Source organism: Cupressus sempervirens, chromosome 9 (assembly GCF_028749045.1).
Source record: "Cupressus sempervirens isolate cs-2001-9-10 chromosome 9, ASM2874904v1, whole genome shotgun sequence".
NCBI classification, from domain to species: domain Eukaryota; kingdom Viridiplantae; phylum Streptophyta; class Pinopsida; order Cupressales; family Cupressaceae; genus Cupressus; species Cupressus sempervirens.
This window is the reverse complement of record NC_143126.1, coordinates 655,415,610-655,559,788: the sequence shown is the minus strand read 5'-3', so window position 1 is coordinate 655,559,788 and position 144,179 is coordinate 655,415,610. Positions and strand designations below refer to the sequence as shown.

Genomic DNA, 144,179 nt, shown 5'->3' with positions numbered 1-144,179 from the left:
ACCAGGAATGTAATTATCTCAATAGCCATTTCATTTACAAAAAATCTTTAAAAGTATACATTATTGAATTTCAGTTTTCTAAATGTGTGAATATTCCTAAACCTTGATAGATTTAAGTGACCCTAAATTAGATTGGAACAATTTATAAAAGATTTCAATCCATTGAAAGATTAGTCACTTGAACCATAAGCAACATTTCACAAAGAGTTCCACTGCCTTTGCATAAAACTTCATCAGGGGGCATAGGGATTATTGTTGCTAAAGAAAAGATAAAAGGGTGTACATATGTCATGTAAAGGTAATATGTTGCAACTGCATCAAATACTAAATAGGAAGCCATTGTCTACACAAAATAAGTATCAAAAGAACATATCATGGCACTCAAAAATGGAGAACAATGAAACTAGTACACTGACAAATAATTTAAACAAGCAATGTAAATAGCAATGCAATATTATCTTTTACTCCTACCAGTGAAATACAAAATGAGTGAATTAAGAAATCGGCATCAATATTCAAGTGTATCATTATGACTGACCTGTGGCTCTTCCATTGCAAAGCAGACCATATCCTCAGGATTTACTTCCAATGGATCATAACCATGAATAACCAAGAATAAGTCAACAGGCTAGAACGTACATAAGATATAATACAAGCAAACTAGGAAAACTTGTCCTAGGACAATTAACTGAATTGTTAAGCACTGACATAATACTTGCATATTTCTGATTCCTTGTCTACAGCTTAAAACATGGAGCATCACAAATCTTGGTGTTACTTTGATTTCATCTTGAAGCTTTTTTCTATTTGTTTGAAGCTATCCTGGGTCAATCATTTTTCTCTAAAAAATTAATGACTTGAACTAATAACTATGTAGAAACTACATATTTGTTAAAAAATAGTGCTATCATAACAAAAGCATTTTTGGTTCTAATGGGAAATTTTTCATACCCACACTTTCTTCTTCATTATGGACTTCGTTTGGTTGGTTGTTCTTTATGCAATGACTAGTGCAAGTGGCATCTTACAATGTGGAATAGTCTTACTGGTCCCTAATCATGTACCCAACCTCATTGCCCCACTATGGGAAGTCCTTTTGAGAATATTAAACTATACATTCTCCTCCTAGGTGCTCTTAGCACTGCAACCAAAATGCACTGTCAAATTGTATAGTTGCACCATATTTTTTAGATTGTACCCTACTGCAAGACCTATTCATGAGCCCTAGAGATACAAGGGGCCTAGAAGGCATGATATATGTGCTCAAAGGTCATATGGACCTAAACTAATGTAATGAAGCCTTTAAAGACATTAATATATAAAAAGCTCAACATTGGTGTCAAAGGACCCAATTGTCAAGAATAATGTAACAATGGTCAAAATGACCAAATGATACAAATATGGGTGTTTAGGGTCTAGGAGTATTGGGATAATTGTTTTAAATCATAAAAATCAATGTGACAGCAGCAATAAAGATTTAAACCTATTAATAAATGTATTAAATCTGATTCAAAGTCTCTTAATAACACTTTCCCAACATGAATGAAAGATTACAAAATCAAAATATGCTTCAAATGTGCAAGAAAACTTAGAAATTTTATTCAATTCTTGGTTGTTCGTACAATTTCTATACTATTTCGTACATACCAATATAGACACTAGTCATATTAAAAGTAATTTACTTCAAGATTGAAGATGTTTGGTGATCAAATGCGTATGGGGGGATCAGTTATGAAGTGTTTATGCAATTATTGTGTTTTGGTGATATGGTTAGAGGTCCTGTTGAATAGGCCCTAGATTAGTGACCCCAAAACCAAGGGTTTGGTGGCAAATGTGTTGTGTAAAGGGTAGAACCTTAAAATCTTGAAAATCTATTGTTTCTCAACCCCTAGAAGGACTGTTTCACCCTTTGGAATCATAGGGTTTAGTGGAGTTGTGGGTTGTTGTGTAAAATTGGAGAATTAGGCCTAGTGTGGATAGGCTAGGGGTATCGGATCTTGGGTATGGTCCAAAAGAGTTGATATTGAAACTTAGAGATGATGTATAGATCCCAAAAGGGTATCTTAATCAGGTTTTAGTTTCCATATTTTTTTGGGAACTATTGGATAGAAATCCAAATTAGTGACTGGTGAGGGCTACTAGCTTTAAGGCTAGATATGAATGTTGGGTAAGAGATTAGTTGTCCAAAATGAATGGATGGATGGAACATGGTGGAAAGGCCATGAGTATATGATTCACAAAGGAAGAATGAAGGTTGAAGCCTTGGAAGAAGTTATGGTGTTTGGGAAACTCTAAGTGCACTTGGGGTAGCTTGGAAGGTAAGTCCTTGAGGGGACATAGGAGTAAAGAGTTGTTGCTAAATGAATGGATTTTCTATCTCATATGAAGAAGATGGATACCACACACCACCTTTGCATCATAGACTAAGAGTGCATTGTGCTTGTTATGGCACTTGGGAATGTAGTTTCTTCATGTGATGCATTGGTCTTGGGGATCAATCTCGATTGGGTGTCAATGTTGGGATTTCTCAACAAGAAGTAACGAAACTGGTTGGGATTCACTGGAGTGACCTTGGAAGATATAACGATGAAAGTTTCAGATGTTTAGGTGTTATTCACCATTTGACTAGTCACTTTGTGTCCCTGTTTCATCTAGAGATTGATTGGGACAAGATTCTCAATAAGGATTGGAGCATTGATCAAATTGGTACACTTGATATTGTTGCTTGGCAATCCTTGGTGAAGGAAGGCTCATTCCTTTAATTGTGAACTTATTGGTTGGTTTCAGACCAGCCACACCACTCTATAGTTTGCCATAATAGTAGAGAGTTGGCAAGTTCTTCTTGGCCAAGGCAGGGAGAGTTCATAGTCTTAGATTCGTGCAGGCTTCTTCTAGCCACTTCTGAGGCAATCTGGACTGAGGCATTACTCAAAATTCATGCTAAGACTATAGGCCACTCCTATGCCTCGAATAGAGTGTTGAAATTGGTAATATCAAAATGTATTTCACAAATTCATGTTATGGGCAGCAGTAGTCGTGGATCATTTTAGACCTACCACATGCAAAGTGTCCATTTTATGTTAGTTTGAGCTTCACTTGGTTTCAAGAATACTATAATATTCTCTACTTAACAAGGCCAACCACGTGAAGGTGGAAGCTCATCTAGCCTCACCCCCCCCCCCCCAACATCAATCTAAAGTACCCATTATCATCTAATTACATACTTCATTGATTCATTCATCCATTTATGAACCATAACATTCAATCAATACAATCACATAACATTCATTAATATGATATAAAATTCATTAATACACAATACTAATCAAGACTTCATTAAGACATAACAATATTCATTAACATAAGATAAAAATCAGTATTAATATGCATCATTCATACATAATTACTTAAAACAAAGTTCTTTCATTATCCAACAAGGTTTATCAAAGAAGATTTTTAAAACATCATTTCTTATTTTTGTTTTTATGAGCTCTTTTAAGAAAAGCGCTCATAGGAGCATCCATATCTGCATCATTCTCCTCCTCTTCTAGCACATGTAATGTTAAATTACAATGGCTCCTTCTCTTTGCAGGAGCAGGAGGCTGTTGCACTAAAGGGGGCTCTGTTGCAAGAACAAGTGAATGGGATAAATTGGCATACTCTTTTTCTTTTTTTAACTGTTACTAGTCTATAATTAAGTACTAGTACAACATAACATGCATTTTTCTTACCTGACAATGCCACATCATGTACATTAACATTTTGATCTGCCACCACATCAACATGTTGAACACTTGGAACATGTTCCACTCCTTTGACATGATGTTCAACATGCTCTGAAATATTCAAAAAATATTATCATGAGTGATGGATTCATTTTGAGCACTTCACATGAAATATGAGTCAATAAATTTGACTCAAATACTACACAGTTAAATCATGATAGCAATATCACAATATTTACTCTATGGGATTTGTTAGAACAAATGATTTATCAAAGTACAGAGTTGGAAATCATAATCAACTATCGATCAAAAGCTTAAAGATCCGTATTTTAAAATAATGAATATGTTTCAGCAACCAAAGATAATCTTTAAAGTAGTGTTAGAGAAATAAGAACAAAACTATGTGAATGTTCCAAATCATATATTAAATTGCCTTGCCAATCTATAAAACTAGTTGTCATTGCTCAAGAATACCCTAAATACATAATACAAGAAATGCAAACTACTATGATTTAATAAACAACAAATAGCGAAGAATATATGAGCATAGAATATATGTTTGGATAAGACCATGCTTGGACAATAAATGGAAGGAAAACATTTCATATTTCTGATTGCATAATTAATTTCCAATAGCAAATTAATACCTCCACCACTATAATGCACATTATGGCCTTCGTCACAAGCAGGTTCTATGGTAGGATATGAAGGCTGCAATAAAATGTTATGCACATTGTTATGTAGTCAATTTATGTTCAAAACTAATACCAAAAAAGAAAAGGATCAACTATTCAATTTCATTTACTTTTCATCTAACCAATTTACCTGTGAGATATCATTTGGTGAACTGGATTCTTGGGCAAGGCTTATAGATTCTTTGAGTAGGCGTGCAGCCATGACTTTATAGCCTTCCTTCAAGGCAAGTTTTCTATCTTCGTCTGTGACCTCCACATTGAATTCTGTGCCCTATATTTTTTGCTTAATATCATCAGTTTTGTATGTATGGTTTCACTAAAAAAAATTGTTTGCAACATTATATTAAAAAAAATTATTTCATATCATTGCTCCTACTTACAACTCGAGACTGGAGATTCATATAGCCACCAGAGCCAAGTTTGTGTTGGCCAAACTTTTCTAGTCTCGCTTTTGTAGCCACAGATGTGTCTTGCAATCTATGAACAATTTCAAACATCTTAGATTATATATTTACAAATATGAATAATTAGTGCATGATTACAATGTACTTAATACTATCATGACATACCTATTTTTGCCCTATGCTGTTTCATTACCTCTATCTTCACATAGCCTTTTCTCCTTTCAATCTTCTACTATTTCATTCCACTCCATTGATGGAATCATAGTTGGACGATCGTACTTTGGGTTATCCTTAAGAGCCCTTCTATATTGATCCCTCACAGTCTTTAAATGCTTTGCTGCTCTTTTGAGAAGTAGGCCATTGTCAAACATGTCTTTTCCAAATTTCTTGTCAAAAGATGCAATGAGCTGATTTTTTAATTCCACGGTTTGTAAATTCCACCTTTTTAAAAACAAATAGATTGTTAGATCGATAGCTTTAATATATTACAGTAAATGAAAGAAAAGAAAAATTATGTAGAAATGATATGAAACTAAGTACCTTTTACGTATGGTGGGTCTGAATAGTCTCAATGTCATATGAAAAAGATGATCAAAGAAAACATTATTACCTACAAAAACATAAAGGATTTATCAGTCCAAAATGAGTAGTATAAAAATAAAATAAATTTACACTTTAAATAAAAACAATTTTAAAGCACCTGGAAGCTTTCGTTCTTTTAATGAAAACATAGTTTTCTTATTCAGCAATAATGTCCCTTCATATGAACCAGTACTAATCACACGAACTGCTCCAAGAAATGGATCAACTTCAGCAGTATTGCTCTCTGCTAGTCTGTCAACTGAAACATCGTGACAATTAAAGTAGACACCAAATGAATTAAAGCATACTTATGGATATAATCAAATTGAAGAAATTGACTAGCAAAAATGTTTTTTCATTAGGTAGTCAGATTTGCAAAAATGCATAAAGTTGCATATAAAAGTTGCTGACAACTTTTTAAAATGTTGCTCGGTATTGTTTAAAAGTTGTTATTGTTTGTTTTAAGTTGGGGAATGGCTACTTGGTTGTTCAAACGGTCCTATAGGCCTCTATATATATCATGTGTGATCTCAGAAGGTGAGGGAGATCAGGTTGTAGTTGATGCTTGGACAAAACGAATAAAAAACCTCTGATTTATTGGTAATTTTTCGCTTACAGTGGGTTGTACAGTTCCGTACGGTACTGTTATGATTGCTAAGTGTGTGGCTTAGTTGCAGGGGTGTGTTCATAAGTTTTTTTGCTTTGATTTGACATTAATTCAAAAAGTAGCACAAAATCTTGCCTACGTAGTACAATATATGTATGTATGTATGTATGCGTGGTGTGTGTATGCATGTGTTTGTGTGTATGCAGGCTTCTGTAGACATCATTTAAGCACTGATATGCTACTTCGTTGTTCATCAACTTGTACAAATACATTACAAAATCTAGCAAAACAAGGTTTTAACAGTTCTAGTGGGTATAGATGAGGATGTTTGCGTGGCCCTTGTTGCCGACAATGCAGTAGGCAATAGTGGACCGACAACCGAAGGAGGAGTCCGCACAACATCATGAGCTGAGGAATACAATATTTTTAGCAAAGACATTTGCAATGGATAAAGATCAAATGGGAGACTAGCTATAAATGTCCACAAAAAAAAAGTAACTGTTATAATGTTGATGAAAACAAACAAAGTGCTACTGACACGAAGGTTGTGCGCAATGACCATCACCATATTCACCATGTGATGTCACAAATGGCACAAATTTCTATACAAGTACACATAAAATTAGAGATCAAGATCCATAAGATAGTATAAAATATTCATATCTATTGAACTTCTATTATTGCTTTAGTCGAATTACTGCTTACCTGCAAAGATTGGATTCTACGGCCCAATTCTGTTCTCAGTGCCTCTTTCTCCTCACTTTTGTCACCCTTGATGATAATGTTAACAAGTTCATCAGTGTATCTTTGCTTGATTTTTTGGGTGATGAACACAGGGTCAGTACTAAGGGCGATGTTATGTAGATATGAAGCCCGTATTTCAGATCGCATTTGATCAGCGGTCATTCTAGCTTTTTCCTATCATTTGTGACATTAAATATCATAAAAATTTCATCAAAACAACTCCAAAGCCACAAAGAAAAGAACATAATAATACGACATTTGTTTCTATATTAACATTAAAATTTACAATATTTAATGTTTACCTCTATTGAAGGTGTCTGAGATGGTGCATTCATATCGCCCTGTGAAAAAAATTAGTAAGTCTTAGAAATCAGCAGTGAAATTAAAGTAATAGACTTACCAAAAAAACATATTAATAATAAAGTAGATTGTATATGTAAATCATTTTTCTTAAGTTAAAAATTTAGTGTAACTAATGTGTATATCTAAAAAAAAATTGACATGTTCTACTTAATGTTTATATGTGCACATATGGTTTAGAAAGAAAAGTTTGGTCATACAAGACCCCATCATAGTTGACATTAATCCTAGCTGGACATTTCATTGATCATCATGATCTTCATCCATGTCATCATCATCATCATCATCACCATCATCGTACTTGTCACTTTGATCATCGTCGTCACCACCACCATCTTCTTCGCCATCATCACCATCTTCATCGCCATCATCATCATCTTCATCACCATCATCATCTTCATCACCATCATCATCATGACCATCATCACCATGATCATGATCGTCATCAACATCATCATCATCATTATCACCATTATCGTCAGCATGACCAAAATCATCACCATCTTCTTCATCTTCACCACTGGGTAACTGTTGTTCTTGATAATCATTTACTTCCTCTTCTGCTTCTTCAATTTCTTCTTCTTCGATCACATTATACTTTACTGGCCTTCCTCTTGGGTCATGTCTAACAACAAATGACCAACCTAGTTTCTGTGGAACACCAAAATAAAACACTTTCTTGCACTAGCTTGGAAGAACATAGGGCTCATCTCTGACTGGCTCAAATGACCTTGTATTAATCATAGTAAATCCACTATCATGTTCAATAATAGTCCTATCAGGATCTTTTCGATTCAGTCGTAACTTGAACCATTTGATGACAAATAGAACTATTTTGAATGAATTAAAGTCACACTCAAGTATATCATCCAAAATGCCATAGTATCAATTTTCAAATTGTTGAGGATGTATGTCAGTTCTAGATGAAATATTGGTGACCGCGAAGACAGCACTTATCCCAGAATCACATGTTTTCTTCATTTCATCTGACTTTTTTGTGCGGAATTTATAGCCATGGTAGTACATAGCTTTGTGGTGTTTGACCTATAATTATTCAAACATGTCAAGATTATTTGCATCGATCTGTGAGTTGACATTAAATTTATGTGTGATGATTAGTAATCTTATACGTACTTTTGTATCTCTTAGGCCATATATTAGATCAAGTACCATTTGTGTAACATTGGGATCTTCATTACGATGAGCTTCTTTAACGAACAATACAACACCATCCCATGTTAATGAGTGACCATTTTCTTGAGACTGCTCAATCCATACGGTCATCCAATCAAAGATTGTTTGCAATATACAAGTGTAGTGCATCCCACTCACAACCAACTATAAAGAGGACAATTACACTAGTTAGAAACAACTTATATATATTGATGATGAATAATAATTATTAAACTACAAAAAAAAAAAACTTATAATTACCTCTCACCCTCCTCAATCTACCTTTCCCCCTTAGGTACTCCCCTTCGAATTTTTCATTAGAGTTGGGATCCCAAATGCGATCTACATGGATATCTGTTGAAAACTTTGGAAGATATTCAGTAATGTACACCATGGTCTGGTATATCATATATCCCTCTATCATAGAACCCTTAGGACGTGCTCTTTGTCAAACCAAGCCCTTCATAAATTTCAAGTGCCTCTCAACCATCCACATTGATCTAGCTTGTACAGGTCCACACAATTCAATCTCCTTAACTTGATGTATAAGGTAGTGTTCTTGAGCATTGAAAAAGGTTGGAGGTAAACACTTTTGCATTTCACACATAAGCTGTGGAATTTTTCTCTTCCAATATTTTATATCTTTTTTGTCAATTTATTTAGATGATAACCACCTAAAAGAGATTCAACACACAAAACCACATAAACAAGATTTCAAATAAAATTATACAATAGATTTAAGAGAAAGCTACAAATCTAAGAAAAAACACTTCTAACCTCGTGTATTTTCCAAGATCATATATAACTTGTTTAATACTGTTGTCAAACTATTGTGGAAGGGATAGAGGTAGGAAAAACTGCAATCATTAAAAATGATCATTTCAATATATTATTAAATAATGCAATAGGTCGTACATTCAATCTTACAAATATACTGTAAATAGAGAACATGACTTACCTTGACGAAGGTATGCCAATCATGTGTTTTCAACCCAGGCCCAAAATCACCTTTCTTTGATAGAAGAGTGCTTATATTTGCAGCAAATCCTGTTGGAAATTTTGTTTTTTTTATGACTTCTTCTAATGCATCACTCTGTTGCTCCGTTAATAACCAAGGAAGGGCGCCTATATTTATGCAGTCTCCATTGCTATTTGATTCAATGGAAGCTTTTAGTGCATGATTGGATTCATGAATGTCGGTACAAATTTTGTCAATTTGTTCTCTATCACGCCTTCCATCCAACATTTTCCATAGTGTCTCTATTACATTCTTTCCAATATGCATAGCATCAAACAAATGCGCAATTGGGAGATCATTGTAGTATGGTAACCTACTAAATTGAGTAGGATAATTTTCATTCCTCTAGGAAGTTGGTCATTGATGCCTTGACGACCTTCACAAGCATCAATTACAACGTTAGTAAATATAAGACAATATCAAAATACAAATTTTAAACTTTAGACGACAAATTTGATATTACCTCGACAATTTAGTCGATCATATTCCAACTTCCATAAATGAGGTGTCATTCTTCATGGCCTTGATGATGTCTCTTCTTTCCCATTGAAAAGATGTTTTTCGGCAATTCGATACCTATGATTATTGTGGAGAAAGTGTCTAAACTCATCAAACACCTACTTTCTTAAAGTTCTCGAATGACAAGATTTCATCTTCAGACCACAAACTGGACATGCGAATTTTCCCTTTGCCTGAAGACCTACAAGATCATGTAGAAGTGGATCATGTACAATTATCATGCACAACTTAAACATTTGATAGTAATGTGTAAGCACTATAACAAACCAAAAATATGTGATATTAACAATATAACATACCACAAAAATGAGTTAACCCAGGGGCATCATGTATTGTCCATACAAGCATTGAATGGAATTGAAATTGTCGATGTCCTATCGGTCTAGAGATGTCATACATAGTGATGCCATTCCATAACTTCAACAACTCGTCAATTAGGGGCTTAATATACACGTTCATATCTTTCACTTGGTATTTACCTAGCAATTGAATGAACATAAACATTACATTATTATTATGACCATTTTCATGCACTATTTATAAATTAATTTAGATAACTATAAAATGATAAAAATACCTGGCACAATCATTGACAACATTATGTGCTCCCTCTTTATGGACATCCAAGGAGGAATGTTATTATTAATAACAAAAATAGGCCACACTGAGTAAACAGATCTCATATCTCCATATGGATTGACACCGTCTGCTGCCAATGAAAGCTTCAAATTACGAGGTTCTTCTTTAAAGTGTGACCATGTTTCTTCTATCTCTTTAAATGCAAAACCATCGGCAGGCATTCGCATAATGTCATCTTGACTTCTATTGTGTGCATGGTAATCCATAAATTGTGCCAAGGTAGCACACCTGAATAACCATTGAAGATGTGGAATAATGGGAATGTACCGAAGAACCTTGTGAGGCACTTTATTTGTTATTTGATCTGACTGATATCTACTACTATGACAATCAGGGAATTCTGCTGCAAATTCATATTGTTTATGATATAGAATGTGATCATTGGGACATGCATGTATTGTTTGATACTTCATTCCAATCTGATCCATAATGTTAGATAATTCTCGGTAGGAAAGAGGCAAAATGTTTGATGGTGGTAACAAAAACTCACTAATCAACCTACAACAACAAATATGCATTGTTAATATAATGAATAGTAATTGTATGCTAACATTGAAGATGACAAAAATGACATACCTTAGCATACGTGACATTGCTACATTGGATATACCATTCATAACCTTTAAGTTCACCAACAACACTATAGTCGAGAGTAGAGTTATTTGGGAGCCTTCGTATAAGGGCTCGTGTGCCTTCTCAAGTAAAGGTATATCAAGACCATCTTCATCATCATTATCAGATTCGCTAGTACCATCATTATGAGCCTCTTCATCACCTGCCCCAATACCATCTTCTTCAATCATGTCCTCTGGCACATTATCATCTTCTTCCATGAGAGTGTTATCCTTAGCTTGGATATTCACACCTCCATGTTCCTCTAGTAGGAAATCCACATCCAACAATGGACGAAAATCGTGGCCTCCTTCAACATGACCATGTTGCCTACAATGACTCTGGGCTGTTGTGATTAGAATTCTTCGAGTCTTTAAGCCTTTACACTTCTTGCAAGTACAATAACATTTATTAGGTTTTCTTCGAAACTGAGACCACAATGCAACCATTGTCTCATTTTGTTCAGCGTTCATATTGTCAAGTGTGGTCTTTCTTCACAAGAAAATATATCTGCAAATAAATTGGACATTTGTGATTAATGTTTATATCTGCACATATGGTTTTTCTTGATTAATGTTTTCAAATGTAACTAAAATGATCCTATAATTTCTAGAAGGCGTAGATGTTTGGTATGTATAATTTCCACATGTTCAGTTGATGGTATAAATAGCTATGTAGTTCGTACTTCTAGCCATCTTAAGCTAGGCATTACTTTCTTATGTCAATCATATTGCCTGAATTGGGCATAGCAAGTCAGCAAGAACAAGGCACATCAAAATCCTTTAAGAGCACTCAAAAGTCTTGGCACTAATTGGTGGATACTCACTGTAACAACTTGGTCATCCATTGCTATCTGGGATCTTAGTCATCCATTACTATATTAAGAAAGATATTGGCAAATATTGTAGTTTGATGTGCACCAATATGAGGAATTAGAAGATAAGGAATCACATCAAGAAGTCAAATGATATGAAGGTATCATGTCGATACTAGTGATAAATTAATTCAATCAAATAAAACATATTCATATGGAATTATTGACTAAGACCACTCTTAAAGAGGAGAGATCCACTTTTAGAGTAGGCCTCTGATGTTCATCATTTACCTTGACATCCTAGTAGGTGCTTCCAGGTCTACCAAGACACAAACAAATATGTTGCCATGCATCCTCTTTTGAATCTAGAAATTTTGTATGAACCTAAGATCCACAATTTTTATTATGAAAAAAATGATGGAACGATGTGGAAGCATTGAGAAAACATTTTAACATAGCTTCTTCCCCAAAAATCTCACATTGAACCTCAAATGAAGTTTGAAAAATGTCCTCTAAAACAAATATTTGTACAAAAATAAATAAAAGAATGAAAATTTTGTCATTTAAGTGAAATGATATCACTATAACATAAATGCCTCATAAAGTCCATTTACCACTTTGTTAGGGTATTGAGTGCAAAGATGGCTTCAAAGGAATAACTTGATGATTCAAGGTTCATCCAAAATATTAAGAAGAAGAAAATATGCTTGGATAACATTTTGAGTTAAGAGAATGAGGGGAGTGGTGAAGGCTTAAGCAAGTCTCCATACAGCAAAGGTAAGGCAATGGCTGCACCAAATGAAGGTGACTTTGGATCAACTGAACCATATGCCAATTGGCTTACCCTTGAAGAAGGCTCATACATTGAAGATGGAACCAGTAAGCATACAGATTACATAGATGAGGCCAATGCTATAGAAAATAGAGGGGAGGCTTCATCAAGCAGTGATGATGGATCAAACAAAAGAGTAGAAGGAAGGGAAGAATTTATTTTTCCATGTCATATTCCAAAGGAAATCTTGACCTTGATATTTTGCAAACTTCCTCTCCACACTGTTCCAAATGCAAATAGTTTCTACTTCATAGCAACGTACTATTTTTGAATCTGCTTACTTTCACAATCTATGGGAGCAGGGCAATGCACAAAGGTGGCTGGTGATGGAACTTTATGACAAAACCATTGGATCTTCCAAAGTTCTTGTTTTCTATGATGTCAATAGAAGACAAAGGTACAAGTAGATATTTAATGAAGATTGGAGATGTAGCGACTTGCAGTGGTGTCTAAGAGCTAGAGATGGAGGCCTCTTGGCATATAGCTGTAAGAGAAATGGGAACCTTCAAGTGGTCAATCCACTGACTATGCTGTCCCATTATATTGAAGATGTAAGACTGAACAGAGAAACCAAACTTTCATATTACATAAAATATTATAATGATGATGTGGTTGTTCATCTCAACTGTGATCCCAAGACAAAAACCTATCAGGTAACCCTTATAATTGGAAATCTTTACCTTGTCAGAAGTAAGAAATTTTTTGTTCTAATTTATAAATATGTGAATAAGAGAAGGGAAATAAGAGATGCTCCCTTCGAGAAAAGAAGGTCTTATGACTATATGCCAATTGGCTTTTTACAATTATTTTCATGCAGAACCAGAAAATCTATTGGGTTTCTAAAGATGGGACATATGTCTTTGTCTGTGATTTGAATAGAGATGGCAATATCAAGTATCTCTGGGTTCTACCAAGGACGCAAGGTAAACTGCATCAGATCTTGGGAATTTTAATGTACAACGGTAGAATTATAATGGTTTGTAGTGGTGAGACATGATATCCAAATACTCTTATTTTTAATGAGCTTGATGAGCTTGGGGAGATCTGGAGATTTAAATATGAACTAACTGTAGCTTCCAAAATTTTGTTTTCTGGAATAACTGTTGTAAATCTATTAGCACTATCAACTTGATTTGTGGCTAATACTTCTTTAGAACTCTCATTCTACTCTAGCATTAGTGAAGCAACATAAATCCCTCTAAGCTTGGCTTTTGGCGCTACTTAAATAATAGAAGATGATGGTTCATATTATTATATGCAAAATTGGTCTTTGGTCAAGCTCCACGCATTATTATTGCACCCTCATCATAGTCACCACATCAACAACACCTTTGATTTATGAAAATACTTCTCAAATAGAGGAGTAACTGTATTGTAGATTTTGTACAGTATCACAGAAAAGTTCTAAATGCACTTATGTAGGGCCAACTTTCATGCAACATAAAATGAAGTAATGTGTAATTCGTTGTCTTAGATTCTATCATCAAGATACAGAGTTAGAATAGAAGAATTTTTTTACATCAACATTTCAAATCCCATTTTGTCATTAGTATAATATAGAGTCAGAGATAAACATTTCTAGATTGACATTTTAAATCACATTCTATCGTCAATATAACAGAGAGTTAAGGGAGAAGAATTTTTTTGCATTGACATTTTAAATCAGATGCTTGTATTGCACTGGCATAAATTGAGAATCCATCATTAGAATAATAGAGAGCTTGAAAAGAAGATATGTTTTTTAATAACTATCTAAAGCCCTATTATATAACTAGGATATTACAGGGGTTGCGAATGAGAACTTTTTGCATCAATGTTTCAATTGTATTGTATTTTCTGTGTCAATACTTTGAATCATCCTCTGATTTTTCATCCAAATAATAAAATCCTAAATAAAATAATAAATCACTTTCTTCCTCTAGTCCATCATATCATCCTTCCAAAACTATCTCATAGAATATAATCCTCTTCAAATAATGTTCCAAATTTGTCACAATCATATTAATAGTCTAATGTCTTGTTATTAAGAGATAGGAAAATATATGCTTGAACATATTCTACATTCTATTAGATAAACATCATAGAATGTTTTAAATGTAATTAGTTTTATGTATAAAAAGTAAATTAAAAGGAAGCACATAAGTAGTTGCACTACTTACAAATATTTAAAAAATACATTGCTTTTATTTGTGTAATCTTATAATCAAATTATAGGGGCCAAAGTATTTGATTTGTGTATTCATTTGCATTTCCTTATGGCTCAAAATATTTTTTGCTTCTGATTTCCTAAAACCATTAAGATGTTATCAAAGATTGTACATTTCTGCTTTCCCCTATCCAACTTATTTCTGATGATTTGCAATGCTTGGTGGTCTGATGATTTTCTGCTCTATAAAGTAACTCATAACTTATCTCAATGCTTTCTGGTCAAAAAAGTTACTGTGCTTATCATGTAATTTTTAATTTCTTTTTGCAAGATAAGTCTGCTCTATCTTTCTGTCTGTAATGAATGCTTGAATGCCAAACAAGAATATAACATTTTTGGTACAGGCCTGTGAATGATTGATAAGTGCACAGAAATTATGGGAAGTGTGCGTTGTTGTATTGCCATGTTCCAACTGGGAAAAATGTGGTTGGCACACTACATTTTACACTGATTAATGGACCAGCTGAATGAGAGTACTTTTTAAAATTTTCTTGTCTAGGCACTAGTCTAATAGGTATCTCACAGACAATTAAGTATTATTCTCAGTACTTGAGATTAATGGAGAGTTCAATCTGGTCTATTTCTGAGAAGGGAAAAGATTTGTTTTTTCTTTAAGGCACACCTTGATTTCCATGTCCAATACAATGGTAGATAGAGCACTTGACACAGAGTACCTATTGAAAACATGCAAGGACTCTCCCTTTCTCTAATTATATAGTGTTGATCATTTTCTTGCAAAAGAAGTCTAGTCCATCTTCCACTCGATGTCGAATGCTTGGATTCCAAGTAAGTGTCAGTGCATTTTTTCTATTATTGTGGGTCTTCATAAAACTTACAAATAATCCTAATAATTACAAATGGGTGGGAGAAAATGGAGAGACCTTCACTTCGCCTCCATGTCAGTAGGAGAAAGACAAGCAATGTTAGGTCAAGGACACCCAAGTGACTCCTGAAGGTGAAAACTAGAAACAAGAAGAGAACTATCTCACCCTAGAGAAGCTTTAAGAAACTACAGGAGAGGCAAGATATTATTGAACAAATATTTGATGATGTGGCCAAGTTTGTGGTAGGGTTATGCACTCAATAACTGGGAATCTTCACCTGCTTCATGCTGAAAAATAAGGCCTCACTACTACAGTGGGGGTGGACATCACTAGTTCTATATATATGTTCTTAGCTGATGATTGGTTGTAGCTATTGTTAGACAAGTGGGAGGAAAAGGAGACAAATCAAAAGAAATATCTCTTCTCTTCATTTAGGATTTTGTTATATGTTTTTTACTGCAGCACTTGGCACAAGTGGGCTATGTTTGTGGTACTATATATCTCAAATGAAAATATACACATCAAACAATATAAAATATTGACTAAAATCTTTATGAACTTAAGAAATTTTAAAAATTTAAATGCATTATGTGTCACTTTAATGTTTTATGGTATTTTTGCCCCCGCAAATTTTGTCATATCCCTAGCTAAAATAGTTTAGTAGATGACCACTATAAAACTCCCTCACCACTTTGTTAGGGTATTGAGCATAAAGATCACTTGAAGGAAGAACTCCATGATTCAACGTTCAAGAAAATGAGAAATTTCTAGTACAAAAAAAGGCAAACATTGTATAGGGTGCATATAAATATATTCAAAACAAGGCAAGAAATGTCAATCTATAAAACAAAACTTCAACTCACCTTTGTAACGCTGGGAAGGAGACTCTTCAACGTTTCCAAGTGTTATTTGATCCTTTCACGCTACCTTCTTTTTGAAATCTCTTTCAATGTAACGCTATTAAACCCTTTTGCCACATACGCGTGGCCACAAATCGCAGTGGTAGAAAATGGTTCAGTGAAACACACAAGGAACATTTAATTGGAGATCCATGAGACATTCAAATCCACGCCATAATCTATGACATCAAACAATTATCACCCCGCTACATTGGAGTCATTTCACACATTTACATCTAAGAGCCAAGTTCCCTGGTCAACCATTGTATACATTGCTCTGAGTTGGGACTCATTGATACAATTTGAGCTAACTGTCACGTGAACACATTGGCATTGCAGTCTGAGTATTGTGATCTACTCTTAATCAAACATTGGATTGCCAATTTTTGGCATGCACTTTAAAGTCTGACAAAATCGCTTTCAAGCTTAAGCAAACGGGTGACATAAATCTCAATACTTCTTTGAAAATATTTTACTCCTGCTAACTTTGTGAATCCAGTAAATTGTAGATCTCTCTCAAATCTACCAAGGTATTATTGGCAATGCGTTTACTTCTGGCATAAGCCTTGTCCTTCTATCAACCTTTGCATTTGCATCCAGAAAGTAATGTGCTTGAAAGATAGGTGGGCTAAAGTCCGCTCTTATAGATCTAGGAAGAGAAGATTAAATTTCCTTAGTGCGAAAAGGAATAATCCCCCAACTAGGTTTCTTATGTACAATGGAGGCAGGCAATCAAGGAAATGATCTAACTCCTTTGACCCACTCCAGAATGTAGAAATATTGGATAATAAATCTCAACTAAACCCATCTTCCCAGAACTGCAAAAAGAAGGATTCCCCAATGCACAAGTCTTCTAGGTCGCGCGGTAACAATAAGATTAGGGCGGCAAACATAACATTTTTTCAATTTTTTCTTAGTGTGAGCCTGTGTTGGTCAAAATTTTGACCAACTCGGGCTCATCTTTAACTAAAGCCATCACAATTCAACCAAAATTACCCCAAACTATCAGATGGTCGAAAGTTTTGGTTGAAAATTTGAGTCAAATGTACTAGTGAGACAATGTATGTTAATTATTTCCATCTAAAAGAGTATGTTAATTAGAGAAGAATAACTTATCAACAAAATCAAAATGTTGAATACAAAATATCTACACAAAAAATATCCAACAGTGTATCTACAAAAATTAGAATTGCTATAATCTGACACATTTAAACCTAGAATATACTGACTACAATTGCATTCAAAATAGTGAAATATTTCAATGCATCCTTGGTCTTTTGGTGAATTTGAAAGTTGAAATCATCCATAACATAAAAAAGAAAATAATAAGTGATTTCCTTCTTATGATAAGTTTGAAGTACTCACATTTATTTTAGTTATCTCTAAAATCATTTATTTTCTGGAGATCTCCCTATGTTCAAATGATTTCATATGGAATGTGGGGATGCCGGCTAGTGGCCCTAAAATTCTATGGCATTAGATATTACAGGGCTCATATGATCAGCATTAAACATTAAACGACTAAGCAATAAACGATTGAGCAAAGCCATTGGATTAAACTAAAATGTTTGTGTTTGTAATGAAGAAAAGAAACATGTAGCCACATGCTTCGACTAATTATGTACCAAAAAATGCTTTGGTAACTTAGCACTACCACATGTAATACAAAGGTGACATTATTTGTGATCTGCTTGGTTTGTTCAAGGGATTTCAAATAGAGATGAAATATATGCATACAATACCTAGGTTAGTTGTGGAGAAGTATACAGATATAAATTGCTTTATGGTTGAAACTAATTTGGCATGCTTGGAGGTTATTGATCCTAGAGAGATATTTATTCACCATTCTTGGTTATGAGGTTAGCCAAGAATTTCTTGAAAAACATGTTGAGGTTATGTTGGTCTCACCTAGAGATAAGGAAGCATAAATATGGTGGACTTATAACAAGAAATTTAGACAAGGGAATAATTATACAAATGATCTAGAAAAATGAAGGTAGAGAAATTTGTCGAAAATATTAGAAAAAAGGAGGGCATTATCAAAGAATAATAGGAAGTGATGAAGAAGGGAAGCAAAGTTTCAATAAAGGTTCAATTGGGAAGCACAAGCATAAAACCAATCAAGGACAACATTACGAAGATTGTAGAGGTGGTAGACACACCTGATATTTTGGCAATAAAAGTTGAGGTTACTCCTCAACCTCACAAGGTTACAAGGAGATCGGACTCCTCCTACTGCTAAGCTAGAAAAACTAGCTAAATAGGGACATACAAGAGCTACAAGGAAGAAGGCAAAGGCATAATGATACAGGGGCATCTAGAGATTCCAATTATTTTCAAGATCTGGGATTCTAATGCACTTTAAATGATTATTTTAATAATGTTGGGATGAGTCTTAGTTTTATATAGTTAATTTAATGATGTAATTGGGGGTTATAAGTTAAGAGTTTTGAATAAACTCCAAGATATTTTACTAGTATCTTTAATATATTTAGAATTATAATAAGTCGGGTGTGGGAAGTTAAAAGTTAGTTTTAAGAATTAGTTATTGGGTTACCTTCTTTTGAATATATTTAGATATATGCAATTAAAGAAACCCAAGAGGAATATATATAATTTTTCTGAATAGTAGTAGTATGAGAAGATTTGAGAATCAAAGAAAGTGGAGAAACAATGTAATCAGGAATGAAATAATGGTAGAATTTAATTATGTTTAGATCTTTTGTTTCTTCATTGTTCTTATGCACATTTCTATGTTCTTAAATTTTTGAATCATCATAGATGGAGTAAACAAATTTTATGGAACTATATTGTATTCAAAACCTGCGCTAATTGCTATTTGGTTTGAAGATACTAAATCTATCTATAATTCTTCTGTTCTTACCTTGGTGGCTGGTCACGATGAGTATGAAATGGTTTAACAATAGTTTAAAAGAGAGTTGTGATTGAAGTCATCACCAATTACAATACAATTTCAAAGATCTCAATTTTGTTTTGCTCCAAGTCAATTCTTGGTATCGGTTATTGGTTTCAAGAAGTTAAATTTTTGAATATGAAATTGGGGTATGCTTTATGATACCGATTTCTTTTTCAAGATTTGGTTTTAGTTCTACATCGGATTTAAATAGTCCCAATTTGGGAACAGCAGCAGTCTAGGTTGATTTGAGATCATAAGAGTGTTGTTATCTAATGAAAGAGGATTCTCTACACATATTAAAAGAGACAAAACCATGACTACATTGGCAAGGGTTTGTAACTTTATCAGCATTAAGTGATCTAGCATGAATGCCACCAGCATCAATGTGAAGAGATTCAAACTTGTGAGCACATTGGATAAACAAGGGTACAATTGATGTAGATAAGTTTTATTTGTGAATAGAATCTATATTGAAAAAAATGGGGTACATAATTGTTGTATCAGTTTACACAAACTCTAGCATAGTTTTAATTGTGTGAATTATTTTGAACTATCTCTTTTCTATAATTTTGTCATTCTATCACCCATTGGCTAAATGGTTTCTTGAAGACTCTACAAGCTTAATTTTTATGAAAACAATTAAAAGCGAAACATAGGGAAAAGAGGCACTAAATAATTGAGGAGCTATAGTCAAAAGAGAAGCCAATATAGTGGGGCCACCAGTATCACAATTGCTTGAAGGCTTGTTCGAACGAGTAGATTCTCATTTTATGGATAAGTGTTGAATAGAATTATTATGTAATTGTGAGAAGCAAAGAATCCATTATCAGCTATCTCAATAGCTTTTTGCATTATGATGTAGGTGATGGATGCTTAAACAGGGGAATAGAAATTGAACAAATGTTAGATGAACTGGCAGACTCTCTGAAAAACATTAAAGCTATGGTGATGGAAAATTGGTGCAAGCCAGTGGTTGATCACCTTTGCAAGGGGTCAGCTAAATCAAAATTGGAAATGGCAAAAGCTCTTGCAAAATTTGATCTTGATGACAGTCGTAGAGAGTCATTAATTGATGCACATGTAATAGAGGCTTTAGTTGACATCCTGAAATCGAGGCAACTTGAATCAAAGCTTGCATCTCTTAAAGCTTTGGAAAACCTTTCATGCCAATCCAAAGCATCAAACCCGCAGTTGGGGAATCCACCATGAAGCTAGCCAATGGCTAGAAGATCACAGCTTAAAATAGAGGTGTCTAGCAGTGAAAAGAAAACTCCCAAACCAATAAACAGAACATCCACGCAAGGCATGTAAGGTGGGAGCCACTGAGGAAAATTATATGTTACGAATTCCAATCACATTGAAGATGATGTTGAACAACGAAAAAGAGGAGATATAATAGAGATAGAACCTTACTATTTCAGTAAAGGTTGCACTGAAGCTACCAAACATTGCACATAATCTTCAAACCCTTCCTCTGCATGTAATGGCACCACAAAATGCAGTATCCGAACAACATTAACCGCACAGCCTTTCTTCCGGTCACGCAAGACTGAAATTAGGGCATGGCAAAGACTTGTTTTTAATTTTGGGAAAGTGTAAGTTCGTGTTGGTCAAAATTTTGACCAACACAAGCTTCTAGTTAAAAAATTTATATACATTGGCGCAGCAAAGAACTTGTTTTTAATTTCAAGAAAGTGTAAGTTCGTTTTGGTCGAAATTTTGACCAACACGGGCTTCTAGTTAAAAAAATTATATACATTGCCTGCATAAAATGACCAATTTGACCCCATTTTTTTAGATGGTCAAAAATTTTGGTCTAAAAATGGGGTCAAATGTACTAGTGTAACCGCAGGAGATCCACCAGTGCTTATGTGTTCACTATGTTTGGTGGTGCCATCAGTTGGATGAGAAAGCAACAACCTATGGTTGCTTTGTCCACTACAGAAGTTGAGTACATGGCTGCTACTCATGCTTGTAAGGAAGCCATTTGGCTTAAGAGATTGTGTTCTAATTTTGGTGTTGATTCAGAACATATTACTATTTGGTGTGACAGTCAGAGCGCTATTTTCCTTGTGAAGAATCCAACTTTCCATGCCAGAACAAAGCAAATTGATGTGCAATTTCACTTTGTGAGAGACATGGTGGAAGATGGAAAGGTAAATTTGGAGAAGGTAGATACTGTGAAGAATATTGCAGATGCATTAACGAAACCAGTGGGCATAGAGAAGTTTAGATGGTGTTCGGAGTCTATGGGCCTTTTGGCCTATAGCAGTTAGTTCCTGTTATGTTCCTGTTGCTCTTACAAGGTGTTCGACAAGTGGGAGAATGTTAGGAATAAGGTATCTCAACCTTGTATAATTCCTATTCTTATTATTTGTTTTGTAAATGTATTTTTGCAAATAATATGTAAATGTGAGTGTACATGTCTAGTTGGCATGTTGATCACTTACATGTGTCAGCATCTTGAAGTGTGTGAAGGAGATTATGGCTGAAATGCTTATGACAGATTCCTATGACGCATAAGAGCTATTTAAGGAATGAGCTATGACAGTTGTAAGAGCATCTTATGACATGGGGCCTATTTGGGCACCCAAGAATGAGTGGTTGTTGTGTGTAAGAGAATATGCCAAAAATAGGTTTGTATGATGGATTCCCTTACACTTCTCTTGTGACCGCTATTTTTGGCAGATTCTATGACAAGCTGTCATTGCCTATTCAAGGGATGGATGCCCTTTTTCTTGGTATTGAATGTACATGTGGCATTGTGCATGGTTATTGGTGGTTGAGCTATGAAAAATGCCCCCAACTCCTTTGTGGGCATTTTGTTGGGTCTTAAGATGTTCATAAAAGTAGTATTGCATGTTGTAAATGCAAAAGAGAGAGGAAGAGGAGAGTGTGCAAGTACTGAGGTGTTGTTGGAGTCTTCTATTGTTGCTATTAAACTCGCATTGCAAGTGTATTGTAACCTTGTGTTGAAGATAATACATTGTGCAAGTTTTGAAGGGTGGGGTTGTTTTACCGAAAGGTTTTTCCCCATCGGCAAATCTTTTTGTTATGTGTTTCTTTCTCTATCTATTTTTTGTATGCATGGTTGGCTGCAATATTGTTGTTTACATGATATTGAATCTGTAAGTGAAAATATTTTAATAGGATTTGCACCGTACTTCTCTTGAGAGATTAGTGTAGGAAGCTGTTTCCACACCTGAGTTTCCTTACATAAACTAGGTGATACATTTTGGCACGCTCGGTGGGACCCCACATTTGGGTCAATCTAATCAATTTTTGGGTTTTTTGTCTTAACTAACCAAAGTAACTTTGTTTGCATACATGTTTTTGTGATAAGTTTGTTGATTTTGTTGTAGGTACGCAAGTCATCCTTTAGAAATTGTGCTCCCGGTCATCTAAGCATTTTTCTTTTCTGAATACTTCAAAATCTAGCTAGTTTCTACAATCCTACGACCATAGGAATGCGATCCTGCGATAATGAGAATGCATCTATTCACAAGCAAGAACGTGAACCCGCGACTGGGAGTTTGCAGTTCATCCCAACTAGCAGTTGCCACGTTACCAAAACCTCTCTGCATCCCTGCCAGACTTTACTTCTGCGAGAACACTATAATCTCCTACGAGATCGCTATCATTTCCCTGCGAGAATGCATCTGTTGCCTGGTCAAACCTGCTAACCGATTCTTACTATTGACCTCTCAAACCTGCTGAACAAATTTCCTACGAGAACACTCAAAAGTATACCCACAAGATTGCTTGTCCATAGGATTGCACTGCATTTTTTAACCCGCGGCCTAAATTTTTAGTTTTCACCAGTTTTTGTCCCGTGTTCCCACTGACCTTTTCCTCATTCCTATGCCTGTGGGATCACTTCTTTAACTTGTGGGATCACTCTATTTTATCCTCGACCTAAATTCTCTATTCTCACTAGTTTTTGTCCCGCATTCCCGCTGACATTTTTCTCATTCCCGCACTTGTGGGATCGCTTCCTTAACCCGTAGGTTCATGTTGTTAGCTGGTTTGCTCAAAATTCTAATATTTTTTCATTGTAGGTTTCATGCTGACGTGTTTTCTACAGGTTTTATCATCATAATCATCTTTTGAATGGCTTAAAATTGAACAAATCTCACTTTTTTCATGGAATGAATGATTAGTGATTATAATTAACCATTGCAATGAACACTTCATTTTAAGGCATTAAAGAACATTATGTGCAAACACTTCAAATTTGGGGCTTAAAATAAACTTCATCAAATCTTGAATTCCCTAAAGATTTAAAATGTTCTTATTCCCTCCTCTTTGAAGCTTTGGCGTGTGATTTCCCTTTTGTTGACTCGATTTACTTTTGTTGGCGAGATTGTGAAGTTGGAATGAATCTTATATGCTAAACACGTGTTTTCAAAAAGTCATAGAATAGAGCATTAAAGTGTCCAAATAGCAATGAACTCCATGTCTTGCATGTTTTGAGATTGTGCATTTTGTGCATCTTAGACTTCTCTCTTTTCATGAAAAGACCATTAAAGTACGTGACACATGTACCAAAAAATTTTAGCAAGATCATCTACAACAACCTAGGAATGCTTCTAGTGAGTTCATCCACCTCTGGTAAGTGCGTCCCCTTCGATGAGAAGCTCAAACTGGTAAATAGTCTAGTTGGTATATAAATGAGGGGAAGGGTAAACCTTCTCGCTCCATCTCTTTAGTTTGGGTAGCATGTTTCAACATGTCTGGAATAGACCCTTAAGTGGATCATAGCCAGTAAAAACTGTTGTAGAGACTCCACAAACCCATTTACAACCCTCTTAGTCTAAAGTATCTAGCTTTTTTCATGGTATGTTATTCATGGTGCAAGGGAAACAACATCCCTCAAAATTACTCACCAGTGTGCTCCCCTAGTAGAGGCATAAGGCCACTTGGGTTTCATCTCCAAGGGTCATTGTTCCCACATAAGGGGAACTTCTATTTGTCATGCCTTGAAGGTTCTCTAATGTGTATCATTTTTCCATCGACTCTTGTATAGACTCACCTTTTCGATTAGAGGGAAATATTGCACTAGAACCAGGAGACATCAAGCTATGGGCCGTTGAATAGCATATGACAATCAAATTCTAATTGTAGGGATAAAGTGTGTGTTTGAATTGTCTTAAATTATGCTCAAGACTTGTGAAAAACATTTGTTGAACATACACAATTTAGTGGTTACTATCAAAAAATTGTTTTGCTAAAGAGATCAACTATTTGTATTTCTCAAAGTTGCTTTGTCCTTTGAGAAATGGTTTTATCATTTATCCCCATATCAGAAGAAAGAAAGTTTCACCTTTGTCATCTCAAAACAACGGTTGTTAGCAAGTCCATTCGCAACAACTACTTGTCTTGCTGGTCCAATTTTTCCATTTGTCTCAAAATGGTCTACTTATTCCCTCAAAAATCACTAAGAAAAACCTAAGTTATAAATCCTTTGTTGGCCCAAAGTCTTTCTCTTTTTCAAAAATACTTTTCCATTTACCCTACTTGACCAAAAATATCACAAATTTTATCTTTGAGAGACCTCACCTTCATATATAAGAAATAGTTGTTAGCAAGCCCATTCGCAACACCGTACTTTTAGTTTACCTTTTGCTTACACTTATTACCTAGAAAATACCCCACAAAATTCTAGTTACCAACAAACCCCTTTTACTCTAAAAAGATCCAAAAGTTGCTCTTTTCAAAATACATTTTTGCTACCAATCTACTTGATCGAAGATGACACATTTTTCCTTGCCTCGAAGATTGTTAGCCAGATTAATCCTAAAAAAATCCAAAACTTGTTATTTCTCAATTGATTTATGTTCCAACCCAAGGTCTAGAAGGTATACTTAGCATAGTCACTACCTCCAAAACCCCATAGTTGTGATTTAAATCCTTGGAAATATCTCATGTCAAGCCATCCCAAGACTAAGTTTAAGAAGGCTAAACTTCATCAAATACCAGCTTATAAGGAAATCGAAGTAGAGCATAAGAAACACACCCCCAACCCGAGGATTGCCAAATTAGATCAAATTGAGAAAGACGAAGTAGAGGTAGCATTGCAAATAGAATGGGACTACAAAATCCAAAACCTAACCCTTTGATGTGGTGTCAATATGAGCCTTATCAACAACTCTATTGTTACTCATTTTGATTGCGTCCTTCCTTTTTCCACACACACTTACACACTTATAGGTTTAGTCTCTCATCTAGGAATTGCACTATCCCATTCAAGCATTTGAAGTTAGACCATCTCCTCTCATCTTAGGTTGTTGAAGAAGGATCCTCCACATACATTGTTAAAATCTTAGCATTATTTCCTCACTCACGTAGAAACATTTTTGCATCACGTCTCTCATCATCTTGAGTATCCTTGAAACACAACATTTTTCTAGAAATAGGTTGTTATTGGTGTCCCACATCACCTTGAGCCAAAGGTTAGGGTCACACATTTCACATCACCAACACATTTCCACATTCATATTTTAGTAAAACACAAGTCTCTTTCACTTAGCACCATATCATTTAGACTTCCTTAGTATAATCCCTTGCTGCATTTGCATCTTTAGGAAAAGCATCCATTCATGCCACCCACCACACGCTTTGGTAGGAACACACAAAAAAACAAAGATATGGATCCTAGTCATAGTGGTAACACATCTCGAGCTCAACCATACCCCATAGTATCCATGTCATCGTCAAATCCACCACCGCAAACCCTCAAGGATCCAAGTTCATCCATAGATATTGAGGCATTCATGAACCAACTAGGTCACCCACTATCGTAAATGCCATCATAGATCAAAACAAGGAAACCATCATGGAAAATTTCTTACAGGATAATGTTGGTGTCTTTGAGTTTGGGAGACCACCGCCTATCGACATAACAGATCCTACTCACCCATTGTTTGGATGGCAACAACCTCAGGTAGAACCAGCAGACCCAAATATACCCTCGACCCAGGTGCCAGTTCCCATTCTGCAGAACACCCATCCCACTCTCACTTAGCCATTAGTGCATACTACATCTCAACCAACCTCAAGTATACCATCTACATCTATTTCCATCACTCATTTTTCTGCTCCACCAAATCCTCCATTTGCATCTAGCAGCACTACCTTTTCGCTTCCACCCCATATCACATCTAGTCCATTTGCTACTCAAATACCGCCATTAGGGTCCGATACCTCATCTTCCATCCCACCAAACATCACTATCAACCCATTTTCAACTAGCCAAAGTTCATCAACTGCATTTCCTTTGGGACCTTGGAATGTTACAACACAGGGCCCTATCACCAGTATTCCCTCTAGCGCTGCAGTCACGTCTACACCTCTGACACTATCATCCATCGCTTCACATAGCTATTCACTCCCACCCCCCACTAATTATTTCTCCATGCCACCTTTAGGAAATAGCCAAAATCCACCCTCACTATAGTTCCCTACAGTAAATACTTTTCCACAAATTAACTACTTTGCGCCTATTCCAAATCAGTCATACTCTCAAGCAAGTGCACAACCCACATATATTGGGCATGGTATATATTTCCAGAATATAACACAAGCATTATCCGCATTACCACCATTTCAGCCACAGTCTTCACACCAGCCACACAGAACTATCTCATAGGGTAGCAACCTCATAGTTATCTACCACACCAACCTCAGTAGATGGAACAGTATGTGTAACCCACAATCCAGCAACCCATAGCATCCACTCCACCAATAATGCAAACTATTTTTCTGTAAGATCCCTCCTTGTATGTACTTTTTAAATATGAATTCCTCTATTAAATCTATTATAGGAGATTTGAACGGATATGAAGTTATGTTTTATGTTGTGAATGTCATAATGAAATTAAGATCAGTTCACACATCCATGTTTTAAATACTCGGTGATTTGAGAACTTCTACATTTTCTCAACTATTTAAACATTGAAATTTCACTAACAATGATATGAGGCATTTTCACCTAATGATAAGGGTGTTGATCTAGGTATCCTGATGATTAAGTTTTATGCTTCAGATAGTTCAGTATTCCTTAATTAGTGATGTTTATGGTGTTAGGTATATGCATGCCTAATGATGATTATTTTGGTACTTTAATATGAATTAAAAAATAAGTTATGCTATATTGATTATGTGATTCAGATGATTAAATATGAGTAGAATGAGATAAACAATTGATTATTAGAAAGATGGATGTTTTAAATTTACATGATTTTCCTAATACGTAATTTACATATATGCATGTGATTTCTTGAACTACTAATGTGTGCAATTAGTGTGCAAGATATTTAACCGAGAAATCTAATGGAAAGACAAAACTAAACCCCTTGCTATTTGTGCTAATTTGCATTGTCTTTTCTTAAAGGTCATTATATAGTCTTAAAATTCTCCTAACTTTTGATCGGTTCCTATTAAGTCTTTTAGGCCTAAAAACATTAAATTTAAGTACCCTAGGGGTAAGGGTATGGGTTGAGAGTACTTTCCACCCCCTAGCCTCTTTGGTTGACTTTTAGGGTCTCTCAAAAACCCTACTTTTGGTTGATTGCGAAAATTGATTTGTCTCCTTGATGGGTTGGTGACTTAAACTCCACCTTGGGGTTACCTAAAGTCTAGTTGAGTTAGGATCATATTTAGAAGCATTTTGGAGAAGTTTTGGGGTTGTTACCCAATCTCTAGTTTTTAGAGAGAAGTTTGAAAATTGAAGGAAAGGAAGGATAAGCTCTTCTCAACTTGTCATTTTACCATAACTTTTTTGTGAAGGTAGGGTTCTTCACTCTTTTGATTATGTTCTTCATATTGTTCATACTTTGATTCATGCATAAGGCATTGTGTTGTTCTTGTATTGCTTGCATGTATGTTGAGGTTGTTTCGAAAGGGACCTTAACTTGTTATCGAGTGTCATTCTTATGCTTTGCTTTGAAATTTTGAGGGGATTTCATGGGGATTGTTTTGGCATTACTCACCCTTGGATAGGGAAGAAGTGGCCAAGTACGGGGGAAGGGCCTTAGTTGGACCTCAATAGTGTAGAGTCTCCTTTCATGGTGAGAAGAGGGAAAGAGGGTAGGGTGTATGGGCCCCTACTTGTTATCACATACCTTGTATGAAAATTTATATTCTTGAAGAAGGGAAGGAATGAAAACCCTTGTTATATTGGCCTCAAAAGGGCATTTGTAGAAGAACGGAAGTTCTTGAGTTTTAGCCCTAAAAGGGCTATGTTATGGTATGGTGATTGATGTATCCTATTGAAAAAATCCACCTCCCCCCTATTTTGGTTCAACGTTGAACCTATTGTGCAAAACCAAGTTGGGAATGCATGCTTGAATTGTTCTTCATAATATGTTGTTTTACCTCCGAGTCAGTTCTTGTCCTTCCCATGATCGCTTGATACATTGAAGATATTGGAAAGGGTCTCTTGTGAAAGACCTAGAAGAGGATTCATTTTAATTGTAACATTATGTAAAATGTATTTAAATTTTGATGTATTTGGCAAGGATGTCGAGTTTTCTTACTAGTTCTTTCCCGATGGAGCCTTGAACAAGGTTGATTAATAGAAGAGAAAAGATTGAATAATATTCTCGCATTGAGCCTTTTAGTATTTCAGTTCTTTACATATGTTTATTTGAAAATGGATAAAATGATGATGTTTCATTCTTCCTACGGCATTCGTATGCTTTGTAATCATATTCATTGATTGAAGTTAATTAGATAACATAGTGATATGAATCAATTTATGCAATTAAGATTGAAATATGTTAAGAAAATTTGCATTTGATTTGTACTTAAATTTTGTAATTATACATGAGTGTGAGGAAGTTAAGCAATTCTATTTGAATACTTACGTATTGTATTTAATCTTATTATCCTTTTTTAAAAAAAAAATTGTTGGGTTTTTTTGCCCTGTATTTTGGGCATGACATTTTCCACAGGCGTTGTATGGCCATCAGAGTTCCCCATATCAAAATTCAGATTCTGGTACGTATCCTAAATTGGGGGAACTTGGAACGGGGGCACTCGCTCCACCACCTGTAAACTCTAAATGGGAAGAGATGAAAAATGCTCTCAAAGCCCTCAAGGATGGAACAAACACCAAAATGTTCAAGTTTGAGAATGATTTCCCATACCCTTTTGATAGAACTATCATGATGACTCATTTCCTAAACATTTTGAGATCCCCAAGTTTGACAAATTTAGGGAGAAAAGTGATCCAGTCACACATGTTAAGGAATTCTATATGCATTGTCAGGAGGTAGCTTATAATGATGTGTTCCTCATGTGGCTCTTTCCCAAGAGCCTAGCAAGACCAGCCTTGGAATGGTTATGTCGTATCCCTCAAGGTACTATTAAAACTTTTGTAGAACTTTCTGAGGCCTTTGTTGCTTAGTATACCCATCTCATTGAAACTAAACTGCCTGTAGTAGACCTAGTCCACACTAAACAAAAAGGTAGAGAAAGCCTCACAAAATACTTGCAACGCTGGAAAATCCTCACAACAAGGATCTCTTGTACCATCCCTGAGCGTCATCTTGTCAAATGTTCATAAACAACGCACACCCAAGCCTTGTTCATCATATGGTTATGAACTGTTTGCAAACATATAAGGACATCAAAGAAAAAGGGATAAGTCTCAAGCAAGGCCTCATTAAGGATGGTGTCATTAGATTGTACAAGGAAAACACCCAAGACCAAGGTTCGAGCAATGAGAAAACTCGATATAGGAACAAAAACAAGAATACAGTGATAAATGGTGCCACTGATACTCGACAGGTCCATATTTTTGGGGTGGCTACCAATGTTCCCACCATGTTTTGCCAACAACAACCTTATCAATAGCAACCCACTATGTATCACCAGCCACCAGTACAAACTCATCAGCAAGTACCCGCACATCATAATCAAACTAATGTTATCACACTGTCGGTAGGTAGAAAACCCCATGTTCAGAGGCAACCATGAACATACACCCCATTGGGGGAACCTCTTGATGCAATCTTTGAAAAATTGGCCAACAATAACCTTGTTCGGTATCCACAAATGCAACCCTTGGAGCCCAATCAATCTAGAGCATCCTGGTACAAAGATAATGAATATTGCAAATTCCATCATGTCAAAGGGCACACTACCTTTAAATGCATGCAACTTAAGGATTATGTACAGGACCTCATTGACCAAAAAGAGATTATAGTGGGTGCACAACCCTCACCTAATGCAGGATTAATGATGTATCAAAATTCTTTCCCTCCTCATAACACGAACTCGAGAAAGGCACCTGCAAACTCTCCTATCAACAAACCTAACAATGCTTCGGGTAAACAAGGTGACAACTGAGATACATCTAAGAATTATACCTCAGCATACTTAAACTATGGTAGCTTAATTGGTTGCATATCACAAGTTGATCCATTCGTCAATGTTATAAATATCAAAGGCCCAAACACTCAGTGTGCAGTTGCTACCCATTGGACGCGACTCAATATAGTTGGTCCACTTGTATCTACACAAATCAAACCACCATCAACACGACCACCTCCATCTTGAGCATCTCCATCAGAATCAGCTTCACTAGGGCCATAGTATAACATCTTGGAACACCTTAGAAACATGTCAGCCCAGATCTCCATCCTAGATCTCTTACAGACAAGCCCACTTTATCAAGAGATCCTTGACAGTACTCTACATGAGTCACGTGTCCCCTCCAACATAAATTCCACTGAGTTTCACAACTTGGTTGGCCATCTTTCAGTCTCATGTGCCTTATCCTTCAAAACCACTGATATCCCAGCATTTGAACTTGATCACATCCTCCCACTTCGCATCGTTGTCATGGTTTCTAATTTTGCAGTTAAATGTGTCATGATAGATAATGGATCAGCTCTAAACCTATGTACTCTAAAGTTCATCAAACAAGTAGGATATACTGAAGCAGATATCATCAATGAGGTGATCACCATCAAGGCATATGACAATTTGGAGAGTCGGCCTAGCCACTCAAGAAACACTATGTCACGTAGTTGATCTTAGCTTTCCATATAACATCCTCCTCAGTCGCCCATGGATTCATGACATGAAGGCCATTCCATCCACATATCATCAGTGCATCAAATTCTCGCATAATGGCACTAAGATAACCATCCACACAAATCATGAACCCTTTGCTTATTGCAATGCGGTTGAAGCTTCATATGCCAATCATTGCCCTGGAATCAAAGTTGGCACCACTATGGCTAGTTCCTCTAGTACATGCCATGATCTGGACACCTTTTTAGCCTCCATTCTTTCCATGGTTAAGATCAACTACCAAGGTTGTGGCGAGTATAGTCTTATAGATTTTTTTTTTGTTGGTGCTCTACCACTTAATCCACATACTCAAGGACACCCAACACATCAGGGACCTATACCAAAAACCACCTCTCGACTCCACCAGTTGGGCCCTACAACATTTTTCACCAAAGGTATCCTTAATGGAGCAGAAAATGCACCAGACATTTACACATGGCTATACAAGGAGCCACCTCCTAAAAGTGAAGCACTTCTTGATCATTTCAAACAAAAATATCCCTGGTCACATCGCTTGGCCATGGAACAATGGGATTATCAAGGAGGTGGTTTAGGCCACTAGGAATTAGGTATGAGATAGCCTATAGAAGCACACCAAGGATAGAAAACCAAAGGCTTGGGCTATGGACTCCCCGTAACTGGGGGCACTACAACGAAAGGCCACGCCTTTACGAACATCCAAAACACTCTTGTTGAGGTTGAAGACATCCCTATGGAAGTTGAAAAGAAAGCTTACAATGATATTTTCCTTGACAAAATAATCCTTGTAGCCTCTGTGCTCTGCCAACTATCCTTGAATCTCATAGACCTCCCCCTCGCTCACCCCGAACTCATAGATTGGAATCGACCATGTGTCGTTCATGTTGAGGGGCAGAAACACCACATAAATGGCCACCACCACCATTGGCATATGTCTACAAGTTGGATCTTGCAAGTTACTTTAGGGAGGAGGAAATCTCTAGTCGCAAAAATGAAATTCAAAAAGAAACAAAAGAGCAAAAAGATAAAAGAAAAACATCCCATGGTGAAAACTCCTTTGGAGCGCCATTGGGTGACTCAAAAAATGAAACAAAAATAAAGGACATATCCAATGGTGAAAACCTCTTAGAGGTGCTTGAAGATGGATATTTCATCCTCCCCCACAAGAGCATCGACCTCCTATATCTTCAGTTTTGACAGAAGAAACTCGGCCTATAAATATCAGCTTGACAGAGATACCACATATCACATACATCGCAGCCTCTCTACCACTTGAACAAGTAGATCTTCTTATTGAGTTTCTCCGCAAAAATGTGGGTTGCTTTGCATGGTCATATCAGGACATGTTGGGGTTGGACCCCAAACTACTCACACACCATCTAGCAGTGGATCCGGGGGCCAAGCCCGTCAAGCAGAAACTTCAAAAAATGCACCCCAAGGTGGCTTTATTAGTCAAAGCAGAGCTAGAGAAGTTGTTAGAGGCAAAAATCATTTGACCAATAAATTATTTTGAATGGATTTATAACATGGTACTTGTTACCAAGCCCTCTGGTGATATCAGGATTTGCACCGATTTCAAGGATCTTAATAAAGCTTGTCCAAAAGATGACTTTCCACTACCAAATATCGAAATGATTGTGGATCTCATCGCAGGTCATGAACTCTTGTCACCAAAGGATGGTTTCTTCAGGTATAATTAGATTCATATTGCAGAAGATCAGCATAAAATAATATTCACTACACCTTGGGGCACATTCTGTTACACCATGATGCCATTTGGGTTAAAGAATGTTGGAGCAACCTATCAGTGCACAATGATGGTCATCTTCCATGACCTAATCCATAAGATACTTGAGGATTACATGGATGATATTCTACTCAAGTCTCTCAATTCTTTGGATCACTTATCTCACCTCGAGGAAGTGTTCAATCGACTGGCAGAATATCATCTCATGTTGAATCTAAAGAACTGTGTCTTTGGTGTTACTTCAGGAAAGCTCCTAGGCTTCATTGTGTCATAGTGTGGTATCGAGATTGACCCTAAGAAGGTCAAAGACATCGTGGATATGGCTCCTCCTAAGACACTCAAGCACCTTCATTCTTTGCAAGGAAAACTCCAATCAATCTGGCAGTTCATTTCTCAACTTGCTGACAAGTGTCAACCTTTCACTCATCTGCTTAAGAAAGATCAAAATTTTAGATGGGACCCAGCTTGCCAGCACAATTTTGAGCTCATCAAGAAATACTTAGCCAATTCGCCTATTTTGGTTCCTCCAGTTGCAAGGTGCCCACTCATATTGTACATCATAGCTACTCCCACAGCATTAGGTGCTCTTCTAGCACAACTTGACAATACATGAAAGGAATAAGCCATTTATTACATCAACTGAACATTAGTGGGCTATTAGCTCAACTACACGCCAATGGAGAAGGCATGCTTAGCAGTGGTGTTTGCCACCCAAAAGCTACATCATTACATGTTGAGTCATACTGTGCAACTGATATGAAAGATTGATCCATTGAAATATATGCTCTCTCGCACAGTACTCACCGAACACTTGGCAAAATGGGTTATGCTTCTTAGTGAGTTTGACATTCAATATGTTGACAAAAAGCCCATCAAAGGCCAGGCTATTATAGATCACTTGGCTGATGCACCCTTAGTTACAGATCACCCACTCATCATGGAATTTTTAGACAAACACCTCTGTTTGATAGAAGAACAATCACTTTGGAAGCTATATTTTGATGGCTCCTATACATCCCATGGCTCCGGCGTGGGCATACTCTTGGTTACACCTCAAGGTGATTATATTCCTAAATTTTTCAAACTACAATTTCGGTGTACCAATAACATTGCAAAGTATGAGGCCCTTGTTGCGGGACTCAAAATCACCATTGAATGGAATATCACTGAGCTTTAGGTCTATGGTGATTCTCAGCTTATCATCAAACAAGCATTGAATGAATATCATACTAAGGATGACAAGCTAATACCTTATAAAGATCTGGTTGATCAATTAAAGGATCATTTTACTCAGATCCAGTTCATACAGGTACCTAGACTCCAGAATAAGGCAGTTGATGTTATGGCTACTATTGGTTCTCTCTTGGAAATGTCGTGCGAAGCTATGCAATATGAATTCTTGGTTGAGCAACTGCACGAACCTGCATATGAGAACAATGAATCAACATGGGTCTATATCTTGGTTGGTCCCCAATCTCCGTGGTACCATGAAATTCATGCTTACCTACTAAATGGTATCATATCTCCTCACCTCACACGAACCCAATGCCAAAACCTTATTTACAGAGCTTCCCGTTACACTATCTCCCAAACCCTATATCGTCAAGGTTATCATGATACTCTCTCTCGATGTTTAGATCAAAATTTGGCTATGATGGCTCTCAAAGAGGTACATGCTGGACTTTGTGGTGCTCACATGAGTGAGATGGTGCTAGCAAAGCAGATCCTTTGGGCTAGATACTATTGGCCTACTCTAGAACATGATGCATGTGAATTTGTGAAACGATGTTTACCTTGTCAACAACATGCTAATTTAATCCAAGCTCCAGCACAGGACTTGCAACCCATTGCACCACCATGGCCTTTTGCCTACTGGGGGTTTGATCTTGTTGGTCTTATTGCGCCATTTTCTTCAGAAGGGCACAAGTGGATAATCACCGCCACTAATTATTTCACAGTGGGTCGAAGCAGTTCCCCTTGTTACTGCCATGGGAGTTCAGGTGTCCAAGTTTATCTTGTATCATATCATATGTCGCTTTGGAATCCTAGCTACCATTTTCACAGATCATGGGGGAAATTTTGAAAACCTAAATATGGAGGAATTGTGCACTTCCCTTCACATCCATCACTACTTTTCTAGCTTGTATTTCCCACAAGGTAATGGTCAGGCGGAGGCAACTAATAAAACCCTGCTCAGAATCCTCAAGAAAGTTGTCAATGACTCTGGCCGTGATTGGAATTTGCAAATTAATCTCACCCTATGGGCATACTACACTTCATTCCATATAGCCACTGGCACAACTCCATACTCCTTGGTCTATGGTGTTGAAGCAGTCCTACCTATTGAGGTTGAACTCCCATCGCTCTGCATTTCTCTACGAGGATAGATATCTGATAAAGAGTATAGAGTGGCTCGACCTACTCAGCTTGATCTACTTGATGAAAAAAGGCAGTAGGCCTACGAACACCTCATGGTCTATCAAAGTCACCTCCAGTGCAATTTCAGTAGGAAAGTCCATCCGTGCAATTTTCAAGAAGGTGACATGGTCCTTAAGGAGAATATGAAGGTTCGAGCTAACAGAGAAAAGAAAGGCAAGTTCGAGCCCACATGGCTTGGTCCTTATGTGGTCACGACATCTTTTGGCTTAGGAGCCTATTAGCTATCTACCCTTGAAAGTGAAGTCATGAATGATCCTACCAACATTATTCACCTCAAAAAATTCTACACCTAAGGGCAGAATTTGCAAATCAAAAATAGGCAAAGAAAAATAAAGGGTCCAATGGTGAAAACTTGGCAATTCAAGTGCCTTGGATAGGTCCCTGGTGAAAACCTAGCAAATAGGCACCAGGTGTACTATACTTTTCCATTATGTATCACAGACACGCACCCCTACGTCACCCCTCCATATTATATCACTCATCCCCCTGCTTTTCCAAGGTGTTCCTTATTACTACTCACCATGCTTCGCAACATCCTCCTCAAACACCTCGCACTTTGCAACATCCCACTTCACTCCTATATAGTAGCATCCCATGTATCATACCCAATGTATTCTATTGTATCCTACCACATGTATCCTATCACGTACTTTTCATCCTTGTATGTTACTATGTGTATCATATTCAGTCCATAGAACTTTGTGTATCACATCCTTACACTAACCCTTGTCTCCCATGTACCATACCCATGTAAATGCAACAATATCATGATCCTTGTACATAAATCGCACTTTACATAACCCCATCTAACAAACCCATGTATCATAGCAATACTATCTCCTCATCTTGAGCTTTCCCCCATCATGTATATACCTACTACTATGTTTTGTTATCTAGTCTCAAGTTCCCATGTCCTTGAATAGTCATACTTGTACATACTATCCAAGTCTTGTGGAGATGTCTTGTGTCCCTAGCCCATTAGTAGCTCATCAGTTGATCTCTTTAGCAAAAGGTTACTTTTTCACGCTTTGCAAAATCTTTAGTTTTGTTGTATATTTTGGTTGATCATTTCCACGTATCTTTCATTGTTTCCTCCTCAAGATCGCCATGATCATTTCATATCATGGTGTGTTTTGACTGGGGCAACTTAGGAGGTTGGTTTCGATCACAGTCTTTTTCTACTTGAGAGTCAGTCTGATATTATCCTTGCATATTTCAAACATGTTTTCATCTTTCGATAAAACATGATGCACTTGGGTAATCTCATTTGCTTGTGGATCACCCAGCATCATTCCTACACTAATCTCTCTAGGGCTCATGTGTGATGTTGGGGCAATCCTTGCATTCCTATTTGAGTCAGTCCTATGGAATTTTGGGAAAAAGGCCTTGACATTCTTAGTAACCTTGGCAGATCCCTAAAAATCCTATATCAAATAAAATGCTCACACTACATAATGGTACTTCCTCACAAAGTACCCTGTGTTCAAGCTTCCCCTATGCCTCAAATTTATTTTAAGAACCCCTGATATCCTCCTCCTTTTTCATCACCTCTCTCCCTTGGACTCTCACTTTTTTCATCCTCAGAATCATTTGATTCAAATCACCGACCATCAAATCCTATTCATCCTCATCATGATGTGATCCCTATCATAAGTCACTATCCTAGTTCTAATCTCTACTATCATCCTGACTGCGAGTTTGTTGGTTACTCATTTTCCAACATTATTCTTCTTAGAGTCAACATCTCTTAAAATCACTTTTTATATATCATAAGTTCCACATTAGTTATCCTATTCTACCATCATAATTTATCTTGTATCTCCTAGGCTCCACTATGTTATACTATCCTAGTTTTTATCCCGTTATCATATCTTCAAGTATCATAGCATTTGCTTATCATAACGGTGCCTATATGTCTTTCTAGTTTGTGGCTATATTTAACATATCATACATCTACCAACCTCTCCTTTTGTTTGTCTAAATTTTTAAAAACTTCCTCAGTTCATCATTAGATTAGGGTTCATCATTGTTATTGTCATTTATCCTTAGTTCATCCCATCATTAGCATTTTGCATTCACCATTTAAATTAAATTTCATTATCAAGGCATCCTTTCATTAGCATTTCATGTTCAACATTAAAATTGGATTTCATCCTAAGGTCATCATTTCATTACATTTGACATTCATCATTTTAAATAGGATTCATTTTATACATTGTAGTATACAATTAGATTTTTATTAATTAGCATGTTCGTTCATCATTTCATTAAAAGCTTCACCTTAACATTGTAGGCTCATTGTTTCGCTAGCATTCACATCTATCGTTTAATTGTTCATTTTCAATATCATAAATCTTTTTGGTTAAATCATTTATTGGTAAGTCCTTTATCTTTTCTCGTTTAGTTTGTTTTTATCATCATAAAACAACACATCATATCATATATCATAAAGCAAAACACATCAACAGAAATTGCATCAAATGTATATCACAAAGTACATCCTATCACTAGGGATCACATCATAAACATCTCACATCACATCTAAAATATCATCAGAAGAAATCATATCATTAAGGATAAACATCACCACATCTCACATCACATCATATCTATCATAAAGCGAATCACATCATTCGGGATCACATCATAAAATATCTCGCGTCACATCTAAACAATCATAAAGCAAATCCTATCAACATATAGCACATCACATCTGCCAACTCATAGCTAGAATCAATCGCATCATATCCTCATCATCATAACAAACTCAAATCAAAAACATCTCACATCATATATCCAAATCATAGCACATATCACATCCTGCATCAAAAACTATCAGCGCATATCATATCTTGCATCAAAAACTGTCAGCACAATCATAAAATCTCAACACATAATCCATCCTACATCACCAATCGTCAGTAATATCATCAAAACATCACATCATGCCTATCCAACACATATCAAACACTATACATAACATCAACAGTCCATAACACATATCTCACCAGAATCATTAGATCTATATATCAATGAAAGAATGAAAGAATAACAGTCCATCAGTGTACAAATGTCCATATCATATAAACGGGTCTGAGCCCGCACAAAATCTCCATGTATCTCAAAAAGCAGATATGTACAAAATACTCAGTATCCCAAAAGTGACCTGCTCATCAATGGTCAATCCATCGTCTCCGCGTCATCAGTCTCCTCCTTTGCCTCTCTCTCGGCCCCTAGTGCTACTGGTGGTGGAGGTGGTGGCCTCATCAGTCCTCCCCCTGTCCTAGAGCTCTCTGCCTCCTCCCTCCTCCCCCACCGCTAGTTCGACCTTGCCCACTGACTGTGCTCTGTGCGTTGCGACCCACCATCGTAATCTCCAATGCAGAGCTCCTAACTAGCAATATCTCCTCCTTAATCTGAATGAAAATGACCCCTTCTAGGCCCCCCCCCCCCCCCCCCAGGTGCCCTAGTTGCCCCTCTCAGTCATCCAGCAATCTAGTTTTTCCCCGTCCCCTAGCTTTTTTCCCTTCTTTTTTTTTCATCTTCTTTTGTTTGTTTTTCCCTCTTCTGTGCCTTTCGGGCCCTTGCCAGCTTCCTACTTCTTTATGAAGACGTCGTCGTGCCGCTTTTTCTTTCCCCACCGCCTTCTTGAGGGGGCATCATATAATCTATTCTCTCTTTCTACTCGAGATTGGGGCAACTAGGTTGCTTCAAAAAAGTTTTTTTTGCATCATTTATATTCGAACTTCTCTGAAATAATGTTGTTTCAACATTATGTCAAAAAGAGGGGCAAAATGTAGACACCTAAATCTGATTACATCAATAAGTAATCGTATTTAGTCATCTCCTAAGACATTATTGATTGAATATTTACTATTTAATTAATTAATCATCATCCCCTAGTTTATTTATTTATTTAATTAACTATAGTCCAATTGATAAAATCAAATGATCACCCAAAATCAATTTATCAATTAAATTCCTCTTCCCCTATTAAATTGAATAAATCATCAAATCTACTCAATTAATTCCATACTCTCATTTTATTGAATAAATCATTTAATAAAATATCTAAAATCCTAAAAGCCTCCCTAAACCCTATCCTAACCCCTAATCCAACCCATTCACCCATACCAACCTCACTTAGCCTCCTAACTAACCCATCCCATCAAAGCTAAATCACTTACCCCCTAACCTCCCTTCTAAGCTAATCCTAAACCCCCTTCTAATCATGTGCACAATCATAAACATGGGTTAAGACTTGCTAACCCAAGCTAAAGTCAACAAATATCTTCTCCCCTCACCCATCCTCATAAATGACTCTTACACATCTCTTACACCTCTCCCATCCTCTCTTACATCTCTTACGTGACTTTTACATACTCAACCACCCTCATCAAACCTTTGACCAACCCTTATCCTATCCTCTCACACTCATCCTCCTTGTGACAAGTGTCACCTCCCTATTGGTGTTAAACAAGCACAATCCTTGGGCTCCCTTTTGAGTGCATCCTAACCCTCCCTCACCATCTCATCATCTTGACATCTTGGCCCTCCATTCCTCCAACCCTTGGCCTATAAATTGGACATCCCTCCTTCACTAAAATCATCCACCTTCCATGCAAAGTTATAATGCTATTTTGAGAGCTCATAAACTACCAAAATACCATTATAATGTTGGAATCACTCCATGAATCCATTGTTAAAACCCTCATCCATGCATACACTTAGTAAAAAACCCCCATCCATTGGAAGCTTGAGCACAACGTGAGCATACATCCCCTCTCGTCGGGGACAAATCCATTGCATCATATGTTATACCATTAGGAGCCTACCATTCTTGGTTTTCTTTCTTTTGTGGTGATAACAATCAGTCCTATCATAAGTGTTTTCCATGTTTAGTATGGTTAAAAGCTTCCATTTAATAGTTAGTTTTCAATTTACACTACTAAACTAGGTGATACACTTTATTTATGGTATTTAATGTCAAGGAAGGGGAGAAAGAAAGCCAATGCATAGAGTTTTTGTGCTCATTGAACGTGATTGCAATGGATTGTAGCAAGCAATACGAAGGGTTTCCCTTACTCTTGCTTGATAAAAATACAATATATTGCTAATGCATCATAAAAGAGGAGAGTGGCTATTATGTTGGCTGGGGAAGATGCAAAATGCTACAATTTTTTACCCTTTTCCATTCCTTTCTGTGCTTTCCATCCTATTATGTCACCTTTTTATATTTTTATTTTTATAAATGACTAGGTTCCAAGGTATGTTTCACATGCTTAAGATTGTCCCTCAACTTAAAATCACTCCAATTTATAGAATTTTAAAGTATTAAACAACTGGAATTGTCCCTCAACCGAAAAAATCATTAATTGTAATATATTATTTGGACATTGATAACTAACACATTGGTGGCAAGCTGAATAGTAATTTTTTTCCATAGCACAATATAGGCATAATATGACCTTTTGTTGAATATTTAGATTCTATTAGTGTGGGAAATAGATTGTCAGTCATTCATTTCTTTGTTCTCCAATCTCAATAATATCATTTTCAGCAATGGACATGATAAAAATGGAAATGCATGCTCTAATAGTATTGTTTCTCTTTGCATATAGCATTTGTAGAAATTAGAAAAGTTCGTTCTTACAAGAAATATTATAATTTATTGACAGTATGTCCCTCAAATTTATAACTATAATTTTATATGAATCTCATGAGTATTAATGTGATATTTTGATGTTTTGGTCTTCATTGTCTAGCAAAGAAACAATGTTTGATCACAACATACCAAAAGAACAAAGAATAAAAGAATCCTCAAACTTTAGAGGCACCATTTTTCAGAAGGAAGAAGAGGATGGTACATTCATTATGCCTTTGAAAATAATTTTAAGTCTACCCCCCTAGGAATTTCATCACAATGTCCATTTTGATTTATTTTTCAAATATTATTTTTGCATCCAATTTGATCTATATACATTATTAAAGTTGAAAGAAATGTGTGTATTGCCCACATTGATATTTAGCCACTCTTCTTTTTAGAAAAATGGAATGTGCATACTGGAATGACATTCTTAATGTTTACATTAACCTTGAAAAGTGTTGAAATATTTAAGGTTATGGTAAGGAGAACTTAAGGGCTTAAAGTATGTTACTTTGATGAATCTATGAAAGCCTCATTATCCTCTATTGTGAGGGAATCACTTGCTGAAACCTCTCCAACCTACATATGCTCCATGTTTTCTAGACCTTTTAAATTTAGGTGATTCCAAGGGGCATACATTTTCTATTTGCTTTGCAAATGAATAAAGTAGTTAGAAGTAAAGTATTCTTCTTTACCTCTACTATATATGCCTTAATATACATCTCTTTGTGCATTTACTTCATCACTTTTTATTGACTATATTTATCGAATTTAATATCTATTTTCCCTAATGAATACTATTGTTGTGTTACATGTATGGTGAGATGTCCCTTATAGAAAGTCATCCAAACTTACATTGCTTGTAATTGGTCCTTGGCCGCACTTTGAATTGTTGGTTCTTTTGAAAAGATAAACCTTTTTGGTTGCTTCATGCCATTGAAATCCATTTTTTGTTCTTCCAAAAACAAACTACTCATTACCTTGTAATACATTCTATTGAACTTACAAATAAAAAAGTGTGTAAATGTCTCTCTTATTTTGCTTCAAGAATAGTTTATTATGTGGCCAAAACACATACCAATTTAACTATCTTTGTTTTTTTGTTTTCCTTTTCTACATTTCTTTTGTTTTATAATACATGTATATGAATTTAAGAACAAATTTGTTTTCATCTTCTACATTTCAATAATGTATATGACTCAACCATTTATTATTTAACTATTTCAATTTCACTATGTTTATTTTGTTTCCGTCTTTTACATTTTTTTCATATTCTATTAAAAGTTTTGACAAAAAAATACATGTGAACAATTGTTTTATATAGATTTGCATATTTTATTACTATCCGTGTACCCCTTGCTCCTTCGATACAAGTGCTAATAACACATTGGGTTGCTCATCTTTGTATGGAACGACGTACAGAAACTTCGAACTGTCATGAATAAATTGCAAACTTCCGTTGCAAAGCTCTATGATCCGAATAAAAACTCAAATCTTGTACTGCAAGAATCCACAACATATCTTCTATTATTTATTGTGGGCAGATGAAATCAAGGGAAGAGAGGAAACAATGGGTAGATCATGGAGAGACAGATTTTTTGGGGGATTTTCAGTAAGAGTGAAAAGTGATAAGAGATGGAGATGGCGGGATCGATTTTCATGCAGGTATAATTTTAAGCTTTCTATAAAATTAGAGGCATTTGATCACAATGCCACACTCTGCATGCAAGCTTTATTGTCTACTAGTCAACAAAGCCTTGAAGATTTTGCATTCGGCAGGCAAGATTTATTCAGAGCAGACCTCAAATTGGATGGTTGAAATTGGATGGTTGTATTGACTGTTTTGCACTTTTAAATTGTCATGAATATTTGAAAATCTATTAAATGTTATCAATTGATAGGCTAAATTTTTTGGAATCATCAATATGATAATTAGTAAATCTAAATATTTGTAAAATATGATTTAAATATTCCACTTTGAAGGATAGTCCATGTAAGTGTTATAAAATCTTGATGTATGGCCTTTGAATATATTACCATATTTCTTCCCCTTTTCCCTCTACATAACTAAAATTTCAGCCAAATAGCGTAAGGTCCCCATTCACTGAGCTTCCCATAGATCATTTCTCTAAAAGCAATTTTAGGTATCCATAGACACAATGTTGTTTATTTTTTGCAACAACAAAATAAAAAGTAGTTATATATTTTTAAATATTTTTTTTAATTGTATGGATTAAATCTTGTTTTCTTAATGAAACAAAATTGAATTTATGTCTTTATTAATGAAATGTCTTCACACTATCAATGTTCTTGCTAACTGCTATAATTACCTACAAGTTCCTTTAATAAAATGTAAGCAAATTATTCTATTAAAAACAACCACCAAATTTGTAAAATCTATATTTTTTTATTTTTACCTTACTAAACAAATGTATGAAGAACTAGTCAACTTTTGACTTTCCACATGGACTTCAAAACTGAATTGTTTTACAAAATTAGTTCTTTCAAGATATAACCCTTGTATAATTTTTAGATAACCTTTTGACAATAATTATTATTTTACATGACAACTATTATCCTTTTATGTATAGTAGTTTATCTTCTTTATTAATTATTCTTATAGTGAGTATAAAATTTTGTAATGATTGTTAAGACAATTTTCCTCACCATTGAAAAAATATAATTCTACACTATACTCATTTATTATATGCATTGTTTATATCATAGAATAATGATTTTCCATGTTGCTGTTATTATAATATTGATATTGTTTGTAGATGCTAAATGATAGACATTAGTCTTTACATTTAAAAAAGATATCATACTTCTTATATTATGAATTCTCTTTGTTCTTATTTTCTATTAGTGAAAAACTTGTATTTACAGACCTTTAACCATTATATGCAACTTTTAAAACTTTTAAAGTAAAATTTATCTATAGATTCATTGCATTGGACTATAATTTACACCATGGCTCTAAATGTTCATTTACTATTTTATTTGTATCTCTTTTCTTCATGCATCATTCTATATTTTTTATTATAAGATTGCAAGAAAAAAGAACATTTATATTTTACTAGATTAGAAAGGAAAGGGCCCTAATTCTATTATAGTACATAATATCAAAATAGACTAATAAACAACCTCCAAAGTAATAGCATAGTTTTGAAAAACACAGGGCACACCAAGTTGTTCAGCGAAACAAATCCTCAAATTTTTAATACTTTCATAGGTTGTAGTCACATCAAAATACCAATCCAAGATCACAAAGGTTCTAAAGATAACCATAACCATAACTATTCTTAATAAGTCCATAAATATAACCCTCAAATTGTTAATACTTACCTAGATTGTAGTCACATCAAAAAACTAATTCGAGATCACAAAAGTTCTAAAGATGCCCATAACCATAACTATTCTTAATAAGTCCATAAAGATAACTATCAAATTGTTAATAGTTACCTAAATTGTAGTCACATCAAAAAACCAATTCGAGGTCACAAAAGTTTTAAAGATAACCATAACCATAATTGTTCTTAATAGGTCCATAAAGATAACTTTCAAGTTGTTAGTACTTATCTAGATTGTAATCACGTCAAAAGACTAATTTGAGATTATAAAAGTTTTAAAGATAACCATAACCATAACTATTCTTAATAATTCCATAAAGATAACCCTCAGATTTTTAATACTTACCTAAACTGTAGTCACATCAAAAAACCAATTCAAGATCACAAAAGTTCTAAAGATAACCATAACCATAACTATTCTTACCATAAAGATAACCCTCAAATTGTTAATACTTACCTAGATTGTAGTCACATCAAAAAACCAATTCGAAATTACAAAAGTTCTAAAGATAACTATAACCATAACTATTCTTAATAAGTCCATAAAGATAACCATAACTGAAAAAAATCTATATAACTAAACATGACCCTGCTACTAAAAAAACAAGAAGAAAAATAAAAAAATTAATCTAAATAATTTGGGCCATCGGTGATATCCCAATTCTTTTAAAGGTCCTTGAACATGTCTATCCAAGTAGCCATAGTTAAGTTCCTTGACCATGCTCCTCCAATTCCATTGTTGTTGCCAATCTTCTTCAATTACTTTTGTATTTTAAACCTACATATGGGAACTCTCATAACTATGTTCTTCATATTCTTTTTGTAATCCTTGTAATAGACAGGATTGCCTCTTCCATCTACTTATTTTTTCTGGAGCTTTGGTAAAGCATCAACCTTCTTTTCCAACATATTCATTTTCACATAGAGATTTGTGATATCCACTTGGACACCACCTTCATATTCAATGTTATTGATATAATACAAGATTTGTTATTGACTTCATAATTAATGTGACTAAAATACAATACAGAAGATGTCACCTAATTATTGAGATGAGTTAGCCAAGGCACTTCATTCTTTTTCTCATTGGATGACCTTTCTCTTAACTCTAATTCATCTAAGATAGGTGTACCATTGGAGAATCTAACATGCCATCTACCACCTTTTAAATATATTTTATTTGCATTTTCCATTTAACAACAAACAACAATTGATGATCATGGTTCAAAAAGAGCTAGATTGTTCTCCTTGAATCATATTTGTACAGAATCCTTCAAGGGTCATGGTTTAATTATTTTAATCTAAAGATTTGGATATTTGGATGGATATTATGTAAGAGTTTGAGTTTATATAGTGATTTGAGAAGAATCAAATTATAGAAACATGAAACTCAAAGTGGATGCACAAGATGGAATGGTGTTTTCAATTATATTTGGTGAATGGTAGATTTATCAAATATTTTTTATGAGAATTAGTTTGAATTATGGATGTGGTAAAAGAAAATTTATCCTACTTATTATTAAAGAATTAAAATGATTCATTTTTAGGTAACCTTCGACTCCCATGGTAAATATGAATGCTACATGGTAATTTAATAGGATGCATTATTGTACCTAAGACTTAAATATGCAATTAACTTTTTTAGTGAATACGTTTATAGGGAACATTATTGTATCTATGACCAAATACATATTGACTTCCTATTTCTGCATTACCCTCATGGTTATGCATAACCTTTATGGTTATCAACAAAACTTAGTACTAACTTGTCCATGCATGTATTATGCTCAATATCTAATGATGTAACCATATACACCATGGAAGTATAAATCTTTAAAAAATCTAGATTGTATTTGATTAATCTTGAATCCTAAATCTAGTTGATTTTTTCCCTATAAATTTATAATTGACCCATGCAAAATCTTGATTCTTGAAAATATTGTTGACCCAAATTTCAATGTTTGTTTTACATTTGCATTAAAATCATATTGAAATACCTTAGAATTGGCCAAAATATGTTGAAAAAACCTATGAAACTTTACAAAAATCATGATATTGACATTTCACTCATAAATGGGGTTGATTCTAGAGCAACAGTGAAGTGAATGCAAAATTGGGGTGGAAAAAATTGTATTTCATCCCTTAAGTTTTCTTTCTAACCTTTAAAAACCTTAAATAGAGGAGTGAGAGGAGCAATGATGGTCATCAATGAAATTTGAAAGCTTAATCATCTCAAATTGTAGAGGGCATGTGAGAAAGTGTTGAAGTATCTAGTAGTGAATTTGTTCCAAATCAAGTTTTCAATATGACTCGAGCTCATTGTATGCCTCACCCCATGGATTCAGGTGAGATAAATATATAATTAATATTATGCATTAATTTTTAAATTATAAGTATTAAGCACTATTATCAATGGCACTTTTAAGTGAAAGGGGTGAAACCCTATAGTTTATAATTAATAATATAAAGTAGTTTCAAATTTTGAATTATTATTGACAGTTAATAGATATTAATGGCATAGAATCATAAACAACAAAAAATAGCAATTATATGTGATGTATCAAGAGTCAGCATGCAATGATTTATTCTCCAAAAAAATAGAGTTTTAGTTGACAACTTCCAAAGTTATTCCAACAAAATGGAAGTTTTAGTTGACAACTTTCAAAGTTTTTTTTTGAAATTTGTCAAGCTAATAGTTGGTAAAAAGCAATGGTTAATCTCTCATTAATGGGCTTTTGAGGGATGATCCTCATCTAGTTGGAAAGAAGAAGATTCGATGGGGCCTGCCAAATATAGGATGGATTAAGGTCAGCTTTAATGGTGCATCAAAAGTGAATCATTGTCCTTCTAGCATTGGAGTTTTTGCAAGCAGTGAGGATGGTAGCATCATGGCTTTGGTGGAAAAGAGAGTTGTAGATGGTACCAACAATAGACCTTGTCTTGTTCCAATCGAAGCAACAAGCTTGGATCTAAAGTTGGGGCCCCGCAAAATCCATATTGAAGGGGACTTGCAATCTGTGGTTAATGGTATTGCTAAAGGGAAACTAGACACTTAGTACTTGAACAAGCATATCAGACAAATTCGAACCTTGTTGGAGAAAATTGAGGAATACATAATATCTATTAGGGAGGCAAATACTCTAGCAGATAAATTATCAAATGTGGGAGTACAATGATCCTTGAGTGACAAATTCAAACTTTTTGAAGATTTTAGGGAGATAATCCCATTGGATCCAGATTTACAAATGCATTAAAGATCACAAGTGCATCCTACAAAATCAAATGGAGATAGATTTGACGAGGGATCTGTGTTGAATGTGAAATTAGCATGTGTGTTGTCATAGGCAAGTCCGAATAATGATGGATTGTAATTGGAATGTGGTTCTTTTGGAGGCTTTGCAAGAGTTACTATAACTCTCTTCAATTTCCCATTATGCATCTGTCATATAAATTCCAAAGTGAGAAGGTTGTAGAAATTTGGATAAAGTATAATGGAGGTAAATTTATCATTGCACACAACGAGACAAATTCCTACTTTTGAAGGGTCAGTCACTATGAAGCGTCTACATAATGTGTTCAAGTATGATGATAAGGTCTTCTGCAAGGCAGTGAAGTTGATTTTCAAGGAGTATTTGGTGCATAACTGGAGACCACAGTCGAATTTAGACATATAGTCTATGTTCTTGGCCTTGTTTTTAATGGTGGTGGACTTCAAGGTTGAAGCTTTGAGTATGGGAAGAAATTGTGGGACACAACTATCCTCCCTATGAATTGTACCATTGACTAAATTTCAAAAAACAAAAACATAATGATTTTTTTTTGAAATTTTCAACATTTGATCTTCATAATCTGTATATTTTGTGATTGAAAACAATATAAATTTTGAAAAAGTTCACTGTGTTTTCATGATGAAAAAGATTTATGTTTGATTTTATTTTTGTCTTTGGTGCATTTTGTTAGAGATTAGACAGCATCAAAATTGTGTGGTGACGAAATGGCATGTGGGCTTGGAGGATGTTGTACAGAGGGTCGAAATTAGAATGATGTTCAAAGGAAGTAAAAGGTGACTCCTGCAAAGTCTTTGACACCCATTGGAGGAGGCCACCTGCTGGGTCAAGAAAAACTCCAAGTAAAACAACATCATGGGGTAGTGATGGGTAGCGGTGCTTCAACATGATCAAATTGCGGTGGCGTGTTGGGTTTGGATGTATCCCTATTGGAGGATCAGAGAGGGTGATTGGTGGTGTGACAGGCAGGCATGATCTTTTTGCTTTGAGCTTGAGCAAGCATGATGGATTCCCCAACTTTTTTTGTGAGGACGCAGTGGGGTGGTTCAAATGAATTTGATTGTTGGCATGGTCTTATCTTTTATTTTTTGGGATAATCAGGCTTTTGTTATGTATGTTCCATGTAGTAATTTCCAATTGGGTAGTGGTGTAGTCTTTTTTATTAATACAAATACTTGAATTACCAATTTAAAAAAAAAAAGAAATTGTTAATCAGCAAATAATGTGAGGAATTAGCAGAAATCCTAAAAGTGACCCAAATGGGAAAAATCCACAAACACATGGTGTGATTGTCTATGAAATCAATGTGCAACACTAAAGACACAACCAAGAAAGTTGGGTCATAAGTGTTGTGTAGTCTAGAAGTAATGTAGGAGATAAGCAATTACAAACAAAAAATTCCTCACTCAAAAATAGGGTTGATTTTAGAACAAAAGCGAAATTAATGTGGAATCTAAGTGGAAAAAATTGTAATTTGTCCCTTTAGTTTTCATTTTGGATTGTTAAAAACTTAAATAGAGGGGCAAGAGGAGTAATGAGGATCATCAATGAAATTTGAAAGCTTAAGCAACCCAAATTGTGGAGGGCGTCTCAGATAGTGTTGCATCTAGTGAATTGGTTCTAAATCATGTTTTCAATATGACTCAAGCTCTCTACATGCCTCACCCCATCGATTCATGAGATAAAATATATAATTAAAAGTATGCACTAATTTTAAAATTATAACTATTAAGCACTATTATAGATGGCACTTTAACACGAAACCCTAGAGTTTATAAATTAATAGTATAATATAGCTTCAAATTTTGAATAAGCATTGACTATTAATAGATATTAATAGAATTTTAGCAAGCAACGATTTATTCTCCAAAAGAATGGGATTTTTAGTTGCCAACTTTCAAAGTTTTTTGTGCAACACTGCAGATGCAACCAAGAAAGTTGGTTTATGTGTTGCAAAGTTCCAACGTGTTGCAAAGTCAAAGAGTAGTGCACGTAATAGGTGATTACAAACAAAAAAAAAATCCTCTTTTTGTACTAAATATATTGTATAGCTTGATTGATACTATTTATTTTGAAATATTGATTTTGTTTGTATAAATTTTAAATAATTAAATTTTTGCAATATGAAATAAAAGACCATAACAAAGTTGTCTTATTTATTTGTTATGATGTGATCTAAAAGAGCATGATAACAAAGCTTTTCCTTATTTATTTAAAGACAAACAACCCTGCAATAATCATTAGAATCATTTTAGACTCACCATTTATGACATAAGTTATTACTATTGATAAAATTGCTACAAGTTTAAAACTCCACTCAAAATTAAATTAAACAATTCATGCAATTCAATCTCTAAGTTCAACATTTATAAAGTTGTTTTGGCTTATACAAATGTATATATCACTTCACATGCGTATATCATGCCAGCTTTGTATATAATAAGAGGAACTTGAGATAATTCTAAAAACTAAATTCACTTCTATGAATATGAAGATTTTCTTTTATTGACAATATTTTTCAAAGAAAGCTTCATTCTAATTTTTTAAAATAAGATAGCCCACATTATAGTTTAATGCTACTTCAAATCATAGCTTGATTTAAATTTGTTCAAACAAAATCAATGTTTGAACTTTGAATCCTCCAAGTTCAAAATATAGTAAGAGAAGATTGTGCAAGTACCTTGAATCATTCATACAAGTCCTTAAACATTTGTTATGAAATGACCTTTAATTTTTTAAGCAGTTATTGATTCTTTATCTTCATTTTTTCTCATTTATTGTAAATCTAATTTTTGTCCTATTTTATTCCCATTCTTTAAAAAAAATCTACTCCTCGGAATTATTCCCCAATTAATTTATACTTCTATTATATACACTATATTAATGCCAATAATTAATTATACTAAAGATGGATTATGCAATCTATTTGAAGCGTGTGCTTTTCCATCCAATCTATTTGACTCCTGCACATGCTGACAAATATCTGCTTGTATGAGAAGATGATTTTCACTGAACAAATTTTAACATCCTAACCTAAGATCTTAACTAAAGATATAAATCTTCCTCCTTAATTTCCACACACTTGAAGAATCTAGATTTATCATCAGAGAAACTTTTTTCAAATATGACTATCATGAATAGTTACAGATTTACTATTGTATCTTTTGACAAATTCATGACGAACTTCATTCACCTAGAGAAACAATAATTGATTACTTCGCAGTTTTACCAATTGACATTATTTTGAATTTTTCTGTTTGTTATTTAATACAACACCCTCACACAAGAATGCAGGTTTAATTTTTTACGCTCGATCGAAAAGCAACCTAGTATTAAAGTTGTCAACTTGGGCCCATTGCAAAAATTGAAATTTGTGCAGCCGCAAATTTTATTCTAGGAACGGCTAATATAAGATTAAAACCAATCTCTGGGAATGTGAGAAGGCATTCTCAAAGATAGGCTCACGTTTATTGCCAACTTTTAGATAGAAATATACCATACCACTATATCCAAAAATTAACTTAAAAGTGGATCTAAAATGGAAGAGTGGAACCCTCGATGATAAACATTATTTGAGTTCTATATTGACAAGTTAGAAGAGTGGATAAACAAGACCAATGGTGAGGGGGTGCAGCTAGCCCACTTTGTGATAAGATTGCTCTTATATGCAGATGATCTCATAATTCTTGCTAAAACAGCTAAAGGTTTGAAAGAGCGCTTGACAGCACTAAAAAAAATTTGTCATGAAGTAGGAATGCAAGTTAACACTAGTAAAACCAAAATTATGATCTTCTCGCTGAAGAAGAATAGGGGCATACAAGACGAGTTTCTATTGGAAAATAGCCCACTTGAGATTGTGGAAGAGTAAAAATACTTGGGCATCGATTTTCATAACAAACTCAATTGGGATACTTGCAGATCAAAAAAAATCCAAAGGGGCTGAAAGGCGTTATACTCTTTACAAAACAAGTGCAGGAACACAGAATTATGAGATTGGACGACCATGAAAACTCTTTTTGGTTTGCTGGTCACTCTAATTATTTTATACGGATGTGAAGTGTGGGGAGGTAGTCTGTCCGAACAAAAATGGCAGCAAGTAGAAAGAATTCAAAAACACTTCATCACATGCAATCTTAAAATCAAGACCACAATTCCATATGAGATCCTTTTGGCGGAGGTGGGTTCCTATCCATTAGAAGCCGTTGCTTTGGTGCGAATTAGTCGCCCTTAAAACTTCAATCATGATGATAAATGAAACAGGTAACAATTGACAAACTGAGGAACCCTCGATCATTATTTAAGCCTCTTCTGTAGTTAAAATGCGAACCTCATCTGATCGTCACGGTCTTCTTCTAGTTTATGATGATGTTTCTACATTAAGATGCAGTGGCCTGAATAGAATAATTTTATACATTCAGATCATCGTTAAGGAGTTTATGCTCTTTCACGTGTATTCTTTGCATGATCACACTTGTTTACATGTGTGCAGTCAGCATTCTAAATAAAGAAACTTGTGCACCAGCATAATTTCAGAGCATATATTTGACAAATATGAAATAGTAAGGCAAGACAACCTGAGTCAAAAACATGACAAAACCATTCCACATTTCTGAAAAAACCCCAACAATTTTTTAATTTTTTTTTCCGTTTCATGAAATAATATATTTTAGTCAAAATGAAATATTTGCTTTGAATGACGCTAAAGGTTGTGTTTTGTGAGTAAAGTTGTCAGAGTGTATAAATATTTGTTTAAATGAATATATGGGAAGTAAATCAATGTGTTCTATGACTATCAATACAAAAGTTCGAAATTCTTGCAATTATCTTACAAGTTATTTTATGCATTACATATAATCACATAAAATAGACTGTAAACATATTTATTAGTTTTGATAAATGTCCTCAACTCTCAAATGAAGCATCTTTTGTTGTGCGACCTCTCTATACTTCATGGAAAAACTGAATAAGTAAAAAGGAACCCTAGGCCCATTCAATTGCAACAATCAGTCAACTCTACTTCTAGCACCTTTAACTAGCGTGCTCCATGGTTCAGAAGGAAAGTCCATCCGACAGGTCTTAAAATATTATCTTTCAAAAATATTATTAAAGATGCACGTTGCTACATAAATTTGGAGAACTAATTTCTAGTGATATCCATAAAGGGCTAGATGCATAGGACCATCAACAAGTAACACAGCAAATGCATTAGAATGCTAATAATTCTGGAATAGGCCAGATTCAGTATACAGACTACTATTTTCTAATACATTCCAAACACGTATAATTTAATGTAAAAAATGAAATGTGGCCTGAACCCACAATTGTAAAAGTTTACAAACCACCGTTGCAGCTAAGCAACAAAATTTATTACTTCTCCAATTTCAATCCTGCCTACAGAAGAACTAGATACAATATTTGCTTCAGGCAGTGCAAACGAAAGCTCTCACCTACCCTGCCGAGGAAATTTCATGTCACCACAAACTTGGCTGTATTTCCTCCGCAAATTTTAGAGGACAAAGATCAACCTGCCTGGTTCTGTTCTCTGACCCATCAAACTGCTATTCAACACTGCCTCGGAACTCAAAGATGCATTAGTTTAGACCATAAGCAGAGTCACAGGAAAACGAATAAACATGAAAGTATCTTTCTTTTATAGTTACATGCTTGAAGAGCCCATCCATTACATTTACAGATAATATGTCCAGGGACTCAAAGTACCAGACAGGCAGATCTCTGCAGATAATCAATGCTCCCAAGGCAGTAGCTCAGCTAACATTATCTGCATAGATTTCCCAAATACTAATTGAAATCTGTTTTTGTAAGATTCATGTCCATTGAACCTGGTTAATGTTCTACAAAGAACCAAAGCCTGATGATCTAAACAAGAGAAGCGTGGTTAAGTTAGCATAATTTTCACCCTATCAACACTAAAAGCTAGCTATCCAATAGCCCCATCAAAACTACCTTGCCGGTTCCCTCTTTTCTTCTCTCTCCAGTTTTCACCCCACTCCTTAGCAGCAGCCACAGCACGCTCTCGTTCACGATCTCGATTATAAGTCTTCTGCCCTTCTTGCACTTTCCCAGCCTGAAGAGGACTGTCTTTTTGCCCTTCCTGTTTCTCCAAATCATCTAAGTCAGGCCGCCTTCCTGAATCTCCCCCTTGTCCATTTGCAACTTCAAATCCAATGCCCAAGCGTTGTCGTCCAGTAGTCTTTGTACGAAAATCAGCTGAATTATGAGATGGTGACTGAATCCCACCATGCTTCCCACGTTCTTTCTGACCCACTTCTTCTTGGTCCTCTGCTCCAGTAGAGTGGGAACCAATTCTATTGCTGTTAACAGAAGGAACTCCTGGGTCATATGTTTGAGAAGCTAAGTAAGATAGTGCAGTTACAACATCACCAATAAGAGGACGAGTAGCAGCTTGTTCCTGAAGACACATTGCAGCAACAGCAAGAGCCTGGTATAAACCACGCATAGGATATCGACCTTGTAACAAAGGGTCAGCCATTTTAGGGAACTTCTTGCGATCCTTGAACAGGGGCCGTGCCTGCAGTTTATCACAGATTGAGACAAATCGTGGCAATAAATCCTAAAGAAACCAGTATAATTTAAAGTTTCAAATATTTATATGGACTAGCATTAAATCCTGAAGAAACCATCCATTTAACATATTGAATCAAAAAATATGTAAAAATTTGCTATCAAAGACAGAGGATTTACCCAAGCCACTAGGTTGTGCTCTCCTGCACTCCGTTGATTATCAATGGCCTTTCTTCCTGTAATCAACTCCAAGAAAACCACACCAAAACTAAAAACATCAGACTTGAGAGTGAGCTGACCTGTCATTGCATACTCTGGAGCACAATAACCATATGTTCCCATCACTCTTGTAGAGACATGTGTCTTATCTCCAACTGGGCCAAGTTTTGCAAGCCCAAAATCTGACAACTTTGGATGAAAACCCTCATCAAGCAAAATATTGGACGACTTCAAATCCCGATAAATAACTGGAGGATTTGCTTTATCATGCAAATACTCCAGACCTTTTGCAGCTCCAACTGCAATCTTCATTCTCGTGTTCCAGTCCAAAGGCTCTCTATCTGGCGGAACATCTACATGATGAAAATTTGATATAAGCCACTATTGCCCAGTATTTATAAATATCCTGACTACATATAACTTTGATGATTTAGTTGTGTTAAAATCAATGACATTGGATGCAGACTGACAAATATACACAAATCTAGCATATATAATAAACTTCCCAGGTCAAGTCTGAGAAAATGAGGGGAAAATTACAAAACTTCTGAACCCAAAAATCCAGAAACTAATCTCAAACTATTAGGAACGAACTCCATTTACTTAGACAGTTATTTAGTTGGAAGAAGAAACATATTTTGTAATAATAGGAAATGTCAAAATATTTTTTAAAAATCATTTCTACAAATTTGCAAGCACCAACCACAGATAAGCAAACATCTGTAACATAATAAGAAGCAAATCCAAGCTACCCAGATTTGGGAAAAAATAGAAGGAACATATCCTATTCTGAGCACAGGCACCAATCATTATTTATATTATCAAATAATTCCTGTCTTTATTTATTAAAAAAACTTCAAATTAGCTCTGTACTTAACAAGAACAAATAGCATAAGTAAACAGTACTATCTTGGGATACTGATAGTGATAATTGAGCTTTTAATATAAAATAATTCTTTGATTGTGTTTGTCATGCCTAATATTCCCTTCAGTTAATGAATACTTTGGATTCCACCACATGGTATTAGAACTACTGAGCATTGTACATAAAATATTTAAATTCGTATGAACAAATTGTACAATCAAGCTCTCCTAAATTGCTAACAATATTATTATTATATGGAGAAATATGCCACTTGTTTCATTTCAAATATTGAAGATATTGATTGTGAGAAACAAGTTGCCAAGTTTCATAAAGCTTGTTTGGCAAAAGGAGTTTCTCTATTTCTAACTTTGCTACTCATGACAAGGATATTCGATAATAATGATAGCTCTAAGTCAGAACTTGATGTCTTTAAGGAATACTCAACTATTGTTAGTGCAAATATGACTGTACAGCGGGCATATCGTTAAGAATATACTTAGTAAAACAAAGATTCCAACAACGGCAGACCTGGGTACCTAAGTTACCAATGCTGATTCTGATGCCGATGCAGGTGCAGGGTGCTGATGCACAGATTTTTTTTGTTTTTTTGTTTTTTTTTTTTCTTCAGGGGGTGGGGGCGATTTTGGATGCATTCATACATACATACATACATACATACATATATATATACATATGCAAAGAAATGCAAGATATATAAAAAAAAAGCCATTCCATAGCATGATACTTCACCATTGATAGTTCAAATTGAAATAACAGTAATAGTCTAATTAGTAAATTACTTAAGATTCCAATGCAATTCAAGTTACAAAATCAAAACATAGTTCATGGTTCAATGTTATTAAACACATGTTTTTAAAGTCACTTTATGACTGAGCGTTTAAAATGTCCGGATGCTCTCGGATGCTGTCTGGATGCTCTCGGTTGCATCCCGTGCGCATCCACAGGTGCTGACACAGCTTCCTGCCAGCATCGGTGCAGTACCCAAACACATCCAAGCATCCACACCCGCATCCAAGGTTTTCCCTTGAGGCATTCAGGCGGACGGATGATGCAAAGGTGGTCTTTGACAAGCTCAAAAAAGTGATGAGCACATGCCCGATTTTGGCACTTCCCAACTTCTCTCGCCCTTTTGTCTTAGAGTGTGATGCTTCAAGGAATGGAATTAGCGCAATTCTAATGCAAAATAGGCCTCTAATAGCTTATTAGAGTCGGAAGCTCACAAACAGTGAGAGATTGTACTCCACCTATGACAAGGAAATGCTAGCCATTATGCACGCTTTAACCAAGTTTAGACAATACTTGGTGACAAATTCACGATTAAACAGACCACAACATCCTGCGATACTTTTTAGAACAAAAGGATCTAAATGAAAGACAGCAAAAGTGGGTCAGCAAGATTCAGGCCTATGATTTTGATATCGAGTATGTACAATATACTTGCTGATGCTCTTTCTAGGAGACCTTCAATAGTAGAGTGTTGTGCCATTTATGAGATATCGGCAGATTGGAAGTCCTAGTTACTGGTTGAGTATTCTAAAAATACTCAAGCTTGTCAGATCATGGATGGGCAGCTCCAGGATAGTAGGTACAAGGTAGTCGGTGATATGATTTCTTATAAGGATAGGATTTATCTCGTACCAGAGTCTAAGCTCAAGGTAAAAAATTTGGATACTCTTCATGATGCACCATCAGTCGAACACCCAAGTTTCTTCAAAACCTATAGGCACGTTAAAGAGAGGTTCTCATGGAAGGCCATCAAGGACAACGTCCTTCAGCATGTCAGAGAATGCCAAACTTGTCAGCAAAACAAGTCGGAGCATGAGTTCCCAGCTGGATTATTACAGCCTCTTCTTATTCCAGCACAGAAATGGTAGATTATTTTCAAAGACTTCATTACAAGATTGCCAAGAGTTCAGGGCAGAGATTCCATTTTTGTGGTTATGGATAGATTGACTAAGTTTTCTCATTTCTATGCTATAGTGGCAAATTGCTCAGTCTCTCAAGTAGCCGAGTTATTTTTTTGAGAGGTTTTTCGTCTACATGGTCTTCCTCGAACCATTGTTGTTACATCCCAATTTTTTACCTAATTTTAAATTGCTCATAGCCGTTGGATTTAACAATTTCTTCTTTCATAATCATGTGAAGTAGGTAGTTATTTATATCCGTTGTATTAACTGTTAATGAAGATTGTCGTTAACCATTACTTGCTATATAATGCTTAGTAGTTGCTTGATTTTTGAATTACGGTTAATAATTAGTCTTTTAAATATTTATTATTATGGAACTTGTTATTTTGGTGGAAGTGTTTCACGGGTGATTGTAGGAGAACATGACCGAGGGAAGCATTGCTAAACAGGACGAACGGAATGGGATATTAGCTTAGTACAGTCATCAAGAGTAATAGGTATGACCTTAAATTGCCTTGGCAAGGACCTAGCGACTTGAACTTCAAGGTACAACTGAAGGATCCGCATGAGCTATCAAATAAATAATTTTAAAAACATAAAATAATTTAATTAAAATATAATATGTACCTCAAAGGATTTTAAATGATATTTCACCATATTATTATAATATATACTTATGTACGTACACAGACATAAAAATGAAGTGACACCATGATATTATTTTCTTATAATATTATGATGCCACCTCACCAATATACTATATTACCCTAGGTTTCCGGGACAGGGGCACATGGGGAAGGGGAAACGGGTTTCCAAGACGGATTTATTTTTCTTGGAGCAGGGTACGACAGTGGGAACAGTTATATAAAAAGTAGGGAAAATTTAAAATATACAGGAAAATTTTGAATATTCATATAAAAACATGGATAACGCATGCTTATATAAATTATAGAACCTTAAAATATAATGTTTGTGTTAAATAATTTAACTTTAGAGTTCACATGAGAGTGAAAATCAAACAAATTATCAAAACTAAAACATAATTTTTTTGGGACAGCCAAGGGAAAGGTTTCCGGAAGTTTCCGAGACGGGGGGACGTGGGTACAGGGTCAATTTTTTCCGGAAACACGTCCCCAGGTAACATAGCCAATATATCTACGTGTACATAGATAAATATAAATTATAATATTTTTTGAATTATAACCTTTCAACTCTTTTTCCATCTCTTTATTCTTCCTTCTAAAAACTGATTGAACACTTGACATTTAGTTGGCACTCAAAGAGCCAAGATAATTCTTTAAGATACAGAAGCCAAAGAGTCTTTTTAAAACCTTTTTATATCAGGAGTTGGGTGAGACGAAATAAGGAAGAGAACGCATACCTGATTTCCTTTTATTATCGCATTTTTCCTTGCTTATTCCAGCTTCCTCCACAACCGATTCGCTGCTATAAATCAATTGAACTTCTGCAAGTCCATTCGAAGACATTTTCATTTCATAGCAGTGTCATCCTAATACAGTCTGTCGTATATGTTCTTTCCTTGCTAAGGATTTAAGTAGTATTTATACACTATTGTTACGCCTGCAAGCAACCTGTAATGTCCCATTTTTCTGGGACATTATAATTCTTTGTGGCCAGCTCACTTCGCCTAGGTTTCAGGGGCAAAAAGGTTCTATACAAGGTTCAATTCGAGATTTGGCCTAGACATTTCCAGTTCCAGACCCTTCGGAGCAATTTTGGCAGGTTGTCCAGATACTTACTATTTTTAGTAAGTAATCAAAGCTCAGTATTTTCAGTACTTCAGTGTTGGGTTGGAAGCGTCTCACCAAGAGCTTTCCAACAAGCTATAGCACGAGCTTATCCGAGTTCGTTTGGTCAGTTATTTTAATGCCTGAAGATTTTGTGATTTACTGGCTAAGTGACTTAAAGGTTTATTTAATTTGTCACTTTATTTTAAAAAGGTACTAAGTTCACTTAAGTGACTAAAGGACAAAAAGTTGCTATATCCCACATTGCTTGAATGAGCGTGCATCTCATTGGGAAAAGTAATAAAGGTACAACAAGCTCCACTTGAGAGGATATATGAAGATTATAATATTCAATCAAATATTAATCTAGGAGCAACAGTTGCTGGTTATTTCTTTGAGGACGCAAACTCTTGAAAAAACATTGGAGGTTGGACGCAAACCTAGCCTTCATTTCAGGTTCTATCTATATGTAACCAATCTGATTGTTATTCTGTTTTAAGATTGGGCTGTTAGTTATTTGAAGGTTATTGTGTTGCTGTTATATAATGCAATAACTCTATTGCTGGTTATAATTTGTACTGAAGAATAATAGTATTTTCTGAGGGCTTTATGTTGAGTATTTGATGGATTATATGTATATTTCTGAGTATTGAATAAATCAAATAAGCTTTTCAGAGTTTCCTTAAATGCATATGTGCTGGTTACAAATTGGTTAAGTTCTGGAATTTATATCAAACTGTGGTTTACTGTCCGGTTTTAAATCTGCACGTTTAATATTAAAGGTTTTTGGTAAATATCTGGAAAAGGGATATTACAGTGGTATCAGAGCTGGTTTTCCTGTCAGCCTGTGAAGTTATAGCAGTGACAAGTTTCTATAAGGATATTTCATAAACATTTTAAGCCGAGAGAAAATACTTGGAGTACAAGATCAAAATTCTAGGCATTGGTTTATTGCTGTGGTCATCATCTTCAGACATTTCCAACTAAACTCGGGTTTGAAAACATACTGTTCTTCCTTTCATTGTGGTAGTGCCAGGTCAGGGCTACATCCCATATTATTTGCTTAATATTGTGAGTTACTACAGAAGTCTGTGTTTAATATACTTTGCTTGATAAATGTAAAACTCAGTGGAACAGTTTATGAAGGTAAGGAAGATCTGAGTTGATTATTTGCAAATCTGTGGTTTTGACTTGGCAAAACCGAGTTTCCTATTTTCTGTCTTATTGAAGAACCAAACTGGGCATAATAGTAAAAGAGGAATCCAAACAGATAGTTTGATTGGAGGGCGTGGTTTCCAGCATAACACTCAAGTAAGACTGTGTATTTTATTGGCACGCCTGGGCAGTATCATTTGTTATAGACCCGCGTGAGAGACTGCTGAAAAATGCGACTGAGAGGTCATATGTTTACACAGACGGTTTGCTAGATTTACAACAGCACACCCAACAGTTTCTACAGGCGTCATTGGTTGAAGGAGGGTTGAGGAGATAAAGCGACCGACAAGAGATATTCCGCGCGCGTTTAAATTATCGTGCAACACCAAACGGCAGCTCCCACAGCGGATGGGGTTATATTACCAAGTTTTTCTTCCTTGCGGGCAGTGCAGTGAATAAACACGCATTGCACTGGCGGAATCAACTGGAAACCCTTGTTTTTGGCGGTATTTTTTTTTGGCTCACGGGTTGTCCACGGGAGTAGCAAGGTGTGAAAGCGCGGGCACATTTTGTTAGCGTGGAGGATTAGGGAAAGATTTCCAGAACTGCGGGCGAGTTTCCTGAGAGTTGGGACATCGACACTGGTGAAAGCCGAACCCGTGCTTACTGTTACAACCTGTAACTTTCAATAATTCCGCCAAGTATAGTAGATTGACATCCTGCGTTGGATGGGCAGAAGCTGAGGTTCGACAGTACCAAGTCTTTCATGGACGAAGGAAGAGAAGTTAAAACTATTCAAATGTGATAAATTTCAAAGTTCTCAGCTTTGGGACGTTAACTGGTTGTGTTGGATATTGACGGCTGGGAAAGAGCAGACCAGTCATTTCGTAGCAGGAGAAGCGCAGTGGTTAGCAGAGTTGGTATACAGTGGTATACCATTGGATGGTCACTCATTTCCATTCCTAGATCTTAGTTCTTGACTAAGCAAAGGGCACCGGTTAACAGCATATTTTATATGTGGAAGATATAAGGTTTTATGCCAATTGTTCGATAAAATACCCCATTCCAGACTTGAATGCAGTAGTCTGTTTTAAGGAAAGTTCACTACAGTTTATGTTCTGAAGTATCGGGAGGTGTATGATAATTGCTTGACGAAATGCTACAACCATAGTTCTGAATACATTGATTGAAATCTTACTAAGCTTAGTACAGTGATTGAAATCTTGCTGAGCCTTGAAGTACAGGTTGGAATTATTGTTCAGAACTGGCAGAATATTACAGTGGTATTGAGTCCAAAACACTTCTGCTGGTGGTTTATTCTAAAACAGCACAATCAATTCCAAATGATCAGAATGGCACATATGATTTATCTTCAGGAAAAAGTGACTGTGGTCTCTGTCATGAGGAATCAGATGATCTGGTGAGTGCTACATGCGAGCCTATATTCTGCAAAGGCTGTATAGAAGAATACATTTCATCTACTGGAAAGTCTTCATGCCCATCTTGCTCAGAACCTCTAATAATTGATTTGGCTGGGAGAAAGAGCACAAACAAGGACAAGGATTACAACAGCTCAAGTATCCTGAATCGTATAAATCTTGATGATTTTCAAACCAGCACCAAGATAGAAGCTCTGAGGAAAGAGAACGCACTCATGTTACAGAAGGATGCTGCTGCGAAGGCAATAGTCTTTAGCCAGTTCATGTCATTTTTGGGCATTTTCCTATTTGAAGTGCCTCATGGTGCAGCTGGAGGAATCATAGAAAACTCAATAACCACTTATTTAAGGACTGGGTTTCCTGACAAGTGTTTGACAAAATTGCCTTAAGCCCAGAATCAGTGTATTCCATTATGAACAGCAGAGATTTATTTCAGAAGTTGAGAAGGCTTTTTCACTCAGCCGGAACAGGGAAGTTTATTCAGGCATTGAATTAGTTAGTTAATCATGTCTACTTCAAGTACCCAGAAACAGTGGAACAAGAATATGGAGAAGCTTAAGCAAAATTTGAAAAGATTGGATGAAAGTCAGAAAAGGGTGAATGATTTGATTTCAGACCCTGCAAAACTAAACAAAGTGGCACGATGTATGGTTTCCATGATTAAGAGGACTACATCACAGAACGAAGAGAAAGAGGAACAAGAGGCCACTATAGTATCTAGAAGCATCTATGATGAATTCCCAGCGATTAGTGACCATCATACAGCTGACATTATGGAGAGCAAAAATCAGACTTCAGAGAACGAATCAGAAAATTCATTTGATGACAATGAATCCCAAGATCATGTTGTGGATGGACACGCAGTCACCTTGAAAGTGGAAGTGTGTAAAGATACTGTTATATCAGCAGCTTCTACCTCGCCAGTTGAGCCATCCAATGAGGTGCATAGCAACAGAACCCTAGATATTGAGGAGTGCCTAGATGATAGCATACACGATGCTGCTTATCATATGGTGAGTGACATTGATTCAGCCTCATATCATAGTGCGGATGACAAATTGGAAGATTTGTGCGGAAATGTTTCGTCACAAGGGGATCATCATTTAGCAAGCCAATTGAAGGTTAATGACAGGATGGTTGACACAACTATTAAACATTTTGATGTTACTCGTCAAATGTTGGCCACCTATGGTTGGAGTACTCCTTTGACAGATGAGCAAGGTGATAGTGTTTTTTCCCTTGCAGAGATACATGCACTCCAAGAAGCGATTGGAATGATGAAACAAAATTACCTACAACTACTTGCAGATAGAGATTTTCTTCTCGAATGGGATCGCATATGTTATGTTGCATTGCAGGGAAATGAAGAGAAGATTGGTAAGCTCACTCATGAGCTTGATGTGACATTGGACTCATTGCAGAGTGCCCAGTTGGCCCTTCAAGAGTCACAATTACAAATTGAGAAGCTTACAGAGGAGTTGAGTTCGGCACAGTCTCCACCAGCTGCAGATATAGTACAGTTACATACAGAGGCAGTTGATGAGGATCTTATATCCAGGGGTTGTAGTAGGGATGTGGTTACATCTATCACAGATATTTCAGCTGGGACGAGTATCTTGGTGGAGAATAGTAGAGAACCACTATTTGTATCGAGTTCTCCTGAGGTTAGTGCCGTGACAGTTGATACAGGACACTTTACTAGCAGCTCTTGTATCACAATGGTGGATTCTCCTGAGAGTGGTGTGGTAGTACACGACGCTACTCTGTCATCCACACAGGGCATTCGCAGAGTGTCATCCGGTTGGGAGTATAGATCTCATGTTGGTTGGTTTCCATCTCCTGGAAGCAAATCTGTCACTTCATTCCATGCAGCTGATTTTGGACGCCAGCTAGTTGATTTTCAAAGTCAGAGGGATCAGCTGTTGGATGCAAGTGTTTTTAATGATGAGCCATTGATAGAGGTTGGAGCATTTTACCGTGAATACACAATGAGGAGTGCTCATCATTTTTCTTTTGACCCACGCACGGAGGACTTGATGATGCATCGGTGTGGGTTGGTTCCAAAATTATATCATCTTTTGTGGGATGGGTATTCACCATCTTCAAAAGGTGAGATTAGCGGATGCAAGCATCCAACTTAGCTATTTGTGGGGGATTACTTGCAGGGAAAGCTATCAGTTATACATCATGCTGATATGTATCCAACATGGTTGGATATTTCTATGTCACAAAGTTCTCTTATGGGTACATGGCTACAGGACGACTATGGTGCCAGTTGACATGATGGTTTGGTTAGTTATCACATCCATGGGAGTTTAGTGGGAGTTGTAGACGGATGTTGTGTTATAGACGCTACCGAGTATTTATACCTCTATATGGTGAATGGATGTGGGGTTCGATTGTTTTGGGACCCATGTGGCAACAGGTTTGACACAATGTATTGGTTGATTGGGAATCCAAGTGTTCTAGTGGATTATGCTATGACTATGATTTGTGTGTTTCAGCCTTCTGACACATCAGAATTCCAAAGATTAGGCTTACTCAATTTCCACCAAGGTGATATAGTGGTGGAGTCAGATCGGTTGGATCTACCATTGTCATCGGTACGGATATTGCCAGAGTGGTACAGCGGTACAGTGGTTCAGATACTACAAGTGCTGGTCAGTGGTATCTCAGTCAGTGCACGAATTCTCATTTGGGATCCAAGGGGAGCATCCCTATGCATATTATCATCTTGGAGTGGATATTGGTATCTTGCCGAGCTCCCATCATCACTTGTCAATAGAGGCTCGCAAGGGTACTCATGGAGTGAGGCATTCATTCTAACTAAGGCAAGTGGAACTCGGGGCAATAGCACATGGCCGTTGGTGTCCCTTTATGGCGAGACTTGGGATCTTGGCATTCAGTTATCAGGCACGTTGATTCCTATTGTACTGTTTCACCATTTTGAGTTCGAGAAGATGCATGCTAGGGTACAACGGCTGAGTAGTAAAACCGCATTCTCAAGGCCGGTATGGGATCCTGGCATTTGGTTTCTACAGGTATGAGCGGATTGCTTAAGGGCAAGCAATCTTTGAGAGGGGACGCTTTGTAATGTCCCCTTTTTTTGGGACATTATAATTCTTTGTGGCCAGCTCACTTCGCCTAGGTTTCAAGGGCAAAAAGGTTCTATACAGGGTTCAATTCGAGATTTGGCCTAGACATTTCCAGTTCCAGACCCATCGGAGCAGTTTTGGCAAGTTGTCCAGATACTTACTATTTTTAGTAAGTAATCAGAGCTCAGTATTTTCAATACTTCAATGTTGGGTTGGAAGCGTCTCGCCAAGAGCTTTCCAACGAGCTATAGCACGAGCTTATCCGAGTTCGTTTGGTCAGTTATTTTAATGCCTGAAGATTTTATGGTTTACTGGCTAAGTGACTTACAGGTTTATTTAATTCATCACTTTATTTTAAAAAGGTACTAAGTTCACTTAAGTGACTAAAGGACAAAAAGTTGCTTTATCCCACATTGCTTGAATAAGCGTGCATCTCATTGGGAAAAGTAATAAAGGTACAACAAGCTCCACTTAAGAGGATATATGAAGATTATAATATTCAATCAAATATTAATCTAGGAGCTAGAAACAGTTGCTGGTTATTTCTTTGAGGACGCAAACCCTTGAAGAAACCTTGGAGGTTGGACACAAACATAGCCTTCATTTCAGGTTCTATCTATATGTAACCAATCTGATTGTTATTCTATTTTAAGATTGGGCTGTTAGTTATTTGAAGGTTATTGTGTTCCTCTTATATAATGCAATAACTCTATTGCTGGTTATAATTTGTACTGAAGAATAATAGTATTTTCTGAGGGCTTTATGTTGAGTATTTGATGGATTATACGTATATTTCTGAGTATTGAAGAAATCAAATAAGCTTTTCAGAGTTTCCTTAAATGCATATGTGCTGGTTACAAATTGTTTAAGTTCTGGAATTTATATCAAACTTTGGTTTACAGTCTGGTTTTAAATCTGCACGTTTAATATTAAAGGTTTTTGGTAAATATCTGGAAAAGGGATATTACACAACCGAAGAAGAGCTGATACAAATTGTTTAGCAAGACTCCACAATAGTTCCGGATTTATATCAGGTTATGTGGTAATCATTCCCAAGTAATATTATATTCTATTGTTATTACAATTCGATTTCCATAGCTGCAAGCTGTAGATTATCCTCATTCACAACTAAATAACTCTAGGGAGTTGCTTACCAATAAGCATAGTAAAGTATCTATAACATGGAATCATAAGTTATTTTTGCCAATAGACATTGAAATCGGATGATAATTATTTCAACAATTATTATTTTGTAATCTTAAAGTTGTAAATGAGACTAAATGTTTTTGATTTCCCTTATTTCAAATGGATCGTGACAAATGTTCGGGCCCACGGGCCCAAAACTTCAAAAAATTGCCATTTGTATTTTGAGTCAGTCAAGCACTACTTTTGGATGTGAACACAATGGGTCCATGTTTGAGCATATCCACTAGAAGAAGAGAAATAAGTTGCCTGTGCAGAGGTTGAATGATCTTGTCTTTGTTCATTACAAACTCCATATTATGATCAAACAGATTTTAGGCACTGATTCTAGAGGAGATTGATCCAAAATCAGAGTGGCTAATAGAGGCTGTGGATCCGATCTTCACTGAGGAAGGCAATGAGTGGATTGACCATGTAGATAGAGAGGTTGAGGTTGTGACCATGCAAAGGAGGTAGCTAGAGCACATTCAAGCACTGGCAAATGCGCACATGCACACATAGACACAAGACCTAGTGATGTTGTCCGTGAGCCCATCTTACATGTGAGGGCTATGACTCAACAGTCCCCTAGGACCTACCTTAGACAACTTTGTAAAAGGCAAACAGGATACTCAAAAGCTAAGGTTGAGGTTGCAGACGAGCTTGAGGATGATGATGCAGCTTGAGCTAGAGACTTGTTTTTTTTCATTTTGTTTACAATGATAGACATACATTTCATGGATCTTCATCTTACATACATTTATGATTTGATGTCTTATGGGTCTTCATCTTACATACATTCTATGATTTGACTCATTATAATCCTATGATTTTATATTTACTTCAGCTACAATTTACATTTTACGTGTAACATATGTGATGGATTCATCATTTATGTTCCTTGTTTATGTATGTTAGCTTCTATTTGATGATGTTATAGTGTGTTTAAGTTATATTCAATAAAGGGTGCATGAAATAAGTTCTAAATTGTTAAAATCTCAAAATATCAAGGGTTTTAAAATTTGCCGATTCGATTCTAATTCATGGTCGATTTGCAATTCGATTTGGCCTTGCCGACTCCAATCCAATACCAATTCTCGTTACTTTGGTTAACACATCAAATATTTTACTAATTAATTTGCATAAAAACATCAACACAAGGTGATCTACTTAGCAAGATGCTTGTCTTGATTCCCTATTTATGCCCTACTCCCAATAGTTATCTAGCTCAATATTCTAGGGCAGCGAGATCATAGTGGGGTCCTCACTTGTCCAATCTAAGCCCAAAGAGTAGGGCTTTGACCGGCTTGGCCTTAGTAGCAGGACTTTGACATCCACAAAGGTGGTCTACTTAGATGGTCATCTTAACCCTCTTATCTAGAACTCTCAAAATAAGAATGGTATGGCAATTGCAGTGGAGTTCTTAGTTTAGCCAACCTAAGCCCAAGAGCGGAACTTTGGCCCTTTTGGCCTTGATGGAAGAATTTTGGCATCCATCAAGATGGTCTACTTAAATGGCAACCTTACCCCTCTTACCTACATCTCTCATGGTAAGAATGGTATAAGGAATGTAGTGGGATTCTCAACTTGTCCAATCTAAGTATAAAAGCAAGACATTGACCCTCTCAACCTTGATGGCAGAACATACTCAAATGGCAAAACTTAATCCTCTCACCAACGTCTCTCCCATATATCAATTTCACATTTTGTTAATTCTTGTAGTCTAGATCAGACAAAGGGGCACACAATTGAAATACCTAGTATACATATGAATGCATGAAATATTTTAAATTTAGATTGGTTTATTTGTGTTGTAAATGCTAGAGTTGCACCTCCTCAAAGTTCCTTTGGTTTTCCACCCCTTCATTAAACACTTGGATACTTTTGAGATCATGTTTTGTTTCTTTGTTCAATGTTCCTTCTATTTCCCTATCAAGGATAGCTTTTAATTTATGGACTCAACTCCTTTTCCCACCTATATGTCCAAGTTCCTACTGCTCTTTGCATTAGACTATTTCAATTCATTATGTTGTTTCTTGAATTCCACTCCTTTGCATTTATAGCCATTCTCCCATGGTTCTTTGCAATGGTAGCATGGCTCCCTTTTTGGAGATTCCCTCCTATAATCGTCTACTTTATGAAAAAATTTGCAGTGTGATAGATGAAAAGCTTCTATATCTATCTTTGGTTAGGTGTGTGTCAAGCTTCAAACTTAATAGCATTTTCTTTTGATGAGCATTACAAACTTAATAGCATTTTCTTCTATCATAAGGTTTAATGAGAGATAGGTGTCTAACTTTTGAACCCATGAACACGTTGTAACCCTCGCTGATCCTTCAAAGATGGGAAGGGTTAGTTTATTTGCTCGTTTTCTTAGGTCTCTATCTTGTGGTTCCATTATTTTTTTGTAGGATCAAGTTCTATCTTGTGGTCTCTATCTTAGCATCACAATAATCCTAAAAAGAGATATCCTTTCTAAGATCAGGATCAAGCTAGAATATGCCTCTATAGTTTCATCAACTTTATTCATTGGCAAAGCTTTTGTTTCTTATGTTCTTCTTTTTTATGTTCCTTGCTAGGTAGGAAGGATAGTCTTGCTGGTCTCAAGTATGGTACCCTAGGAGGACCATTATTGTTATTTCCAGAGTGATTGGAATTTGTATCTTTTCCACTGTTACTCATGTTTTGAATGGCTTGAAGGAGTTGATTACTCCCTTCGTTTCTCTCATTTTTCTCTGCGAGGGTTTGGGTGGTTTGGACTATGTTCCATGAACGAACTCAATTCATTGCTCATTTGGTCACTCATGGTGATTTTAAGCTTTCTTTTCTCTCTTTCTAATTCCCTTTGAGCTGATCGGCTAGTATGCATCAACTAACTCTCACAAGATGGCAGGAAGGATGCTTTGATGCCACTTGTAATGTCCCTTGCTAGAATAGCTTAGGGCCCGTTTGGTTCCTGGAATACAACCGGAATAGGAATAGGAAATTAGAATATGATTTGTATTCTTTGTTTGGTGCGTGGAACAGGAATAGGGAATAGGAATACGTATTCTCATTTTAGCCCCAAAATGAGCTTTTGTCCATTCCAAAAAATACCTGTAATTGGAATTGCTATTCTTGCATTCATTTTAACTTTCTCATATTTGATTAAATTTTCAAATCCGCTTTGACCTGGGGTGAGCGCTGGAACTTTGTTTTCAATATTTTCAAATATTTCAGCGATTTTCCAATGGCGCCAATTGCAAGTTAACCCTATTCCAATTTAAGCTTGCATAACCAAACAAAGGATAAACAAGATTGGATTGCATTTTTCCATTCCTATTCTTCATTCTCCATTCTCATTCAAATTTTCTATTCTAATTCTCAATTCCTACGCTTGCAACCAAACGGGCCCTTAGGGACCTGAAATAATTATTCTAAAATCTCTATTATTTACTACATACAATGTTTATGTAGTTGATAGGATGTGGATAATGATAGTATTTTTTCAAGGATGCTATTTATATGTTACGTTATTTGTAAGATACTTTTTTTCCACTAGTTAATCTTTGAATCACTACTCTCTGATTGAACTGTTGGATATATGCTAGTTCATTTGGACTTATATTATTACTAAGAGCAAGATGATATCTGTTAAATCTGATAAGACTGACATGAAATGAATCTAATATTCATTGGTTTTCTATGGTTTCAACTGATCCTTTGATATGATCAAATGATGATCCTTCGATATGATCAAGCTCCCTTTCTTTCATCCTAGTATGATGAGTTTCTAAATATATTTCAATATTTACTTTCTGCTGTACCTGATGGATGCTGAGATCCCAATGGATTGATAAGTCTGTTTTCTTCGGCACTAGAATGCCTACGTACTCTTGTATTTATGTCTTGGTATAATGAAGTTCGTTCTAAGAGGCACATTTCATTGTGCTTATACTTCTCTTTAAATTTGTTGGACCTATTCCATAACTAATTATCATTATCATTTGTTGTCTTCCTTCTAATCTAATTGATGCTTATATCAATCTTACATTATGTTTCTCTAAGACAAGTCCGATCCTCCATTATTATTGGTGCATTGCTGATGTCCATAAACACCATCTCTAGAGTGGGTGACTAATCATGGAATTAGTCGATCTATTTCTTAGTATTGTGATTGTCTTTTATGGGAGCTAATCAATTACCTTTCTCAAGGTGGCAATGAGAGAGTACTGCCGTGATTATAATAAATAAACCGCTCATCTCCGTGGCTGCGGTAACTGATATTTGTTTGGTTGCTTTAAATATTTCCTTAATAGGAGTCACTGATAATAGGCTCAATATGATCATCGCTCAATAGTTAGTTCCTTTTTAAGTGTATTTGGCCCTGCTGTTTTACCAAAATTGGCATTGGTCTTTGGTGGGGTATCTCTGACAGATCACATTTAGTGCTGTTGTTATAATGTTTGTTTATTATTTATTAAATTATTTATATTATATATTATATATTCTATGCATTCATGTTTTCAAATGAATATAATATAATTTACATATAAAATATGGATAAAAGAATTATATTTTATTATTACCTTTTTATTCCTTTTCTCTATATTTTACTATTTATTATTTGTTTATAATATTTAATCTTATTATTCATTTATTATTAAATCTTAGTTTGAAAAGGGGACAATGTAATTAGGCATTCATTTTTCAAGCAGAGGGATATGACAACATGGAGCATAGAAGATTAATGGTGGTTTATTTTCCCAATTTAGACAATCCTAAAAATGACATTTAGGGGTTTAACTTTGAAATTAAAACAGCAATATTATAGGTTTTGAAATGCATTCATAAAATTATTGTAAATGTGTACTTCGGCATATTTCTTTAGATAGCCATTTAATACTATTGAAGTTGGAATTTAATCTTTTGTGCAGTCTCTTCTTCTACACTTTGGGCAACCTGAAGCAAAAACCACAAAAATGAAATCCTTGTTTGACAAAGGTTGAAGCACAAAGATCCTTATTGGTGTGTATCCTTGTATCTTGAGCCCTTACATTATGACATGCATAGTTTTAAATTTAAATCACAAATCTCATTTACTGCAGCGTCACTATGAGTTTTACTTCTCACAACATGAGTGACATGGAGGATTAGTCAAAGCCTGCAGATGTTGAATTTGAGACTAAGTATAAATGTGGGATGTACATGGGTGAGACAGCTAGTTATACTGAGAGAACACATTTTAGTTGCCCTTTCATGTTCAAGAAGTAGTTTTTTTTCCATATTTTAGTTGACCTTTCATGTTATTAGAAGAATTTGTATCTTTGGAATCTTCTACAAGAGAAAGCATACCAATAATTGAAATTAAGCTCCCCTTCCCTTGCAGTCTTGTGTGCTCAAAACAAGGTCATCAATCTCTGAAGTCAAGGAAAAATGACAATTTTGCAGAAGTTGATCCTCCAAAAAAGAAAGCTTCAAATACACAAGTGATTTCCTAAATGCTAATCTGAAGCACATAATTGGCACATAGACTGGAAGGAAAAGCTCATAGTTCAAATCTTCCACCAGAATTGTCAAACTCTCATCCTACCTCAGTTCTAATGTAGGATGGTGTTAGAGAGTAATCTCGCAAGGAAATTTCAAATAAAACTTTGGCATGATATTCATACATTTTTTATATCCCAAAGCAAGCAACCTTTGTTCAAGAGCATCCCCTCCAAAACTAACCCTAATACTATTGACTCAATGTTAGTAGCTTTGAAGGAGTACAATCAAGTTTAAGAGGAGCTTTCCGTAGATATTCTATGATGGGCATGACAACTCAATTTCTGGTTAGGAGATGGACTTTAAACATGGACACAAAGTGCTAATAAAAAAGGTGGTACTAAGTATTTCACACACAGAGTACCAAAAAATAAAGGTTGTATCCGTAAAAGAGGTAAAGGAAATACTTTAGTCACTGAAATTAATGACAAACAAATCAAATGTGGATCTCACTCTACCATCAAAGATTGCCTGGAAAGAAGGTAAAAAATTATCCTTAACAAAAGCATCCTTACACATAAGGTCTATATTAGGAGAAAGGTTTACTTCAATCCTTAATTTTTCCTCACAAAGATAAAGAGCATTAAGGGAAAGGTTAAAATCATCTTCTTGCGCTAATAATTCTTGAGGGAATGTAAGAGAAAAGAAGGAAAATCACATGCACAAAATTGATTCCTTTTAGAGGAAACGTATTAAAAGGAGGATGTCGTTTTATGGAAAATGAGATAAAGGAAAGGTGGAAAATGCATTAAACAACTTTTGCAACATGAAGGAAATGCTTTCAAACTAGATCTAAAGGAGACCTCATAATGTTCTTCGTTTATGCATTGGTTTGGGGTTTGTACATAGGCAAAGGGTATTGCTTTGTTTAGGCAATGTCAAACTATTCTTTACAATTTTGTGGATATATTACTTACATTTAAAAAGAATTAAATTTATATAAGCTAAATTTAATGTCAATTTTTTTCCGAATTTTATGATCGGCAAACTTGAATTCGAATTCAAACCTTGTGACTTAGCCTTCCTCAATGACTATTCCTTTGAGGAAACGGTCCCCTTCATTTATTTTATTTCCAGCAAATTGAAGATCAAAGAGAATAAAATTTCCAATATACTTGCAACAAAGCTCTTAACCTATTTCTTCTATGTTTATGGTCCCACATAGAAAATACTAAACAATGGTCATATATCTAAATCATCTTGCATTTCATCAAAGATAAACTATATGTAGAGGTCACAATGCTATTGGGAGTTCACAATTCAAAAAGAGTGGTATGATATGGTCCAACCAATCCCAGCAAGTCATAAAAAGTTGATAAATGCATTCTCTTATATTTTAAAACAATTCAAAAAGATTGAAATTTGAGACCTTCCAAAAAACAATTTTCAGGAAATAAAAGAAATGAAGGGGACCGTTCCCTCAAAGGAACAGTTACTGAGGAAGGCTAAGACACAAGGTTCGAATTTGAATTCGAGTTCGTCGATCGTAAAATTCGAAAAAATCAACATTAAATTTAGCTTAAATAAATTTAATTATTTTTAAATATAAGTAATGTATCCACAAAATTGTAAAAAACAATTTGACATTGCCTAAACGAAGCAATACTCTTAGCCTATGTACAAACCCCAAACCAATACATAAACGACGAACATTTTGAGGTTTCCTTCGATAAAACTCCAAAATTGCTATATTGGATAGCAATGGTCCCCTGACCAAGTATGGCAAACATCTTCTACAACTCAATGAGTCCTTAGGCTTGATAGTTCTAAAGGGATTATCTTGCTTTCTTGGATCTCACTTATTCACTTGCAAGCCTCATTTTGTCGGTGCTAGTATGGTTGAATACGCCTTTTCTGGTAGACCTTCTCCTTCACTAGCCACTTCTCCAATTCCCCCCTCAATCATCTTGCATTCCATCAAAGATAAACTATATGCAGAGGTCTCAATGCTATAAGCAGTGCACAATTCAAAAAGAGTGGTATGATATTGTCCAACCAATCCCAGCAAGTCATAATAAGTTGATAAATGCATTCGCTTCTATTTAAAAAACAATTCAGAAATATGAAATTTGAGACCTTCCAAAAAACAATTTGCCTGTTCCCTCAAAGGAACAGACATTGAGGAAGGCTAAGTCACAAGGTTCAAATTCGAATTCAAGTTTGCCAATCATAAAATTCGGAAAATTTGACATTAAATTTATCTTATATCCACAAAATTGTAAAAATTAGTTTGACATTGTCTAAACGAAGCAATACTCTTAGCCTATGTACAAACCCCAAATCAATGCATAAACAAAGAACATTTTGAGGTCTCCTTCGATAAAACTCCAAAATTGCTATATTGGATAGCAATGGTCCCCTGACCAAGTATGGCATACATCTTCTATAGCTCAATGAGTCTTTAGGCTTGATAGTTCTAAAGGGATTATCTTGCTTTCTTGGATCTCATTTTTTCACTTGCAAACCTCACTTTGCTAGTGTTAGTGTGGTTGACTACGCCTTTTCTGGTAGACCTTCGTCTCTTTCACTAGCCACTTCTCCAATTCCCCCCTCCCCTTGGCTGATCATGCTTTGCTCTGTCTCCTTGACTCCCTCACGCCTCACTCCCATGTTGCCTCCCCCCTACATCATTGTTTGCTTTGACAAGCGTGACCCTCAATTATTTGTCCACTATCTCAGACAGTTACTCTCCCTTGCCCCCTTTCTCAGCTTTGAGTTACATCGACTCCATGAACTCTCTATCCACCTCCATTTGGGAGGCTTCCACATCTTCCTTCCCTCACGCCACCACCCCCTATCTCCCCCTATACATGCCTAAGAATACTTGTCCTCTGAAAAAATGGCACGATGAAAGTTGTGAGGTTTTTTATCGATCCCTTCAATCGACCTTCATTTCTCATCACCCTTCAACATTGCTATCGCATGTTCCTACGCCATAAGGAGTACCCTCACATCAACCAACGCAGGCATTGCCTTCTTGCCTCACTCCACTATTTTCCCAAGCTCTTTTGGCGTACAATCTTCCCCAACAATAATCCCTTATCTTTAATCACATCCGTTTGGTCTTCCACACCTTTGATATTTACGAAATTCCCGACCAACCATCTTTCCAAGTTGCGTCTCCCTCTCTTTGTCGCCTCTTCTCCTACACCACCATCAAGGAGGCAATCAGATTCATCTATAAATGTAGACTTGCGCATGAAGAGGGTTTTTAGGTCGAGTTCGTCAAACATGGCATCACAATTTTGGGGTCCTACCTGGCTAATCTCTTCAACTAAAAAATTAGAAGGGTTTAACCATCTTGGTCACCCCACATCATTCATCAAACTCATAAGGCGGGGCTTACTTTGGATCTCCGTAACTATGAAACCATCATGATTGGGCACACCTTGTCAAAGTTGTATGGCACGGCTCTTCATATTCTTATCTCAAGAGAGCTAGATCACGTCATATCCAGACCAAAAGCAAGCTGGTTTCAAAGAGGTCTATCAAATCATGGACTATATCTTCACTCTCTGAAGCATTATTGAAGAGGCGAGCATCACTCCTCAAAGGTGTATTGTTGCTTCATTGACGTCTGCAAAGCCTTTGATTCTATCCCTGGGACAACCCTCTTTCAGAGGCTTTAGACTCTACAAGATGGTTTTAGGTCGTCTCAAGACCCTTTCTATGTTTTCAAACTTTATCAAAAGCACTATTGAGGTAAAGCAAGCAGGCCACCCCCTGTCACCTACACCTTTTTGTATCTACATTGATGAGTTTGACATGTATTTGCAAGACCATACCCTTTTCGGGGATGGGTCTCATCTTTAGCAATTTATGATCTCTATTCTACTCTTCATAGATTATGTCATTCTTTTGGCTTCATCCCTGGAGGGCTTACAGTGACAACAGGACAACCTTGCTTCTTTTTGTGAGGAATGACATTTGATAGTTAATTTGGGGAAGACAAAGGTGATGGTTCTTGATACTCTTAAGACTTCTCACTGCCATTTCTTCTTTAGGGGCTTGAAGGTGGAGATCTCATTCTCTTGTGCATACTTATTGCCAAATCTTTTGGGCCTCGCTTCACCACGTGCCCCATCCTCTAGCCACAGATCAATAAGCGGTATGGTTCACTAGCCCTCCTAGAGCGAAATATTTTTGACACCATAATCAAGACAGTGTCCAAGATGACACTTATCAGACCTACGCTCCTTTATGGTTCAATTGTTTGGGTTCCTCTATCAAATTCTGATTGGGCCCTTGCCAAGCAAGTTCAAATTCTCCTCCTTTAGTGCATTATCCACTGCAAACAATCCACTCCACACAACATTACTCTTGTTGAGTTTGGGGCTCATCCCTTTAGGTTTGAGGTCGTCTTTGATCTTGTTTAGTACCTTCACCACCTCCAGAGCTATGTTGATTTGTTGGAGGTCAATCACAAATATTTGTACCTAGCTTATCATTGTTCTGAGCTCATTGTTGGTACTACCTTCCCTCTTGGTCAAGAACGTAGTTGGTTTGCAAAGACTTCAACCCTTCTTGGCTCCATTAGGATTGAGATAGATCTCCTCCCTCCTTTCAGTATTCACTTGATGTATCCCCCCATTTTCATCCCCCCATCCAAGAGTTGAACAGGTGCATTAAAGATGATATTTACAGGCAGTTCATTCCAAATATATGGCAGCACCCCCACGGGGGTCTTCGCCCTACATTGGCCTTCTATGGAGAGGATTTTTGGGAGTTGCAGGATGAACTCATTATCTGTCCTTCCTACCTATCCCTCCATTAGTCACATTCCCAGAGGATATCCCATGATTCCTTTCTATTGGGTTCACATAGGCTCTATTGCGAGACAAATCACATTTTGGTCAGAAAGCACACTATTTGTTAGCTCTACAGCATGGCAATTGTTGAGTCTAAGGAGCACTTCATTTTTCACAGTCCTCTATATTATAAGATCAAAGGGAGGTTGTATTGCCTCTTCAATGATACATAGTTGCTTTCCATTTTCTTCAAATATACAAACCAATGATGCCTTGCCCTATATCTTTGGGAAGCCCTTAGGCTTTGAGAACACACATCCAACACCAACATCCTTTGACAGCTCTGCCTTGTCAACACATCACTTCATTCTTCACAAGGACTCTTTTAGCATGCGATAAAAAGCAATCATTCACCACTCCCCCTTTTTCCAGCTCTATGATGCCTAGGACGGGATTCCATTTGCAGCAATCTTCCTCTACTAAGATTATCTTAAGGTGATCAAGGGTTATGTCTAACTTTATTGTTTATTCTTCAATTCAAATGTCCACTTCTATTGTTCGGAACCCTTAAGTGGGTGTAGGTTTTCTCTCTTCTCCGCTCTTGTTTATGTTCCTGCTTTTTTTTGTTTTAGTTATTTTTCTCTAGACACTATTTGGTGTCCCTGCTACAAGTGGGCCCATTTTGTTGTGCTTGGCAGCCCCTATGATGCTTTGTAGCCTTTCATTGGTAATTTACAAATTATCTAATCTTGTCTTATGTAGAGTCTTAAACTTCAAAATAGGCAACTCCAGAGCAAGTACCTACTTGTAGGTATCATTGCTCTAAGCACACTACATATCTTCAATGTGATCAAATTTACTTGATGTATTCTTATTTAAACTCTCATGATGGTATGGAAAATATTGTGCTTGAAGTAATCTGAATCTAAACTTTCCTCATGGCATGGCAATGGCTAACTTTTGCAAGAAAAATCACTATTTGCATTATCTTGGCTGAATAAGCAATGTATATTGGCCCTTTGCTTCATGCACCAAAGTGTATTTTGGAAGCAATGGACAAATTGATGAAGAAATCTCTCTAGCAATACGTAAAAGATATAACTATGTTCCCCGGGGACACGTCCCCACCCACAAACACCAAGTTTTAGAGACGGGGATGTCCCCAGGACAGGGGGATGAGTATGGGACGTCCCCCAGCTGTACCCAATTTTCCAAAATTGACAGGAAATGTCCCAGGGACGCAGGGACATTTGAGCAAATTTCTGGGGACGTACAGACATCCCCCGGACGAAAGAGGACGTCACAGACATCTCGGAGACAGTCGTCCATCCCCAAGGTTTTGCAAATCAAAACAAAATAAAGTTGGCGTAGATGGAGCTTTGAAGAAGAGATGGAATTTTATGCTTTTCTGATTTGGGGGGTTTGTATTTTTCCTTTTTGTGTGTGTGTTTTGGGATACAAATACAATGTCAGGAGAATAAATAACTAAATGCAAAAACAACTAATTTTAAAACTAGACACCAAACTGATTTCAAATCTGATTTATTTAAAAGTTCCCAAGTTGTACATAGCCATAACAGGTTTTATAGGCAGCTGGGAATAACAGCAACTAATTTTGGTTTCCTTGCAATGTCCCAAATCTGAAATCTTCACCAATCTGCTTAAACACACCCTCCAACTGATTTTGAGAAGTAAACAAACTTATAGTATATACAGCTAAAGAATTGCAGCTACAGGCTGATGTGCAGCTAGCAAGTATGAGTATGACCCTCTGGGACCTCTGTACTGCTGTATTGCTGACTACTAAACACACCCTCCAACAGATTTTGAAAAGCAAACTAACTTGTAAGGATAAAGAATTGGAGCTAGAAGCTGATGTACGGCTAGTATTTGCTGACTGCTAAATGCTGTGAACTCTGTCTAGATCAATGGAAGTAGTGAACAGATCTTCAATTCTAACAGCTCATGTCCAGGCAGGGTCTGAAATATAATGCAATCCCAAGTGTGGTACGGCTGGCTCCAAGACCCAATGACTGATGGAAAATCACAATCCAGTATTCTGGTCTGCAAATCTGTTACTCACTTTCCTGATCTGCAAATCCAATTTCTAATTAAAAACTTCTCATAATTTGATTACCACTGCAAGAAATGTTCTGATCTGTGCAAGTGAAAACCCTTGGATGATATTTCAAACCTGTAGGTCTTCAATCTTCTAGGTGATTTCATTCTAACATGATGAAAAGGCTGAAACTCTTCTTCAAAGCTCCATCTCCCAAAAATGTGTTTTTGCAAATAATGTAAAGGTTACAAAGCATGTGATGCTAAGGTTAATGTTAATGGTGTATGTTAAGGTTCTATAATGTTTAAATGACATGCTTTGTGCTTAGTTTCATATGAATGACATGCATATTTGCAAATTTCAGTGCAATTTTAAAATTTCCCTATATTTATATACCCATCCCAGAAACCCGTCCCGACGTCACCTATTGTCCCCGTCCCAGAAACTCCGGGAACATAGAGATAAAACAAGGTTCCCTTTGGTGCCTCGGGAGAAAGTATGCTCTAATGAATATTTTGAAATCAATGGACAAGACAATGAAATTTCTCTAGGCATGCATAGAAGATAAAATGAGGTTCCCTTTGGTGGCTTGGGAGAATGTATGTTTACGTACTACTTCAACAGCTGCTAGAATCAAACAAGTTAATTGATAAGTTGGTTTGCATCTCTTTGCTAACTTTTCCGCAAACTAGAGCATCTTTCTACACACACAAAATAGTACACTCCACAAAGAAAAAATCCCCTCATATTTGGTGTTTCACGATTAAATGCTCACACATAAACATAGATCATCTCTCATGAGAAATCGAAAAAAAAAGTTATAGGTTAATCTTGGAATAAAAATCACTCCCCTTTATGAATGTTAGAATCTCACAACTATCAAAATTCTTTGTTGTCTACGGGGGATCTTTGTTAGAGATTATGATGAAGTGTACTTTATGGATAGATTGCAGTCCTATAGGTGGAGAGGTTTCTTCTTCCCACCCTCCTAGGGACCAAATTCCTCTCAAAGAAATGTTAGTTTCAACATAGATATTCACAAGTATAGGAGAGGATAAGCTGCACTAAGCGTGCTCGAAATTGAGTACACGCTATATAACGATGGGATGCATTTCTTGATTGGAAGCTCAAATGGATGAGAATTTGCCTTCAATCAAATGCAAGCAAAAATATTGCACACCCAAAGCCAAGGCTTTCAGCTGGACCACAATTCTGAATTCGGTTGTTCCTTCAAATGTCCTCTTTTAAAATTTAAATGTTGGGCTTAATTAGTGTTGTGTTATATTGGTATGGTGGCCCTCAAAATGCCCTTTTAAAAACTTTCAAGGATTGGCATTTATAGAAAGTGAAACCCAAGGCTCTCTTATCTAACCTTTTAGCTGACCCCTCGGTGGTAATTTGCAATATATAAAAGCATAGGGACAAATTGTTTTTTCAAATCTAATCCAAATAGGGCCAATTTTTCAGCAAAATTGTTATCCCTATATTGATCATGAGTAGGCTCACATTCAAGGCACAAAGGAAAAAGAAACATATCTTTTCATCCTAGTATTGAGGTATTTTAAAGAACGGAAAATTATAAGTTCGCCTCCTATTCATGAGATTTCCTACTTCCATTGCACGCCTTAGAAACGGGATTGGTTAAAGAAAAGTTCCACCATCAAAGGAATTTTTCAAATAAAATTTTGAAGATGCTCAAGGTGAAATCCAAGGCCCTTGGCAGAAAATTGTGTCATCAAGAATTTCACAAGGAGGAAGCAGTTTGGAATTTTCAGTAAAATCAAGATAACTAGATACATACCAACACATCTAATACAACATTATCCTATGTACTAGTACTATGCTTGCCTATACCTAAAATGAAGCAAAACATTTGGCACATTAAATATGTCTAACACGAATCGGATCTGTGGATTCATGAAAAAGAATTCCTATTATGATTCGTAATGATTCATGTGTGTGTGTGTGTGAGAGCAAATTTGAGATGAAATGTATTTGGATGTTAAATAGAAGGGTTGTTTTAGGATTATTAGGCAAACATATATTTAAAAATCCATCTTAAATAAGTTGGACCCACTTAAAACCTTGGCTCTGAATCCAATTCAGGCATGCGAATCGGATCCATGGATTTGTGAAAGGAAAAAAATCCTATTATGATTCGTAAGGATTCAGGTGTATATGTGAAATTTCACCGTACCAAACTGCTTAGAGGAAAACTTGACCCACCTTTCAAAAGAAAGTTTCACTTCAACTTCAAAGGATTATCTTAATAAATTTACTTCTGAAAAGCTGAGCATTTAAATCTTAGCACCAAAAGTGATAAAACTCTGAATGACTTAAGGCACATAAATATTTTTTCTGTGTTTGACAGTGTAACATAATTTCAAACTTCTTATCATTAACAAAGAAAACATTCATGTGTACTAAAGATAAAATCAGAACAGGCTTGGCAAGCTAACCATGAAGATGATCCTCCAAAGAACCCAAAGACATGTACTCGTAGACTAGAAGTCGTTGGTCACCATCAGCACAGTAACCAATCAAATTGACAAGGTTAGGATGATGGAGAAGACTAAGCATTAGAACTTCCACAAGAAATTCCCTGTTGCCTTGAAGTCCATTTCTATCGAGTTGCTTAACTGCCACAACCTGTCAGAGTCATTTCAAAATTAATGACGAGTTTAACACCAGCAGTGTACAGTTAAAAAAAATTGTCACTAGCAAAATAGGAATGAAATGCAGAGTGCTCCCTCATTTCCAGAGATAATGCCACTGGCATCTTCCTCATAATATGTGTGTGCATTCTTGCTAAAAATTCAATGGTTAAAAAGCCAGCACTCCAGATAAGTTACCAAAACTTGCCTGGCCACTCTCCAAACGACCCTTGTAAACACGTCCAAATCCTCCTTCACCAAGAAGGCAATCAGGTTTAAAATTCTTGGTAGCTGCTGCAAGCTCCCGAAAGGAAAACGTCTGAGCAGCAATATGAGCAGGAGGTCCACCATTGGCACTTACAGATGCCTCCTTTTTATTATCAACTGTTATCCTTGGCTTTTTTTCTGCATTTTGTCAGAGCAATAATAATTGTAAGAAAGAACTAACACACCCATCCATCATCAATAAAAGCCATATGCATCCCACTCATTTAAAATCATGCTAAAAAACGGTAATTTAAAAACAAAGAATGTCCGTATATCACATCAGGCAACAAATTTGTGTACCCATTTTTAATAAACTTATATTAAAAAATTAATATGTAGGAGGCAGATCTTAAGTGACAACAAAAGTTTAAAATGGCAAGAAAAAGATGATATAAAGAACAGAAGTGGGGAAGAAGCAAACTAGGGCAAGATGACATCAGCACAGAGTAAAGGAGGACTTAACAAAGCCAGAAAAAAAAAATTGTAACAATAGAAGCTACAATCAATCATGCAAGGAAAATTAAATGTGATGGCAGCAACAAACAGCTACAAATATAGAAAATACTAAAATAGAGACGGACAGAAAGGTCAAGATTGACAAAACTCACCCAAAAAGAAAAGATACCACAGAACCTTGTGATGGAGCATAAAATTTTTGCAAATTATAATCTCCACTCAATGACTTTCATTTATACAAATATGCACAAGGATATACAAAAATTGGAAATTAGCATGAACTGAGTTGTCTATGAATGGTATCAAGACTGGTGGCAATCGTCCACAGCCTTATAGTTCTGTTACAAAGGAGATAAAAGAGGGAAAAGCCATGATTCTTCCTGGTAACAGGGCACTTATTGATGTACATCATAGACACCAACAGAACTCATAGATTGGACTTATAAATATCAATGTTATAAGTCAGCATCAACAATCTCAGAGCAATCCCTGGAATAGGTCAGATTGATGAAGTAGCATGTTCAATATCAGAACTAGAACATATAAAGAATTTGGACAATTTGGGCAATGCTTGATTGATGAGGATGTGTATATTGTTCTAAACTTTGGGAAATGAGTATACTGTTTGCCTTTAAGCATATATCAGATGTATTCAGTTCAAATTAAAATGAATAGTCAATATTATATTCGACTGGGTGAATAGGTGTCCTGATTCTTGCAGATTCAGTAGTAAAAGATACACATCCAGATTTGACTGCAGCATAATTCATTATTTGATGAGGATATAGCTACAGCAATATATCTTACTTTACAACAGTGAAGCAGTATAATCACAAATGTGTGGAAGAAGAAGACATTCAACTCTTTATACATACATGGGCCAGTGGAGTGTTAAAGACAAAGTGATGATCATTATTAAATAATTTGCATGGTCTGTATTTTCCATATCACCTAATTTGACAAAGGTTGCATACTATGCATGAATCCAGTATTTGTAATTTGCAGAGACAGCAACAAATAAATGCACAAAATAAGAAAGACCAAATTCATGAGACTCCATGACGTCATGAGTGAAGCTATGCCAGAAATTGTGATGGATTCTGACAATACTTCATGTTTGCCGCAGGTGTATTTTAATAGAAATAGAATCTTAATGAAAGATAAATATGATATTTGGAGTATGCGGAAGCCCAAAAGCCATGCGAGATGTAACCGCATAATAATCAGCCCAGACAGTCCGAGGAATTGAAGAGCCCAATAAAATCAGACTCATAAATATGAGTGCCATCAGAAGTCTCAATACCTCACAAGGCCTTCCGAGCATGAGAAAAATATTATTTGTCATCAGTCATTGGCCTCTAACGTTGTTCTATGTTTATTGCAGAAAGAAGCCCCACCATGGAATCAAAGAGAACAAGCACGAGATGAGGAGAAGCCTACACAGAATCAAGTCATCTTATTCAATTATAGATGCAGGGTGATCATCGGCATCTAATACAGGGAATATTTTAAAATTTAAATAATCACTATATGGCTCCAACAATGCCATCTATGCACATGTGATGCATACATAAATATTTACTTCAAGTTTGGAAGATGGAAATTACATCTATGATATTTCTTGTCTGTTGAAAACATGCTGCCCTATCTGCCATGGAGTCCAGATGTTCACAGCCTAGATTCTCGGGTTGGAACCACGCGAGGAAATAGAAAACAAAATTTCATATGTTCAAAGGCCGCAGCATAGATTTGTCATTAGTTCATCAAATAATTTTGGAAAATCCATTATACCTTCCAAGCCGCCTCTTTTAAATTAATTATTATAATTTGTTTGGATTCCTTATAAAGGTGGTTGTAATTAGGTGTTGTGAAGGGGTGTGCCCATTCATTTCACACCTTTTTATTATATATAAATATGTAATACAAATGGAGAATAAGATACAATTCATATTCATATTTTAAAATTTTATATATTACGAGGCACTTACGATGTACTATATTCTCCTATTGGCCAAGAAATGAATTCTTGAACAAAGCCTGTGGATTGAATTATTGGGTGAATTTTGTGCGATCCGGATAAATTTGCAATAGATGGATCATCTATAAGGAGTGTCTTTATTGTGATTTTATTTATGGCGTAATTATTTATTTTAAATTTCGGAGTTGAAATATTATTAAGTTGTGTCCTTTATAAATATTTTATTTAATTTTTATAAACATTTTAAAATTTGGATAAGTGCACTGGGTCATTATTGCAATTTAAACTTGATAAACATAGATATTGTGAAATATTTAATTGTTTATGTATTTATGTCTAGTTTGTCTCCATATCACAGGAGTTAAAGTGCATCCTAGACTAGTCTAATAATTGTGTTTATATAATTGATTCGTCGCATCTGAATTATTAAAATTGTTTATAGTTTAAATACATTGATCTTTATAAAGTTGTACGTGTCAACTTATAATATTGACTCTGATTGCCCATTTAATTAAGCACTGGTCTTTATATTACTCTTGATTCATAATCCATATGCTGGCAACTATTTCATTTCTTTCCATTGAGGAATTAATATATTCATTTGTTGCATTCATTCTTTATTTAAAACATTATCTCATTTATTTATTTATTCATAATTTTGAAGTTTAAAATTTTTCTATAATTCTTGCCGTTAGGAAAACTTTCAATACAATCACACTCTAATCAATCTACTATAAGCGTCTTGGATCTAAGTGTTTTGTTCAAGATCAGGCACACCCGCCTTGGTTTTGCAGAGCCAGAAATGCAAGGGATTTGGATCACATCGATCAATCCCGTCAAGTGGGCCATTACTGGTTGGATATCCCAGCATTGAGCAGGCAAGGCTCATAGGATTCCAATCTGCGGTTTTGAGAACCAACACCTTGATTGATAAATCTACTTCATCCAGAGGAAGGGTAGAAAAAGAACTCAAAATCTAGAAAAAGTCTAGGAACCTTAAATGAAATTAGAGTAAAGGAGATAGAAGCTAATAACAAGAAGGGACTTCATGGAGTGTGGCTGGCATCAGGGACTTTGGAAAACTAGGCAAAAGAGGAGAGGAAGGGGAATGAAGTGGCTTAAATTTGCCACCTTTGAAAAGGCTGTTTTAAAATCATCTGTAAAGACAGATTGCCTTAAACCCAACAAAGCTAAAGGCCCTTGAAATCTAACATATAGTCCCAACAAAATTCAAACAAATGCCTCAGGATGTTCTCAAATGGGGAAGTGAAACTTGTTATAAGAAACATGTTTAGCATTCTATTTATACAGCATTAACATGGCATACTAAAATTGTAAATCAAATTCAACTAGTTGTTTTTAAAAATGGAAAAATTACAAAATCAAAAAGTAGTGAAAATTGTAATGACCCCTTTTCATTGCATCAACATCTGTGGGACCCACAAACCTATTTCTGTACTTCTCAATGCACAATGAATGATTACTTAAGAAGTAAATAAAGGTGAAGATGGTTTCATTTATTTGCCCCTGGCATTTTTATGAATTTTAGATGATTTCCTATATTTTTGGAGCGCTTCTTAAATTTTAACAAGTCAGTTGGAAGCAGGCCCTCACCATTATTCTCCCCATGGGTGATTTACCTTAAAGGGACCATTTTACTATTGAGATTTATTGTGCTGTCCTTAGTCAAGCAGGTAAACCCATAGTCGGTTTTAGTGAAAGGTTGAATGTGTGAGAAAGAATTACTCAACTAATGATGTACCTATGCAGGTGTACAAGCTTTCAGACATTGGAGGCATTATCTAGTGCTCAAGGAGTTTGAGTCGTTTACAGACCATATTGCATTGGAAATATATAAGCACACAAAAGAAAATGAATAGCAAGCATGCAAAAGTGGTATCTTTTTTGTGAAGGCTGCACATTTTCTTAAACACAAGTCAAGAAAACAGAACCAAGTCACAAATGCCTTAAGCAGGTGTGTGTACTTTTGACCACCATAGGAAATGAGGAGTTGGCTTTGATGCAATCAAAAATTTGTAAGAATCTAATAATGATTCTTGGGAGATTGTGGAATGATTGAGGAATCCAGTCACTGGAAATATGAATCATATTCAAGTTGAATATTTTATGTAGGATGGCTATCTCTTCAAGGGAAAACAGTTATGCATTCCAGTTGGCTCTATGAGAGAATATTATTAGAGAGTTTAATACCAACGATTTGGCTGGATATTTTGGAAAGAATAAGACAATAGCCTTAGTAGAAGATAAATACTACTAGCTGAAGATGAAAAGAGATGTAGCAGGTGTAGGATTTGTCTAGTCGCTAAGGACACACACAAAATACAAGGTTGTACATACCACTCCCAATCCCTATGGAACCATGGGCAGATTTGAGCATAGACTCTATTTTGGGGTTTCCAAACACACAGAGGTAATGATTTCATTTTTGTGCTTGTTGATAGGTCTCTAAGGTGGCTCATTCATTGCTTGCAAGAAAACTAGTGATACAACAAGGGCGGCCAAGTTATATTTTACAGAAATTCTTTGATTGCATCGTGTTCCAACAACCAATACCTCTAATACGGGATACCAAGTTCTTTAGCCTCTTTTGGAGAACTTTTAGGGGAAAAGATGGGGACTAAGTTAAAGTTCAGTGCTGCTTATCCTCAAACAGATGGGCAAACAAAGTTTGTCAACTAGAGTTTATGAAACTTATTAAGATGCATTATTGAAGAGAAGCCAAACTAATGGGATTTGGCACTACCATGATGTTGCTCTTTTTTCAATTGAGGCTATGCATTGAGAGATTGTTAATCTCACTACTAAGGGTATTTGGCTTCAAAATATTCTCTTCACCATTCCATGGCCCATTATCCTTCATTATAACAATTAGAGTGTCATCCAGATCTCGAAGAACCTAGTTCACCATCAGAGGACCAAATACACTGAGATTCATATGCACTATATTAGGGAGTTGATACAAGAGCAAATCATTGAGTTGCAGTATTGTCCTGTAGTAGAGCAGGTTGCAGACATTTTCACTAAACCCTTCACTGTGAGTAAGTATCCTTAATTGTGAGTTCACTTCGGGTGCAAGATATTTCTTCAAAGGGGACCACTTGAATTATTCATTCTCTCTTACGAGAAGGGCATTTTCCTCACATGGGGTTTTGTCCTTCTCATTCTTCCTTGAGAATATTATGTATTTTTCATCTCTCTTTTGAGGATGAGTTTCTTCCCATTAGGTTTTCTCCCTTTCTCCATTTGTGAGGTATCGTATTGCATTTATTCATTGGTATCTAACATAGCCTAACAGTCGGGACCCATCTTGCATTGTTTGTATTTGTGTAGATTCCCCCTAAGCCATACTTCTTAAGGGGCAGGGCTGATCTGATTAAAGTGTTGTGCAGGTTCACACATATTACTTATGATTACTTAGAGGCTGCGCAGGAAAAGGAAAACAAGAATGTTGTATATGAATGCAAAAACCATGATAACACCGCTTACTATATCAATCATAGCGGAAAATTGTGCATTTAAAACTAAAAAATGATGTATTTTGGTGGCAATTTTCAACAAGTTTAGGGTATGACACAAACAACCATGTTATCAGATCTGGGACATATTTGACATGACAAAAACTTTTTCATTTTGGGTACAGGAACTTATGATACCAAGTCATATGATACCCATATTCACATAGACTCTATAGAGTAAGCTACTGCAGATATCAAGGGGAGGGGTGGCATATATGAGGATCTCCCCACTCTTAATTGTGAGTTTGCTTCGGGCACAAGATATTTCTTCGAAGGGGACCACTTGACTTATTCATTCTCTCTTATGAGAAGGGCATTTTCCTCACATGGGATTTTGTCCTTCTCATTCTTCCTTAAGAATATTATGTATTTTTCATCTCTCTTTTGAGGATGAGTTTCTTCCCATTAGGTTTTCTCCCTTTCTCCATTTGTGAGGTATTGTATTGCATTTATTCATTGGTACCTAACATAGCCTAACAGTCGGGACCCATCTTTCATTGTTTGCATTTGTGTAGATTCCCCCTAAGCCACACTTCTTAAGGGGCAGGGCTGATCTGATTAAAGTGTTGTGCAGGTTCACACATATTACTTATGATTACTTAGAGGCTACACAGGAAAAGGAAAACAAGAATGTTGTACATGAATGCAAAAACCATGATAACACCTCTTACTATATCAATCATAGCGGAAAAGTGTGCATTTAAATCTAAAAAAAGATGTTTTTTGGTGGCAATTTTCAACAAGTTTAGGGTATAGCACAAACAACCATGTTATCAGATCTAGGACATATTTGACATGACAAAAACTTTTTCAAGGATCTCCTCACTCTTTGAGGCAAAGTGAGTTGGGTAATTCCATATCTATTAAATACAAAATGAGAATCAGTTATAACCAACTACATTGGAAAAATTGAAATTGAAGAAACTTAATTCTAAAAATAAAAAGACTATCTAAACTAACTAGGTACATTATTGACCATTAAATATATATATATATATATATATATATATATAACATCATCCCTTAATGGTCAATCTATCAACTACACCAAGTTGCCCCCAAATTTGACAAACTTATTTGGTCTCAACAGCTTGGTGAGAATGTCGACAATCTGATCCTCTGTCAGAATATACCACAATTGAACAAATTTGTCTTCTACCAACTTGCGAATGTAATGACAATGAAGCTCAACATGCTTGGTACATTCATGGAAGACTGGATTTTTGGTCAGTTTGAGCACCATACTAGGGAGAAGGTCCTCATAACATTTGCATGTAAGACTGACTCACATGATGCCGTAATTTGTTCCTCAATATTCAGCTTCAATTAATGAAAGAGCAATTGTCTGCAGTTTTTTGTTGGTCCATGTTACAGCTATGCCCAAACTAAATACATATCCAAAAGTGGATTTTTTGCCATCCATTGAACCAGCCCAATCTAAATCTGTACAGCCAATCAGCTTTGGATACTTGCACCTACTATACAGAATGCCAAAACCTGAAGTGCCCTTAACATATCTGAACACCTACTTTCCTGCAATCCAATGATCAGCTTTTGGGGATATAATAAAGCATGAATGGCCTGTTTGGTTGCTGGAATAGGAATAGAAAAATTGAAATGTATTCTCTGTTTGGTACCCCAAATCAGAATAGGGAATAGGCATACATATTCCAATTTTACCACTAAAATGAGCATATGTCCATTCCAAAAAATATTTGTTATTGGAATAGGCCATTCCTATTCTCAATAATAATTTTCCAAATTTTAAGAAATTTTGGAGCCCTTTTTGAGCGCGTAAGAGCTATAGCCTAAATCATTTTTTCCCTCTCATTTTATAATGCATCATTTTCTCTGGTCAATTCTGCATTTCTAAGGTTGAATATGCAAGTTTTTCACAGCAATGTTCTGTTTCAATAGAATTCAATTTGTTTAAATTCAGTCAAAAAGAAGAAAAAATCCATTGAAAGAAAAAAATCCATTGAAAGAAAAAAATCCCATTCCCTGCTCATTCAAAAAACAATCAGCAACAAAGCACAGAAGTTTCAGGCAAAGAGCACGTAAGAATGAAACCACCATTAACGAAGCTTGGAAAATCCCTAATCTTAATTTTTTGCTGAGCTCTAAATTGTTTCCCACTCTCTGCAGCGGCCAGATTGAGGAGCGAATAAAAATAATTGTTAGGTTTGACGAAGCAGAAAAATCCCCAAATCAACAGAGTGACAGGAAAAGAACGGAATCCAAATTCATATTGAATCTTCCACAGACGATGCAGGGTAGATGGATCCAAATCCACAGCACTCATTCCAAGCAATTGCAGATTATTTCTGAAGGGGCATTCAAAGAGTCAACTTTATTTAGTTTGTGAAGGGGCGTTCAAAGAGTTGAATGTTTTGATAGCTAAACACTTCCAGCTGGAATTAACCCAAAATCATTTTTAAAGGACTGTTCAACTACCTATCAAATCTTTGGTAGCACATTTCATCGTCAGGAAGTCAGCAAAATGAGAAAGTCTTCGGATCTAACATAAATTTCAGTCACCCAACAATGACTAGATTTGCAAGGGTGGATTTTATTTAAACTTTCAGTTGTTTTGATGAGTTTCATCATCTGGGTCTCATAGTAGTAGGATTTGATAGCTTTTGAAAGAAATTGTTCAATTGCTTTTATAAACTTAACCTTATTCCAATTTCAAGTTTGTACAACCAAACAAGGGATTAACATATTCCCAATCAAATTCCAGGTGAACCAAACAAGATTGGAATTGTCACTTTCCATTCCCATTCCCCATTTCCATTCCTATACCCATTTTCTATTCTGATTTTCAACTCCTGTGCCTGCAACCAAACAGGCCCGAAATGTAGCTCACCGCAAAACTAAGATGTGGTCTTGGTGATGAGACTGATGGGGCTGCCCACTTGTTGCTTGAATGTTGTGTCATTAAATGTAAGCGAATCAGATTTGATTGATAACTTTATCCCCTTCTCCATAGGTGTAGGGGAAAGTTTACAATGTCCCAAACATATGTAGACTGAGAGATAAAAATGCAACTAGTTGTCTGCCAAACCTCAATACCCAAGCAATAAACAATAATGGAGAAGGCCCCAATCAACCATGTAAGAAATCTGGCACAAATCTTGTTTCATTGTTGCAATCAAATGTGTTAAAGTGTCAGTGATGATCATGTCATCAACATAGACAACAAGAAAAAGAAAATCATCACCAAAGTGTTTGACATACATAATATTGTTGGAAGGTGTTGGCCTGATTTTTCACCCAACCAAAAATTTTGAAATACCTTGGGAAAATCAGGAAGAAATTGTGATTCAGTTGCTTAAGGTTTCTAAAAGTGTTGCCATCCTCATGAAAACACCCTAGAAAATAGTCATGTCCTGTAAATCTGATAAATTATTCATAAATTGACATGCAAGCGCGAAATACGGATACACCAAAACCATGGTTATTTGTTTAATTTTTCATATCCCTAGGTTCCTTGGCTATTTTTCATATTAAAATGGTTGTACCTCTATAATGTTTTAAGTTGCGAAGTTGCCTTGGTCGCAACATCGCCCCATTTTGAATTCTAATTGTTTTAGCAACAGCGAGGATGCGAAGCAATTAGTCAGAGGCTCATCATGATATCGAAAGGTTTAATCATAACTGCAAAGTTAAGGTTGCAAAGGAGCGATTCAATGGAGATCGCATGATCGCAACAGGATTCTAGCTTGAAAATTTTAAGTTGCAATGGTGCAAGAGATAACCATGGTGGTCAAGTTTGATGGCCATCGAAGCTTGCACGTGGTTAAGAGTAACCCAGGTTAAGGTGGCAAAGCAGCGAAAGCATGTGATTGTGGCTTCGCAGGGTTAAGAGATGAGTTAAGGATTTAAGTTGCAAGGTTGCGATGAAGGAAAACTTTTAATTTTAAAAGGGTATCGCAACGTCGCGAGTGAAAAAGCATTGAGTACATTTCAGGTTGCGAAGTAGCGATAAAGCGCCAAAACAACATAAGTCAGCATATCGTAGCTTCGCACAGTTAAGCCATGAGCAAAGTTTTTGAGTTGCGAGACTGCGAGGAGCATTTGATAGTTAAAGGAAATAGTTATTGCATCGTCACGAGTGTTTGAGTTACAGTGACAGTTTGAGTTGCGAGGCTGCGAAATATAATCAAAACAGTTAAAGTTGAGTACTCGCGCAACTTCGCAAGTGGCAACACAGTTAATATTTCTAAGTTGAGAAGCCGCGAAAAAGCACCGTGCAGTCAAAATTTGAACTATCACATCTTCACAGGCAGTTATGGTTAACTTGAGGTCAGAGTAGCGAAGTGGTGAAAGCTTATAAATCGCACTCTCGTAGGGTTAAAGTGCAAATTAAGGTTTAAGGTTACGAAGCCACGAAACTGACAACAATAGTTAAAACAAAGGCTAGTGCAACATCGCACAATTAAAACAAGCTTTGTGTCTAGCGGTTGCGAAGTCGTGATGAGGTTAGAATGAAGGTCTTTGCAACATCGCAAGCAATGGAGATGCTAAGCCCTAAACTGCTAAGATGTTGCGAAAAGGTCAGTTTGATGGTCATTGCAAGATCACAACGGTTGAGAAATTGAAACGTTAAACACTTGCAAAGGAGCGATAAAGCTTTAAAATAAGTGATCACAGTTTTGCAAGCCCATGCAGTCAATGAAGAAATAAGGTTGCGAAGTGGTGATTAAAGGGAAGCGCAACATTGTAAACCAAACATAGCAGTTAAGAAAAGTGGTAAGAAGTTACAAAACAGCTTAAGGTAACCCATTTCGCATGGTCGCTACGGTTAACCCGAGGTCAGGGAAAAGGGCTCCGATGGTGCGAAAATGGCTTATCGCATGATCACTCGGGTTAAAGAATGGTTAAGGGTTAAAGACGCGAAGTTGTGAGAAGCTAACATGTGGCGAGGACAAGTGATGTAGTGGGTGAGGTGGCAAATCCAGCTAGTAAGGAGATGACACGTGGCGCCCAATTGGAGGTCAACAAGAGGTTTGACCAAGATAAAAAATGAGAACATGAAATTCCAAGTATTAAAATATTGAAAATTCTTTCAAACAAGTTATACGTGCATTCTATGTGAGATATGAAAGATTTAAATAAATTTGAAATATTGTAAAGTCAAAATTATATGATTTTTTAAATTTTTCATCCTTTTAAATGCTATGAACATGGCCAAAAGCCTAGAATTTTCAAATGAGCACCAAAGGGGCCATTTTAATCCGAAATATGGAGTGCAATATACCGTTGGAAAGGGCAGAAGATGAATTTTCCGTTTTTGCAATCAAAATGTGTATAGGTCTTCAATGGCAGAAGTTATAGGCAGTTTTATAAATTCTGGGGCATTCTCAACAGAATTAGTGTTTTTCATCATTAAGCTTCAGAATCAATTAAGAAGTAGACAGGGAAGTTTGTTGGCTCCAGACTTGGGGAAAAAATGTTCTTAAAGTGTTATTTTTGCCTCTAAAAACCATATGGCATGAGTTTTACTGGTTGTTTTGTTTCCCTTTCAAGTCAGTTATATGATTGTCATTCTAATGGCATTATTGAGGATATTTTCAAACAGAATGATGGGATTTGATTTTCAGTTACAGGAAGAGAGTAAAGAGAAGTTTTCATCAGCGGGTGGAAGTTCTTCAAGTGGACAAATGGCAGCAGCATAGCAGATTCGGGATTTCTTCCATTCTTTATAATCTTTTCTCCTCTTTCTTTAGGGTTGGTTCCAATCTTTTGGAAAGTTTCCAACGCTATGATTCCACCATTCTTCAGCATTTCTATTTTGTAATGAACAGCAGTTAGTGAAATTACATAGATAGTCCTAATCTATTCAGTTGTTTTATGAGTCATTTTCATACACCCTTTATGTACTTGTTTCAAGGAAATGAATAAAGTGCAACAACAAGTTTCTCTTCAATCTGATTCTTGTCTCCTATTCGTGTTGTCTGTAATGTTTTGTCATTTACGAACAAAGAGCTTAAACCCAATGGCAACTCCTTAAAGTTGTATGTCTTGATATGTTTTGTTGTTGAAACAAAGAGCCAAGTAAATGCTTGATGTATTTGACTGGATTGCAGATTTCATGAAAGGATAGTTCGAGTATGAGATTCAGATGTTTGATTCACAAAGTGATAGGATAGATCTGGAGTCTTGATATATGAGATATATTAATAATTTTCAAGGATGTGTGTTAATAATTTGTAGAATTGCCCAATAGATAAGGCACTGATCAGCTACAAGATCTATATGTTTGTTGTTCATACCTTGGTTTTGCTGATAATCAACACATTAATCAAAGTATTTTCCCTTTTATGTTGAAGAGCTAAAAGGATTTACCCGCAATTAGCTTGTCAAGTTCATAGGTCATGTTATTAGCTATTCCATGTCTATGTTGTTGACCATTTTGCCCCCCCCTGTTTTCCAAACGTTGACCAATTCCATGAAAGCCAGGGTGGCAGCCTTGATCCACATTCATTGACTAATTATTACTTGCCACGCAAGCCTAATAGGAATACAAAAAAATCCTTGACTATTCTCTTTTATTCCTAAGTCTTGAATCTTTTCATATTTGCATGCTATATCCTTATGAAGATTTCAAGTCACGATCATGCGACTACCTTTCTATTGCTCGGTCGCTCCAATTTGTGACTTAGCCGTATGATGGGTCGCAAATGTGCGAAACGATTATCCCAACAGTCTACACAACTTCGCGAGATAAAAGATTAACATTCAAATGCAGGTAGCAAGGTTGCGAAAGGTGTTGCATCATCGTAGGAGATTTAGAGTAACCATGGTTCAAGCTGTGAAGCAACAAAATGCTCAGGTCGCGTGATCGCGGGGTTACATGCTAAACTCAAGGTTTGAGTTGCGAGCATGCAATGAATTGACACCTATCTTAGTGGACCCTTGCATATACCTCTTGTTCGCATCGTTGCAAGGGTCAAGAATTTTCCGCGAATAAAGGTTGCTTATCTCAATTGATACATTCCATAGATGAGCTTCAAAGTTTTAAGTTGCGACCGTGTGATAGTCAATTGTTACAGTCAAACTTAGTTCAGTGCATCATCGCAGAAGATTAACCATGGGTCAAAGCTGCAAAGTGGCGATCCCCTTTGTTCACATTGTCACATGGAGTCAAAAGTTGACCATGGTTTAATTCCATGTTGTGCAAGTGTTCGCAAGGTTAACATCAAAGTTAAAGTCTTAAGTCGCGACTAGGCAATCAACGGTTAGAAGGTTGCCTTCACATGGTCAAAGGTGTCAAGTTGCAATCAAGATTTGGGTCGTGACTATTCGAAAGGCGATGCAAGCAGAGTTAAGTTCTCAATAGTCGCAGTGTCACAAGCATTTGGTGCCAACCTCAATTCTAAGTTGCAAAGTTGCAACCAAGGCAAGTTGATGTCGCATCATCGCGCTATTAGAAGACTATTAGGTCTAAACCGCAATGACGGTGTGAACAGCCAATTTCATGATGTCATAGGGACGCAACAGTTAAGGAGCCAACATGATTTCAAGCTACAATGCAACGATCAAGCATAAACAAGGGCAGTTGCAATTTAGCAAGGCTAAACAATTAAAGAGAAATTTAGACTACAAAGCCGTGAACAATGGCAATGGCACAGGTCAACGTAAAAATAGAAAGCTAGGCGAGATGGCAAAATGCTGAGAGGTATTGGGCCACGTGGCAATGTTAGATGGTTGACTCCATTTGACTTGATGACATGGCTGACTTGGCATGTTGAGAACAAAGAGAAGCAGCACTTAAATGGTGAACAAGTTATCAATTACTTATAGCCACTTTCTTGAGTATTCCCCATGCTTGGTAGATGCAATTTTCTTCCTCTCGCCGCTTGCTTATCCACCTACCCAATCAAAATGATTATGGCCACCGATTCTATGTCTTCCAGGCCAGATTTGCACGTAAAATATTTGATCTCCTGTATGGGGACGTGCACCTGATCATGATTTCCTCTACACACCAATTATTGCTCCTCTACAATCTCAACTCTACCTAGTTAGAGTTTGAACTCAACGTAATATCAAATTTATTCCTGAACTATATAAAAGGCAATTGTAAATATTTGTAAAGGGTTCTTCTTTGCATGTATGTTGCAGCAACATTATGCTCTGCAACTTTGCTTTTCATTAATGAAATCTATGTTCCTTACCTTCTCTTGCCATTTTGCTGTCTAGTGCATGTATATGCCTTGTACTAAATGTTTTCTTTCTATCTTCCTAAGTTTACATGTTGTGTTCAATCTGTTGGCAATCGTTGCATAAGTGAATTTTATCTTTCCTTTCAACGTTTCATCAGTTTCAAACCTGCATGTTGCTTTGGGGAATAGACTGAAGTTAAGTCTAGTGTATTTTGGGTTTTCATTGATGTTTTGTGCAGTTGTAGACAAAGTTGTGACCATTCAATCTAGGTGCATCACCCCCTTTAGATTAGACTAGCTAGTCTGATTTCCTCCATCTCCTTCTCCCTTTTCCTACAAAGAGTAGTTAAGTACATCTTGATTCTAAGGAAGTCAGCCTTCTCTGGAGATTCGACCTCAGAGCGCAAGTCCCACACTTGGAGGTCATTTCCATGTTACACAAGGTTGCTTGAGGGTCATACCTCAAGCAAGGGTGCAAACTTTTGTGTCAACAGTTGTTTGCCTAAGTATAGAAAAATTGGGGTTTCGATCTATTGGTACCATATGAACGAATCTGAGGTTTACCCGCCTAGGTTGGCCCCGATGTCTAAATAGGTATGTTGAACATAGGAATTAGCTGCCCCTAGATGTATTTTATTCTCATCATTGGGTTTTTGAAACCTATAGTTTTAAACACCAACAGAAGGGTTGCACTAAAAGCCACAATCAAATAAATATTTGATCAATCTTAAGGTATCATGCTCGAGGAGGTTGTTTCAGCCCATAGCGTGCTTTCACAAATCTACATTCTTGATGTTCTTTGCCAACAACATAGAAATCAGGAGGTCGTGTCATGTAGACTTCTTCCTCCAACTCATCATTGAGGAAGGCACTCTTAATGTCCATCTAATGGAGTTTCCAGCCATATTGGGTTGCAATGGTAAGAAAAGGAATTGTCCACAACTTGGCAGTAGGAGAAAAAGTCTCCTTATAATCAACACCCTCCCATTGTGTGAATCCCCAACTACCAAATTGACCTTGCATTTATCCAACGTATCGTTTGCATGATACTTGACCTTATAAACACAGTTACAACTAATAGGTTTCTTCCTAGAAGGAAGACCAAAAAGAACCCAAGTGTGATTATTCAAGAGACTATGGTATTATGCCTTCATAGCCTTTCCTCACTTGAGAAAGGTCCTTACCCTCTAAATATATTTGGGGCTTATAGATGTTGTGGATGTTGGTCAAAAGAGCAAAATTGGTTGTGTTTTATTGCTTGCTCTTTCTGTGAATTGATTTAAACCTTAATGAGCTCATCATCATGAAGATCTACTACAGTCTTGGTCCACCACTTCGGTCAAAGGGTAGCAATACCAACAATAAGCACGACAGAGAGACTATCTCCTAGAAGAAATAGAACAAAATCATTTGTATGTAGATTCTGAGGAAAATCAGGTGGTGTTGTATAACTAAAGGTAGACTCCTACACCTATAAGAACCAAGAGGAAGACTAACACCTACATTAGAAACCTTAAAGGTTGATCCTTAAGATTGGCAGTAGAAAGACATAGATCAGCAATCTCATCAAACACAACATCACAACTGAATGAGACAACCTATCTACACATCAGTCAACCTGTATGCCTTCTGATTGTCGCTCTAACCAAAAATCATAAGTTTTCAACTCTCTAAGTCCAACTTGGCACACTTGGTTTCTAAAATTCATACATGAGTTGTAGAACCGAAGACTTGCAAATGGTCCACCTTAGGCTTGTGAACTAGCCAAGCTTCTTCAAGAGTCATCTTCTTAATAGCTTGTGTAGATGACCAATTCTAAAGATAGACTGCAATATAAATTGCTTCCGCCCAATATTTATTATGAACATTTCTATGTTCCATCATAGAACAAGCCATTTCAATAATGGTATGATTACTACATCCAATAACACCATTCCACTTAGAGGTGTATGGTGTGGTGAGTCAGGGCTTAATGACATGTTGAGCACAAAAAGTAGATAAGCTAGATTAACAACCACCCCCCCCCCCCCCCCCCCAACTTACAAAAATAGTTTGAGAAGTTCACTCATTCTCATGTAGGCCTTATACTACTAAAATGTATTGAACAGGCTGATTTTTTCTTAAGAAAAAACACCCTCATTTTTCCCCTAAAATCATTAACAAATAATAAAAAATGCCTAAACCCAAATTGACAGGCTCCACAAACTACACAATTTTGAGCTTGAATATCAAGTAGATCAGCAACAAAACCCTCCCAGGATAACTAAGAGAGAGAGTACATTCAAGTGCCCATAACATTGATACCAAAGTCTGCTGATGGAAGAACTCCTAGCTGCGATGGTGTGATCCTAAGAATACCACAATCAGCAAGCCTATAAAGACCATGATCCACAAGTCCTATAACTATTGTAGTGCAAGTCTCCATATCAACAATGTTACAGGTGTTCAAGCTGAAAACAATATCCAATTGCAAAGAACAGCTCATAATCTAGCCGATCGAGAGAAGATTAAGTTCCATGGCTTAAAAAGGTATACATTAAGAAATATTACATTTCTCCCTCTAGAGTGAATCTACAAAATGCCTTTACTGATAACTACATATTGCTCTCCTCCAAAGATCACTAAATCAGAGAATGAATCGAGTTTTGTGAATCAATCCCAACAATGAGTAAAATGTCATGAAGCCCCTAAATCTATGTAGCAAGCAAAAGACTTCACTAAGTCTACAATTCTTTTGGCCATGAAGGCAATAGAAAGCAGATTCTTTCTAATTAGAATGCTTTGCAACATTAGCCTCGAGTTAAGATCCTCCCTACTTTTGCTCAAAAGCCAACTGAAGCCAATAGTCAACCTTTGTGTGACCATACTTATAGCGATTAATTACACTGAGCATTCTTTTTCTTCTTCCATTATGAGAAGAAAGAACCAGAGCCTTTCAGCTAAGAAGATTAAGTCGTCCCTTTGCTCTTAACAAAAGATTTTGCAAAGAATGCTTTTTGTGGGGAAGTTGAACTAGCACTACTCCCAAATTGTTGTTTCCAACGATTTTACTGTAGAAACTTGTTTAAGAGATGTGGAAACATCAAACTAACATTCATTAAAGTAAAGTGGATTGTTTCTATAAATACTCATAGGATTTTGGCAAACTCTTCAAAATAATAACCAACATATCTTCCTCCTCCATTTTTCTTCCAATCCTCAAGCTGATCATGGATGTCCTTGATTTTTGTCAAAAGATCCTAAAAAAATGCTCAAAAGATTTTGCAAAGAATGCTTTCTGTGGGGAAGTTGAACTAGCACTACTCCCAAATTGTTGTTTCCAATGATCTTATTGTAGAAGCTTGTTTAAGAGATGTGGAAACATCAAACTAACATTCATTAACGTAAAGTGGATTGTTTCTATAAAATACTCATAGGATTTTGGCAAACTCTTCAAAATAATAATCACCATATCTTCTTCCTCCGTTTTTCTTCCAACCCTCAAGCTGATCATGGATGTCCTTGATTTTTGTCAAAAGATCCTACAAAAATGCTCACTAATCCATCATAATCAACAAGAGCATGTTCTTAAGAAAGAACACACATCCCTTATCTAACAACTCGTGGAGATCCTTCAAATGATTCTAGATCTCATCAACAAACTTGCCTAGAGTCACTTGCAGTATCTAATCATCAATGACAAAGAGTTTGATGAACATGATAGCTTCTATGTTGTTCTCATCACACTTGTCCTAAAACTTTCCAATATTGATAGGGCGTGTAGACATGCATGTGCGTCAAGACAACAATATTCGAAAATAGTTAGCATATGGTGCTTCCAAGTGTTATAATTCTTTCCATTGAACTTCATACTACTGTCAAGAATGATTGATGCCATTGTGTCCGGTTCCCAAGGCACTGAAAATAGAGACAAAATACTTCATCTTGAAATCTATTGCAAAAATCCCAATGCCCTAAGCAAAAAATTGAGATAAGTTGTGGGCACAAATTTTGAGGCATAAATGTCTCCTTGTACAACTCCCAACATAAAAAATTTAAAAAAAGCAATTCCTAACCATTAGTATAGACATAGAGACTCTAAGTTGTTCCAAAAATTCAAACTCTTTTAAACCCCAAAAATATTTACGAATCTTCTCAGAAAGATTGAATATGCTAGCTGCAATAAAATAACAAACGCCAAAAAAAAACATACCCTAGTCATGAAACAGGATTTCACAAAAGGGTTTGAAAAGCCCTAGTCAAAAGTTATAAGCAATGTTTCGCTTTGAAAAGCAAATATTTGTAGAAGAAAAATACCTGCAAAAACCCTCTAAAATGAACACAAAAAGACATAAGACAAAGATTTGTCTCACCCATTGTGCAGGTAAGATGCAAAAAAATGTGTTTCAGGGGGTCATTCTTTTTCTAAAGGTCATGGAACAAAAAAGACCAAATATCTATTCACATGAGCCATTAATGTGTGCAAACAACTTCAAGAGAGCCGAAAAAACCAGGAATGTAGTTGTCACAAGTTGAAACCCCTCAAAAAATAGACTCAAGAAAGGTGACGCGCAGATTTGAAAAAACACACGATTTGCAACAGCACAAACAGCAAAAAACACAAGGTTGAAAGCTCATGATTTGAAGATGCAAAAGATTTTAATCGTCACGGCCTCGTTTTAAATGGGGACCCACTCCTTTCGCTTTGGCCATAGAAGTAGGTGCTCTTAGGAGTCTTAGCTAGTAGCAATTTCCATGTCTCAAGACTTGGTGAGAGTTTGGGTTTGGGGAGAGTGAGAGGTTAGCCAAGTTCCTAAATCTAAGTCCCAATTCAAAAGGGAGAGCTTTGAGAGGCATGAAAACAACAAGTATGGAATGGTGATTTTAAGTGAAATTTCAAATTCCCAATTCCTGGGCATTTGCCACTAAGGGGAAATTTCCCAACTCAAGGCATTTTTCCCCCTTCTCAAATTCCCCAAGAAAGTGCCTTTTTTACCCTATAATGAGCATCCAAGAAATGAGTTTAATGGCAAGGAAGGGGGTGCAATAAATCAAATTGAAGAGAGAAGTAATGACAAGAGTCCAAAGCTTGGGAAAGACTTGGTGATGAAACTGGGGAAATTCTTCAAAAGTGGGCATTTTTTGCCCTCTCCGTGGGATTCCAATCCCAATGAAGGCTAACATTCCACCCCCTCCAAGTGAAGAAATCTATCCATTACAATCAAGCCCATGTTATTTCATATTGAATTTGGCAATGTGAACGAGTAAAGGGGTTTAATTAACTAAGTTTTGGAAGTAAAAAGACAAAGGGGAAATTCACCAACTCTAGGCATTTTCTGCCCTCCAAACGCAAGCAGAATCCCGAAGGTAACTAGAATTCCGCAATGAAATAGGAGATATTGAAACATGTTTGATGTGTGGTGAAGATGGAAATCAATAATACGATCAATGGAAGACAACATCTGATGAATGAGGCTGCAAGAAGGAATCATATCAGACCCTGAGACAACACGATCAGACCTTTAGAAACCAAAATTTTGAATTAAATCATGAGGTAGAAAGGCTGTGAGGTGTTGCGAACTCAAGTGCAGCAGATTCCCCATGAGTGGACATTTTCCTCCCTTCTCAAAATCCCCACACAAGAGCATTTTCTGTCCAGGGGTAGATTTGCAGCGAACAAGTCATGAAAGGGTAGAAAAACATGAATTTTATTTTCCATTCTGTCTCTTGTCCAAGTCTTCCCAGATAGGGGTTTGAAAAAGTTATAATTAAATATTTTTTGGGCACATAAGGCCAAAGTTGGCCCCCTAGATGGTCGTGCCTCTTGGCCCCCCAAATCCCTTATACAAGGTGAGTGAATGCAGTTTATTTGCACATCATTTGAAAAACAAATCGAGTTCTGCAATTAGTAGCAAAATTTCCCCTTATAAGGCAACAAAGTTTCACCCAAATTGGGAAGCAAATTTTACCAATTTTGAGCACTGTTCTTTTACAAGAGGCAGCAAATTGCATCTCAGCATCAGATCAGGCAGCGAACTCACTTGGGAGATCATGGATGAACATTGGAGAAAGATCAAAATTTTGAGAAAGACAAAAACTGGACAGATTTGAGTATATCTATTTCAAAGTCTGGGCTGAAAGGGACGGTGAGAATAAAATCTGGAACTTGTTCGAACAGAAAACTTATTTCCAGATTTTAGCATGATTTTCACCTCAAAGTTTGCAAGCAAATGAGGACATCTAGCTTCCAACTTGAGACAATCGATGATTTCATCTGTTCTTGCTTGATACGATGTAATTTCTTTCATGAAATATTCAATTTCCTTACAAGTTGTTGCTTATCATCCCACAAGCTTAATGCATTTTTTTCATTGTTTTGCAAGGTGAGTTCAAGAAGGAGAAGTTTCGAGATGTTCAAGACTTCAAGAAAATGCCTACTGCTCAGGCTCAAGGATTCCTACTGAGAAGAGAGATGCAAGATCAAATTACCAAAGGGCAATTCCAACCACGAGAAGGATTTCATCACTTCGAGAAGTACCAAAAGATGAGGATCAACTTCTCAAAGATGCAAAGTACAACCAAGTTCCAGTCAAGCAATAAGAAATTTTCAAGGAAAGATGATGAAAATTTGAGAAGAAGCAATTTGGGAATATGTCATCTTGGAGAGTTTGACAATGTTGACTATCAAGAGATATTTTCTCTTCATCAAAAAATGATCAAGTCGGCATGATAAGTGATTCTCAAAAACCTTATAATTTTCTTATTGGCCCTCAAGGTGGTGCTCTCATGTAATTGGTTGGCAACCCTAATTAAAGTTTGTAGGGATGAATCTTGGCTCTTAATCTTGAATGAATCTTGGCCGTAATGGAACGGCTATAAAAGTCCAAGGCCTTCTCATTTGTAATTATTAGTTTTTTTAGAGTTTAGTAAGAGGAGAATTGGTGAAATTGTTGCCATAATTCCTCATTTAGGATTTTATTTCATGTTAAGTAGAACTAGATGGATGGAGGATATTGTTGAATGGTGATCAGTGTGAAGCTAGAGTCCATACATTATGTTACTTGTTGATTGCAAGTAAAGGTGTAAGGTTAGTCTGGGTCTAAATTGTGAGTGTTTTCTATTGGGGATGTTCATTTAAATTAAGTCTTCATAAAGTATTTGGATGAGCACTGACAATGTAAAAATCATTCCAGCATCCATAAAATAGAGCACTCTCCTATGCCTAGTTTTGGTGAAGCAAAGATTGGTTAGAGGCTCACCCCATCATCAACATTATCCTACATTTATAGAGTTAGATAGAATTTTCCTTTTGTTTGGTTGGAAGTGTGTGAAGAGGTTAAAGTAAAGTTAATAGCCACTGAATGAATAGAGTACATCCTTTTGTGATACACCATATCACATCATAAAACTGAGTGGAAGTCCACAATTAAGAAGGAACCAGGTTGTCTTATTTTATCACACAATTTGTCTACATTGTTCAGCATATGAGCATCTTTATTCAAGAGAGGATTGAGTATTTGATGTTTCATCCAGAAACATTGAGTGTTTGATTCTGTATGTTGTACTGGAACAAAACTTACATCAACAAATATACAAATATCTCCTACATTATGGAATGAATAGGGCATACTAATGAGAGGACAAGCATAGTCAGCCAGTTCGTTATTTCATTGTATTAATCTATAGGTCTGCTCTTTGCCTTATAGAAGTCAGATATACAGCTTATATTCAGATATCTATCTCTTATTCTGATTGACTGAATGTCTTATTCTCTCTTCATAAATATTGATCCTTATGGATTAAATGAAGAGATAAGTTTCCAATTCCATTTTATATTGATCCTTCCTCCCCATTTATATCTTTTGTGGGGAAGGTTACACCTCTTCACCATTTCTGCACTTTTCAATTCTCACACCTTTTTCAAATTACCACCCTTTGGAAAGTTCACAATCTTCCACCATTGCTGCCTTTTTGGAATTTGCTTCCTTCTTCCATTAATCCTTCCTTGATTCCTATGCTACCTTTCTGCAGATCAAAACTGTGTTATATCTCATAACTGAACTAACTACAATTATCGTCCTTACGATGATCCTTTCTTCCGCGCCTTCGAAAAATAACTTTCCCTCCTATTTATACCTTCATGATGGGAGAGAAAGACTTTCATTATTACAAACTTTCAAGAGACTCACAAACCTTCGTCCTTTATGCCCTTTAAAAGAGTCATGACCTTTCCTAACTACCACCTTTCAAAAGAGTCCCAACACTTCATCAATTTCTTCCCATTCCAATCTTTTTCCATTACTCCTTCCTTAGTTCCCATGCTCCCTCCTTTCTTCTTTTCTCTTTGTCCCCTTCGAAATGAAACTCTCTTCTCCCTCTTATATCTCATGTTTGAGGGAGTCCCATCTTTCTATTTGACTCCTTTTGACCATTTATTAAACTTAATTATATTTTTAATTTAATTCTTTTCTATTTTTATTTTTATTTTATTTATAATCTAGGGAACATTACAGTTACGACTGCAAATGTATATGTAGTTGTCCATAATGTCAAAATACATCTTAGGTTCCATGTGGTAGGTATGACTGCAATTATCTAGTCAATCACACACAGCTTCAAACATATGGAGATTTTTGGTTACTAGATTATGCTCACAAATGTCAATATAATTATGGATAACTTTAAAATAAAAGTGCAAATTTGAATACTTTGAATACTTGGTTGTGATCACAAATATGTGTCTAGTTATGCAGAATTTCAAAATTAGGTTGCGGTTTTTAATATCTCCATAAATTATTTGGTATGGACTTGGTACAGGAATCATCACTAGAGAGAAACAGCCAGGACTGGGTGGTCTAACTATAATCCCCACAACTTATTAGGACAGATTATTTTGGGGCATTATATTGAATCAAGGAGGGCAAATCCAATCCTTTTATCTTCTCCAAGGCCAATCTGATTGGATCAGGTGGGGTAAGCAAACCTCCATATCAAACTCCCCCCCAATCCCCTATTAATAGCAAGCTAGTAGTTAAGCCATAGTGGGGCAAACAGTTGTTCATTGGTATGGGATTCCATAAACACAAACTTAAACTCAGAAAAAATAGAATTTAAAAGATTATAACTACAAAAATCAATATAATTGTACCTCATTTCAAATTATATTAGGCTTCTGCCTACTAGTTAATGGCAAAAAATATCCTGCCCATTCATGGGCTCCCTAGAGTTAATCCTACCTGTTGTGAGGTTTTCACACCATCGCCCCATTGCAAATGGGGAGCCCCTCATTTTGCTTGGCAGTAGGTTAGTTATCTTAGTTTGGTTTCAGTTTGGTGGTAATTTACAAGTCTCCAAGTCAATAGGCTAAGTTCGGGCAGCTCTGGGTTTTGATGAGGAAACCAAGCAATACTTACAAAAAAAATTGGCAACCTTGGAGAGTTCCACAGGCTGGTTAGACACTGACCACCCTCTGGAACAAATTTCCAAGAGTACGTCAGAGTCCAACCTCCCCTTGGTAACTCATTTCCAACATCCTCCTGATTTCCACACCTTTGATGAGCAATTTTAACCCCTATCAGATTTCTGCCTAGCATATTTGGACACTTTTTTAGGCAAAGTGATTAAGTCCGAATTCCTAACTAACATTAATCTTGAGAAGAATCAAGTAGTAAGGAGGAAAGTATAGCAGGCATTAAAGGGCATTAAGGCCAAGTTCCAAGACCAGGTGAGAATTTGACCTGGCCTTGGAACAAATTTCCAAGACATGTAAGATTCCCGCCCTCCCCTATGAGACAAATTTCCAAAATATTGTGTGAATTCTGCCCTTCATCTAAGAAAACTTCCAAGTTACATAAGGATTCTGCTCCTCGCTTAGACAAAGTTCCAAATCTTGAACCCAATCAGATCTCTGAAGAAAAAGATATCAGGATGGAGTCAGATCCCAAAATGAAAATACATTGCAGTTAGTGAGGTGAAATTGAAGTAGGATTCTGAGCGATTGAAAGAAGAAATTTGGAGATAATCCTTGGAACTTAGTTCCAAGGTCACCAAAGAATAAGTGGATTTCTAAGTTGTAACTCTTTGTCTTCCATAGGTGCTTTATAGTGTGGTGCTTATTAGCTGTAAGAGCATATTTGGGCTCATGAGCGCAGAATACTTGGAAACAATTACCAATATAGGAAAAAGTTGAGCATAAATGTAAAAAAAATTGAGACCGTGACATGTTAGGTCATGAGTGCAAATATCCATGACTACATTCATGTAATAATTGGAAATCCATAATCTTCAAATTTAAAAGTTAATGCACTAGCTTGTGATTGTAATTTTCTCTGTAATTGTCCATAAATATCAAGTAAATTCAGGATTTTGCATGTTACATAATGACTGCAATATTCCTATATAATTACCAGAATTACTATGAGTGTTGGGGACAGATAAACACAGGGATGAGGTTTTGAGATGGTTGCAAACCCTAGATTTTAAAGATATAGCAAGGGACCAGTAAAATAACTTCAAGAAATTAAATGAATTTTGAAATTTAAAAAATTTAAAATAATATGCTGATTTGCCAATGGCAATCTCCTCTCACAGTTTTTTGGAGTTTTTAAGCAGTCTTTTTGATAGATGTCTTCCATTATTTTTATGCAGCAAATCTGCAGGTAGTCCATTCTAAAAACAGGAGACATCCTATAACTGAGACATCTGGCAAGTCACGAGGATACAAGGGATGCATAACCAGGAGAAACTTCCGACCATCCATGATTTTAATTTAGGTAAAAATTCAAGAATTTATTTACTTGGTCAGTAATCTTATTTTAGACTCAAATTCAGGTACTAGGTTATAACTATTACACAAAACATTAAAATTAACTTAGAAGAAAATAACTTTATAATTGAAAACTGAAGTAACAATCAGTTAACTTTTGTGTGATTCAAAAAAACATTTTTTAGATCGGTAATATTTATGTATCTTATTGATTCATAGAGCTTTGCATATAAACCCACTTATGTTTGGCAGAATTAGACCTTGACTCATCAGCATAGATCCACATCCAACAGTTCATAAAATTCCATTAAAGCCTCTTGGGCGTCAACTGGACATGGCAAAAACATCTACAACATCATACGCTATTTACTATTACCTAGTATCCATATATGTTCCGACTGTCTGACATACAAGTATTACAGAAAATATAAACCAAGCCCGTTACTAACAAAATTAGGCAGTCTGGACCAGCAACTACAACATTACAGGACCAAAAAAATTCAGAACAGGGGCATCTCACCCTACTGACTTTTTAAGCATTTCTTCCTTCAACTCATTTGGAATGAACATCCCACCGCGCATGTCAACTTTGCCCTTTTTCCATTCCCTCAGTAGCTTGACAAAATCCACACAGCCATCTTCTGGTCGCAGCTCTGCTGTCAATTTCATCTTCCTTCACCTCTCAGATTCCATGCACTTCATTTCCTCCTCAACCTCTTGCATATACAATAGCAGACCTTCCCAGCCTCCCTATGCATCTTCAATTTGTTTCTCCTTCGGCTTTTAAGAACTCCAAAACATGAATGAGTTTAACTCTCCGTTTGCATCCTCTACAACTCACCACGGTCTGTCCCTAATAGATATCCCAACACCCCATTCTGCTCATCGGAAAATTGGGATCATTCCTCCTGACCACTCTGGCTTAACACAGACACGCATTGCTATCAAAGCCCTCTCTACTGCCCAGTTCTAGTGTCAATGCTCGAAAAGAGAGGATATATCTAAGTTGATCCTCAGCCTTAAATCAATTTTCAGAAATCAATCACCTAACATCTACATTATGCACCCTCAATGTCTATCATCATCAAATTTAAAAACTACTCTCAACCTTTGGATAATAATTTCACTTCTGAAAGCTGGCAGTTGATTTGGCAAGTTGAGAAAGAAATTTGCCTCAATCCTCTTTGTTCTGTCGTTTTACCTGCTCGGCAAGTCTTTATAAACAAAAATGCTCCAGACTTGAAAGAAATTGTGTGGCCTCTTTCTCGAGAATTTTGGAAGCCTCTCGTGATATCACTTCATTCCTGGACTGTGACATTGATGCTGTAGGTCAATGTTGAAAGCCTCATTAATCCTAGTCCAGTTTAGGGAGAATGTGATTTAAGGCTCATCAATATATAATTGAGGCTCTCCATCATAGTCTTTAACAGCTATGACCCATATTCACCTTTCCTAGTGTATGAACACATACCTTGGCATGCCATAACTTTCTCCTTTCATACCATGCCCTCCACTTTTATATAAAAAAATCGCCCTACAATCCACTAAAGTCTTCTATTAATTCATCCTTAGCTTGGTCTGATAATAAAACCCCTACATTTGATAACTTGTCTGCAACATTATTTGCCTCTTGCAATACATAACTTTGAATTCAGTGAAAGCCTCTAAAATCAACTTAATCCTTTGAATGAATTTATTCAATTGCTATGTTCCAGATTCACCTTTGATAATTCTGTTGGTGATATTTCTACAAATCCTTCTCCAAATGTAATTTCCTTACCCCCAATTTCTGTGCCATTTGGACAGCAAAGACTGCAGCCTAACTCTCTGCTTCATTTTCGCACCTATTGGGAGCCTCTTCGCTCCAATCAAATGTATATTTCCTTCCTCATCCCTTGCCACAAAGCCTGCCCCTGATGGACCCCAGCACCATCAAAGGTGACCATCATCCACTCTTTATCTGGGGGTCTCCAAGAGACCTTCTTTATCTTGGTTGAAAGAGGTTGAACCCTCAAAGCCCCATAAGCAGGCCTGAATTTAATCATAGGCCAATTTGATTATGTTCTGAGATCATTTTGATTGAAAGAGATCTTACTTAAATTAATCTGTGTGGGAGCATTACTTACTACTCCAGAGATTGCCCTTTTCAATCGCATACTAATTTTGTGATATCCTCTTGTATTACATTCCTTCCAAATCTTCCACAATGTTGTTAAAGTGGCCACATGAAATATTGCTGAGAATGTGGATCTATTCTTTGGAACAATCCATGATGCTATCCATTCCCAAACTATTTATTGAATGGATGTGTCATCCCAGATGACTTGGAACGAATTTCCAACATGACTACGAAAATTCACAATTGAGGGGAAGATGATCCAAAGCTCCTCATCTTTATCATACAAGAAGCATTTAAAGGGCCCAGGAAACCCAATCTTCTTCAATCTATCCCCAGTCAGAATTTTGCCATGCCCAACTAGCCACGTGAAAGCACCAGTCTTCAGTAGACAGTGTTTGTTCCAGCGTACTCCCTTAGCCCATTCCTCCTGCCTCACCTCATTTTCCAAAAGCATATATCCCACTTCTACTGAGTACTCTCTGCTTTTTTATCCGCACCACACTATTTCATCTGGATTGTTGGTTAAAGTTACAATTAACCACCTCAGCATATCTTTAAGCTGACTTAGCTCTTCCTTATTCAACCCAAGCTGCTCTGGATTCTTCCAAGTACAATCATCCTCCATTACACTACCCTCCAGATCTATGAAGTCAAGGACCTTGTTGCCCAATCTCTGCTCTGTAATTTGAATAATATTCTGTCATACATTAGCCTGTTGCAGTACTTCCTTGCCATCCCAAGAATCAGACCAGATGTTGGCCATACTGCCATTTCCGATCTGCCATGTCAAATGATTAGTAATTACTTGCCTGCATCTAATTATAAAGTTCCATAGTGCTGAGCCACTTGGCAGATCGTCAATGGTTAAAATTGTCTCTTTCTCCACTGTCTAGATACTTTGCTCGCAAAACTTGAACCCACTTCTGATTCATTTTTTGATACATTTGCCATACCAGCTTAGCCCCCATTGCTTCATTCATTAACTTCCAGTTTCTGATTCTTGCTCCACCACTTCTCTTAGGCTTACAAATCTGATCCCAAGCAAGGAGAGGAACCTTGTCCTCATCATAATTACCTTTCCAGAAAAATATTCTCATTCTCTGCTCAATAACTCTAATCACCTTGGTTGGAATTCTCAAACATGCCATAGAATATAGTGGCATTGCAGATATTTGTGGTTTTCAACGTTAATATCCTACCACCTAGCATAAGCCATCTACTTTTCCACCCTTCCATCTTTTAGGAATAGAGGCCTTTGTTGGCACTTGGATGAGTTGTTGAGATGTTGTATTAATGAAAACTTCTGTCATTGATGACAACATATATTCTTATGTTCATGACAAACACATATTTTGTATATCGCAGGTTGTTTATCAATTCAGCGAAGTTGGTGACAGTATTTTGCATGCAAGCTTACATGTGTGCAAAAAAATGAGTATAGATATCATATCTATGTTCGCTCTGCTTTATGAGAAGACTTGTTGAAGTCACAGGTTGTTTGGTAAAGAGTCGTAGCAGACCAGGGAACAGGAAACAATGACAGATAGTTGCAAGCATTTTGAGTATACCTTATTCGCGAAAAAAGAATACACCATGGCGAGCTTAAAAGGTGATAAAACACATGTCCATGCGCGCGTGTTCGTGATTGGGAAGTGTTTGGACTATTCTAGAAAGGTCGCTAGTGGCTAGCATATGGTATATTTTACTTGCAGTCAACAATGTCAAGAAAACGTGTAATTCATTATTGAAAGCTGTAGTATCCATAGTTAGACTTCCTAGGGGACAGGGGGACAGCAGCACAGGGGGACAAGTTTCTAGGACAGGGGTATAGGGGGACCTTAATTTGGGGACAGCAGAGGGACGGTGATGGGGGACAGGGGGTTGTATATACTATACATATAGTACTTAAAATGCTAGTTATGAAAGGATGTATTGCAATATAAGATATAAAGATGCAAAAGAGTATATACTTGAACACTGCATTGAATTGGAACATCGAACATTGAACATAAATAGTCGAATTAGCAAATAGTCAACATCAAGACATCCCCCATCCTCAGTAGAGGTGGCAGAATCTGGCGGTGGTGCTATGGACGGTGGGACGGAGTCTCCAAGTCCTCAATGCATCCCCGTCTATGAGACATGGAGCAAAAAGAGGGGGGACACATCTCCATGTTACTATGGTAATATATTTATTGTAACGTGTGGGATACATATTATAATGTATATAATAATACTTGTGAAGGTATGTATACCTTGGCATGGTCCTATGTAATTAATTGTATATCGGGGAAGCTCTAACAGGCCAACCTGATTAATTAATTGTAAAATGTATAAAGACAAAATGTTTTCCTTGCTCGGGTAATAAGAATCATAATGAAGTATGCGTGTCTTGATACATGATGTGAGCTTTTATGCTAGATGATCAAAGCAAAGCAAAGATAATGTTGGTTGATTGAAGTGGACTTCAAAGGAACTATTTGGCAAGTTGCAAATCAGTTAGTTCATGATTTTGGATATGTAATCTTGAAAATTTTGTCTTTCACATTTGCTGAAGCATTTAGGCGGTGGGTCTATTTGTTTCCTATCATCCTTTAACAGGGTTAGAACCTTCTGACAAGGGTTTCAAGGTCTCATAACAGGGATTTGTCGTCTTACAAGGACAGTTGTACTAAATGAACTGTATTTGACTCCTAACAGGTTCACATCCTTTCACAAGGAATTTATAAATTAGTACATTATCTTGTGTGTGTCATTCCCATCGAGGTTTTCCCTCTGATCAAGGGTTTCCCTAGTCAACAAATATTAGTGTTATGGTGTATGGTTTCTTGTTGTTTACAATAGATTCCCCTCCCCCCCTTTCAGATGTGTGTGGACTTTAGTTCTTCACAATTGGTATCAGAGCATCAGACCCTCTTTAAGAAGGAAGCTTAATAACTTGTGGAGATCTATTGTGGCTTACAAGAAGAAGAGTCCTAAATTTGATGGTGATAACTATAACAGCTGGAAGAACAAGATGCAAACACATTTGACTTGCATGGATATTGATTATTGGTTGATTAAAGGTGATGTCAAGATTGAAAATGATTTGCTTTCATACACAAATGAGGAAAAGAAGATATTTCAATACAACATGATTGCAAGGGAGGCATCAATCAATTCCCTATTTGAATCAGAATTCATTGAGGGACAAGAACTTGACTTAGCACATGATATTTGGACTAAATTAAAAAATTTATGAAGGTGATGATTTTACAAGAAAGTAAAGTTGTCAAATTGGGTAACTAAATTAGAAAATGCTAGAATGCAAGAAGATGAGACTATTAAAGCATATGTACAGAGGATTACTAAGATTGCAACAAGAATAAAGAGCACAGGAGGAACTATAACAGAAGATGAAGTTGTTCAAAAGATTCTCAAATCTCTACACCAGCTTATGAGAACAAGGTAAATGCTATTGAAGAAGTCATTCCTCCGATTAAAGGTTATATCAGGGAAATGTTACTTGATAAATTGCAAGCTTTTACAGTTGAAAGATTAAAAGATGCTTTGCCTAGAATTGAGACTTCTTTTAGAGCTAAAGCACATAAAGATAAAGAGTGTACTAACCAAGAGTGCAAGTACCAATATTAGCTATCTTGGAGAATATGCAAGTGAATGGGCAGAAATTCAAGAAGAAGAAAGGAAGATGGATGATCTTGAAGCCTTGATTGCAAAAAGAGATAAAAGAGGTACAGGAGTATTCAAAGGTAAGTTACCTATACATTGTTATAACTGTAACAAAATTGGTCACTTTGCATCAAGATGTCCTACAAGACAGCATAAGGTAAAACCTAGACCTCACAAATCTAAATTTCCTAAAGAATGTCTATATTTTAGTGATGATGAGATTGAGATCAAAGATATCAATTTTGTGGATTGCTATTAAAGAAGAAAGTCCTATTAAAGAAGAAAAAGCACTTATTTCACATCTTGAGAGAAAGAGAACATATTGAATTATAAACAGTGGCTGTATCACATGACAAGTGACAAAGATTAAGTTTGTGGAATTCAATAACTATGATGGAGGAGTTGTTAGAGTGGGTAACAATGCACCATGTTTGACAAAAGGAAAAGGTTCTATTACACTTGATGGTAAGACTAACACTGATGAGGTATTATTTGTTGAAGGAATGAAACATAACATGTTAAGTGTTGGACAGTTTGTTGATAAGGGTTACCATTTGCAATTCACTGATAAGAAATGTTCAATTAAGGATAAGCACAGAAATGAGACTGCCACATGTACAAGGACATATCATTTGCAATTCACTGATAAGAAATGTTCAATTAAGGATAAGCAAGGAAATGAGACTGCCACATGTACAAGGACAAGAGATAATGTATTTCAGTTGAACCCCTCTACAATAAGTTGCTTTGTTGCAAAAGTTGATGACAGTTGGTTATGGCGTAGGAGATTTTGTCATATAAACTTTGATAACATAGTAAAGATGAGCAGTTCCTATGCAGCCAGAGATCTACCTATGATTGTAAAATCTGCTAACATTATATGTAAGGAATGTGTAAAGGCAATACAGGAACAGAGTACATTTCAGAGCAAGACTTTTACAACTTCAAAGAAGTTGGAGATTATGTACACATACTTATGTGGACCTACCATGACAAGAACATTCTATGACGAGAGATATTTTATTCTTTTTATTGATGATTTCACTAAGACAGTGTGGGTCGCTTTCTTGAGAGAAAAATCTAAAGCATTTGATAAATTTAAGATCTTTAAGGAAAAACTTGAGAATGAATCAAGTTTAAGGATAAAATGTTTAATGTCTAATAGAGGTGGAGAATTTACATCTAATCAGTTCAATGCACATTGTGAGGACAATGGTATGCACAAACAAACTTCAGCATCTAAAACACCACAATTGAATGGAGTGGCAGAAAGAAGAAATAGAACAATTTGTGAGGCAGAAAGAAAGATGTTGCTAGAGGGTAAAGTATCACATGTACATTGGAGAGAAGCAGTTAATACAACATTATACACCATGAACCAAGTTCAGATTAGACAAGGAACGGGTAAAACACCATATAAACTATGGTTTGGTCACACACCTACTATTAAGTATTTTAGAATCTTTGGGAGCAAATGTTATATCAAAAGAGATGAAGAAATAGGGAAGTTTGATCCTAGAAGTGATAAAGGTATGTTTCTTCGATATTCAACTAAAAGTAAGGCTTATAGATGCTATAACCTCAGACTAAATAAAATTATTAAAAGTGCAAATGTTAGAATTGATGAAAGATTTCAGGTACGATATGATTCAGAAGATGATTCAAATAAAGCTAGCACAAGCCAGAGAACAAAACATAATCAAAATACAGAATAAGAACTGCTCATTAAAATAGATGATGGAATTCAAATTCAACTTGATGAACCTAGAGAAGAACAGAGAACACTAAGGTATGTTTCTGCAATCATCCTAAAAATCAGATTATTGGTGATAAGAGTAATGGAGTATTAACAAAAGGAAAGAAGAAAAATGAGATCTATTTGATTTCACAAAATGAACCTAAGAATATTGGAGAAGTATCTAAAGATGAATCTTGGATTAATGTTATGAAGGAAGAACTTGAGCAGATTGAGAAGAACAATACATGGGAGTTGGTCCTTAGACCTAGAGAGGAAAATGAAAATGTTATAGGAACAAAGTGATAAAAGTATATTTCTTCGATATTCAACTATAAGGCTTACAAATGTTGAAAGTGAAAATGTTAAAATTGATGAAAGATCTCAGGTACAATATAATTTAGACGATGATTCAAATCAAGATAGCACAAGTTAGAGAACAATACATAATCAAAACACAGAATAGGAACTATTCTTTAAGATTGATGATGGAATTTAAGTTCAATTTGGTGAACCTGGAGAAGAACAAAGAACGCCAAAGTATGTTTCTGAAATCATCCTGAAAACCAGATTATTGGTGATAAGCATAATGGAGTATTAACAAGAGGAAAGAAGAGAAATGAGATCTGTTTGATTTCACAAATTGAACCTAAGAATACTAATGAAGTATGTAAAGATGAATCTTGGATTAACGCTATGAAGGAAGAAATTGAGCAGATTGAGAAAAGCAATACATGGGAGTTGGTCCTTAGACCTAACTAGAAAAATGTTCTAGGAACAAAGTGGGTATTTAGAAACAAAATGAATGAGCAAGGAGAAGTGGTAAGAAACAAAGCAAGACTATTATGTAAAGGATATTCACAACAAGAAGGTATTGATTTGGAAGAAACCTTTACCTCAATAGCAAAATTAGAGGCAGTTAGATTGTTTTTGGCTTATGCATCTAACAAAAACTTCAAAGTGTATCAGATTGATTTCAAGTCACCTTTCTTAAAAGGAGAACATGAAGAAAAAGTCTACATTGAGCCTGATGAATTTCCATTGACAGAACAAAAGGACATGGTATGTAAGTTGAAGAAAGCACTTTATGGATTGAGGCACGCACCTAAAGCTCGGTATGCAAGGTTAGATAAACACTTGATAAACTTGGGATTTAAGAGAGGTAATGCAGATAGTACTCTGTACTTAAGAATTAATTGTGATGGCTTACTGATTATTAAGGTATTTGTGGATGATATCATTTTTGGAAGATGAAGTGAGTAACAAAATTCTAATGAAATGAAAGGAGAATCTGAGATGTCTACGATACGTGAAATGAAGTACTTCTTGGGATTGCGAATAACTCAAACAAAAGATGGCATTTTTATATCTCAAACTAAGCATCTTAAAGAATTGTTGATAAGATTTTGTATGGAAAATTGTAAACCAATTGGAACACCTATATCAACAGGATGTAAGTTGATATATGATGATGATTCCCCTAGCAAAGTTCAGACAAGATACAGATCAATGATTGGTGGATTACAATATTTGAATCACACTAGACCTGATATTGCTAGTGCAGTTGGTATTGCGGCGAGGTATTAGGCAGATCTGAAGGAATCACATCTTGCAGTGGTAAAAAGAATATTCAAGTAGAGTTCAGACAAGATACAGATCAATGATTGGTGGATTACAATATTTGAATCACACTAGACCTGATATTGCTAGTGTAGTTGGTATTGCAGCTAGGTATTAGGCAGATCCGAAGGAATCACATCTTGCAGTGGTAAAAAGAATATTCAAGTACTTGATAGAACATTAGAATTTGGTTTGTGGTATGATAGATCTAATGACTTTACAGTAAATGTGTTGATTTCCGAGGATCATTGCAAATGTACTAAGCATTGCCTCTGTATTTGGTATGAATTTTCCAAATGGCAGCGACCTCTTATTTAAATTGAGAATAAGCCATGAAGAGACATATCCCATTCATGGGACATGTCTATTCGTTAATTAGATAGTTAATTTTCTAAAAGTTTAATCTCACACGCACACACACACATTTTTCTGTCATATAATAGTAAACTTATATCTCATATATGATGAACACATATTTAAACTATATCTCACATATAATTATATATACGTTATTACACCATTACATCATTGGTAATATTAGGAATGACAAATTTAAAAATATCTTTAATCAGAAGACATCCACCATTTTGATATCAAATTTGATATCATAAGTATTGGTCTTCCAGAATATCAACACATGATATTCACCAAGTACTCAAAAAGTTTTGATATCATAAGTATTGGTCTCCCAGAATATCGACATTCAATATTCACCAAGTACTCAAATAAGGTTCAATATCACATCTGATATCATGAGTATTGGTCTCCCAAAATATCGACATTCGATATTCAGCAAGTATTAAAAAAGTTTTGATATCATGAGTATTGGTCTCCCTAAATACATGATATTCACCAATTACTCAACAATGTTTGATATCACATCTGATATCATGAGTATTGGTCTCTCAAAATATCAATGATATTCACCAAATACTCTTTGAGTAATGGCCTTCCAAAATGTTGAGATGCAAGATATTCACCAAGTATTGTAAGGAACGGCCTTCCATAACATCAATTTTCATAACATTCACCTTATACTCAAAACATGCTTAAAGGTATGTGCACACGCATTGTCCTAATGCTTACCATATAAACATCTACCGTGCAAAGTATAATCTATCATGATCAGCTTAGACATCGTAAGATATCCATCATAATAAAAAATTAAGTTATTGTAAGATCATCGCCCTTCAATAACTTCTACAAATACAAGTGATGATCATTTGGACGTTGTCACTTCCTCATGATGTACATAGGGGATAGGCCTATTAAATCATGCAATCACATGCATGATACCAAAAGTTTACATGAAGTCAAAACTCCTTATGATTCTGATATGATCCAAATCTTCAAAGATCAACTGAAACATATCCTCTATCTGCTCCTTCAAACAAATGTTTCAGAGTCCTAATCATCAATCTTCTGAGCTTCTTATCCAAACTTGCCTTTAACAAAGTGTCAAGCTCCCTCTGAATCTGATATCAATCATTTTTCCTGTAATAACAATTCTGGAGAAAAAGATCAAGGCATATAGCTCTTATAGAATGTATTGAAAATACAAATAAGAGAGAGACTAATATAATACTCAATTTAGTTATTTATTTAGAGATGACCCCAAATCTTACACGGGCATGAAGCCATTTATATAAGGTTAGGTACAATACCTAATCTATAAGATTTTTTTCTATTACTTTAAAGTTTATATATGTATAATTGATTTATAAAAATAATTAAAAGATCATTTATATACATAATAAAAATATACATATATTTATGTATCCATCATTTACAAGTCACATTTACTCCATAATCACCATATTCATATAATTGAACAAAATAAAGTATACCTTTATTATTGCTCTGTACTTGTCGTAGGACCCTCTTAGACTCATGGTTTTATTGGTTTTAATACATTCCACGTAGCTATATATATGCCATGATGGGTCTATCATTTATGATTCAACACTCCATTTTGGCTCTATTTGTCCACGTAACTCTATATATGCCACAATGGATCTATCATTTACGATTTTAACAATCCTTTTTGGCTCTACCACCTAGGTGATCAATCTTGCCTCTCCAAAATAGTGTAACCCGGAGACTTGCACCCCCTCCCAAACCTTGAAGTACTTGTCCCCGAGACGTCCCCGCAACAAGTGCTCTAGTACCCAAGCACCCCCACCTCTACCATTCTGCAACAATGTCGTCGCTGGGATGCATATTATTTTATTTTTTATTTTTGAATGTTACATTGGGTATTTAATACATTGCTATGTTGAATGTCAATGGTTCTAATTCATGTTGCAATTTTGCTATGTTCAAGTATTTTAATTTTGAATGTTCTAGTGAACAACTGAAACATCATTTCATAACTAGCATTTCAAGTTCTATATGTATACTATACAACACCCCTCTCTAGCTCATCCTTCCCTTACCGCCGTCCCCCCACCATCCCAAAAATGACACCCACTTTCCACGCGTCCCGAAAACTCACCCTAGCATCCCACCGTCCCAAAGTACCCCTGTATTGGTGTAGCACTACTCCAAAATGATTAAAATAGATATGGTATTTAAGTTAGTTTGTAACCTTCGATGTAACTACAATCATAATTATCTGAATGGTCTATTTGGTCTCTCTACATATCTTGTTTGATCACTTCGTCACTTTTGTAAACTTAGTACTTAACTATTCGTTCTTCCCACATTTATTACTCACATTGATCTCTATAATACTTGGCATGTATTACTGGTTAGGGGGGATTCCCTTAGATCCCCGATGGTGCTTTTCATCCCATCCTTATCTACTAGTTAATATTTAAAATTTTCTCAATGTTATTTGATCCTCTACTTATTGTACTTTGCACCACTCTTCTAGTCTTTGTGCACACTTCAATATATTTTTCTCCATGTCAATTGTATGGCTTGCTTCCTTTCGGTTTACTTATGTGGTGTTCACCTTATTGATGTTCATTGGGTATTTAATACATTGCTATGTTGAATGTCAATGGTTCTAATTCATGTTGCAATTTTGCTATGTTCAAGTATTTTAATTTGGAATGTTCTAGTGAACAACTGAAACATCATTTCATAACTAGCATTTCAAGTTCTATATGTATACTATACAACACCCCTCTCTGGCTCATCCAAGGCTATTGATGTTCATCAGCCCATGTTACATTCTGGCATTGTTATACCGTCTTACCTTATTAACCTATGGGCTTATTTGTTGCCGCTAGTTATGTAGCTTAGGAATCCGCAAAGGGGAATTTGCCCTAGGTTTTTTTTTTTATTCTCTCTTCCTTAATCGATTCCTTCTTTCCATGTTTTTGCCCGTTCATTGATAATTGTTTTATCTCCTTTCATATTTGAATTCATTGATTGTTTGTTCGATGTTGTCCTCATGATATTATTCCAGAATCGATGATTTGGGATGTGCGTATATGTTATAAAATTGCACCATTTTTCTTTATTTCATATAATATGTTTGTTCCATAATTGTTGGTTCTCTACTTCTAGTGTGCCTAATATGTTAAAAAACACATGATCTGTAAATATCTGAGATTAAAGGGCCTTCCAAATGTTCTAAATTCCATCAATGAATTTAGAAGTTTTCGGTTTGTAATTCATGTTTGACCTCCAAAGTATACTTAAATGATGTAAAGGTCTTTGCAGAGTTATGATAGTTGTTAAAGATAGAGCTGACACTTAATGTCAGAGTGTGCCATATGGCATGATAATTTCATTGCAGATACAGTGACTTGAAGGGGTCTCTAATGACCAATCAACACAAGCTCTTTCATGATATCCATTGTGCCGGATGATGTCCACACCTAACGTCCGTGAGAAGAGTCCGATCAATGGTGATCTGTCTTAATAAGTACACAAATGTTATTGGGTGTCGGTGACGCTTGGCAGATATAGTTGCACCTATGTAACGATATCTAAGTGGAGGGGACAATTTGATTTCTCGTGCTTCAAATCATTGAATCAGGGTCTAATATCTTTCTTGGTTCTGAACTCATGTTTTGTCCTATTTCAAAGACAAATTTCTCCCATTGTCACTTTCCATATCTGGTAATTCTCCTATTCAACCTTTCATACTTCTCTGAATGCAAAGTACATCATATCGCACTAGAGGGATTTAGGGATTTATTGTAGTGTACACATTTTATTTGCAGCAATCTGAAGATATACCTGACTCTGATACCATGTTGATTTTTGAGGATCGCTACAAATGTACTAAGCACTGCCTTTGTATTTGGTATGTGTTTTCCAAATGGCAACAACCTCTTATTTAAATTGAGAATAAGCCATGAAGAGACATGTCCCATTTATGGAACATGTCTATTCGTTAATTAGATAGCTAATGTAATAAAAATTTAATCATACATACATACATATCTATATCTCATATAACTATAAACTTATATCTCCTATATGATGAACACATATATATAAATTATATCTTATATATAATTATATAGGTTTATCCGATAGAAGCTACCAAATACCCAATGTTGTAGAGTATAGCTAGTGAGGAGTATACCTACAAGAAGGATTGCCATCCCAATCTCTCTGGCATGGATCAGAGAAGGGAGACTACTAGTTAATTAGGCAAAAATTGTAGGTGACAAAAAAGCACCAGTGGAGGAGCATTTTTGCTGGAAGGAAGATTGGTGTCATGGTTGAGCAAGAAACAAGATTGTATTTCACAATCTACAGCTGAAGTAGAGTATGTAGCAGCAATAAACAATTGTAATCAGATAATGTGGATGAAACAAATGCTAAAGGATGTTGGTATAACATTCTCTGAACCTATTATCATGCATTGTGACAACACAAGTACAATTAATGTCAAAAAATCCAATTTTACATTCTAAGACTAAGCATATTGCAATTAAGTATCATTTTCTTAGAGAGAAAGTCATTAAGAAGGAAATCAGATTGGAATATGTAAGCACAAAAGAGCAAATAGAAGATATATTCACTAAGCCATTAGCTAAAGACACTTTTGAGTACCTAAGATGTGTGCTTGGGGTAATAACCCCACCTTGTGCAGAGAAATTGATGTAGATTTGCATCAGTCCAGTGTATTTAGAGCATATTTATTTACCTAGACGTGATGCTTGGTATTGCTCCTTAGGAGGAGTGGTCGCATTGTGCAGAGCTAATCCTAGAGCTCTTACGTAATGATTTTTGGTATAACAATGTTTTTTGGGCGCTTGACATTTCTTCAGTTGTAGATCAGCTTGATTCAATGCAGATGCTTTGATGACGATCATCATCAAAGGGGTGAGAGAACTTCAAAATAGAAGATCGGTGAGATATGTTGAATATTTGGCATTTTGCATACGGACAACTTTGCTACAGATGTCAAAGGGAGAGAAGATCGGTGAAAAGCCTTTCATCAAGAAGGTACATGCAAAAGTATCAGAGATGGTATATGCACAAGTGAAGGTTGCATATGTTGAGGATACTCAAAAAATTGCATAGACTACATATGTTTAGGATATTTAGAAAATTGTCGTAAATTTGGATTGGTGGTCTTTCACCATATGTTGCCATCAATGCCAAAGGGAGAGATTGTTAGGAGTTATGGCCTTTGTTGGCACTTGGATGAGTTGTTGACATGTTTTATTGATAACTAATTTTGTCGTTGATGACAACATATGTTCTTATGTCCATGACAGACATAGATTATGTATATTGCAAGTTGTTTATGAGTTCAGCAAAGTTAGTTGATGACAGTATTTTGTATGCGAGCTTACATGTGTGCGGCAAAATGACTATAAATATCATATCTATGTTCGCTATACTTTATGTGAAGACTTGGTGGAGTTTCAGACTGTTTGGTTTAGAATGGTAGTAGACCACTAAATAGGAAACAATGACAGAGATGGTTGCAGGCATTTTGAGTATATCTTATTAGGAAAGAGGAATTAATCATGGCAAGCTTAGAAAGTGATAGAAGACTTGTTTATGTGTGTATGTTCGTGATTGGGAAGTGTTTGGATTATTCTAGATAAGCATGTGGTATATTTTATTGGTAATCAATTGTGTTGGAGGAACATGTAATTCATTATTGAAAAATGTAATCTCTTTATTGTAACGTGTGGGATACATATTGTAATGATTGTAATAATGCTTATGAAGGCATGTATGCCTTAGCATGGTCCTATATAATTAATTGTACATTGGGGAAGCTCTAACAGGCCGACCTAATTAGTTAATTGTAAAAGGTATAAAGGAAAGATGTTTTCCTTCATTGGGTAATAAGAATGATAGTGAAGTATGCATGTCTTGATACACGATGCAAGCTTTTATGTTGGATGATTAGAGCAAAGCAAAGATAATGTTGGTTGATTGAAATGGACTTCAAAGAAACTGTTTTAGCAAGCAAGTAGCATATCAATCACTTCATGATTTTGGATGTGATACCCTAAAACTTCTATCTTTCACATTTATTGAAGCATTTAGGCAATGGGTCTATTTGTTTCTTATCAGCCTTTGACAAGGTTAGAACTTTCTAACAAGTTTTCAAGGTCTCCTAATAGGGATTTTTCCTCTAACAAGGACAATTGTACTAAATGTATTACTTTGACTCCTAACAAAGCCACATCCTTTCACAAGGAATTTATATATTAGTACATTATCTTGTGGGCGTCATCCTCATCAAGTTTTTCCCTCGAATCAAGAGTTTCCCTTGTCAACAAATCGTTGTGTTATGGTGTATGGTTTCTTTTTGTTAAACATCACTGTTTTGATTATTGGAATTCAGATTTATAAGTCTAGAATTAATTCACCCCCACCCCCCCCCCCCCAGTTGTGCGTGGACTTTACTTCTTAACACCATCTTCCCAAACAACCATCAATCATATCCTTACAAAAATGAGATTTGCCTAAGCCTACAAATAATGGAATACCAAGAAACTTACCTAGGAGTTTCCCAACCTGCACTCCAAACACCCTTGCACTATCTTTTTGAGCATTCACTTCCATATTAAAGAAGAAAATCTTAGATCTTTGTCGATTGATGCATTGGCCTGACACCTAACTATATTCGTCTACAATTCTATTCATTTATCTTCCTTCCCTCATAGTAGCCTCTCCCATCAAGAACATTTCATCCACAAACTATGTATCGAAGGTGGGATTTGTATCTCTAACAATTTCCACCCTTCTCCATTGGCCCTGGATTTTCCTTTTTGTTATAATTCTGCCTAAGACTAATGCCATCAGGATGAAAAGGAAAGGAGAGATTAGGTCGCCCTTTATGTTGACAAGAAGCCATGTGGACTCCCATTAGCTAGTATTGAGACTCTATAATTTGTCGTCGTCCCTTTTATTCAATCGACCCAATCATTAACAAAACCATTTTTTTTCAAAAGTTTGTAAAGAGAACCTCCATCTCCTTTGTTGTACGCCTTCCTTAAATTCAATTTCATGGACATCTTCTTCATCTTCATTGAATGGATTGCTTCACATACTATAATGATACCTGACACAATTAATCTATTAGGCATAAATCCGCTTTGCCTCTAAGAGATAAGCCTATCAAAAAAATTCTTCAATCTATTGGTTGTCACTTTCGTGACGAATTTAAAAATTATATTAAACAAGAATATGGGTCAAAACTCCTCAAAAGTTTCTACTTTCTCCTTTTTGTGAATCTACATTACAAATGTAATTAAAGTCCTTCCAAAAAACAACCTTATGATCTTGATTCCTCAAGAAAACCCGAAAGGTCATCCTTTAGTGCTTCCCCAAATATTTGATAAAAGAAGGCCTAAAAATCATCTAGGCCTAGTGCTTTATCCCCCTCAACCAAAAACAACAACCGTCAACTCCATTTGAATAGGTTCTTACACATTCTATTATCCTCATTCTAGACTAGTGGAGGGCTCACAACCAAAACCTCATCAAGATTTGCCTCATGTGTGTTTTCATCTACTAGCCAAAGGTTATAGAATAAAAACATATCGCTTCTCTATTTATGGACTCCTGATGCAAAGACACTAAACCATCCACCATCTTGATGGAGGAAATTCTATTCACCGACCTTTTTACCTTCATTGAATTGTGGGAAAACTTAGTAATTCAGTCTCCTTTAAGCCAATTCTCCCTTGAATTTTGCATCTAGTACACTTCTTCTCACAAAAGGATTTCACCATATTGTAGTTTCAATACTTTTTCTGTCAGAAAGTCAATCTCATCCATTCCATCATTAATCACTTTATTGTTAATAGTTTCTAGCATTTCTTTCAATATTATTTCTGTTGAAGCCCTGAAATCAATGAAGATAAACAGCAATACAAAAGAGCTAAAATTGAAACAATAAACACCAAAAATACATTGGGAAAACCCTTCTAGAATGAAGGGAGAAACCCAGCAACACAACAAAAAGATCTTCTTTATTGATGATATGTACAATGCTTATCGCTTGATGCGATATATATATATGACTTAAGGAGAGACTCTTCACATTCCACTCGAAGGTCTCTTCAATTTTCCAAAACATAACTCTTTATTACAATTACAATTACAGCTCTTCAAATTTCCATGCCTCAACACAAGTCGAATGACACATGTCATTGCATTTAATATTATAATTTAAACATAAGTGTCATTTTCCGCTGAAGGTGACAACAACGATAATAACGTCCATTTTCTAAAGATAAAGATCTTTAGCTAAACAATCACACAAAACTGCAACCAAATGTCAATGATAAAATCTCATCACATAGATCCTATTAAATTCATGAAATCACTCAACATGAAAACCTGTAATAATTACTCATATTCATGGAATCACTCAACATGAAAACCTATAACAATTGCTCCTATTCATGGAATCACTTCAACATGAAAACTTGGAACAATTACTCATTGTTAATAATCATGGAATCACTCAATGTGACAAATTTGTAAGACTCGCAACTAAGCCTTTAATCACGGACTCTATCAATGTAAATTGTCATGGAATCTCTCAACATGACATCCAACTCCCATCGAGAAATCTCTCAAGTTGATGACATCATGGACTCTCTTAACATGATGTTCACTATCGCATAGTAAAAGAGTTATCATAGCTGATCTTACAATCTCATTTATTCACATAAGAATAGAAATAGGCATAACAAAACAAGACTTAGTTCCATTAAGTCTTAAATTTTACAAATACCACAAACATCAAAAGAATATATGAGAATGAAGGGGATTTCATAAGCGCTCCCTCTTCATTAAAAATTATTTTGATCACAACAATAAAAAGAGAATGTAACCTCCCTCCGAAGCTGAACATCTCTCTCTAAACACAAGCTCCCTCTAAATCTCATATGCAAATTAATTCAATTCAATAAGCAACATCCTTGTGCACCCTGTACAATCACCTCATTGCTTCCGACGGTCAAATTAGTCATTAAACCAAACTAGAGATAAATCTCAATGTACTTTCAGACATTCACTGGACTCATCCAAACCTATCTTTTTTACTATCATAAAGTTGCAGTTGCCTATCCTTTCCTTAACAGTATCTCCAAAATATATAACCTAATGAATCACTTACAGTATGACAGACTTTCTTATGATGTTCCACAATCTCAACTGAATGAAAGCATATATATTCTAAAGTAAAAAGAATGATCAATACCCAAAATAAAATACTTATCTCAAAAATTATTCCACCCAAGATGATCTTTGAAACTCGAAGCACTAGCAGCGTCCACAACATTACTTGCATAATTCTCATTTCTCTAAAAAAAAGTAGTGTTGAGACCAATTTCTTACAGTTTTGCAAGTTCTTTGAATGAAGTTCTACAGACAAAGGCATGCATAGAGATATTTCTTCCAATTGGTAACACTCATTTCCTTTAGTGTTTCATCAAAAGATCTTGCTCGATAGACAATTCCACGCTCCAAAATAAAATATGTTAAAAGATAAGGGAAAGAACAAAGCTTTGTCTGCTCTCAGACTCTCTGTACACTTGAGAGCTTCAAGACAAGACAAGACTAGAGCACAGGAAAAGTTTGACTATGAATGCACACATTCCATCGTTGATTCAATAAAAAAAATCTAAACCTCTAACATCAAAAAATCAATAATCTTGACTCAAGCTGTAGTAGAAGAATAAAGTTTGAATATAAATGGACAAAGGCCAAGAATGACAAAAATCTATAAATATGAGTCCAGCTATAGACAAAATAATATTCTTGAGTTTGGTCGACACCTGCAATCTTTTCTATTCCTAGATGAAATATGCTCCTACCATTATGAGATGCCCAACCTAGAGATATTATTGCTCTGCGATAAAATTGGAAGCAAAAAAAATGAGATAGCTCCAAAAAAAAAAAATACAAACATATACCTCTCGATATCGATACAAAGCATAAACAACAGCTGAAGCAATAATAACGACACAAAACATACAAATCAACACAATAAAAGACACAAGGCCCCTAGTTCAAGTTAGATATCGTTTTTTCAGTGCTCCAGTTGCATAGTATCTTATCTGCAAACAACTTCTTGAATATTGGAAATGCAAAGAAGTGAATCCTTTGACTTCACAAGATCTATTACCAAGTATTGATATTGGAGTCAAATGCGCAAAATTGGGAGTAAAAATCCATTTTGAATAGAGCAATACAAGTCTCTTTATCCATGACGCTAGAATGCTCAATGTGAAAATAACAATTATCAAGAAAGACGAAAGATAGCCCGATTGTGAGAGAAAAGAACCGTTACTAAAAACAAAAGAGAATGCGACATATACCAAGGTACAAAATGGCAAATTCATATTTTCAAAGGCAACGAAAACTCCAACCGCCTAAGATGACGTGGCAATCTTGTCTATAGAATTGGTATTGAAATTGACCATGATGAAACTGACTTTACATTGACATAGTTCTGTAAAACCCAACAAGCATACACATTTCCTTATATTTGTGACATGTTACTCGACACACAAGAATTTTTCATTAATGTCGAGAAGTACTTCAATGAGTTGATTGAACCACCAAATGAATTTGATAACAATAGAGCCAGAACTGTCATACAACAACTGAAGACTCTGAACTCATCCTCCAGGTCCCACTCAATAACATCCTGTTGAACACCAAGAATAGAGGGAGTAGAGCTAAAGTGAAAAGATTCGTCCAATGCAATGGTAGCATTTTCAAAAGCTATTTCTGAAATGATCGCCGTGGGGCCTCTCAAATCCATCAATATGCCAACCAATCTATGTTGTTGAGCACAATATCCCGAAGAGATAAAAAGCTAAATGAAAATACAACACAACATATAATGGAGATGAGAAGTCCTATCATCTCTCTACTGATACAAAAAAAAAATCTCGAATATCATCTTTTGAACAAAGAATTTTAAACTGATATAACCAATATAAAATATGACCAAGACTGAAAGAGCAACCCACGATACAATAAACATAAGGCCACTACAATGATCAGGTAACACGGCAAATAAATCATGATGCCAGCAAAACACAGGGTCTTAAAAAAGACTTTCTTTATTGCTATTATCCAACCTAACTTTGATACCATGTTAAAACTAGAGCTCAGAAATCAATGAAGATAAACAGCAATAAGAAAGAGCTAAAACTGAAATAATAAACACCAGAAATACTCTAGGAAGACCTTCTAGAATGAAGGGAGAAACCCAGAAAAACAACAAAAAGATCTTCTTTATTGATGATAAATATTCAAGTGTACAATGCATATTGCTTGATGCGATATATATAACTTAAGGAGAGACTCTTCACATTCCAATAGAAGGTCTCTCCAATTTTCCAAAATGTGACTCTTTATTACAACTCTTCAAATTTCCATGCCTCAACACATGTCGAATGACATGTCATTACATTTAATATTATAATTTAAACATAAGTGTCCTTTTCAGCTGAAGGTGACAATAACAGTAATAACATCCATATTTCCAAAGATTAAGATCTCTATCACAGCTACAATCTTCAACACTTTTTTCTGCAAAAATGTCTCTTAAGTGTTCCCTATTCCACTTCTTCAAGTCATGTTTGATAAATTGCACCCTTTTAAAAAAATTAAAACCTTTGTTCCCCTCCTACCCATAAATCATTCTACCACCACTTAATAGAATCCACTCTCTGAACCACATTTTCTCCATTTTGAAAGGTAATCTTATCAGAATTGTACCCTTTTACAATATCATAACCATTGGAAGATAGATTGATCCAGTAATAGGCAAAATCTCTGCTTCAAAGATCACAAGAAGGGCCCCCATTCCCTAACTAGAAAAAAATTGTCCGAACATTCAGCTATATTGTAGAATCCCAAGCACCTAACGGTCCACCTATAGATTTCATTTTTTTGTCTTTACTTCCCACAACTCGTTACCAAACTAGATCCTATTCATCATACCCTTCTAAAGTTGTGTTAAAGCCTCTATCAATAATAGAAAACCCCAATTCTAGCCCACTTATTGCCTCTGAAATTCTATTCTAGACCTCTTACTTTTCTTCAATTTTGGTTGGGCCAAAAACACTAAACAAAAAGCTGAGATCAGATATTGAAACAAACTGGCTTTCACTAATTAGCAATACCTTGTCTAAGAAATACCTTCCACTTTAACTACCCTAGGGTTCCATAAAATATCCAAATCACCAAAGGCATATTCTGAACTCACAAAGCATCCTACCCATCTTTAAATAACATCTGAAAACTTCATTGTTGCCTCTTGATCAAATTTAGTTTCCTATAAACAAAAACATTTAATTTTGCCTAATCAAAACATCTTTTGATTAGATGACGCTTGTCAAGGGCACTACAACCCTTGACATTCCACGTTAAGATCTTCATTACACCCCTGAAAAGGACAAGTCTATCCCAAATCTAAGCTTTCTCTGGCCCTTTTTTGTTCTTGACATCCTCTAGCAACTGCTGAATTATATTCCAACTAGATCTTTGTCCACCTATGTTTGCCTTCTGAAATTTGGAGCTAGTCTTTTTAATTGTTTTGTTCTCCAAAATGCCTTCACCATCAGTGAGAACCAACTCATCCTCTATGTTCTCTTGACAGGGATCCTCGTCTTCCACCTCAAGCTACTCATCTCTATTTTTTAATTCCTCTCAAATTGGGGACATATGTATGTCTTTAAAAGTCTCTTCTCTCACTCTATTTTCTTCTTGCCTAGATATCACAAAATAGTCTTCATCATCCACACTTACAAATCCCATCTCTGTATCATTATTAATCTCACCATGCTCAAACTCCACAAGTTTCTATTTCATGGCCTCCCCAAATGGAGTCTAATTAGTCAGGGAAGCATTTGTAAGCTTCAAAACATCATCCCTGTGATATCCCCACTAAAATAAGGTTTAATATTAAATAATTATTAAAATATAGTAATCTAAGAAATAAATATTAATACCCCCACTTTAATAGGATTAAATAATAAGTAATTATTAAAATTAATATAAAAAAATAAAATATAATTATATTATGAGTAAATAATAATAACTATAGTTATCTTGATGTAATAATAATAAAATATATCATATAATGATCATATACTATAATATTAATGTATAAAACATAACTAATAACAATAAATTAATAAAATTTAATAGATTATTAAATTAATGAAATTTAATAGATTATTAAATTAATTATATTCTAATTATAACATTATTATTAAAATAAGTTTCAAAAGACGCAACCATTGGGAATATCGGGTATTTAATAAGGGAGAAGCAAGGAGAGAGGAAGGTATGTAGAATGATGGTTTTTAATTCTTTTTCAAAACGTAAGGATCTGATTTGGGGTCATTACAATTGGTATTAGAGCATTGATCCTGCCATCCTGTGGAATTGTGCAAAAACTTATAGAAAATTAATATTTAGAGATGTTTGGTAATGCATTGAGAAAAAATGATCTGTGTATGGAAGATCCAGATATTTTCACACAGCATAGTGGACATTCTTTAAAGATTTAATTTGTTTTGAGTATCAGGTGCTTCCTGTGTGGTAGCTTTACCCTGAAAAAATAAAAGGCATTCATATTCAATATGATTGAGCAATATCATATATTGAATGATACTACGTCCAAGGCATATCAACATTTCTAGAGTTATCGTATAGAGCAAAATTTCGTTTTCTAGAGGCGGAAATAAGCTTGAACTGGTATATGTTTTATTTCTACACATCCAATATTCTGGTTGCAAAATATTCACAATATGGAGTTGAGAATTTGTAAGTCTATTGAGACATCCAAAAAGGCATGACCCATTAATACATAATGTAGAGAAGAGTTCTACAAACAATGACTACAAATAAAAATACAATTACCATGTCCAAAAGAAGGAAGCAGAGAGTAGTGACTTGCGAAAAAAAGATATTTCAAGGGATATGATAGAAGATAAATATTCGCATCCTATTAGTCCTACGAGAACATGTCAGTGAATACAATATACACAGTTATCCTAAAATGAAATTTGAATCAATATATAATCTAATTCAAAATGGTTGAATAGACTGTGCATTAGATTTTACAATAGCCTCAAATTCTGGTGTATGGCCCATGTAAATGGAGGATTGAATTAATTCCATCAAGGACCAATATAGAAGGGATTGCGCATCAAATTACTCCACATTATTAGCATGAGCATATGCAAAATTGACATCATGAATCATGTATTCATCTTTGAAAAACTTCATTTCACCGAGAGAATTACAACAAGGTAGATAGAATCAAATTATTGCCTAGCTGAGGGTGTCGTGCGTTGAAGATCCTTATCACATGGTTAAGGTCAAATGAAGTCAACAGGTGAATAACCATATTCAGAAAGCAAGTCAATATCTAATATTTTGGAACCACTTTTGAAGCAATTCATTTGCGTGAAAGGATGAACGAGATAGACATGAATGGTATTTGACAAAGCAAGCATATTATCTAATGCCTTCCACACAAAATATAGTGCATGGCTTAAGGAAATATAGCTGCCATTATTATGAGTAGTGGTTTGGAAAGACAAAGCCCACTTTTAAAGTTTCAAATGCCATTGAAATATGACTTTATAATCATTTTGTCTTTTGTAAGCCACATGGGCCATCGACAACAGGTTAAATTGTTTGTTGTCATCACTAGAATTCTCTAAATAATTCATCATCGATGAATAAAAGAGTTTCCACAATGGATAAAAGATTATATTGGTGTGGTAGCTAGAAGACAATTTGTAACCTCTTCAAACTTCCTAAGCATATTAACCTCTTTAGGGCATCTACATAAGTGTGTAAGCTTTTCAAAAGTGAGATGTGATTAAAGAGCTGGGAAGATTGGAGAAGTAGAGACCCACACTTCATAAATTCTAAAATGTCATTATAATTATGACATGTACGAAAAGTATAAAAGAAATATAGTGGCACTTCTAAATAGTGCGATAGAGACTATATTGTGATCAATTTAACAAGGAACAATTCACGAAAAGAAATAGAGTGAAGAGTAACAACAAAGAAGAATAAGACTTGTGCACCTCCAACGTAAGTATGATTTATTGAGTTGAAGGTGTATCAATATATTAATGTCTATGATAATACTAATATGGAATGAATTCTTAATACTAGAAATACAACGTAGAATGAAATTTATAATGATTGAATATAAATAAGAATGTTATTTTAACAAGAATAGGATAATTGTATTTTTTGAGGATAGGGATTATCTTACTGGTTAATTTAAATATTATCATTATCGAGTATTTAATAGAGGTGTTTAATATAATGTTCTTAATAAGTTGTGAATAACTCGATAAGACCTCTTATATTAATATATAATGGATAGGGAGTGTGCACAGGAGTGAGGAGTAAATCGCTCACGTTGGGGCATAGGAATCCCAATATGGATTTTAAGATCTGAGGGAGCCCCAAGCTGAGTGTGTCCAAAGTCAAGCAGCAATAAACCTTCCATCCATAATGAAACTAAACATGTACATAGTGGGTAGGGAGTGTGCACAGGGGGAGGAGTAAATCGGTTGTGTTGGGGCAAAAGAATCCCAAAATGGATTTTAAGATATGAGGGAGCTCCAAGCTGAGTGTGTCCAAACTCGAGCAACAGTAAACCTTCCATCCATAATGAAATTAAATATGTTCCTAGTGGGTAGGGAGTGTGCACAGGGGGAAGGAGTAAATCGGTTGCGTTGGGGCAAGAGAATCCCAATATGGATTAAAATCTGAGAAGCCCCAAGCTGAGCGTGTCCAAACTCAAGCAGCAGCAAATCTACCATCCACTATGGAATTATACACCCTATTATAGTACTAGCTATAGAAAAGTTGTTTAAAATATGCATCTTCGAGAACTTTTGATTTCGAGACAGGGGAAAGGAGCACAACATTCACGATCAAAGTGGTAAAGCATTTCCTTACCTTTTCTTATTTCAATTTGTAAGCAAGATTCTAACATGTATACTGTGTCTACATCGTGTCTTCATGCATCAATGTGTTTGCTTCGTGTCTTCTCCGTGTCTTCATGCATCCGTATGTCTACGTCGTGTTTGCATTGTGTCTTCTTGCATAATGTGTCTACTTTGTGTCTTCATTCATAGACCATTATATACTAACATGTGTACTTTGCAAATATTTTAACACATGTAGGGGAAAGAATGATTTTGAGTTATAAATTGCTTGAGGACAAGCAAATTCAAGAGGGGAGGACTATGATATCCCCACTAAAATAAGGTTTAATATTAAATAATTATTAAAATATAGTAATCTAAGAAATAAATATTGAATAAATATTAATACCCTCACTTTAATAGGATTAAATAATAAGTAATTATTAAAATTAATATAAAAGAATAAAATATAATTATATTATGAGTGAATAATAATAACTATAGTTATCTTGATGTAATAATAATAAAATATATCATATAATGATCATATACTATAATATTTAATGATTAAACATAACTAATAACAATAAATTAATGAGATTTAATAGATTATTAAATTAATTGTATTCTAATTATAACATAATTATTAAAATAAGTTTCAAAGGACACGACCATTGGGAATATCGGGTATTTAATAAGCGAGAAGCAAGGAGAGAGGGAGGTATGCAAAATGATTATTTTTAATTCTTCTTCAAAGCGTAAGGATCTAATTTGGAATCATTACAATCCCATACCATATCCCATCTCAACAGAATCTTGTCTTGTAGGAGAGATTTGCACCAATTCATCCCCTTCTTGTTGTGGTTGATCTGGAGTGTCCAAGACAATTTGTTGTCCCTCTACAATTTCCTCCAATCCATCAGTTTCAATCTGATCTTCTACAACTACCTCTTTGTCCCTACTATCCATCCATTTATTATCACTTTTCTCACCTTGTGCTTCCTTCAACATCCCTACTCTTTGGTTAACACCTTTGGATTACTCGTCGATACCTTTTATGCTCTGTTTCTTTGAGTGAGAAGCGATGTCAACCCTTTGTGATGAAGAGTTTCTCATGCTTAGAGCCCTCTTGCTCTATCCAAGGCTTCCACTTAGCCTTCCTAGGGTCCTTTCTCGATACCCTACTTCTGAGGATCTTTTCCTAGTCCTCTCCAACCTAGAAACTCACCTATCAATTCAAGTTACTCTCCTAACCCTTCAAACCCCAAATATGTAATTTTGTGCTTAACAAGCAAACAAATTCACCAAGGGTTCCCAACAAGGCAAATGAGTGTTTTGACCACCCTCACAATGTTCTTGATCAGTTTCCAACCATTTTGCACCATCTTTCAAAGTCTTACCCTTCAAAAACACAATCTTGCTCTATTTGGCCTTGTAGCCCTATGAGCCCCAATTAGGCCTCCTACAAACAAGGACACTAAGTTAGCTCCAAAAATGCCTTAACAAGCCTCTATGAAGCCTTCTAGACTTCTTCTCATATCAACCTAAGCTCAAGGATTTTCTAGGTTTTAGGCCTCCAAAGTGTATGTACTATATTTCTCCAAAAGAACCTATTTTTGAGGGTTTCTAGGGCAATGATAGCAACTAAATGTGTTATATGCTTAGATCTTCTCCTTAGGTGTCTGGACACTTGACTCAACCTTCTATCATTGCCCAAGCAAGATTGGCTCATACCAATCAAGCAAACTTCATTAGTCTAACTTACAAACATTCCATTTCCTACCCAAACTACTCCAGGCTTGCCTAGGGCTCGCTTGCAAAAACACCAAACTTGCTCACACAACCACAAAAGTGCATATTTACACAATGTACAAAGGCTACTTCTTGAATACCAAAGGCCATTAGGTCTTAACCATGGACATTCAAGTTATAGCCATTTTTGTTCAGGCTGCTACGTACAGACCAGCAGGAAAAGTAAAACTAAATAATTTCTAAAACCTATCAAGATGTATCCAACTTCCTCAAACAAGCATGCACAGAGTAATTACATGTTGTTAAGCAACTAATCCATGCAAAACAGTCAGAGGATCAATCTAAAACAATATGTCTCACACCAAAAATGAAGATTTCCTGTCAATAATCTGCTCCTTACTCATGAATAGTCCGTACAAGACAATCACCAACCCTTCAAAATAGAATGGTTTGTCCTTATATACCTCATCCCTAATTGCTTAGACCCTCAGGTTGAGTCCCAGACCTATTTAGTGCTTCTTCCTAAAATTGTGGAAAAGTTGTCATGAGCAACTTTTGCAGCTTTTGTAAAGGTATTCTTGTAACACTCAAACCTATCTTGTTTGACTCAAATCCATCCAATTTGATCCAAAAACACCTATGGACCACATTTTAACACCTATCCCTCAATTTTGAGGTACTTTGCAACTTTGACCATAGTTGACCCTATCAAGACCTTACAGCACTAACTAGGACTTAACAACTAGATCATGACCAACACTTGCACTCCACCTTTTACACACTCTCTAAACACACCTTGGGACTTTATGAATAGTCCTTACTTGAGAAATGGTTGGCTAGACCATCTACAAGCCAAAAATTCCTATTAGAGTTTACCTTTTCCTCAGGTGATCCTACACAACTTTGCTTCTCATCCCTTTTCTGAGGATCCTCAATTACCATTGTTGCCTTTGTTATGGTAAATTAATGTTATTGTAGTTGTATTAAATAGAGGAGATTAAAGCTCCATATATAGATTTATAATGACAATGTTTCTAAAAGAAACGAACATGAACTAAAGATGGAAATAGAAACTACCTAATAAACTAAAGACTAACTAAGACAGCCATTAAAGAAACATTATAATATTCTATTAGCCTCTACAATCCCTTACTTATTTTGATCATTTGTTGTCTCTACAAGTCTTATTTCCGTTCTATCACTCTCAAAACCTTCCACTTTCTTATCACTCAGGCACTCTTTCATTGTATGAACCCACTCTTTACACTTATTGCATTTCTCCATAATTTCTTCTACCTCTATTTCCTACCACCAATAGCCTTCACTGGTTTGAATCTCTATTGCATGGGGGAGAGGCAAATAAGATCTATAGGTTATTCAAATTCTAGTATACATGCTAAAATCATTTTTATGCACTTATTGTACATCCTAGATACTTTTCTCAGCATTGGTGCCATGCCTTACATATCTCTCTCGGGTCCTTCAAAGTTGGCTACCACCGACTTCGGATCTAAACTAATCACCACATAGATAGAGAGGACCATGTCTGTCATTTGTGTACCCTGGTTGTGGCTGAGATTGAGACCCATTTCATTTTCCAGTGCCCTGCCTACTATGAGATCAAAGGGAGGTTTTACTGCTTACTCATAGGGTGCAAATCTCTCACAATTTTCTACAATTATACAAATAAGAGGTGTCTCGCGCTTTATCTCTTGGAGACTATGCAATTCCACAACCACACTCTACAGCTCTTATTCCCCTGGAGAGAAGCCCCAATTTAGCTCATCACCACTTTATTCTCTCCCACCAACTTCAGATCCAAAATATTCATCAAATAGATAGAGAGGACCGTATTTGTCATCTGTGTACCCTAGCTGTAGCTGAGGCTGAGAACCATTTCATTTTCCCATGCCCCGCCTACTATGATATTAGAGGGAAACTTTACTGCTTATTTAGAGAGTGCAGATCTCTCACAACTTTCTACAACTACACAAATAAGAGGTGCCTAGCACTTTATCTCCAGGAGACTATACAATTCCACAACCGCACTCTTATTCCCCCAGAGAGAGGCCTCAGTTCAGCTCACTACTCTCTTCTCTCTCGTTGTCTTCAAAGAGGACCGTGTCTGTTGTCTGTGTACTGAAGTTGTGGCTGAGATTGAGACCCATTCCATTTTCCGTTGCCCCGCCTACTACAAGATCAAGAAGAGAATTTACTGCTTATTTAGAGAGTGAAGATCTCTCACGGCTTTCTACAGTTACACAACTAAGAGGTGCCTCGTACTTTATCTCTGAAAGGCTATGTAGTTCCACGACCACACTCTACAGCTCTTATTCACCCAAAGAGAGGCCCTGATTCAGCTCATCACCGCTTTCTTCTCTCCCTTGTCTCTAGCATTGGGTCTCAAGCAGTCACCCTGTACTTGCTTTGAATAAAAATTTGGCACCCATTCATTTAAAAAAATCCTATTCCTCACACCATAAATAGGCCATTCTTCATTATCCATTGTTTCTCCCTAATATTGCTATTAGAAACCAAAAAAAGCCATTTGGTAAAGATTTCAAGGAGAAATGCTTATACCCCCGATTTTCATCTATCCACTTCTAGATTTGAGGGTAAGTCAGCTGAAGGACTAAAATAATAGCCATTTTGTCTATATTTCTCTTGTTTTAACTTGGACTGTTATAGGGTTTATGGTGTTTAAAGACTCTTATGTTAATAGTTTCATGACTGTAAAACACAATGTGATAGACATACAGCATATGGACTCATATACTTCCAGATGGGATACTTGATGCTTTAAACTGTAATTATCTTTATTTTATTCCTTTTTGAGTAATTAAAGTATAATGGGTTTTCTGCAGCCATGTGATATATCCAAATAACTGAAATTTGAAGTTAATGAATGTTTGTAATGTGGAATGAATGTATCTCGATATTTTGTGCTCCTAACCTTTTGCTGCAGGAATACTTCAACAAAGATGAATGGCCAAGCAAATAATAAATATTGAACGAGTCTCAGCAGTTTAGGGGCCGAGTCATACAGCCAGGAGTGGAAACAAGGGCAGCATTAATGACCAGCTGATTTGCCTACTTCTAGTTAGAAGCAGCCAGTGATATTTTAATGAAATACAAATCTAGGAGGTGGAATGTCCAATATTCTCTATCGTGGATAACAAGAAGATTGTTTCTTGTTGAGATAATTTCTTTTTTCTACTTTCAATGTAATTACTGCACCCATCAATTTTGTTGGAGGTGGACGGTTAGTTCTCAGTTAGTTAGTTGTGAGTTTTACTATAAATAAGTTACTAAAGCCTCTTCAGAGGAAGGGTTAGAAATATAGTGAGTTAGTAAGAGCAGACCGGTCAGCAGTAGATAATGTAACGGTTTCAGCAGTATAGTTTTACTGTTTTTCTAAATTTCCAAGCATTATGTGTAATCATTTCCTAATATGAACAAAGCAATGATGATTCTGAGTTCATAGTGTGTTGAAGAACTTGAACTCGCTCACTCAAGGGGGGTCACTTGGTGAATGATCCTTTGCATTTTGTTATTTATTTACAGTTGTAGTTATTGTTCAAACACTTGTCTGTTCCTGCAACCACACAGAAATAGTTCATAAGCATGTTCCTACAGACAAAGCAGGAAGACTAATTTCTGTCTGATAGACCTGAACTTAGTTTCTGCAGTTTGTTTTCAAGTTGTTTATGCCTAGGTAATCAAATAGGTTTACATTCAACATTCACTTTCCTGCATTACACTCTTTTCAGAAACGGTTAGCATGGCCTCAATAAGTGCTTAGAGCATATTGTGCAAATCACTTCAAGTTTACGCCCCTGGGTTAACATATTGCATGAACCTTACCATAAGATGGATAGCTGCTCAGTTAATACAACCAATCTATGAGTAAAGGAACTAAGCTGAGATATTTATCCATTTAGAAAGGGCTACACTGGCCAACCTCCACCCCATTTCATGAAAAAACCTCTTACCCTTAGGTCCCGAACATAATCCCTCCATCCTTCAGATTCAATGCAAGCTGAGATTATCCAATTATCTATTATCTTCAGTTTTTCTGTTGGAAGAAAGGATCCTTTGGCTGCCAATCCTTCTTTCAAGGGTTTAAAACCTTCTTTTAGAGCATTAAAAATCCGTGAATATCCCCATCAAGTTATGTCATCTCTCTTTTTGGTTTGTTTCCCCATTTGTGGAAACATGGTCTCTTTTCGAAAGCTACCAAGCCTAACCAGGTGGCTGCCATGGGAGAAGCTGACCTCCCTAGCCTCCATGGCACCCTGCAAAAGGATTCCTTCATCCACCTCCATCATGCACAGGAAACCCTAGCCGCCACATGCACTCTGCCTTTCAAGTTTTTAACTAATAGTCTTGCAACACCTCTTGTTTCTCCAAGGTACATTTCCCGATAGGACAAGGATATAAAATTTTGAACCCCGTCCAGAAAACCTAAGAGTGATGCAAAACTAAACCTAAGCCTGCTGCCAAAGAGAAAAGTCCAGATTTAGGTCATTATATGATGCATGAGGCCAATACATTCATGCTTCATCTGAAAAAGGTACAGAACAACAACTCTTAAAAAACTTATTCATAACACAATACCTGAATATATTTAGAACTCCCTCACTGTAAATAATTAATATCTATGTAATTATGCACAGCTTATAGCAAATTTGGAAATTTCTGCACTGGGTTATATCTATAAATATCCATTTAATTATGCACGACTTAAAATAAATTCCAGATTGCATATATTAAGCTGACTGGAATGTCTCTATTAAGCTGACTGGAATATCTCTATAAATTATGCTGGCTTTTAAACAAAATTAGGATTTCGTTGATTTTCACTCAATTATTTATTTAGCTGTGCCCAGTGTTAAGACAATATAAAGAGTTCCTATACTGAAGTAACACTACAAGTATCTATATAATTATGCATAATACTAAAAGAAATTCAGGAATCGCCCTTGATGGGTTATGACTAAAGTAGTCATTCAATCAAAGTTTTGAAGTTTAGAGATTTCCACAAATAAAAATCTTGACACATATATGATGATGAGAATAAAGTTTAACATATTTTAGACAAGATATTTATCTGAAATTTCATAGACTGATACTGCAAATGTCTATTCGATTGCACCCAGCTCTAAAAGAAAATTAGGATTTTACGTATTACATTATGACTGCAAAAATTTATGTAACTAAGTACGACTCTATGTATAAAATATATATATATATATATATATATATATATATATATATATATATATATAAAAGGCGCTTTGTGATGAATAAAACTTGACATTTTGACACTGATGATGAAGATGGCAAATTTAACGGCCACTGCGACTGAAACTATTTATTTAACTGTGCCTGGTTTTTAAAATAAAATAAGGAATCCGTAATAATACATTAAGACTGGGAGTATCTATGTAATCAAAAGTTTGAGATTTTCAAGATACATTCTGACACTGATGATGAGGGCACGAATTTTAACGTCCTCTAAAACCAATATATTTTTTAACCCTCAGTATCTCTATGCAATTTTAAATAACTTTAGAACACAACTGCAAATATCTGAGATAGTCTTTAAAAAAAATGAAACAAACCAAAATACCTGAATAGACCCTAGAATTATGCGACGTAGTGGACGACGCAGAGTTATCCTCCTTTCCCGCGCCCTCACTCTTACCCGCGGCGGAATTCACATCCTTTTTGCGCGATCCAAAGCAGGGGAAACAGCCCATTGCAAAACCTGCGACCCCAATCTCACTCCACCGATCAAATTTTATCCACTCGGATCCCAAACCGGGGTCAGAACATCCACAATAAACATCATTTTAACGGCCGCCTGAAATGACACCAAATTTTACCGAGTGGGGGATAAATTCTGCTGCACAAAATATGTCCGTGTTTTCTCAAGCCTTAGACAAATTCGACGCCATTTTTGACAAATCCAAGGGAATCTGCAATTCTCATCGACTAGAGACAGATCGGAGCATTGTTCAAGGTTTCCATGCTACAGATCGCGGTGGTTTTGCGATCAAAACCCTCGGCAGAGGTTTCCAAAAATGCCTCTTTTTATCGTTTTGTTTTCTGAAAGCTTTGAAAAAACAAAAAGCTAAAAACGAGTGGAAAAACAAAAGCCCAAAGTGTGAGGTCAAAAAATTATGAACGGTAACAATATAATTTTAGTAAATTATAATTAGTTTTTAATAATAATAATAAGATGATTTCAGAATTGGGAAAGAATCCAAAGTCTTTGATATGGTTGAATATATGTCAATGACTTGTTTGGAGGGATTTTGTTTTTGTTGCGTTTTTCAAACCTTTGAACGCCTTGAGAGTGATGTCTGTCGTATGATGCAAGGCTTTGTTTTTACTCGTTCAAATATTTTGCCACTTGTATGGCTTATGACTTTCTTCTCTTGCCACACGGAAATGAATTCACTTTCTTGTATGTGGAAGGGAAAATTAAAAAATCTTATTAATTGTGAAGAAATAAAATAATTATTTTTGGGGTGTGAAGAATCTATGATCGTTATCGTTTTTAAAATTTAATGAAAGATCATGCAATTAAATTTGAACATTGGGAGCTAGTGAAGATTTTAAAAAATAGTTGGTGCTTACACTTGTCTATTGTGTTTTGATTTTGAAGTCTATTATAATCTTTGGTTTTTTAATATGTGGGAAATGAGATAGTTAGTGGTGTAGATGGAGCCATTTGGCATCTAGGTAGTAATTATCTTTTCTAGTGGATGACATGTTTACATTAGATTGAGTTTATTTAAGAGTTATTTAGTGATTTGTCTTATTTCATATGGCATAGACATGTGATCTCACTTAGTGAGACATCTCTTTTGTGCACATTTGTCACTTATTCATGCACATGTCTATGCACTTGTTCTCATAGGTGTCACCTATTGTGTCAGGATAGTCATCATTCCCTACTTTCTTACTTTACTTGTTTTTCTTTATAAGCAAGCCTTTTGTATAAAAATATTCATCTCTTGTGTAGTACTATTTGGGGCTATTGTGTGTCTGTTATTTTTGGAAGCTTGGCTCATTTGTTGCAGATCTTGAGAGTTTTAATAGTGATGAGATTAAATCATGAAGCTTTTATAAATTTGTTAGGCATGTTTTGTGCTAAAAAGTTGACCTTTGCTTTTATCGAATTGGCCTATAGTTAGTAAAAAGATATCAAAACTTTTTGTTTAAAATTGTACTTGCAATCTATAATGTCTAAACTTGCAATAATCCCAACTTGACTACTTGCCCAATTATTTTGAATTATATATATATATATATATATATATATATATATATATATATATATATATATATATCACACTAGAAACTTGCATGTCAAATTATGACACTTTATATGAAAATGGGAGTTGACTTGCAAATGCAATGGCAAGGTCTATTTATGCAACAATGCTCAAAAAATTAGTTGTTGTATACCACATTCAAACTATTTATGCAAAATTATATCCCTCTAAATATATCAAATTGAATATTGTGCAGCAAAGCCATTAAGAAAACTTCATTTCTACAAAATGGAGTTAAATTTAAAAATAACTAATTACACTACTATAAAGAGTGTATTTTTTCCCATTTTAAAAAGGTTGCAAATAATATACTCTTATATGGCTAAGAATAATTCATTTAAAGTTGTATTATCATCATATAAAAGTTCAATGGAAGATTCCTTGTCCCTAGTATTGTATTAATGGTATTTAGGTTGTAGAAGTGTAACACCACTAGTGCTAAAGATCGTTAGGTTGAGTGCAAGTGATATATATATATATATATATATATATATATATCACACTAGAAACTCGCATGTCAAATTATGACACTTTATATGGAAATGGGAGTTGACTTGCAAATGCAATGGCAAGGTCTATTTATGCAACAATGCTCAAAAAAATAGTTGTTGTATACCACATTCAAACTATTTATGCAAAATTATATCCCTCTAAATATATCAAATTGAATATTGTGCAACAAAGCCATTAAGAAAACTTCATTTCTACAAAATGGAGTTAAATTTAAAAATAACTAATTACACTACTATAAAGAGTGTATTTTTTCCCATTTTAAAAAGGTTGCAAATAATATACTCTTATATGGCTAAGAATAATTCATTTAAAGTTGTAATATCATCATATAAAAGTTCAATGGAAGATTCCTTGTCCCTAGTATTGTATTAATGGTATTTAGGTTGTAGAAGTGTAACACCACTAGTGCTAAAGATTGTTACGTTGAGTGCAAGTGACACTATGGTAGTTCCACTTGGTAACAGACTAACATGGCAGTCTCCGGGTGACATAAGAGTGATAATACAATGATCATGGGATGGTAATAGAGATATATTCAAAAAAGCAATTAGACGTCACTAAGTTGTGGCATGATAAAGCCAAAATATGGGTTGGTTAGGCTAATTAAAATGAAATCATTGTCTTATGGGCCAATTTCTAAGGCCATGTTATTCTAGTTATGGCATTTCAAGTAGCTAAGCATTATTTCCTCCATATTTTTATCTAATGTAGGGTTATGTGACTGACAATAAAGTTTGTACACTCTTTCTTATTTCTAGTTTTGATAAAAATATTTGAACATGAGAATTTTGAAATCTTTTGAATGTAATGATAGCGTCCATAAATCTAGTAGTGCCAAAGAAACTACTAGTTGTAAGGAAACTTGCAAGAAATAATATAATTGTTTCCACATAGCTCATAATAGATCTAAAAATGAATACGAAATTAAAATCCACATGTAAGAGAATAGACAACATACCCACAAAAAATTGTGACACGAGATATACCCTGGGAAACCCTCATTGAGGGGAAAACCCAGCATCCAAAAGCATCCATCACCTTGTATTATTTAGCAAAAACACCATTGCAATACAACCATGGAAGCCTTCAAATCCATAGCCACAAAAATGAACAATCCATGTGAATAAGCATGAATCCACACATCTCATGCCATGCTTCCAACCTTCACAAATGCTCCCTTAGCTAACCTGTCAAACCTTGTGTCAATCGACTCTTTCCCTTTTTGCCTTCTGTCTTCACACTTCAATAACTACCCTTGAGGTTGCTTATATAGTAGCAAGTCCCACAAAAGCACCAAGTGGTATTACATAAACCATGTGCTAAAACCATATGCTACCTAACCCATTGACCCCACATTGAATATTGGAATTTTAATTTTTTGCCCTCAATATTAAATAATTACATGAAATATTATCACAATGTTACAATACAACTCATCAAGTATATTTCATGGGAATCTTTACATGTTGCACGTCCATCTAGGTGCAACATTACATAATAAAATAAAATAATACAATATAACAATATTATGCAATGTGTGCTATACCCATTATCTCAATAATCTCTCACTTGTTGTATACATTGCATAGGGTCAATCTATAGCCACATATATGAGAACGGGAACAATCCCTCCTAGCACATCTTCTGTCATGGATCAAAGTGCACCGTGTGCTCTATCTTGGTACCTACAACAAAATCAAAGTATCTGGTATCTCAAACATGAATGATCTTACCTCCCATTATCCCACTGCCACTGGACATACACAGAAGCCATCCAAAGAGAAATCCACCCAACTTGTCACATTAGAAGATCATAAAATCGTGTACCAACTGAAATGCCAAGCACAAAAACCTGATCCAAAGGTAATCACATCTATCCGTAGTTGTAAAAATATTCATAGTTGAAATAGCACCCACAACAAGTGCTAAACCCATCCAACTATCCATACCTCCAAAGGATTACCAAGTGAATCTCACATCATCAACATATCCAATCTGTAATCTACAATCACAAGCCTCAAGAGAAATACATGCCATATATACCAAGAAGCTCCCACTGCAAAAGATAATGTCAAATCTATAACCAATCCACTCACAACATCTCAAAGAAGTGAATCCATATAGTATCAAGGACATCCACAATACATAATCCAATAACTTGCAAGAAGAACTCGCATAACAAATCTCCAATAGTCTCCCAAGTTCTCCACAACCAACAGAGGAAAGAGATGAAGGAATAACCATGTCATGTCTCACATGACATACATGAGCACAAACTAGTGATCACAACCTCTAATCAATCTCAAATCCAATGTAAGCAAAACTGGACATCTAGGAAGATAACGAAGACCAAAGAGAAACCATGCAAATCATAACCTATATCATGTCTTTTTGCACACACCTCTAGATGTAAACTGTGCAAGTGTGATCTCCTCCATAAAACCCCAACCAAGAAACCTCAATAACACCCAAACCATACCATATAACTAATCATGGATGTAAGCCTCTTAAAAGAAGATCAAACTCATAAACCATTCCTAACTCAAGGAATAACCATTCCTAAACCAAGGAATATGCCCAATATAAAACCATCTCCCAAACTTAACTAGCATAACAACATATGTACATGGAGATAACCG

General features: G+C 35.8%; 1 protein-coding gene across 1 annotated transcript; it reads right to left on the bottom strand.

The window, feature by feature from the left end:
- Positions 1 to 53,275: 53,275 nt before the first annotated feature.
- Positions 53,276 to 139,750, bottom strand: LOC149540434 (serine/threonine-protein kinase PBL27-like). Its single transcript, XM_089801542.1, has 5 exons — positions 139,314 to 139,750; positions 81,470 to 81,666; positions 81,067 to 81,256; positions 54,824 to 55,215; positions 53,276 to 54,650 (listed from the first exon to the last, which is right to left on the bottom strand). Exons 1-5 carry the CDS (start codon positions 139,441 to 139,443, stop codon positions 54,039 to 54,041), a joined length of 1,521 nt encoding a protein of 506 aa, XP_089657668.1. The 5' UTR covers positions 139,444 to 139,750; the 3' UTR covers positions 53,276 to 54,038.
- Between the last annotated feature and the right edge of the window lie 4,429 nt (positions 139,751 to 144,179).

Excerpts from the sequence above, each read along its gene's own strand:
- LOC149540434 (XM_089801542.1), bottom strand. The coding sequence starts at position 139,443 with ATGGGCTGTTTCCCCTGCTTTGGATCGCGCAAAAAGGATGTGAATTCC. Across the intron at positions 81,667-139,313 it reads TAATTCTAGGGTCTATTCAG|AAAAAAAGCCAAGGATAACA; the intron begins GTATTTTGGTTT and ends GACAAAATGCAG. Across the intron at positions 81,257-81,469 it reads GTCGTTTGGAGAGTGGCCAG|GTTGTGGCAGTTAAGCAACT; the intron begins GCAAGTTTTGGT and ends TGACTCTGACAG.